At 43.0% G+C, this 144,179-nt stretch overlaps 1 protein-coding gene and 1 long non-coding RNA gene across 6 annotated transcripts; one reads left to right on the top strand and one right to left on the bottom strand.

The window, feature by feature from the left end:
- Nucleotides 1-38,422: 38,422 nt before the first annotated feature.
- Nucleotides 38,423-141,883, bottom strand: smad2 (SMAD family member 2). Of its 5 annotated transcripts, XM_033033876.1 has the most exons (12): nucleotides 141,623-141,880; nucleotides 141,115-141,429; nucleotides 103,207-103,296; nucleotides 95,191-95,220; nucleotides 72,204-72,397; nucleotides 70,734-70,868; nucleotides 68,566-68,640; nucleotides 68,172-68,225; nucleotides 59,639-59,851; nucleotides 55,282-55,419; nucleotides 44,925-45,069; nucleotides 38,423-41,434 (listed from the first exon to the last, which is right to left on the bottom strand). In XM_033033876.1, the coding sequence occupies exons 2-12, from the start codon at nucleotides 141,375-141,377 to the stop codon at nucleotides 41,311-41,313; spliced, it is 1,461 nt and encodes a 486-aa protein (XP_032889767.1). In that variant the 5' UTR covers nucleotides 141,378-141,429; nucleotides 141,623-141,880; the 3' UTR covers nucleotides 38,423-41,310. The 5 variants fall into 5 exon arrangements, with proteins under 5 accessions (XP_032889767.1, XP_032889756.1, XP_032889786.1 ...); XM_033033865.1 differs by having other exon boundaries at nucleotides 141,115-141,882; XM_033033895.1 differs by lacking the exon at nucleotides 68,172-68,225 and having other exon boundaries at nucleotides 141,115-141,883.
- Nucleotides 106,887-117,466, top strand: LOC116981131. The gene is made up of 3 exons (XR_004414174.1): nucleotides 106,887-106,923; nucleotides 109,886-109,887; nucleotides 117,455-117,466. It is a non-coding gene; the product is annotated as an uncharacterized LOC116981131 (long non-coding RNA).
- Nucleotides 141,884-144,179: the final 2,296 nt, after the last annotated feature.

Raw genomic sequence — 144,179 nt, 5'->3', positions numbered from 1 at the left:
TTTCATCTAGTAGTTAATGCCCACATTGATGGCATGGCTGCTGAACTGAACCTCTGACGAAGTGCTGGGGGAACTCAATGGGTCATGCAGCACCTCTGGAAGGAATGGATAGACAATGTTTTGGGTCGGGGCACTTCTTCAGAAAGATCCGACCCAAAACAGCATCCATCCATTCCCTTCACAAATGCTGCCTGACCCACTGAGTTCCTTTGTGTTTTGCTTAAGATTCTAACATCTGCAGTTACAATGTGTTATGGATCATGCTAAATGTTTAAGAAACATTTAGACAAGTATATGGATAGGGTAGGTTTAGAGTGATTTGGGCCAATATCAGGCAGGTGGGAGTAGTGTAGATGAGGCATGTTGGTTGGCGTGGGCAAGTTCATATGTTCTGGGAGCTGAAATTAAGCCATTTGGCCCATCAAGTCGACTCCGCCATTCAATCATGGCTGATCTATCTTTACCTCTCAAGCTCATCCTCAGGCCTTCTCCCCATAACCCATGACATCCTTACTATGAATTCAACAGAATCGTCACCCTCTGACTAAAGATATTCCTCCTCATCTCCTTTCTAAAGATACGTCCTTTTATTCTGAGGCTGGGCCCTCTTGTGCAAGACTCTCCCACTAGTGGACACATCCTCTCTAAATTCGCTCTATCCAGGCCTTTCACTATTCGGTAAGTTTCAATGAGGTCCCCCCACATCTGTCTACAGTTGGGCTGAAGTGCCTGTTTTCATGCTGTATGACCCCATGGTTCTATGCATTGAAATTGTGGAGTGAGGCTCAAATCCACAAATTCTCCACTCCCATCATGTGACGGTGCACCAGCTGAAGCAAGGAACATCTAATGGGAATCTGAAATATTGATGCCATATATAAGTGAACACTGCAATAACAGATATCAAGTTTATTTCCAACTATTTTGTTACGGAGCTGCGTCTTTTCATTTAGACCTTGTGATATCAATATCCTCTTGGTAACAGAGGAAGACCAAGAGTGATTCTGAAAAAATTTCCATGATGACCATACACTAATTCCGCCGATATTTTATGATAGACAGTCAAACAAAACACGGGATAAAATAGCAGCACAACCTGCTCACTGCTGTGCTCCGTGAAGAAGCACATCAATAATGTGGAGCTGAATATTCGCCTGTGACGGCCACCTCTATTGTTGCCGATCGTGTCAGCCAGAACATCGTCTCTATACTAATTAATCTCAGGGGCAGTCACATCATCAGGTTACAGGGCTTTACCTTTTCCAAAGTCTATTGTAACCCAACTGTGTCCAAAACTGCACAAAGCCAGGGAAACGGACCATAGAATTCACAACAGCTCATTGTGTGCGAGTCTACGGCTAGCAGCAACTGGAGACATCTTATATACACAAACACACAAGTAATAAGCTGAAACCAAATTACTTGCAGATATTATTTTGGGTGATTTAAATCTCTTCCTGTATTCTTTCCAACTCGCTATTATGTCCTTGCCCTTTCCTTAAAAACAATGCCTTTCTTCCACCAGAGCTCACCTTTCCCAGCGGGTTGTCCGTTAGCCAAGAACAGTGTGGAAATTACCAGTTGAAGGTGCTTAAGTCAATGCTCCCTCTGATTCTCTCAACTTATCAATGTGGACACAAGAAACTGCAGATGCTGGTTTATAAATTTTTTTAAAGGCATGAAGTGCTGGAGTAACTCAACAGGTCAGGCAGCATCTCTGGAGAATATGGACAGGTGATGTTTTGGATTGTGACCCTTCTTCTTCTGAAGGGTCCAAACTCGAAATGTCTGGTATCCATGTTCTCCACTGGTATTGCCTGACTCGCTGGGTTACTCCAGCACTGTGTCTTTGACTGTCAGTGGATTGGATTGAACAGGCCAGAGGGCATAAGGCAGAGGTGTCAAGAAATGCTTTACCTGGGCCCGGATGTGTACAGCACCACCAACACTCAGAAACTCAATCTCCTCAGCTCCGTGAATGAGCACCACACCCATAACCTTCAGCATTAAGGTCATAAGTCATGTGATAGGAGCAGAAATAGGCCATTCGGCCCATCAAGTCTACTCTGCCATCTCTCCCGCCTAACCCCATTCTCCTGCCTTCTCCCTGACACCCATACTAGTCAAGCACCATCAATTCACTGCACTTGTAGTGCATGCCACCTCTGAAATGCCCGATAGCAACTTGCTGAAGTTTCCCTGAAAATGAGCGCATTCACAAACCCACATCCTTGACTACCAAGACGGAAATAGGCAGTAGGAGCCGCTTCAATGTTATCCCCAACCTATATACTTTCCCATCGTGGATATATATATTGCAACCCTTCATCATCCAGTTAATATCCTTGAACTGCAAGTGAAGCGGTAGAGAGAGACTACTTCCGTGGTCCAAAGAAGTAAGAGTCAATAAATAAGAAATTCCCTTGCTGTGCCCACTCCAGCTCACCCCTCCCCACCACCCCAACCCTTCAAGTCTTCATTGCAATCGCTTCTCTGTCGACTAGACAAACCTAGTCTTGCCACTACTATAGAAACATAGAAAATAGGTGCAGGAGTAGGCCATTCGGCCCTTCGAGCCTGCACCGCCATTCAATATGATCATGGCTGATCATCCAACTCAGTATCCTGTACCTGCCTTCTCTCCATACCCCCTGATCCCTTTAGCCACAAGGGCCACATCTAACTCCATCTTAAATATAGCCAATGAACTGGCCTCAACTACCTTCTGTGGCAGAGAATTCCACAGATTCACCACTATCTGTGTGAAAAAAAAATTCTCATCTCGGTCCTAAAGGATTTCCCCCTTATCCTTAAACTGTGACCCCTTGTCCTGGACTTCCCCAACATCGGGAATAATCTATCACCCGATATTAGTGCTCACTTACAGCAGGATTATCCCTGGCACCTCCTTGACTCTCCATTTTACCTCAGGACCCTGAATCTACTAAATAATCTCTACTAATATTTGTGGCTTTGGAAATGAAACAGACAGTATGCAGGGAGAATGTTTCCCGAGGATGTTTCTACAGAACTCATTTCAAAAGAGCATCCACCCCAGAACTGTTAATTCAGCTATTATTTGCACAGATGAATCTTCACAGTGGGCTTCAGAACGTTGCCAGTAGTTTAACGTGTTAGCCCCAGGAACGAACAGAATACTGTGTCAAAAAGAGGCCGAGGCCTGGAATGGAACCCGTGGCAAGAAAGCAAAGCTTGTATTTTAGTTTTTAGTTTTAGGGTACAGCACGGAAACAGACCATTCAACCCACTGAGTCTGCACTGGCCAGCGATCCCCGCACAGTAACACAATCCTACACCAGAGGGAATTTTTACCCTTATACCAAGCCAATTAACATACAAACCTGTACGTCTTTGGAGTGTGGGAGGAAATCAAAGTTCTCGGAGAAAACCCACGCAAGTCACGGGGAGGACTTACAAACTCCGTACAGGCAAGCACCCGTAGCCAGGATCGAACCCGGGTCTCTGGCACTGCAAGTGCTGTAACTCGACTATTGAGCCACCGTGGCTGAAGTAGTGTGGGAAGTCGCAGCTAATCAAAGACTGAAACCTGGCCAGCGGACTCGTGGCAGAGAGGCCAAAGAGGTAATTTTAGTTTAATTTAGTATAGTTTGGAGGTACAGCATGGAAACAGCCAACCGGGTCCACACCAACCATCCATCATACGTTCACACTAGTTCTATGTTATCCCATTTTCCCCATCCTCGACCTACACATTAGGCAATCTTTGAGATGTGGGAGGAAACTCTGGCACCCAGAGTAAACTCAAGCAGACACAGGGAAACTCCACACAGACCCAAGACACAGACCCAAGCTGAGGATCAAACCCGTGTCTCTACCAGCTGTGCCACAGTTCCACTCTAAATACTCCTCCTGCACCTATTTTTATAATAGAGCTTTTGTTTTTTTTCCTTTTTTTTCCTTTTTCCTTCTTTCTTTTCTAGGGTCTATTTCTTAATTCTTTTCTCTAACTAATGGGTCTTTTTTTTCCTTCATTGATCACTCTTTTACACGAACACAACTTTCTTTCTCTCACTTTCTCTACTTTCTTTATCTATATCTTTCCTTAAAGCTCAAAAAAGGAAGGGGTACAATAAATGTAATAAGATATATCTGGCTTGTACTGTTGTAATTTACTGTACTAATAAATAAAAATATTTTTAAAATAAAAATAAATATTTAATATGTGTTTGGGCCATTATATTTAGTAATAAAGTGAGCAAAAGCAGCGCTGGAAAGTGAAACCTTGACATCAGCCCAAATGCCCAAACCGAGTGATCGAATTGCATTTCAATTCAATGCATATCTTACTGAACTGGTGGTGTTCAGTGCCCTCTATGGGTCATTATTCTGCAACTGCACCTTGAAGGAACAGGACATTCAAACAATTACTATCTCAGGGCAGAGGCCCTTCCTCCGAACCCTTTACAATATGAAACTTTAATGCTATTTCTCTCCCCATAGGTCCTGCCTGACCAATTTCCAACAGTTTCTGTATTTAGTTTCCGATTTCCAGCATCCATTTCCACGGGACCTCTGCCTATCAAGTCTACTCATGGCTGATCTATCTTTCCCTCTCACCCCCATTCTCCTGCTTTCAACCCATAACTGTGGACGGTATTTACGGAGAGATTACAGAATTGTCCTCACAAGTCAGCGATCTTTCAGCAAGAGCATTGCCTTAATTCGATAACGGTTAAATAAAATGTGAAAGGAATTGCTGTTTCCTGCTGAAGGGTCGAGATGGCCTGTTTCCGTGCTGTAATTGTTATATGGTTCTCCTCTTTTTATTGCCAGCTATCCAAAGTGTAATGCTGTCTTAAATATTAGAGAAGTGCAGTGTCTTTGCAGTGTTATGCAAAACTTTTGAAGTCTTTCACAGCTGAAACTCTACTTGATAAAGTGCAAACTTATTGTTTTACTGCCACTTTGTGGCACAGCCAGTATACTGTCTGTAAATTGAATATCACCAACAAGGCAACAATAATGACATTAGGAAGTATGCAGTATTCAAGGATTCAATTCTGAACTCTGGGGAATTCTGTCCCTTTTAACTCCAAGTCGCAAGTAAATAATAATCAAAAACTGCAGGTGATGGAAATCCAAATTAACAACAAAATCAAGTCAGGTAGCATCCATGACATTATTTCAGATCAAAGACTCTTGGTCAGAAGTGGGAGAGTGAGATAATAAGTTAATGCCGTAATTTGTAGAGATCATAAAATTGGTATGGATAGAACAGGTTTAGTTTAGTTTAGAGATACAGCGCGGAAACAGGCCCTTTCGGCCCACCGATTCCGCGCCAACCAGCGATCCCCGCACATTAACACTATCCTACACCCACTAGGGACAATTTATACATTTACCAAGCCAATTAACCTACAAACCTGTACCTCTTTGGAGTGTGGGAGGAAACCAAAGATCTCGGAGAAAATCCACGCAGGTCACGGGGAGAACGTACAAACTCCGTACAGACAGCACCCGTAGTCAGGTTCTAACCCAGGTCTCCTGCACTGCATTTGCTGTAAGGCAGCAACTCTACCGCTGCGCCACCTTGCAGTTTATTATTGTCACGTGCACCGAGGCACAGTGAAAAGGTTTTGTCTGCGCGCTATCCAGTCAAAGAAAACATAGAAACACAGAAAATAGGTGCAGGAGCCCCTTATAGCCAGCTGATCATGATTATGGCTGATCATCCAAAATCAGTACCTCGTTCTGGGTTTCTCCCCATATCCCGTGATTCTGTTAGACCTAAGAGCTAAATCTAACGCTCTCTTGAAAACATCCAATGAGTTGGCCTCCACTGCCTTCTGTGGCAGAGAATTCCACAGATTCACAACTCTCTGGGTGAAAAGGTTTTTCCTCATCTCAGTCCTAAATGGCCTACCCCTTATTCTTAAACTGTGACCCGATTCTGGACTCCCCCAACATCGGGTGGGCGGCGCGACTCACGTCGTAACGGCCTCTGCAGTCCGTCTGTCTTTTATTATTTTTTGTCTCGTTTGAATGTAGTTATAGTGTTTTTTTAAACTGAGTATGTGTGCGGGAGGCGGGGGGTGGGGGGTGGGGGGGAAACTTTTAAATCTTTCCCCTGCACGGAGAACCCAACCTTTTCTCCGTCGGGTCTCCGTTGTCGTTGGGGCCTAGCACCGTGGAGCGGCCTCCAACCGGAACGACCTGGGGCTCCAGTCGCGGAGCCTGCGGACTTACCCACCATCGCGGAGCTGGCCGAGACCGGAGCGGGAGGAGCTGTGGTGGCGCGCTGCTGCGACCCGACCCCGGGGATTCGGAGGCTCCATCCGCAGGTCTGGTGGACGGTAACATCTCTGCTGGGAGACCACTTTTCGGGGCTTACGCAACGGCGACTTCTCCCGCCCGAGTTGCGGGGTTGAAAATTACCTGGAGCGGGGCCTTACATCGCCCGGCGCGGCTTTAAATGGCCGCGGGACGTGCTGGCGCCTGCCGGGGGCTCCAACGCCAAGACCCGGAGCGTGGCCTTGCATCGCCCGGCGCGGCTTTAATGGCTGCGGGACACTTACCATCGCCCGCCGGGGGCTTTGACTCTGATATCGGGAGGAGAATGAGGAGTGCAGGGGAGAGATAAGACTTTGCCTTCCATCACAGTGAGGAGGAGATTCACTGTGATGGATGTTTGTGTAAATTGTGTTGTGTCTTGGTTCTTCCACTTGTGTGTATGACTGCAGAAACCAAATTTCGTTTGAACCTCAATGAATAACAATAACAAATAAATTGTATCATTGTATCATTAGGAACATTTATCCTGCATCTAGCCTGTCCAATCCTCTAAGAATCGTCTGTCTGTCTGTCCATAATTAAAACTCTGATCTTGTGCTCTTCCGATTTGTGCGGTTCTATTTGCGCAAAAACAGTAAGCGATAGCGCTACGATTTTCCGTCAGCTCACTCACCATTCTCCTATGCTGCGAGTGTAACAAGTTTTGTTCCGATCTTGCAAAAGTTAGCGAGGTATAAAAATTGTAAAAACCGCGCTTGCGTAGATCGATCTCTCCTGCCAGTGAGCGCCGCGCAGATTTGTCTCTGCTCCCGCCACTTCCCGGGATGATCCGCCTCTTCCTGCACCGTCGTGTCTTTACTGGTGCCCGGCCCGGCGTGGAGTCGGAGATGTCGCCAAACAGAAAGCGGAGAGTCTGATCCTGGCGGAGGAGAGCGTCCAGCGCCCGCTGTGAGTCCCAAACGCACCGCCATCACAATGCCCCGCAGCTCCAACCCCTTCCCCTCTGGTCCCCCTCGCTGGCTGCTGCCCCCCTCCCCCGTCTTTTCTCCGAGCTCTCCGAGAGATTCCCGTCTGAGCCGAGGATCCGCGCCGACGGCTGATGCTCCTCTGGGACACGCAAGAAGGGGGAGGAGTAGCAACCTCCAGATCTTGGGGATGGAGAGTAGTGGAGGAGAGGGATAGAGGGAGAGGAGGGGAGTAGGGAAGGGAGAGGAATTATGGAGGGAGGGAATGACTGAAGGTAGGGAAAGGGGAGGTGAGGGAGGTATTGCGGGAGGGTAGGCGGAGAGGGAGAAGATGAGGAGGGAGAATGGAGTAGGTGGGGGAATAGCGGGAGAGGAGAGGGGAGGAGGGGGGAGTGGGGGAGGTAGGGAGTGGGGAATAGAGGGAGAGGAGGGCAGTGGGGGGGTGAGGAGGGATAGTGGCGGGGATAGGGGAGGTGAGTAATGGGGGATGTGGGGGATAGGGGGGGGTAGGGAGGGGAGAGGAGTTATGGAGGGAGGGACTGAGGGGAGGGGAAAGGAGAGGGAGAGAGAGGTGAGGAAGGGATTGGGGATGGGAGGAGAGAGGAAAGAAGAGGGAGGGTGAAGAGGGGGGGGGGGGGAGATAGTGCTAGGGATGAGGGGAAATGAGCTGTGCCTGTGCAGTTGGGGGCTATGGGTGAGTGGTGTAATATTGTGCTGGGGGACCAAGCCTCCTGTGTGACAGGGATCCAACAGGTCCCACAGTCTAGCGTTTCTATAAGATGCCCTCTCATCCTTCTAAATTCCAGCGAATACAAGCCCAGTCGACCCATTCTTTCGTCATATGTTAGTCCCGCCATCCCGGGAATTAACCTGATGAACCTACGCTGCACAGCCAGGTTCAATACAATACGAATGCAATCAAGCCATCCACAGATAAAGGATAAAGGGTACAACATTTAGTGTAAAGATACAGCATTGAAGTCATCTAAAGTTCGATTAAAAATAACTTAAAAGTCTCTCATGAGGTAGATGAGAGGTCGGGACTGCACCCTAGCTGAGGAGAGGACCGTTCAGTTGCTTGATAAAGTTGATTTGATGGATGGTAAGAAACTGTTCCCTGTAACAGAGGTGACTAAGATCAGAGGGTGTAAGTTTAAGGTGAAGAGTAAAAGGTAAAGATGTGATCTGAGGAAGACTTTTTTCACCCAGAGGTACAATGGCACACAATGGCAGATGGAAGTAATCCTGAAAAACCATGAGGCGAGCCATTTTGGAAGGACTAAGACACGTCCGCCCACAATGAGTGGCAAGAGCCTATGAAGTACTGAGAATGGGGGGGACCTTTGTGTACATGCCCAAGGAGACCTGAAGGCAGCAACACAGGGAGATAAGATGGTTAAGAAAGCACACAGATCTTGTCTTTATTCACTTAGCTATAGCACATAGGATCTGGGACATTATTATGCAACAATGTAAAATAGCTGGAGTATTGTGTGCCATTCTGATCGCCACACCGCACGCAGGATGTGGTTGCACGGGGGAAAGTGCAGAGGAAATACACCACGATATTGAAAAAGACACAAACCTGCTGGAGTAACTCAACAGGTTAGGCAGCATCTCTCAAGAACATGGAAAGGTGACGTTTCGGATCGGGACCCTTCTTCCAATACACCACACGTTCGAAAAGCAGGAATTTGAGGTGGAGCAGTGAGAGAAAGTCACACAGAACTCCTCTAGGAGAGAGGAGAACTTCTTCAAAGATATTGAGAGATCACCTTGGATAAAGTGTTTTGGCTTTGATTTGAAGAGAAACTGGGTCAGTTTTTCTTGGAATGGAGAAGATGGAGGTATAGAAAATGATGGAGGGCATTGATAGAGTGGACAATGAGAAGTAGTTCCCCTGTGTAGGAGTAGAAGATTTAGAGGAGATTTGAAGAAGAATCTTTCGTTTAGTTTAGTGATCTCTGGAGTATACAGTGGAGAGGCTGCTGGCAGCAGGTGCTCACAACATTTAGGGTTAGGATTAGGTTTATTATTCAGGTGTACCGAGGTTCAGAGAAAATTTTGCATGCTATCCGATCAGATATATCATACATAAATACAATCAACTCAAACACAATAGACAGAGCAAAGATGAAGATACAAAGTGTGCGGATAAAAGTTCTCAGCTATGTAGCACAATAGAGTGCAACAATTTCTCAGACAATGTCTTCATAGAAACATAGAAACATAGAAATTAGGTGCAGGAGTAGGCCATTCGGCCCTTCGAGCCTGCAGCGCCATTCAATATGATCATGGCTGATCATCCAACTCAGTATCCCGTACCTGCCTTCTCTCCATACCCTCTGATCCCCTTAGCCACAAGGGCCACATCTAACTCCCTCTTAAATATAGCCAATGAACTGGCCTCGACTACCCTCTGTGGCAGGGAGTTCCAGAGATTCACCACTCTCTGTGTGAAAAAAGTTCTTCTCATCTCGGTTTTAAATGGGATAGAAGTAAATCAATGGGATAGAAGTAAATTAAACAATACCGTAGCTTAAGAAAGGACCATTCAGATACCTGATAATGGAGGGGGAGAAACTGTTTCCAAGCCTGGAGGAAGGGGCGGGGGTTGTTGGAGTCAGTGAGCTGAATTGGTGTGGGCTGAATCACTTGCAGCTCAACGCTGACAAGCCAAAGGAGTTAGTGGTGGACTTTAGGGGAAAAGGAACACCCCTGTCACCTGTCTCCATCAATGTTGTGGATGTGCAGTTTATCAAGGAGTACAAGTACCTTGGAGTTTACCTGGACTGTAAACTGGACTGGTCCAGGAATGCTGAGGCACTGTATAAGAAGGGGCCAAATCGCCTGTACTTCCTGAAGAGGTTCCGCTCTTTCAACGTCTGCAGTAAGATGCTGCAGATGTTCTACCAATCGGTGGTGGCCAGTGCCAGATGGTGTTAAAAGCACTGGAGAAGTAAATAAAACATGACTCTCAGTCCTTCCCGGCTTATCCAGGTGAGCAGAGGAACGATGGAGCAAGTGGATGATGGCGTCCTCAACCCCCTAACTTTGTTTGGTAAGCGAACTACAGGGGGACCAGGGAGGGTTTGACCAGGGATTGCTGGTGAGTGAGCACCAGCCTCTCCAGGGAATACATACAGAATCTTGAGCGATTCTTCTTTGCCGCATCTTGCAGGGATAACATTTTGCCCTCTTAATTTCTTCCAGAAATGTACTCCTACATCCGAAATAGTCCCTGAAGGACTTGCTTGATCCCAATGGAGAGTGGGAATTTCCTCAGTTGCAATAATCTCTGCAACAAGACTCTGTTGCAATAAGCAAAGCGGAGGTGACAAATGGCTAGTGTGAGGGCTTCAGTAGAAAGGGAAAGGACAATTTGGCATTATCACTATGACAAAATAGGAAGTCATAATTGATGCCACAATGTTCATAAGTTTAATCAGAATTAGGCCAATCAACCCATCAAGTCTACTCTGCCATCCAATCATGACTGGTCTATCTTTCCTTCATAATCCCATTCTCCTGCCTTCTCCCGCCTTCTCCCTATAAACACTGACACTCATACTAATCAAGAATCTGTCAAACTTCACCTTAAAAAATACCATTGACAGCCTCCACAGCCTTCTGTGGCAATGAATTCCACAGATTCACCACTCCCTGACTAAAGAAATTCCTCCTCGTTTTCCTTTCTAAAGGTATATCCTTTTATTCCTTTTATTTAAATCTATTACTTGTCCTACACTCTCCCACTAGTGGAAACACATCTCCACATCCACTATATCCAGGCGTTTCACTATTCGGTAAGTTTCAATGAGTTCCCCCCTTATCCTTGTAAACATCAGTGAGTACAGGCCCAGTGCCGTCAAATGCAGATATGTTAACCCAGTCATTCCTAGTAAATCTCCTCTAAACTTCCACTAATGCCAGCACATCACTTCTCAGACATGGGGACCAACAATGTATAATTGGGCAATTATAAAATTCTTTGCTCCAGGCCATGAGCTAGTTAAGTACTTGTTAAATTTACCATATCTGTTATACCTCCTATTAACCCATTTCTGCAAACAATCACAGCCTTCCGATAAACAACAGTGACTGGAAAGACGCCACAGAACAAGGAAGAGAAACAGAGTTGATGTTTCAGATTGAAGGTCCTTCATCAGAAATGGGAAAAAGAGAACATGGACACACGAGACTGCGGATACAAGAATCTGGAGCAACAAACAATCTGCTGGAGGAACTCAGCGGGTCGAGCAGCATCTGTGGGTGGAAAGGAATGGTCGATGTTTCATGTCAAAACCCTTCATCAGGATTGTCCTGTAGAGGGCAGTGGTCAACCGGTTTATAGGCGTAGCTGGAGGGAGTAAACAGTGGAACAATAGTCATGAGTGAAGTCAAGTCAAGTTTATTTGTCACATACACATACAAGATGTGCAGTGAAATGAAAGTGGCAATGCCTGCGGATTGTGCAAAAACAACAGAACAGAACAGAACCAGTATTTACATTTAAAAAAAAGACACAACAGTAATTATGCACCGGTGAGATCAGAGTTTACAGTCCTGATGGCCTGTGGGAAGAAACTCCGTCTCACCCCCTCTGTTTTTGCAGTGTGACAGCGGAGGCATTTGCCTGACCGTAGCAGCTGGAACAGTCGGTTACTGGGGTGGTAGGGGTCTCCCATAATGTTGGTGGCTCTGGATCTGCACCTCCTGGTGTATAGGTCCTGCAGAGAGGTGAGCGTAGTTCCCATAGTGCGTACGGCCGAACGCACTACCCTCTGCAGAGCCTTCCTGTCCTGGGCAGAGCAGTTCCCAAACCAGATTGTGATATTACCAGACAGGTTGCTTTCTACAGCCTGAGAGTAGTGGTCGGAGGGGCCGTAGGCGCAGATTGGCAGCCACGCTTCCGTCAGTCTGCCCCAGGGCAGCTGTGGCTACAGAAGTAGCTTACCACCACCGAGTGTGACTGAGGAGTGAATGAATAATGCGATGTAAAGCGCCTTGAGTATTAGAAAGGCGCTATATAAATCCCATCCATTATTAGAAGCACTGAATGATCCTCAGAGAGACTCTGAATTTCCTCAGCTGCCTGAGGTGGTAAAGGCGCTGCCTTGCCTTTCTCACCAGTGCGGCAGCGTGTGTTGTCCATATCAGATCCTCTGTGATGTGGACTCCCAGGTATTTAAAGACGAGAGCAGTTAGAGAGTGAGCCTGCAGAAAAAGAAACATGTAAAAATGCAAAATACAGGGTTGTGGCAGCAGGTCAGGCTGTGATAATGAAGAGAGACAATTAAACCAGCGCAGGTAGCCTGGCCAGTCGTGATAAACAGAGAAAGGGAGTAACCTAAAATTGATTCATTCAAAATGTAGTTCTGAGGCCTGCAATATGTCCTGAAAGAAGGCGAGGTGCTGTTCAGCAAGGAGGCATAATGCTGGAATCTTAAACAAAATACAAAGTGCGGGAGAAACTCAGCAGGTCAGGCAGCATCCCTGGAGAAATATTGGGTGACCACATTTGGCCGATCATATTTTTCTCCAGAGATGCTGCCTGAGCTGCTGAGTTACTCCTGTATTTTGTGTCTGTTATAGGACATTTCGGGTCAGGACCATTCTTCAGACCCGACCAAACACAAAACATCGCCTGCCCATTTCCCTCCACAGATACTACCTGCATGTCATCAGTATCTTTCCATTCTCTGCATATCCATGTGTCTATTCAATAGCCTCTTAAATGGTACAATCCAATCTGCCTCCACCACCACCCTGTCGGCACATTCCATCTTTGTCAAAAACGTGCCCCGCACATCTCCTTCAAACTTCACCCCCAAGAATAAGTGGTAGGCCATTTTGGACCGAGATGTGGAAAAACATCTTCACCCAGAGAGTTGCAAATCTGTGGAATTCTCTGCCACAGAAGGCAGTGGAGGGCAATTTACTGGATTTTTTCAAGAGAGAGTTAGATTTAGCTCTTAGGGCTAAAAGAATCAAGGGATATGGGGAAAAAGCAGGAACGGGGTACTGATTTTAGATGATCAGCCATGGTCATATTGAATGGCGGTGCTGGCTCGAAGGGCCGAATGGCCTACTCCTATTTTTCAATGTTTCTATCTCTGATATTTCCACCCTGGGAGAAAGGTTCTGACTGCCTACCCTTTCCATGTCTCTTACAATTTTATGTATTTTTTATCAGGTCTCCCCTCTATCTCCAATCCAAGTCTGTCCAGCTTCTCCTTACAGATAATATCTTCTAATCCAGGCAGCATAAGGTTCAATTACAATTTATTGATAGCATGTAGCAAAACAATGAGAATGAAAAATATTGATGGATCTTGGTGGTTGACGGCATGGTCCTTACTCCTGGAATTAACCCTAATCTGGATGTTAATAGGATTAAGAATCAGAGGGAGTTAATCTTTGCATCTTTGAAATGCTGAGCTAATATATATTATTTAATTTGGAATTACAGATGCGAGTACAAAATTAATCTTTGCAGATTAACAAACAAAAAATAATTAATCGTCTTAATTCCTTTAATTAAGAGATAGATTAATTAAGGGATAGATTAATACTATTTAGGGTGCATAACGCTCCAATCTAGTGTGCCTGAAACATGATCAACCTACATCCCCCCCCCCCCCCCTCAATGACATTAAATCTGGAATATGTATAAGAACAAAACTGGAGAAATGCATGGATCACTGAGGCTTGCAAAATTCAGGGGATTACAGAGGCAGGAAGGAGAAAAGCATCTAAGGAGCGAAGGAAATAGGCAACGTTTCGGGCCGAAACATTGCCTATTTCCTTCGCTCCATAGATGCTGCTGCACCCGCTGAGTTTATCCAGCATTTTTGTGTACCTTCGATTTTCCAGCATCTGCAGTTCCTTCTTAAACAGGAAGGAGAGAAGTTGCGAATGGACTTGAAAACCATGATGAGAATTTTAAAACCAAAGTGCTGCCAGACCAAAGGCATTTCAAGTCAGCAAGTCAACACTGAAATACAAACAGTATGGCTCATCCGAATAAAATGTATCAGCAATGTTTCTCTCAATTGAGTATATTTTAAAACATTGCTTGGAGAGGTATGATGTCACTCAGCCTTCTAGTTGAGAATTATGTCAGGACTCTCGGAACCATTCTGTGCAGAAAATTCACCTGCTGCAGGGTGAATGAGGAAGGAAAACGGAACAGTTTCTGCCGAATGAACAGCAGGGCAATATAATTCTTAGCTAATCGTTGTAAATTTGCCACACATAATTATAACAATTGATTATCTTATCTATATTACTAAAAGTCTGTTCTTGACCGGTTTTGGCCATCTGTGCTGCGATTTCCGAGAGAACGCCGCCACCTACGGCCGTCATTTTTGGCCACCTTGCTCAGAGCCCCCCTCCGCCACGTGTGTGCCGAGGATTTTTCCCGTCGATTAAAAATGACAGACATATTAATGTTTTTACAAAATTCCCCATTCTCTCTGCTGCCCCCGCTGGCGGCAGGGGGGAGGGACTATAAAAGCAGGAAGTGGTGTGCCACACAGTCTCTTCAAGATGGAGGAAGGCAGAGGGTCACGTTTCTCTGAGCTGTGAAGAACACTGAACACATGTCTACTCAAATGTAAGTGTCCTTAGTGGTTCTAAAATTCTTGCAGAATGTGTCTATTGGTTCTAAAATGTTTGCAAAAAGTGTCTATTGGTTCTAAAATGTTTGCAAAAAGTGTCTCTTTTGGTTCTACAATGCTTGCAGAATGTGTCTATTGGTTCTAAAGCTTGCAAAAAAAGTGTCTATTGGTTCTAAAGCTTGCAAATAAATGTCTATTGGTTCTAAAGCTTGCAAAAGGTGTCTATTGATTCTAAAGCTTGCAAAAAGTGTCTATTGGTTCTAAAGCTTGCAAAAAAATGTCTCTATTGGTTCTAAGCTTGCAAAAAAATGTCTCTATTGGTTCTAAGCTTGCAAAAATATGTCTATTGGTTCTAAAGCTTGCAAAAATATGTCTATTGGTTCTAAAGCTGGCAAAAATATGTCTCTATTGGTTCTAAAGCTGGCAAAAATATGTCTCTATTGGTTCGAAGCTCGCAAAAATATGTCTATTGGTTCTAAAGCTGGCAAAAATATGTCTATAGGTTCTAAAGCTGGCAAAAATATGTCTATTGATTCTAAAGCTGGCAAAAATATGTCTATTGGTTCTAAAGCTGGCAAAAATATGTCTATTGGTTCTAAATCTGGCAAAAAAATGCCTATTGGTTCTAAAGCTTGCAAAAAAAGTCTATTGGTTCTAAACCTTGCAAAAAAATGCCTATTGGTTCTAAAGCTTGCAAAAAAAATGTCTATTGGTTCTAAAGATCGCAGAAAATGTCTATTAGAAACATAGAAACATAGAAATTAGGTGCAGGAGTAGGCCATTCGGCCCTTCGAGCCTGCACCGCCATTCAATATGATCATGGCTGATCATCCAACTCAGTATCCCGTACCTGCCTTCTCTCCATACCCTCTGATCCCCCTAGCCACAAGGGCCACATCTAACTCCCTCTTAAATATAGCCAATGAACTGGCCTCGACTACCCTCTGTGGCAGGGAGTTCCAGAGATTCACCACTCTCTGTGTGAAAAAAGTTCTTCTCATCTCGGTTTTAAAGGATTTCCCCCTTATCCTTAAGCTGTGACCCCTTGTCCTGGACTTCCCCAACATCGGGAGCAATCTTCCTGCATCTAGCCTGTCCAACCCCTTAAGAATTTTGTAAGTTTCTATAAGAACCCCTCTATTGGTTCTAAAGCTTGCAAAAAGTGTCTCTATTGGTTCTAAAGCTTGCAAAAAAATGACTATTGGTTCTAAAGCTTGGGTGTGGCTTGAAGTTGAAAGGCACTACTTACTGCAGATGGTGGCTTGGGTGCAATGGCTTGAAGTTAAAATGCATTACTTACTGCAAATGGGGGCGTGGGTGCATTGGCTTGAAGTTGAAAGGCACTACTTATTGCAAATTGTGGCTTGAAGTTGAAAGGCACTGTTACTGCAAATGGTGGCATGAAGTTGAAAGGCACTGTTACTGCAAATGGTGGCTTGGTTGCTTTGGCTTGAAGTTGAAAGGCACTACTTACTGCAAATGGTGGCTTGGTTGCTTTGGCTTGAAGTTGAAAGGCACTACTTACTGCAAATGGTGGCTTGGGTGTGGCTTGAAGTTAAAATGCATTACTTACTGCAAATGGGGGCGTGGGTGCATTGGCTTGAAGTTGAAAGGCACTACTTATTGCAAATTGTGGCTTGAAGTTGAAAGGCACTACTTACTGCAAATGGTGGCTTGGGTGTGGCTTGAAGTTGAAAGACACCACTTACTGCAAATGGTGGCATGAAGTTGAAGGGCACTACTTACTGCAAATGGTGGATTGGTTGCTTTGGCTTGAAGTTGAAAGGCATTACTTACTGCAAATGGTGGCATGAAGTTGAAGGGCACTACTTACTGCAAATGGTGGCTTGGTTGCTTTGGCTTGAAGTTGAAAGGCACTACTTACTGCAAATGGTGGCTTGGTTGCTTTGGCTTGAAGTTGAAAGGCACTACTTACTGCAAATGGTGGCTTGGGTGTGGCTTGAAGTTGAAAGACACCACTTACTGCAAATGGTGGCATGAAGTTGAAGGGCACTACTTACTGCAAATGGTGGATTGGTTGCTTTGGCTTGAAGTTGAAAGGCACTACTTACTGCAAATGGTGGCTTGGGTGTGGCTTGGGTGTGGCTTGAAGTTGAAAGACACCACTTACTGCAAATTATGGCTTGGGTGTGACTTGGGTGTGGCTTGAAGTTGAAAGACACCACTTACTGCAAATGGTGGCTTGGGAGCTTTGAAGTTGAAAGGCACTACTTACTGCAAATTATGGCTTGGTTGCTTTGGCTTGAAGTTGAAAGACACTACTTACTGCAAATGGTGGCTTGGTTGCTTTGGCTTGAAGTTGAAAGGCACTACTTACTGCAAATGGTGGCTTGGGTGTGGCTTGAAGTTGAAAGGCACTACTTCCTGCAGATGGTGGCTTGGGTGCTTTGGCTTGAAGTTGAAAGGCACTACTTACTGCAGATGGTGGCTTGGGTGCAATGGCTTGAAGTTAAAATGCATTACTTACTGCAAATGGGGACGTGGGTGCATTGGCTTGAAGTTGAAAGGCACTACTTGCTGCAAATGGTGGCTTGGTTGCTTTGGCTTGAAGTTGAAAGGCACCTCTTACTGCTAATGGTGGCTTGGGTGTGGCTTGGGTGTGGTTTGAATTTGAAGGCCACTACTTACTGCAAATGGTGGCTTGGGTGCTTTGGCTTGAAGTTAAAAGGCACTACTGTAAATGCACTTACTTCCTGTTTGCACTGTATATTGATTTTAGATAAAATGCTACCACATACGGCTGTGATTTTTGGCCATCTTACTCAGTCCCCCTCCGCTGAGCAGGTGCAGTGAATTCTTCCCATCAATGAAAAATAAAAGTGTTATTAGTTTTTTAAATAATGTTGAGAATCTCTCTCCTGTCAATCACTCCATGAAAGCCACACCTTTTCCGGTGGGGGGAGGGGGTGTGAGGTTATAAAACCCGGAAATGTGGGTGTGGCTCAGTCTCTGCTAGATGGAGGAGGGAGAGGTCACGACTCGCTGTCTTTAGTGGCTTTGCACCCTACTTCAAATGGTATGAAACTGCACTTGAATTTGGTGGCCTTGCACCCTGCTAGAAGTGGTAAGAAACTGTACTTGAATTTGGTGGCCTTATACCCTGCTTGAAATAGAATTTCAAGGATTAGCCGTGAGTCAACTACCAGCCCACCAGCCGTGAGTGAGTGAGTTGCCAGCACAACAGGCTTGATTGACTGAGACGCCAGCCCAAGAATCCATTTGGCGCACAATTTGCATACTAGCCCTCTGGAAACCAGTCCCTTCAGCCCACAACACCCATACTAGCGCTCCAGAAAGCCGCCCCCCCCCCTAACTGGCCACCAATATTAGAATTGGTGGAGAGGTGGAATATTGCGTTGGATGACCAGCCCTCCTGTGTGATGCTGGGACCCAACGGGTCCCACTTAGTCTAGTACGTATTATAATTCACTTCTAATCATTGCGTACATCTCTAACTTGAATGATGGCACAGAGCAAAAGTTTGAACTTCACTTATGACACTAATATATCAGGGTGTGCTTCAGTGTATTGGAAAACCAAAGGAAGTTGACAAAGGACATGCCAGGTATGCTAGGATATAGATGGATTCAGTGTTAGGTTTTGCCTTTTGCTTAAAAATGTCCAACAACTATTTGAAGGGGGTAGGCTCAATTCCCGTGCAGGAGCAGATGGATTTGGTAATGTAGGTTTTCAAGCCAATAAAAGTATTACCACAATTAAAAAGGTGCAAAAAAATGTAAATTCTGAATCAGCATAGAATACAGAACATATGTCGTAGTGAAAAGACTATTAAGACTCTTCCTCAACTTTCCATAATTAACTATAATGTAAAAATAGTACATCTTATTTTATTTGAAAATAAATCTACTACCCACAAACGCTGCCTGACCTGTCGAGTTACTCCAGGACTTACCTGCATAGAGTGGATGTGGAGAGGATGTTTCCACTAGTGGGAGAATCTAGGACTAGAGGTCATAGGCTGGATAGACTCGGCTTGTACTCGCTAGAATTTAGAAGATTGAGGGGGGATCTTATAGAAACTTACAAAATTCTTAAGGGGTTGGACAGGCTAGATGCAGGAAGATTGTTCCCGATGTTGGGGAAGTCCAGAACAAGGGGTCACAGTTTAAGGATAAGGGGGAAATCGTTTAGGACCGAGATGAGGAAAACTTTTTTCACACAGAGAGTGGTGAATCTCTGGAATTCTCTGCCGCAGAAGGTAGTTGAGGCCAGATGTGGCCCGTGTGGCTAAAGTGATCAGGGGGTATGGAGAGAAGGCAGGTACAGGATGCCGTGTTGGATGATCAGCCATGATCATATTGAATGGCGGTGCAGGCTCGAAGGGCCGAATGGCCTACTCCTGCACCTATTTTCTATGTTTCTATGGCCTCAGAATTAAAGGACGTTCCTTTAGGAAGGAGATGGAGGAATTTCTTTAGTCAGAGGGTGGCGAATTTGTGGAATATTTTGCCACAGAGGCTATGGAGGCCGAGTCGAGGGATATTTTTAAGGCAGAGATAGATAGATTCTTGATTAGTACAGGTGTCACAGGGTTTGGGAAGAAGGCAGGAGAATAGGGTTAGTAGGGAGAGATAGATCGATCATGATTGAATGACGGAGTAGACTTGATGGGCCAAATGGTCTAATTCTGCTCCTATCATGACAATATGGTATGAGTAACAATCTTTTAGATACAGTTGAGAATTATATTATCCTGATATTCTGTAATGGTCTCCTCCATGTGTAAGAAAGAACTGCAGATGCTCGTTTAAACCGAAGATAGACAAAAAGCTGGAGTAGCTCAGCGGGACAGGCAGCATCTCTGGAGAGAAGGAATGGGTGATGTTTTGGGTTGAGAACCTTCTTCAGACTGGTTAGGGAAAAGGGAAATGAGAGATATACACGGTGATGTGGAGAGATAAAGAACAATGAATGAAAGATATGCAAAAAAGTAACGATAATAAAGGAATCAGGCCATTGTAACTGTTTGTGGGTGAAAACAAGAAGCTAGTGCGACTTGGGTGGGGGAGGGATAGAGAGAGAGGGAATGCTGGGGCTACCTGAAGTGAGAGAAATCAATATTCATACCACTGTGCTGTAAACTGCCCAATCGAAATATGAGATGCTGCTCCTCCAATTTGCATTTGGCCTCACTCTGACAATGGAGGAGACCGAGGACAGAAAGGTCTGTGTAGAATTGGGAGGGAGAATTAAAGTGTTCAGCAACCGGGAGATCAGGTAGGTTCATGCGGACTGAGCGAGTGTGTTCCGTGTAACCATCGCCCAGCCTGTGTTTGGTCTCGCCAATGTATAAAAGTCCACATCTTGAACAATGGATACAGTAGATGAGGTTGGAGGAGGTGCAAGTGAACCTCTGCCTAACCTGAAAGGACTGTCGGGGTCTCTGGACAGAGTTGAGGGAGGAGGTATAGGGACAGGGGTTGCATCTTCTGCGGTTGCAGGGGAAGGTACCTGGGGAGGGGGTGGTTTGGGAGAGAAAGGATGAGTTAACCATGGAGTTGCTGAGGGAACGGTCTCTGTGGAAGGCGGAAAGGGGTGGAGATGGGAAAATGTGGCCAGTGGTGGGAGGTGGCGGAACAGGTGGCGCCTGTTGGAGGTGGCGGAAATTTCGGAGCATTATGTGTTGTATGCGACGGCTGATGGGGTGGAAGGTAAGGACTGGGGACTAGATCTCTTCCATGTTCCTTTTCCGTTCACCTCATTCATGTAGAACTCGTCAAGGCCCCCGAGATACAACCCATAACTCAAGATGTAGAGCAGAATTTGTCCAATTAAATGTTCTTCCATGTACTCTCCATTCTACATAATGTATCAATCTGCAGAGGCAGACAGTATTGGATCGCGACAATCTCCATCTCCAATGTATTGACAGATTTCTATTGCCTCCAAGTTAACAACCCATACATTAGTTCTGGAAATTAACAAGCTTACTGCCGGCTAAAGTCTGAAATTGTTATCTTCTTTACTAATTAAAATAAATTATTGTGCCATGGCCTGACAAAGCAGTGAGCTTAAATGTGATCTATCGAGACACAGTATGACCACCTAATCAAAATGGTTGCAGAGTGGACGAGGAAGAAAATAGCATACTTGTTAGACTAGAAAAACCCATCAATAGCACCAGTTTATTGATGTTAGGTTAACATATGATGTGCATTTGACGCAGGCACGTGCCATCAGGGTAGGCAAGGTAGGCACTGCCTACCAAGACTAATATTATAAAATGCTAATTATTAAGGCACGGGAGAATTATGCCTACCTAAGAGATTGATCTGTTGTGTAGGCATAATTCCTGTGCCTTTCATCCGCAGTACATGTAACACGGGAAAGTATGTGCAACTCGCGTGCCATAGACGCTGCTTCAAGCCTTCAATGACAACAGTCTATAAAGGCAGCTGAACTTCTGCCTTTGCACCGTGGACTGCGTGTATGTGTTGCGCAGCGCAAGTTTCTTGGCGGGTTTTTCAAACATGGATTGTCATTATCTTAAGAGTATCTTAAGAAACAAAGAGAGAAGAATGGAGTTCATGTACAAATAATGTGGTAAGCAAATTTATTTGAGCTACCGTATTTCCCGGCAATGAAGACGTTATTTTTTACCCTAAAATAAGGCCCGAAAATGTACCTGCGTCTTGGAGGCCGAAGGCTACATTGTTAGGCAAGAAAGATAGTCTTGGGCCAAATCACTTTTAAAACATGGGGGGGAGAGACACAATGAGGCCTAACACAGGGGTCAGCAACCTACGGCCCGGATCCGGTCAGTAACCCGAACTCAAGCGAACCCAAGCGAGCCGACCTGGGAACTGCAGCCATTCATGGGGCACGCAGCCGACCTGGGTGTCACAGCCAGACCTGGAGCAAGCGAGCCGACCTGGGCGCTACAGCCAGACCTGGGGCAAGCAAGCCGACCTGGGCGCTACAGCCAGTCACGGGGCAAGCAAGCCGACCTGGGCACTACAGCCAGACCTGGGGCAAGCAGCCGACCTGGGCGCTACAGCCAGTCACGGGGCAAGCAAGCCGACCTGGGCGCTACAGCCAGACCTGGGGCAAGCAAGCCGACCTGGGCGCTACAGCCAGTCACGGGGCAAGCAGCCGACCTGGCAATGTAAATATGCTCCTAAAAATATGCTCCTGTTTAGACTAGTTCAGTAAAAACACAGAGTCAAGCAATGGACCAACTAAACTTTATTTTTGAACAAACAAAAAATCCCCCTATACCTAAACCACCGCGGATTTGATCCTTATCTCTGCCTGGCCAAGCCCTTCAGCTTCGTGCAAGCAGACACTACCAAAAGGTCACGCAGTCCCACGTGCCCTTCCAGACACCGATCCAAATGGGGGCTACCTTTTATCGGTCAACGAACCATGAGGGGCTGAACTACATAGGGGTGGTTCCCCTTACAAACCAATTACACATATCGATTACATTAAAGTATTATTGACAGTCTGTCTTCAGTAAGGTGGACACAAATATTCTTCCTGATATAGTAGTGGCCAGAGGATCTGGGGTGACGGAGGAACTGAAGGAAATCCACATTAGGCAGGAAATGGTGTTGGATAGACTGATGGGACTGAAGGCTGATAAATCCCCAGGGCCTGATGGTCTGCATCCCAGGGTACTTAAGGAAGTGGCTCTAGAAATCGTGGATGCATTGGTGATAATTTTCCAATGTTCTATATTCTCAGGATCAGTTCCTGTGGATTGGAGGGTAGCTAATGTTATCCCACTTTTTAAGAAAGGCAGGAGAGAGAAAACAGGGAATTATAGACCAGTTAGCCTGACATCGGTGGTGGGGAAGTTGCTGGAGTCAATTATAAAAGATGAGATAGCCGAACATTTGGATAGCAGTAACAGGATCGGTCCGAGTCAGCATGGATTTACGAAGGGGAAATCAGCCTTGACTAATATTCTGGAATTTTTTGAAGACGTAACTAGGAAAATGGACAAGGGAGAGCCAGTGGATGTAGTGTACCTGAACTTTCAGAAAGCATTTGAGAAGGTCCCACATAGGAGATTAGTGGGCAAAATTAGGGCACATGATATTGGGGGTAGAGTGCTGACATGGTTAGAGAAGTGGTTGGCAGACAGGAAACAAAGAGTAGGGATTAATGGGTCCCTTTCAGAAAGGCAGGCAGTGGGGTACTGCAAGGCTCGGTGCTGGGACCGCAGCTATTTACAATATACATCAATGATTTGGATGAAGGGATTCAAAGTAACATTAGCAAATTTGCAGATGACACAAAGCTGGGTAGCAGTGTGAACTGTGAGGAGGATGCTATGAGAATGCAGGGTGACTTGGACAGGTTGGGGGAGTGGGCAGAAGCATGGCAGATGAAGTTTAATGCAGATAAATGTGAGGTTATCCACCTTGGTAGCAAAAACAGGAAGGCAGATTACTATCTAAATGGCGTCAAGTTGGGAAAAAGGGAAGTACAACAGGATCTGGGGGTCCTTGTACATCGGTCTATGAAAGTAAGCATGCAGGTACAGCAGGCAGTGAAGAAAGCGAATGGCATGTTGGCCTTTATAACAAGAGGAATCGAATATAGGAGCAAAAGGGTCCTTCTGCAGTTGTACAGAGCCCTAGTGAGACCACACCTGGAGTATTGTGTGCAGTTTTGGTCCCCTAATTTGTGGAAGGACATTCTTGTTATTGAGGGAGTGCAGCGTAGGTTTACAAGGTTAATTCCCGGGATGGCGGGACTGTCATATGCTGAGAGAATGGAGCAGCTGGGCTTGTACACTCTGGAGTTTAGAAGGATGAGAGGATATCTCATTGAAACATATAAGATTGTTAAGGGTTTGGACACGCTTGAGGCAGGAAACATGTTCCCGATGTTGGGGGAGTCCAGAACCAGGGGCCACAGTTCAAGAATAAGGAGTGAGTCATTTAGAACGGAGACGAGAAAACACTTTTTCTCACAAAGAGTGGTGAGTCTGTGGAATTCTCTGCCTCAGAGGGTGGTGGAGGCAGGTTCTCTGGATGCTTTCATGAGAGAGCTAGATAGGGTTCTTAAAAATATCGGAGTCAGGGGTTATGGGGAGAAGGCAGGAACGGGTACTGATTAGGGATGATCAGCCATGATCACATTGAATGGCGGTGCTGGCTCGATGGGCCGAATGGCCTACTCCTGCACATATTGTCTATTGCCCCAACCCAATTACAAACAATGTTTCTCCAGAAGCTTCTGGAAGGAACTGAATAATGCAACATTTACCCTGGCAGTACAAACAATTCAACCAGGCCTTTACACTTCGGCCAATCACCAAACAGCAGGGCAACTGTCTTGCAACATTATTTACAATCCCTTTGCGGTAATCCAATCAAACCCATGCATCGACAACACCTTAGAGTTTCTCTGCAAAGTCCTCGTACATATTATCAATTGTGAGGACAGCTGGACCTTCCTTATCTGATGTATTGATCTGGGACCTAGACTTCCTGGCACCAGCTTGCAGCTTGAGGCTTCTCACAGAAAAAGGCTAACAGGCCCTGTAGATGCATAAATCCTTTGCTATATTTTAGCTCTGTTTTGGCCAGGATTTACAGGAACTGCAGCCATTCCCAGGGCACGCAGCCGACCTGTAAACTGCAGCCAGACCTGGGGCAAGCGAGCCGACCTGGGTGCTACAGCCAGTCCCGTGGCACGCAGGCTTTGGAGGTGTGTGATGGTCAAGTGAGAATAACAGAGAGAACTACTGCCTTGTCAACAGACGCGCACAAAAGCAGTTGGTATTGGTTTTGAAATTCTCGTTATCCCTATTTTTGACCTGGCTCGGAGACCGGACAGTGAGGGGACCAGCTCAAGAGCAAAGGTCATAGAGCGGAGCGGGTCAGCGGGCGATGGATAACAGGACAGCGGGCGGTGGAGCTTACTCCTGTGTCAGCGTGAGTAACCTCAATTGGCCCCTTGAACTATTATTGTCATTCAATAAGATCATAACTGATTCAACTTGTCCCTGTGTGCTCCTGTTTTATCACCATCTCTCCACCTGCCGTCACCCATTCAGTCATTCAGAATGGAGGAGATCTGGAAGCCTTGGGCAAATTGAATTGCTACTTTCTTTCTTTATTTTTATTTATTTATTTATTCTTTTGAGCGTGAGAAATTCTATGTCCTGCCAGCCTTTTTCCAAAGTATAGCAACTCAAAATGAAGGTGCGCCTTCATTGCTGGGAAATATGGTATATGTTTTTAAATACTTTATTAAGAGATAAGGCTTTTGAAGACAAATTACTTTATAAAGGTCAACTGACTGCCTAACGAAGAGAACAATCTGCGCATGCGAGGTTTTTAAAATATTTTTTAAAAGCCAACTGACTGCCTACCCTGACTAATTACTCACGGCCCGTGCCTGGTTTGATGGTACTGGGCCTGTACTCACAAAAGTTTTGAAAGATGAGGGGGACCTCATTGAAATTTACCGAATAGTGAAAGGCCTGGATAGAGTGGATGTGGATAAGATGTTTCCACTAGTGAGAGAGTCTTGGACCAAAGTCCATAGCCTCAGAATAAAAGGATGTACTTTAGAAAGGAGATGAGGAGGAATTTATTTAGTCATAGGGTGGCAAATCTGTGGAATTCATTGCCACAGAAGGCAATAGATGCCAAGTCAATGGATATTTTTAAAGTGGAGATTGATTGCTTCTTGATTAGTAAGTGTGTCGAGGGTTATAAGGAGAGGCAGGAGAAGGTTTTGAGAGGGAAAGATAGCTTTGCCATGATTGAATGGCGGAGTAGATTTGATGGGCCGAATGGCCTGATACTGCCCCTACGACTTATGAACAATGATAAATCTACTGTTCTGGTCAAGTTTTTATTTTCCCAAAGTTATTATTTCAAACACTTTCTGTTCAACTATTTCCTTGTGCAATTTGAAATCTTAAAACATAGGTCTCAATATGTACATAATACGTCAGAAATACTGTCAGCATACTGTTTGGTGTGTAAAACTATGACAGGAAGGTGAGACAACGTAGACAACAGCTGACTGGAAACATTGGTGAGTCACAAATATATAATTACATGTAGTAACTGATTTAGAAAGAAACATTAAGACATGAAACACCTATTGTTCATGATGAGGACAAAATAAATCTGTCACATTAAATTGAACATGAGGGCAGGAGTAGGGAAAACAATTCAAGTAGAGAAGATCAAATATTTTGCCTGGATGGAGAACAAATGGGATTGAATGGACTGATGTAACTCACATATATATATCCTTAATACATGGAGCAGTACAGCACAAAAACAGGCCCTTCGGCCCACAATGTCTTTGCTGAACGCGATATCAAGACAATCTCTTAACCATGCCGAAATGACTACCGTCCAGTGGCCTTGACATCCACCATCATCAAATGTTTTGAGAGACTAGATATGGAACGCATTAAATCCAGTCCACCCAGCGGCCTTGACCCACTACAGTTCGCCTACCGCCACAACAGGTCCACGGACAATACCATCGCCTAGCCCTGCACTCATTGCTACAACACCTGGAGAAGTGAGACACCTACGCCAGACTTCTATTCACAGACTACAACTCTGCCTTTAATACCATTATACCATCCAAGCTTATCACTCACCAAACTCACGGGTTTTGGGGTCAGCACTCATCTCTGCAAACTGGATCCTCGGCTTCCTGACCAACAGACCCCAATCAGTGAGGGAAGGGGACAAATCATCCTCCATGACAATCCTCAACAGGGGGGCTCCGCCAGGATGTGTTCTCAGCCCCCCTCTTTACTCCTTGTCCACCTACGACTGCGCAGCCATGTACAAAGCTAATTGAAGACGACACCACCATTGTGGGCCAGATATCAAATAATGATGAGACGGAGTACAGGAAGGAGATTGAGAACCTCATATCCTGGTGTCAAGACAACAACCTTTTTCTTAAGACAAAGGAGATAGTGATCGACTTCAGGAAACATACCCCAGTTTATATTGACTGTGCCAAAGTAGAGAAGATTGAAAACTTCAAATTGCTAGGAGTCAATATCATGAACAACTTCTCCTGGACCCCCCCATATTGAAGCAACAACCAAGAAGGCACACCGACGTCTCTACTTCCTTAGAAGTTTGGCATATCCCCTACAACTTTCATCAAGAGTCAAGGGTGGTTTATTGTCATGTGTCCTAGATAGGACAATGAAAATCTTACTTGCTGCAGCACAACAGAATATGTAAACATAGTACATAACGGGAGAAGAAAAAAAGTTCAGTGTGTTTATACACATGCACACATACTCAATAAATAAAAATATAGTGCAATAATAATAATAATAAGTCTGTTGCAGTTCAGAGCTTATTTGTTTATTGTCGTGTTTAATAGCCAGATGGCTGTAGGGAACTTCTACAGATGCACCAGAGAAAGCATGCTATCAGGATGCATCACAGCTTTCTTTGGGAACAGCTCCATCCAGGACTGCAAGAAATTGCAGCAAATTGTGGATCCAGCCCAGGCCATCACTCAAACCAACCTCGCTTCTATTGACTCCATTTATACCTCGCGTTGCTTCGGCAAGGCCAGCAGCATAATCAAGGACGAGTCGCACCCTGGCCACTCCCTCTTCTCCCCTCTCCCATCAAAATATAGTCTAGAAGTGTGAAAACACACACCTCCAGATTCAGGGACAGTTTCTTCCCAGCTGTTATCAGGCAACAGAATCATCCTACCACAACCAGAGAGCAGTGCTGAACTACTGTCTACCTCTTTGATAACCCTTGGGCTATCCTTGATCGGACTTTGCTGGCTTCAACTTGTACTAAACGTTATTCCCTTGTCATGTACCTATTCACTGCAAATGGATCGATTGTAATCATGTATTGTCTTTCTGCTGACTGGTTAGCACGCAACTAAAGCTTTTCACTGTACCTTGGAACATATGGCAATAAACTCAACTACAACTACCTATATCCATCTCCCTCCATTCCCTACATATGACTATCCAAAAGTCTCCTAAATGCCAGTATTGTATGTGCCTCAACCACCAATCCCCATAGCACATTCTAGGCACTCACCACCCTCTGTGTTAAAAATTGTTTTGCCCCAGATGACTCCTTTAAACTTTGCCCCTCTCACGTTAAATATCCATCTTCAGTTTCAGTCAAAACATATTCATAACTAAAGCACTTTTACAAGGAGGTCTTTATTTTCTAAAGCATAAATTTAAACTTATTTCAGCAATTTATTTTAGCACCAGGTGGCGCAGCAGTAGAGTTGCTGCCTTACAGCACCGGCGACCCGGGTTCCATCCGACTACGGGTGCTGTCTGTACGGAGTTTGTACGTTCTCTCCGTGACGGACGTGGGTTTTCTCCGAGATCTTCGGTTTCCTCTCACACTCCAAAGACGTACAGGTTTGTAGGTTAGTTGGTTTGTTATAAATGTAAATTATCCCTTTTGTGTGTAAGATGGTGTTAATGTGCGGTGATCGCTGGTCAGTGCAGACTCGGTGGGCCGAAGGGCCTGTTTCTGCACTGTATCTTTGAACTAAACTAAACTGGATTACAGGTCCTCTTCCTCTGAAGATTTACTTTATGATTTATGGGCCATTTGATGAATTCATCCAAAGCTACAGTTTGGGTTTTGCATCAACACAGCATTTACATTGCGACATCAGGCAGATCACAATCACAGCATGATCTACCACCAGTAATAAGGCACACTTCACTTCTGCATCCCACGTGCCACACAAATTTAACATTGCTTCACTCCGACACCAAATTGGCTGTGCAAGTATACTCTAAATCATCTACTTAAACTACCACCTGGTACAGTTTAGTATAAATTGCTCCACGTTACAGTGTTGCTATCGACTGATGATTTAGCAGTTTGTTGGCAATTCAGATTTTGCATGAAAACTGCAAGGCTAGTTTGAAGAAATTAATAGTCAACTTATCAATTTAAACTCTGCTTAGGAGATAAATGCTGTAGAATGTCGAGGCAATGACATGGAACACACGTAGATTGTGACGAGGCTTGCGCGCTGAAACGGGCTACAAAGCAAAGCCAGGCAGTATCGCTGGCGAAATGGGCCCCTCCATGATGAGCTCAATGCATTATGCGCCCGTTTTGCACCACATGCCCCACCAGTCTCGAGTGCACGTACTCGTGGCTACTGTGGCAGATGCAAGGTCACCCTTTCTGAAAGTGAATCCACGGAAAACAAGTGGATTTGTTCTGGTCTGGTCTGGCTGCGTCTGCAGATGTTTTCATGGACATCTTTAACCATTCAGTACTATTCTGCTTCAAGACCACTATCATCGCATTACCAAAGAAAGGTAAGATGGCGTGCCGTAATGTGTGCCATCCAGTGGCTCTGACATCAACCATCATGAGGTGCTTTGAGAGACTGGCGAAGGCGCACATTGACTCCAGCCTCCCAGCCAGTTTTGATGTACTGCAGTTTGCTTGGTGTCACAACAGGTCGACAGCAGATGCCATCTCCCTGACCCTAAACTAGTCTCTGCAGTACCTGGACAACAAGGACTTGTATGTTATTAACTATTTGCCAACGAGAGCTCAGCCTTCAACACCATAATCTCATCCAAAAACTCATCACCAAATTCATGGACCCTCTGCCAATGGATCATACAGACCATAAGGTGACAACACCTCCTCCTCCACAATAATTCTCACCATCGGCACCCTGCAAGGGTGTGTTCTCAGTCCCCTACTATACTCCTTGTAAAACTCATGACCTTGCGGCCAACCTTGGCTCTTACTCCATCAACGACGAGACAGAGTATAGGAAGGAGATAAGAGAACTTAGTTACATGGTGCCTGGACAACAACCTCTTCCACAATGTCAGCAAGATGAATGAGCTAGTTATTGATTTCAGGAGGTGTGGTGGAGTGCAGGCGCCAATCTGCACCATGGTTGAGAGATCCTTAGCATTACAATAGCCGACAAACGATGGTGGACCAAGCATATGGGAGTGGCAACCAAGAACGCACACCTACTTCCTTAAGAGACTGTGGATGGATTAATTATAATCATGTATAGTGATAGCATGCAACAAAAATGTTTCACTGTACCTTGGTGTACACGTGACAATATTAAACTTAATTAGACTGATGAAATTCAGCATGCCTCTAATGACTCATACACACTTCTACAGGTGCACAGTTAAAAGCTTACTGCAGGGTTACATCACAGCTGGGTTTGGGAACATCTCAACCTTAGACCACAAGAAACTTCCGAAAGTTGTACCTATAGTCCAGTCCAAAACACAGACCCTCTCTTTGAGGAGACAGATTAAGCAAATAGTTACGGTAGCAGATGGTGTTTAATGTGAGAAAATGTGCAGAAGAAAAACAGAATATGAAAAAAATACAAATAATTAATAGACAGTAAACAATAGGTGCAGGAACAGGCCATTCGAGCCAGCACCGCCATTCAAAGTCAAAGTCAAAGTCAAAGTAGCCTTTATTGTCATTCATCCTTTCGGTCTGAATGAAATTTCGTTGCCGTGCAGTCATACATATAATAAAAATGACAAAAACACACAATAAACACAAATTTAACATCCACCACAGTGAGTTCACCAGGCCCCTCCTCACTGTGATGGAAGGCAAAAATCTTAAAGTCCTTGTCTCTTCCCTCCTTGTTCTCCCTCTGCTCCGAGGCGACCTGTGAGCTCCCGACGTTGTCGCCCGTGGCCGATCCTCCGAGGTCAGGTCGCCGCTGCCGCTGGAACGCCACAGCTCCGATGTCGGGTCACCGCTGCCGCTGCCGCCGGAACGCCACAGCTCCGATGTCGGGTCAGGTCGCCGCTGCCGCTGCCGCCGGAACGCCACAGCTCCGATGTCGGGTCAGGTCGCCGCTGCCAACGGAACGCCACAGCTCCGATGTCGGGTCAGGTCGCCGCTGCTGCCGGAACGCCACAGCTCCGATGTCGGGTCAGGTCGCCGCTGCCAACGGAACGCCACAGCTCCGATGTCGGGTCGGGTCACCGCTACCGCCGGAACGCCACAGCTCCAATGTCGGGTCAGGTCGCCGTTGCCGCTGCCGCCGGAACGCCACAGCTCCGATGTTGGGTCGGGTCACCGCTGCCGCTGCCACCGGAACGCCACAGCTCCGATGTCGGGTCACCGCTGCCGCTGCCGCCGGAACGCCACAGCGCCGATGTCGGGTCGCCGCTGCAGCCGAAACGCCACAGCTCCGATGTCGGGTCGGGTCGCCACTGTCGCTGGAACGCCACAGCTCCAATGTCGGGTCGCCACTGTCGCCGGAACGCCACAGCTCCGATGTCGGGTCACCGCTGCCGCTGCCGCCGGAACGCCACAGCTCCGATGTCGGGTCGTCGCTGCCGCCGGAACGCCACAGCTCCGATGTTGCCGCTGGAACGCCACAGCTCCGATGTTGCCGCTGGAACGCTGCCCCAGCTCCGAGGCCGCCAGCTCCGCTATTAGGCTTCAGCGCAGACGGAGACGGACACGGGGGATACAAGAGAAGTCGCATCCCCCGAAGGAAGAGACCAAAAACACGTTTCTCCTCCCCCCCCCCCCACATACACAACATAATAAAACAAAAACGAAAATTAACTAAAACAGGACAAAAGAACAAACAAAAAAAGAAAAAACAAACGGACTGCAGGCGAGCCGCAGCTGCTAAGGCAGCGCCGCCATCTTCCAATGTGATCATGGCTGATCATCCCCAATCAGTACCCCGTTCCTGCCTTCTCCCCATATCCCCTGACTCTGCTATTTTTAAGAGCCCTATCTAGCTCTCTCTTGAAAGTATCCAGAGAACCGGCCTCCACCGCCCTCAGAGGCAGAGAATTCCAGACTCACAACTTTCTGTGAGAAAAAGTGTTTCCTCGTCTCCGTTCTAAATGGCTTACCCCTTATTCTTAAACTGTGGCCCCTGGTTCTGGACTCACCCAACATCGGGAACGTTTCCTGCCTTTAGCATGTCCAATCCCTTAAAAATCTTATGTTTCAATAAGATACCCTCTCATCCTTCTAAATTCCAGAGTATACAAGCCCAGCCGCTCCATTCTATCAACATTTGACAGTCCCGCCATCCCGGGAATTAACCTCGTGAACCTACGCTGCACTCCCTCAATAGCAAGAATGTCCTTCCTCAAATTTGGAGACCAAAACTGCACACACTACTACAGGTGTGGTATCATTAGGGCCCTGTACAACTGCAGAAGGACCTCTTTGCTCTTATACTCAACTCCTCTTGTTATGAAGGCCAACATACCATTAGCTTTCTTCACTGCCTGCTGCACCTGCATGCTTATTTTCAGGGACTGATGAACAAGGACTCCCAGATCTTTTTGTACTTCCCCTTTTCCCAACTTGACACCATTCGGATGATAATCGTCTTTCCTGTTTTTGCTACCAAAGTGAATAACCTCACATTTATCCACATTAAACTGCATCTGCCCATTCACCCAACCTGTCCAAGCCACCCTGCATCCTCATAGCATCCTCCTCACATTGCCACCCAGCTTTGTGTCATCTGCAAATTTGCTAATGTTACTTTGAATCCTTTCATCTAAATCATTGATGTATATTGTAAATAGCTGCGGTCCCAGCACCGAGCCTTGTGGTACCCCACTAGTCACTGCCTGCCATTCTGAAAGGGACCCGTTAATACCTACTCTTTGTTTCCTGTCTGCCAATCAATTTTCTCTCCATGTCAGCACTCTACCCCCAATACCATGTGCCCTAATTTTGCCCACTAATCTCCTATGTGGGACCTTATCAAATGCTTTCTGGAAGTTCAGGTACACTAGCTCTCCCATGTCCATTTTCCTAGTTACATCCTCAAAAAATTCCAGAAGATTAGTCGAGCATGATTTCCCCTTCGTAAATCCATGCTGACTCGGACCGATCCCGTTACTGCTATCCAAATGTGTGGCTATTTCATCTTTTATAATTGACTCCAGCATCATCCCCACCACCGATGGCCTGACTGGTCTATAATTCCGTTTTCTCTCTCCCGCCTTTCTTAAAAAGTGGGATAACATTAGCTACCCTCCAATCCACAGGAACTGATCCTGAGTCTATAGAACATTGGAAAATTAACACCAATGCATCCACAATTTCTAGAGCCATTTCCTTAAGTACCCTGGGATGCAGACCATCAGGCCCTGGGGATTTATCAGCCTTCAGTCCCATCAGTCTACCCAATACCATTTCCTGCCTAATGTGGATTTCCTTCAGTTCCTCCGTCACCCCAGAGCCTCTGGCCACTACTATATCAGGAAGATTGTTTGTGTCCTCCTTAGTGAAGACGGATCCAAAGTACCTGCTCAACTCATTTGCCATTTCCTTGTACCCCATAATAAATTCACCTTTTTCAGTCTTCAAGGGTCCATCTTTGGGACGACAGATGGCACAATGGGCTAATTGTTCGGCTGGCAACCGGAAGGTAGCCGGTTCGAATCCCGCTTGGAGTGCATACTGTCGTTGTGTCCTTGGGCAAGACACTTCACCCACTTTTGCCTGTGTGTGAATGTGTGTGTGACTGGTGGTGGTCGGAGGGGCCGTAGGCGCAGATTGGCAGCCACGCTTCCGTCAGTCTGCCCCAGGGCAGCTGTGGCTACAGAAGTAGCTTACCACCACTGAGTGTGACTGAGGAGTGAATGAATAATGCGATGTAAAGCGCCTTGAGTATTAGAAAGGCGCTATATAAATCCCATCCATTATTATTATTATTATCTTTGATCTTAACTAATTTTTTCCTCTTCACATACCTAAATAAGCTTTTACCATCCACCTTTATGTTCTTGGCTAGCTTACCTTCGTACCTCATATTTTCTCCCTTTATTGTCTTTTTAGTTATCTTCTGTTGCTCTTTAAACATTACCCAATCCACTTGCTTCCCGCTTATCTTCGCTACGTTGTACTACTTCTCTTTTATTTTTATACTGTCCCTGACGTCCCTTGTCAGCCACGGTCTCCCCTTACTCCCCTTGGAATCTTTCTTCCTCCTAGGAATGAACTGACCCTGCACCTTCTGTATTATTCCTAGAAATACCTGCCATTGTTGTTCCACTGTCATCCCTGCTAGTGTATCTTTCCAGTCAACTTTGGTCAGCTCCTCCCTCATAGTCCCCTTTATTCAACTGTAACGCTGACACCTCCGATCTACTCTTCTCCCTCTCCAATTGTAGATTAAACCTGACCATATTATGGTCACTACCTCCTAATGGCTCATTAAACTCAAGTTCCTTTATCAGATCCAGTTCATTACATAACACTAAATCCAGAATTGCCTTCTCCCTGGTAGGCTCCAGAGTTTGCGACATTGCACTGTTAATCAAGGAATGCATTATCTCTGTGATGAGAGGGAATATCTTAGAATGTTGCTCAAACAAGGTCATGTGAATACAGATTGGTAACAAAAAGCGTGTCCTCACTTTGCTGGGGGTCTATTACAGACATCTTAACAGACAACCAATAGTCTCAAGTCTATTATTATAATATTGTTAGGTGTGGAGGGAGAGATGGTGAAAATATAGGTATTAAATACTAAAAAATTGTTATCTAGAGGAAGAAAATGATACATAAAAGGCCATATTGCAAACTCAATAAAATTAACACATTGCAATAGACACATTCTATTACAACATAAAAACAGAAAATACTGGAAATTCTCAGCAGGTCAGGCCCAGAATTAATATTTTAGCTTGAAGACCCTTCGACAGGACTGGGGAGAAAAAAGAAGCTTGTTACATTGCAGTAGGATGTAACAAGGGTGGGAGAGGGGGACATGTCGAAAAGGGTAAAAGTGGACCGCTGATGCTCAGAATTGGTGTAAAGACAGGTTACTGCTGAACCTAGTTGTATCACACAATACAATCTACATTTATTTCTGTTTAATGTGACACGGTGCTATGCTTCATGAAAAAGTGTATGAATCAATAATCAGAATTGCTCAGAGAAAAGGATGGAAAGAAAACTAAATCTTCCGTAAGTTGGAGATAATTTATCTTCATATTCCCTGTCTAGGCATCAAGAATGTCTCAAGATTACTTCCTGGAATAGACTAAACCAAACAACTTTTTCCAGCTCATGGTCTTTAAGTAGGGTTCCATTGTTCCGCACAGGCCAGTATCTGGAGTTTGTCATCCACTCTTCCTGGAAAGAAAGCCAGCTGATGCAACAGGCCAAGAAGCCAGGGGCATCAACGTCACATCTTGAGTGAGTTTGGCCTGCGGTCAAAAATAAAACAACCAATTTTTGTTTTCCAATGCAGACAATGCAAGGATGGCATCATTACCAACTTTCAACCCTCTTTTCTGTGCTTTGAGAAATGTCTTGGATTAAGAAATGGTGAAGAGCACGAGGGGAGAAGAGAAACTGAGAGCCAATGTCAGCTCTAGTTTCTTGATGAAGTTTCACTTTTGCTTGACCAAAAAATCTACTTTTCTCCTCTTAATCTATCCCAGGCAAATGTTTTCACATTTCTAAAGCCAGCTGTGAGGGAATGTATTTTTAACAAAGTTTCATATTAATAAGCGTGGGTGGTTAGATCCACTTTGGAAGCAGTTAATTTATAATACAATCTTCCAATAGGTTTTCATAATTGCATAAGCTCATGACTCATGTTGATTTCATGTTGTTTTATGACTGAAATGCATCCTGTAGATGAAGACTCCAAATTACTTTAATTTGAATGTAATTTACCTCATTGAACACCAATTAGCTTTAAATAAGTGCAACATAATGTGTTTAATCATTAATAACTCTTTTGCATCATCTCTTTTAGCTTGGATAATACAGAGCCAATGTTTTGCTGATACACTTGTTTATCCAGTTTATATAGCATAACGACCTTACAGAGAATATGTTATGTGGGAATTTAGTCCAGGGTTTGCTCTTGAGATCCAAATTATTTTACTAATCACACATCTGCTTGATTGATCACTATCATAACTTGAATTGTTCGTAGTTGAAATAACTGTGGGATTTAAACCCCAAACTATGGTTTGCAAAAAAAAAAAATTACTGGACATTGTACATTTTCAGTGGAAAATATGGTACCCCTTTCCGAGAGTGAACTTCAGAGGACAGCAGCCACAATGCCAATCGGATCTGATTTGTGGCCACAAAGGAGGCTAGAGCTCAGCATTTGGTGAAAACTTAGTGATAAGTTCATAAGTTCTTAGAGCAGAATTAGGCCATTCTGCCAATCATGTCTACGCCATTCAATCATGGCTGATCTATCTTTCCCCCTCAACCCCATTCTCCTGCCTTTGCCCCATAACCCCCAACACCTTTACTAATAATATATTGGGTTGTATTGTATTGTATTGAATTGTATTGTATTCAAATTTATTGTCATTGTCTCAGTTAGAGACAACGAAATGAATTTCCCTTACAGGCAGTATCATAAAAATAAAAATAAATAAATAATAATAAATAATAAAACATATTAAAAATAAAATAGAATTTAAAAAAAAAGCACAAACACTGAAAGTCCACGACACAACATAACACAGTGCCATTGTGTTGTGGTTGGTGGTACAGGTTAAACACCAACATCCCAGCAATACATGGTCCGCCACACCCCCCCCCCCCCACCCCATATAACCCCGACAACATTACGAGAGCTCAGTTGAAATTTCCAGAATGGCCACAGATGGCATTGTAAACTGAATGTGAATGGAATGACCTGCCGACCCATCTCCGGCTCCTAGGCCGTTTAGAGCTCCAGCTTTCGACCCCACTCCCAACTAGCAAGGTGCAGAGCGAGCCCCTCACCTGCCGCTGTTTCTTGCTGTCGGCAGTGGCTTTATCCGCTCCCTGTTGGACCACCGCCACCTGCTTCTCCAGTAGATCTGTAGGCCTCTAAAATTCCCCCACCTCGCCTCCTTCTCCCCCATAGTTGCCGACATACTCCACCTTGGAAGCAACAGCAGGTGAGGGGACCCCCATGGCAACCGCGCCTAGTTTTAAAGTGAAACGTCACCAAAGTGCTGGGGCAATTCAGCTGAATTTATGGAATTCCCTGCCACAGAGGGCAGTGGAGGCCAAATCACTGGATGGATTTAAGAGAGTTAGATAGAGCTCTATGGGCTAGTGGAGTCAAGGGATATGGGGAGAAGGCAGGCACGGGTTATTGATAGAGGACGATCAGCCATGATCACAATGAATGGCGGTGCTGGCTCGAAGGGCCGAATGGCCTCCTCCTGCACCTATTTTCTATGTTTCTATGATTTAATCAATCTGAGGAAGGGTCCCGATATCATCTATCTGTGTTCGCCATAGATCCTGACCCGCTGAATTAATCCAGCACTGTGTCCTTTTTGTCTATTAATCATCTTCTGCGGTCATCGGCAATAACGGACACCACTCCCTCCGCACGATTCGTTTACAGTAAACCCTCGTTATAACAAACCATAGCGAAGGGAAGGGTAGTGCCCAGGGTTTCGGCCCGAAACGTTGCCTATTTCCTTCGCTCCATAGATGCTGCTGCACCCGCTGAGTTTCTCCAGCATTTTTGTGAACCTTATTGCCGATGACTGGCGTTGATGGTTAATAGACAAAAGGACACAATGTGCTGGAGTAATAATTCAGCTTGTCAGGATAATATGGATAGGTGACATCGGGACCCTTCCTCGGACTGATTCAGTCAACTCAGTCACTCCAGTACTTTGTGTCGTTTCGCATTAAAACTAGGCATTGTTACCGTGGGCACTGGCTCTACAGTTCACTTTCCTTCTGTCCTCATCTCACTAGCATTTGTCCTTTCATCTCTAACCTTTGTCCAACCAACTGAAAATCAAAACTACCCTCACCTGTATCCATTTATCACTTGCCAGGCTTAGTCACGCCCTCCCAGTTTTCCAACTTTCTCCCCCTACTACAGTTTGAAGAAAAGTCCAGACCTAAATCGTTGCCCATCCATGTTCTCCAGAAATGCTGCCTGACCCATTGAGCTATTCCAGCACTGTCTTTTTTGCAAACCAATATATGTAGTTCCTTGTATTTACATTTGGAAAGGTATATGGATAGGAAACGTTTAAATATAGGCCAAGCACGGGCAAATGGGACTAGTTTGGATGGGGCATCGTGGTCATCCTGGAGAACCTGTGCTATAACGCTCATTTCCCTACTGTATGACTATGTTAACGAGCATACAAATGTTCTTAATCTGAACAAAATCATTTTTAGCACAAGGGCCGTGTCACACAATACAAGGGTTCCTTTATGCAAATACAGGATGTTGAAACTACAAAAATTGTATAGTGGTCTCTCCATCAGGGGACCATGATGGACTGGTGTGTCTAGAAATGCTAGCCTGGTGAAGTCAACACCTAGTACATTTACTTACCACTTGCCATCAACAATGTGGAAACTGTGTCCTTCAGGTCTCAACCAGCAAGTTAGTGGACATATTATCAAGCCACTCCTGGTAAAAGACATTGGGTTCATCACTCAGAGTACATTTTGTATCTCTGCAACTCTTGAGTTGTGCTCCAACAAGGAGATGGCATGGGGCTGAACACCCTCTTCAGTTATCATTGAAATGAATACAAGAAAAAACATATTAAGAGCATCAGAATTAAATGTTTATTAGTGTACTCACTTAATCCGCACATGTAACAAGCCAGAAGCTCCTGTTCTTCCCAAATTCCTGGGTTCTACCAATACAGAATTCTACAGGTAAAACCAGCTCGCAAATAGAATGCTCTATTTTTTTTCTTTAAAAAGTTGGCCCATTTTCTATTTGGTGCTACTTTCTTCCATTTCCAATTCTCTATGGCAAAATTAACCTTCAACCTCCACCAATTTGAAGCATTAACATTGGCCATCTTTGTTCTCAAAAAAGCTACCACTGGCTGCACTTACAAAGTACAGCACTAGTGTAATATAGAGAAATAAAAATGTAAAATAAATTTTAAATCCTGCTACTGCCACAGAAAAAGGGAAATTATGACAGAGTTAGGTCACAGAATCATTAGTAAGTTGTACATTTGGTGTCTATATTACAAGTTACATAGCCCCTCAAAAAAAAATCCTCCAATTAGAACACATTAAAATGTGTATTCTCTAACCAGTTTGGGTGCACAAGTTTGTAGTGTTGAGGAATATGAACAACATGTACAGTAATTATCCTGAAATTGTTCTGAAACTGCAAGCCAGATTTTCAAACAGCAAATGCAAGTTGTGTACTTTTGTGGCTCAATCTCAAATGCAAATCAAAATTTGAACCTGAAGCACTGCTTCAAAGTCATCTTTACATGCGGAGCCTTTTTTTAATTTATGAATGACGTTTGATTCATATGTAAAATTATACCACATTCAGAATATCTAACTGTGGAGAAGGAAAGGAAACTCAATGTTTCATTTTTCAGGTCTCAATTTGTTTCATTTTCATTAGATTAAATAAAAAGTGTAATATTTTACCTAATCCAATGTTCTGAAAGTTCGAAAAATCCAACATAATATCTGGAGTAATGAAGGGCATTTTGCACTTCACAGCCAACATTCATTACATTTAATATGATACACCAATGGCAAAAGATAATTTTACTCTTGCAGTTTAATATTGAACTAAAATGGATTGATAGCCTTGTCCTCCCTAACTGTTATGTCACTGTTAAATCAACAAATGGCACAGCCTCCGTGTATGCACTGATTAGTCTGAACAAGAGGTAACATTGAAAATTAAAGAGCAGTGATTGGCATTATCTATGAATAAGAAAAGACTCCAGATCACCAAAATAGTAACATAACATTTTCTAAATGTTTCAGAACACCAGGGACACTGCTCCTTTCAGTTATAATTATATTTAGATATAATGCTATTTCCTGAAACATCAAACCTGGCAATTCAAGAAACAAACCATTCAGTTGAAATTCTGTTGCTGGATCAGTAACTATCCAATTTCAAACACTTTCAATGCTGGGCAAAGAAATTAACTGCAGGGCAACATCAAAATTCATAATTGGTAACCACAGGCAACACTGATGCAAAGGATCTCAGCTGCATACAAACAGTTCACCAATTAAATCATTACAACAACTGTCTATTTAAACATTCTTGTAAACCTTACAAATTCTCCCTTTGTTCTAATTACAATTTGGCCAAAGTGACAGCCACAAATGAAAAAAAAAGAATCTGACTGATTCAGTGAGTTTCTCAATTACAGTAAGTGCTAAAATACTGCAACAGACAACATGCGCAAGAACAGCTAAACCTTTGTTCAGTAATGGACATATCAATACTGCAACAGTTCTACATGTATTCTCAGATAAATTAAAAGGCAACAATAAGCAGCTGAAATAGCCCAACCAGAAGAAGGGTCTCGACCCGAAATGTCCCCTATTCCTTCTCTCCGGAGATGCTGCCTCACCCGCTGAGTTTCTCCAGCATTTTTTGTCTACCTTCGATTTTTCCAGCATCTGCAGTTCTTTCTTAAACAGCTGAAATAACCTGATTTATGTGTATACATAATTTTTTGAAGAAACATGTCACTGCATATTAAATTTAACCAGCAAGTTAAATATAAATGCACCAATTTGTTCAACCTAAAATATAATTATCCCACTATTTGATAATGTACTAAAAGATATTCATATTTTCAATCCACCACAGTTCAGTTTGAGTAGATTAACATTAAAGGGCAACCTGTGCTACTTCTGTACCACCAGTTGCAAAATAAACACCATGCCATTTCTGATTACATCCCTACTCATTTCTCATTGCAATTCCATCCCTAAAAATGCCCGTTTACTCACAACACATTTTTAGGTCAGCACAGCCATTCGTAGATTTTTGCAGAAGCAAAAAAAAAAAATCAAATTGTCTTAATAATTCTCCCAAAATTAAATATGATTCAATATAATGAAGAAAATTAAATTCATGCTTCCTATTTGCAGCTAAATGTCCAGCTGCTCTTTTTTTAATTTATCATTATCCAGAAGATTATTCTGGCTTATTATCTGCAATTTGTGCTAATTAAATTCTCTGATATATTTTAATCCTTCACATAAGTGTAAGAGGAGGCAAGGATAAATTAATTTGACAATGATTATGTTATTCTAAAATATACTGTGAGTGGATGTGGATCAATGCAGCTGAACAACTGTACATGTTATTGATGAACCTCAGGCACTATTGATACATGATGTGCTTTCGATATAATACAATTGTCTTTATACACAACATTTCCTTCAACCCTCAGTCATAGGCTATATTCATGTGTTTAATACACTAATACTAATACATTTATATCATAATCTGGGTGAGGGATAATAAAACTCAACAAGGTGCTTTAGTTGATGAGATCAAGTGCCATTCTTTTTGATTTTGTTTTATGTTCATGAACAGTCTCTGGGATAACACACAAGTACGGCAACAGAAAAGCTGTTCAGGTCTGTTGACTGGACATATTTAGTCCAGTTTTGATACTGAGATAGGTGTGTGGATATTTAGGACATGCTTGAGCAACGGACAGATGGAGATCCCATCTGGGTTAAAACTTTGTCAAGCCACTGCAAGGGACCATTCAGATGGAGTTCAATCCAACAAGGAGTGCTCGTCACAGTCTGCCGCCTAGAACAACAAAATCAATTAACATTATTGACTAATTTCAGTTTTGAGCGAAACACAATTATATAAATACAGTGGCCAATATTCTTGTTAACCAAAAGCAGTATTTTCATTTTCTTGATACATTAGTTCTAAAATTGTTGATTTAATAATCACACCTAGATGCCTATATATCAAAAGAAATCCATTGATTGTAAAATCTTCTGTCAGTATAGTTTAATGTAAATAGAAACAAGTGACTGTAGATGTCAGACTGCAAGAGACATCCTTCCAGAAGTTTGCTTTTTCATTATTATACACAAATGTTTTTCCTTGTTTGAAAACTGCACTTTTGAATGTTCATATGTATAACACTCATAGCAAATATGGCCTAAAAGGTCAAAAACCAGAGTTTAGCTCATTAAAGGCACTCAAATATTTAAGTCAGTTTATTTGTATGACAAGTCATGGAAAGAAAATAGATCAAGGAAGCCAAAATTAATATATCAACAATGAGACATGTCCCCTCTGTGACAAAATAAATTTGAAATCTTGAATCTTGAAATCTTGAAATCTTGAAAGAGGAAAATTGTGGTTAAGTAAGCCTTGTGGGTCTTTGAGGAATATGAAGCAAGGGGGAAACGATCGATTAGAAGGACTGAAAGAGACCATGAAGTAACTTTGATGGTAGACAAAAATGCTGGAGAAACTCAGCGGGTGAGGCAGCATCTATGGAGAGAACGAACAGGCGACTTTTCAGGGTCGAGACCCTTCTTCAGACTGATGTGGGGGCGGGGGGGCGGGATAAAGAAAGGAAGAGGTGGAGACAGTAGGCTGTGGGAGAGCTGGGTAGGGGAGGTTATTGCGAACTAAGCGGAGGTGCTGGGCGGAGCAATCGCCAAGCCTGCGCTTGGTCTCACCGATGTAGAGAAGTTGACACCTGGAACAGATGCAGTAGATGAGGTTGGAAGAGGTGCAGGTGAACCTCTGCCTCACCTGGAAAGACTGCTTGGGTCTTTGGATGGAGTCGTCGGGGAAGGTAAAGCGACAAGTATAGCATTTCCTGCGGTTGCAAGTGAAAGTACCAGGGGAGGGGGTGGTTTGGGTGGGAAGGGATGAATTGACCAGGGAGTTACGGAAGGAACGGTCTCTGCAGAAAGCGGAGGAGATGGGAAGATGTGGCCAGTAGTGAGATCCCGTTGGAGGTGGTGAAAATGTCGGAGGATTATATCTTGTAGGCGACGGCTGGTAGGGTGGAAGGTGAGGACAAGGGTGACTCTGTCCTTGTTACGTGTAGGGGGATGGGGAGTGAGAGCGGAGCAGCAGGATATAGAGGAGACCCTGGTGAGAGCCTCATCTATAATACAAGAGGGGAACCCTCGTTCCTTAAAGAATTAGGACATCTACGATGCCCTAGTCTGGAACACCTCATTCTGGGTGCAGATGCGGCGTAGACGGAGGAATTGGGAGTAGTGGATAGTCCCCTAACTTTGATAAAGAAAACCAAGGATTTTTTTACAAGGATTTTGTTTTAATGTGGGTAACCAGGGAGATAGTAGGACCGCTCCTTCTTATTAGGCATGCAGATGACCTGAATAATTAAGTAAACGTATCTGTGACTATTAAAATAACAAGGAGGGCATGCGTGTTTGGAGTCAGGGGATGTAGGAAAGGTATTAAACGAGTACTTTGTATTCACCAAGGTAAAGGACAGAGGACAGTGGGATAAGTATGGAGAATATTAATACACAAAGGCAGTTTGAGATTAAGGAGATAGCATTGAGGCTCTTGAAGAGCATGAAGATAGATAAGTCCCCAGGGCCTGACAAGACCTATTCCACATTATTGAGAGAGGCAAGAGAGGAGATTGCAGGAGTATTGACGAGGATCTATCCATCTTCTCTAGCTAGAGGTGAGGTCCCGGACGTCTTGTAGACCAAATGTAGATAGGTTGATTACTATGTTTGCAAATGACACCGAGATTGCTGGAATCAGGGTATGCAAGGAAGGCTGTCCAAGGAGACAGTGAGATACAGATCAGAAAATATACAATTAATGGCATACCCTTAACAGCACTGATGTACAGAGAGATCTTGAGATCCAAGTCCATAACTTGCTGAAAGTGGAAACATAAGTAGATAGAGTGCTAAAGAAGGCAAATAATGGCTTCATTGGTCAGGGCACTGAGAACAAGAGTCAGGAAGTCATGATACAGCTTTATAGGACTTTGGTTACACTGCATATGGAGTAAGTAAGTTTATTGGCCAAGTATTCACCAATTTGCCTTGGTGCTTCGCCCACAAGTAACAACATGACATACGGTGACAGTTACGAATGACTCAGTAAACACTAAACATTAATAATAATAAAATACTTAATAATGATAAAACACCATTGATCAAGCATGTGAACCAACAAAATACCACATCAAAGGGAGGCTATAGATTTTTGGCTGTTGAGTAGAGCAACTACTCGTGGATAAACTCGTGGTACAAGGATAGATAGGACAGAATTGAATTATTTTCTCTGGAACACCAGAGGTTGAGGGAGACGTGATAAACTAAATAAAATTAAAAGAGCTATAGACAGACAGTCAGAACCTTAACATTATTCCCCCCATTATGGAAATATCAAAGATTAGAAGGTGTAGCTTTAAGGTGAGAGGTGGAATTTTTATTTTATTTTTTTGGTTATACAGAGTGGAACATGCTGCCAGAGGCAGATTTGATTGTGCTGTATGAGATGCTTTTGGATAAGCACATGGATATGCAGGGAATGAAGGAACATGGATTATGTGCAGGCACATGAGAATTTGTTTGTGTCATCATGCTCGGCACAGAGCTTGTGGGCCGAAGGGCCTGTGCTATGTTCTATGTATATGAATTGTAAGCAGATTGGGTAACTTTTACGAGGAAGTGTCAGAATAGATCAATGACAGTAAGATGAGCAGGGAGGCAAGACTTACGAAAGTTTAGGAAAACATCAGAAGCACCCCAGTCCTTATCAATGTTTAAATAAGAGGAAACCGTGGAATGAGGACAAGGAAGATAGGGAAACGTTAAAATCACATCAGTCTTTCCAAATTTAAGTGAAATTTCTAGTGCACGTTAATACAGGATCAACAGGTCAAAATTTGCCTTCTCTTTAAAAATAAGCCAATTAAAGATGCATGGGTAAAATGATTCAAAGAATATGCAATTAGGGTTGATCAAAGTATGGTATGGAGGAAGTGCATTAACAATGATAGTCATCATTTCTAGAGTTAAGTGTGTGTCATATGCACCAGGACCAGAACAATTAAATTCTTACTTGCTGCACCTTAAGAATTTTACAATTAAACACTCAAACTTGAAATTGAGAGTTATATTTGTTAATGCTTCATATGAACCTCCTCCCAATCTTACTTTGTCCAACCCTATAACATATACTTTTAATCCTTTGCCGCTTGCATTCTTCACTAGTTTTCTTTGAAGGGATGACAGAATAATTAAAACGTTACTGTTGCGTTTCTTACCTATATTCAGCACCCCAGCCTTTCACAAAACTCATCCTAATTGTGCACATTCTGGTTAACTGGTAAACAGCTTCAAAGCCTTGGTTTACAGACTGAGCCAGAAGCGCTGCAAACTCTTGGTTATTAAATATTTTCAGATTACAACCTATAAAAGAGAATTAGAAAACAGCAAATTAGATATTTAACATTCATAGACTCTTAGTGACCTCTTTCAAAACAAACTCAGGTTTGCAAGAGATGATTTTCCATGCAGAAAGGTATACTGACTATCCCTAATCACTCTGTGCCTATCAAATGCTGGCAGCGCCTGTTCCTGAGAATCCCCACCATCAACTTACCCATCTCTGTAAGACAATGGTTAGGCTGCATTTAGTATTGCATGCAGTTCCGGTTTCCCCAGGGCAGATATCAGAACATTTACCCCCAGTGTAGAAATGCCAAAGACAAGAGAGCAAAGCTTTAAAGTGAGAGAGGGAAGGTTTTTAAAAAAAAAAACAGAGGGTAGTGGAGGCAGATATGAAAGTGGCATTTAAGAGGCTTTTAGATAGGCATGTGGATATGTAAAGAATGGAGATAGGTATGTTACAAAACTTACCTTCAGCGGCGCTGCAGTTCTGCCGCTGCCCGTGTGCGCGACTTTGGCACCTTTGAGACGGGGGCGGGTTTAAAATGCAATTTTTCTGCACCTATTCAAATCGATCTCGGTTAGGCTGTTTAGTTGCTAAAGAAAAATCGCTTCGACTGCCGTTTTATAAAGTTTATTAAAATTAGCACTGGATAATTTAATTGTTATTTAATTGTTAAGAGTAAATTAAAAATCATCTTCTAAAGCCGTGAATGCCGACAACGGGACGGATCTCACGTAGGGGACAAGGCAAGGTAGGCTGGTTATTTTTACATTAAAAAGTACTTCTTAAGATGCCTTTAATCAAAATTTTAAGTTGCGAGAAGGTGACTTGGAGCCCATCCGAACCGGCAGTATTTTTCATGCCGACATGGAGTTCAAATTCACTGCAACCGCAACGTTCCAAACCAGCGCATTCCACAAAATCCCACTCACAAGATGATTTAAATGGCCATTAATATACAGCAATTAAACACTAAATTCCTTCCATTTGGCCTATAAATTTATGACAATGAGATTTTAAAATCATGTTATATTGTGAATTATTGTGTGAATGTTATTTGGACATTTAAGCTATTTAAAAATGTAAATCTTTTCTTAAAAAATGGATAGATGTTTAGATCTAGTAATTGAATTTTGGAATTAGCTACAATTGGGTAACTAACTAATTATATGCTTTAATTTCAGGTCATCTAAGTAAGATTGTTTAATATTTGTTTCAGAATGCTTCAATCTATAATAACTGAAAATTTCTTTCAGTTCTCTTAATTTTTTAATAAAGTTATGCCCATTTGACTGTCCTTGTTCACAGCTTTTGTGTTAAGTCAATGGAAAAGCAATAGGGAACAAGATGCTAATTTCCGAGTATGAAAATGGCCATGACTTTTTTAATACTGAAGATATGAAAGTGAATTAGGTGTCAAATTAAACTTCTTTTTATGCTTTATCTGATGGGATAAATTGCAGACTTGATTTTTAAAATCTCAAAATTTTGAAACATTGCTAATGGAGGAGGGATTTCATTATATGCAGGCAGATGAGATTAGTTTATATTGGTGTTATATTCAGCACAGAATTTGAGGAGTGTTTCCACTTTGAAGGAAATTACCCAAAATTCGGGAAATTCTGGTTGCCTTCGGATAATTTTATGGAAATGATATAATTTCGGGAAATTTTCCGGCCCGGTAAGCATTTCCCAACTGCGCATATGCGGATACCGGGCCCACTGTGCACGCGCGGGGATACGCAAAGGGGTCCAATCAGGCCCGCGGGATGATTTGCGGGAAAAAAAGTATGTACCCGTATGTTGCGCCTGTGCAGATGGGGGAGGCCCTTCTGCCGCGTCACAATTGAAAATGGTGCCGGTGATGCGATAGGGACGCCGATTCCCTGTGCATGCGCAGTAGGCCCGGTATCCGCGCGTGCACAGTTGGGGAAGGCTTACAGGGCCGGGAAATACCATCAAATTCCAGGTAATTTGGAATTCTATTTCAGGAAAAAAACAATTGAAGGTGTGGAAGCACTGACTGAGGACCAAACGGTCTGTTTTTTTGACTGATGGCTGATCATCCAAAATCAATACCCCGTTCTTGCTTTCTCCCCATATCCCTCGATTCTGTTAGCCCCAAGAGCTAAATCTATCTCTCTCTTGAAAACATCCAGTGAACTGGCCTTCTGTGGCAGAGAATTCCACAGATTCACAACTCTCTGGGTTAAAAAGCTTTTTCTCATCTAAATGGCCTATCCCTTATTCTTAAATGTACTATTGGCGTCATGGTTATCATGCTCTATTTCCCTGGTTTGTCGTTTCCGCCTTCCCTAATAACGGTGCAACATTAGCCACCCTCCAGTCTTCTGGAACTTCACTTGTGGCCAAAGATGGTGCAAATATCAGTTTCCCCACAATGTCTGAGGATGTACTTGGTTAGGCCCTGGATTTATGCATCTTAATGCACTTTAAAAGCACCAACATATGTGATTCAAGACATCACAAGTCCTATGCTTCAATTCCTGAGCTTCCATGTTCTTCTCGGGATGAGGATAGCCATGTTGATATTTAAGGGGACCTATACTTCCTGGCATACGCAACCGCAATGCTAGCATTTATTTTAAGAGGGCTAGAATAATATGGATGTAATGCTGAGGCTTTATAAGGTGCTGATCAGCTTGCATTTGGAGTATTGTGTGCAATTGTGGGCACTATATCTGAGGAAGGATGTGCTGGCTCTAGAGAGGGTCCAGAGGAGGTTTACAGGAATGATCCCAGGAATGAGTGGGTTAACATATGATGAGCATTTGATGGCACTGGGCCTGTACTCGCTGGAGTTTAAAGGATTGAAGCTCATTGAAACTTATCGAATAGTGAAAAGCTTGGATAGAGTGGGTGTGGAGAGGATGTTTCCACTAGTGGGAGATATCTGGGACTAGAGGTCATAACCTCAGAATTAAAGGACATTCCTTTAAAAAGGAGATGAGGAGGAATTTCCTTGGTGGTGAATCCGTGGAATTCTTTGCCACAGAAGGCCAAGTCAATAAATATATTTAGGGCAGAGATAGATAGTACAGGTGTCAGCGGTTATGGGGAGAAGGCAGGAGAATGTGGTTGGGAGGGAGAGATAGATCAGCCTTGATTGAATGGCGTAGAGTTGATGGGCCGAATGGCCTAATTCTGCTCCCATCACTTATGACCTTCCCCAAGCCACCCTTTTACTCTTAATATACCGGTAGAATCACTTGGGGCTTTTTTTTTTTAACCTTGCCTTGCCTTGCCTGACAACTTCATTAAATGTCCTCTTCTTTACCCTTCCAATTGTTTTCATAATACTCTTATGCTTACTCTTCTCTTATACTCAGTGGGATTTACTTGATCCAAACATCCTGTATCTGACGTGGGCCTCATTTTTCACGAACAGAGCCTCAAAATTTCTTGTCAACTTTTTCTCTACACTTGCCAGCTTTGCCCTTCAGCGTAACAGGACTGCCACTTTACTCTTGCCATCTCACTTTGAAAGTCACCCACTTACCAGCTGTTCCATTATCTGCACACAGACTCTCTCAAACAACCTCAGCAAGTTCCCACCTAATGCCTCCAAAATTGGCTTTGCCCCAATCTAAACTTTAATCATAACTATGTTGGACACATTTAACTAATTACAACCTTTCAAAGTCTTTTATACTATGGGTCAGCCAGCCAGTACAAGGGAAGTTGAAATCTCCCACTAATACCACTCCATTGTTTTTATAGCAGTCTGCAATCTCCTGCATAATCCCCTCATTCATCCTGCTATTGGGATGCCTATAATACAGTCCTTTCAAAGTACACACTCCCTTCCAATTATTTATTCCATTCCTAAATTCTACCGATGTAGCCTCACTTGACAATTCATCAAGAATGTCCTCTGAGCATTGTAATTATGTCCTCCCTGATCAAAAAGACAACCCCCTCCACTCTTACCTGCATCGATATCATGCCTGCGGCATCTATTCCTTTCAATATTGAGATGCCAGTCCTGCCCTTCTATCAGCCATGTTTCTGTAATGGCTATAATATCCCAGCCCCCAAGCCCCCCGCATTAAAATAAACACCATTTAATGTCTCCCCTCTTTACTGTGCACCTGCCCATCCTTTCTGTTAATTTTGCTCCGACTACAGTATTTGCCTCCTTCCTCCCAACTGACTCCTCTCTGCTCTGGGATCCGCACCCCTGCCTGTCAAGTTTAAACTCTCCCAGGGGTTTTCTTCTGGAAGGAAAAAAAATGCTGCATTATAACACGTTTAAGATTGTTAAATCTTTCATGCAAATCAAGTCACTTCACTTTTCATCCTTGTATGCAGACAAACATGCTGGCCAGTCATCTCACCCCGACAATTGCAAATTACATGCATTAGTGCATTCAGAAAGTATTCAGACATCTTCACCTTTTCCACATTTTGTTATGTTACAGCCTTATTCTAAAATGGATTAAATTCAATTTTTTTAATCATCAATCTACACACAAATCCCTGTGGTGGAGGCCGGTTCTCTGGATACTTTCAAGAAAGAGCTAGATAGGGCTCTTAAAGATAGCGGAGTCAGGGGATACGAGGAGAAGGCAGGAACGGGGTACTGATTGGGGATGATCAGCCATGATCACATTGAATGGCGGTGCTGGCTCGAAGGGCCGAATGGCCTACTCCTGCACCTATTATCTATAATACCCCATAATGCAAAGGTGAAAACAGGTGTTTAGAAATTTTTGCAAAGTAATTAAAAAGAAATAACTGAAATATCACATTTACATAAGTATTCAGATCCTTTGCTATGACTGAGCTTAGGTGCATCCTGTTTCCATTGATTATCCTTGAGATGTTTCTACTTCTTGATTGGAGCCCACTGGTAATTTAAATTGATAGAACATGATTTGGAAAGGTACACACCTGTCTATACAAGGTCCCACAGTTGACAGTGCATGTCAGAGCAAAAACCAAGCCAGGAAGACAAAGGAATTATCCATAGACCTCCGAGACAGGATTGCGTCGAGACACAGATCCGGGGAAGGGTATAAAACAATTTCTGCAGCATTGCAGGTCCCGAAGAGCACAGTGGCCTCCATCATTCTTAAATGGAAGAACTTTGGAACCACCAGGACTCTTCATAGAGTTGGCCGGCCAGCGAAACTGAGCAATCGGGGGAGAAGGGCCTTGGTCAGGGAGGTGATCAAGAACCCAATGGTCACTCTGACAGAGCTCCAGAGTTCTGTGGAGATGGCAGAACCTTCCAGAAGGACAACTATATCTGCAGCACTCCACCAATCAGGCCTTTATGGTAGAGTGGCCAGACAGAAGCCACTCCTCAGTAAAAGGCACATGGCAGCCTGCTTGGAGTTTGCCAAAGGACCTAAACAAGATTCTCTGGTCTGATGAAACCAAGATTGAACTCTTTGGCCTGAATGCCAAGCGTCACGTCTGGTGGAAACCTGATATGATGAGCCAATACCATACCTACGGTGAAGCATGTTGGTGGCAGCATCATGCTGTGGGGATGTTTTTCAGCGGCAGGAACTGGGAGACTAGTCAGGATCGAGGGAAAGATGTACGGAGCAAAGTACAGAGAGATCCTTGATGAAAACCTGCTCGAGAGCGTTCAGGACCTCAGACTAGGGCGGAGGTTCACCTTCTCACAGGATAACGACCCTAAGCACACAGCCAAGACAAGCAGCAGTGGCTGTGTGACAAGTCTGTGAATCTCGAGTGGCCCAGTCAGAGCCCGGACTTGAACCCGATCGAACATCCCTGGAGGGACCTGAAAATAGCTGTGCATCGACGCTCCCCATCCAACCTGACAGAGCTTGAGAGGATCTGCAGAGAAGACTGGGAGAAATTACCCAAATACAGGTGTGCCAAGCTTGTAACGTCATGGTGTCATGGTACACCAGTCATTGAAAGTAGGCATGCAGGTGCAGCAGGCAGTGAAGAAAGCGAATGGTATGTTAGCATTCATAGCAAAAGGATTTGAGTATAGGAGCAGGGAGGTTCTACTGCAGTTGTACAGGGTCTTGGTGAGACCACACCTGGAGTATTGCGTACAGTTTTGGTCTCCTAATCTGAGAAAATACATTCTTGCCATAGAGGGAGTACAGAGAAGGTTCACCAGACTGATTCCTAGCATGTCAGGACTTTCATATGAAGAAAGACTGGATAGACTCGGCTTGTACTCGCTAGAATTTAGAAGATTGAGGGGGGATCTTGTAGAAACGTACAAAATTCTTACGGGGTTGGACAGGCTAGATGCAGGAAGATTGTTCCCGATGTTGGGGAAGTCCAGAACAAGGGGTCACAGTTTAAGGATAAGGGGGAAATCTTTTAGGACCGAGATGAGAAAAACATTTTTCACACAGAGAGTGGTGAATCTCTGGAATTCTCTGCCACAGAAGGTAGTTGAGGCCAGTTAATTGGCTATATTTAAGAGGGAATTAGATGTGGCCCTTGTGGCTAAAGGGATCAGGGGGTATGGAGAAAAGGCAGGTACAGGATACTGAGTTGGATGATCAGCCAATAAACAGTTTATTGACTGTACAACTAGAGGTGATAAAACGCTGGATCTCTTGTATGCAAATGTGAAAAATGCATACAAATGCATACACTGCCCCCTCTTGGTCGATCAGACCACGACATGCTACATCTCTCTCCCTCCTACACCCCAGCTGCCAAGAGGCTGCCTGTCACCACCAGAACATCAAGAGGCTGGTATCCTGAGGCTGATGAAGCCCTGAGGTGCTGTTTTGAGACAACAGATTGGGATGTGTTCTGTGAGGAGTATGGGGAAGACATTGACGGCCTAACAGAATGCATTACCCATTACATCAATTTCTGTTATGATGACATCATGCCATCCAGGGTAATTCGTTGCTACCCTAATAACAAACCATGGATTACCAGCAGCCTGAAGGCCTTACTAAATGAGAAGAAAAAGGCTTTCAGGAAGGGCGACAGAAATAAAATCAAAGAACTTCAAAAGGAACTGAAGGTGAGGATTAAGGAGTGAAAGAAGCATATAGGCTCAAACTAGAACGACAGCTGCAGCAAGATGGAGTGAAGCAGGTATGGGCTGGAATGCGAAAGATCACGGGCATGAAGCAGAAGGGTGGTACACTGCCTGATGGCGAACAGAGTCTGGCTGATGATCTGAACAGATTTTTCAACAGATTTGACTGTCCCACACCACCCCAGCCTCCCCCACCTGGTCTGCTGACCATTGCTGCTTCCTCTCCACCTCCCCTCCCTCTCTCCAACACTCCTGAGATGTCACCTGCACGGAGTCCCCTCTTCCCACCTCCTACTCCACCAGCAGCCCCACCTATGACTCTTCATACTGCTCAGGTCAAGATGATGCTGGACAGACTGAAGCCAGGGAAAGCAGTGGGGCCCGATGACACCAGCCCAAGGCTACTGAAGACTTGCTCTTCAGAGCTGTGTGGTATTCTAACACACCTGTTCAACCTGAGCTTGCGTCTACAGAAGGTCCCAAGGCTGTGGAAAACATCTTGCCTGGTACCTGTCCCAAAGAAGACCCATCCCACTCTCCACAATGACTACAGACCAGTAGCGCTCACCTCACATATTATGAAGACATTTGAGAGACTTGTCCTCTTCTACATCAGGACTAGTGTGTCAACTCAAATGGATCCTTTACAGTTTGCATATCAGCCCAACATCAGTGTCGATGATGCCCTCATTTACATGCTGCAGAGGGCGTACACACATCTGGACATCCCTGATGCATCTGTAAGGATTACATTATTTGACTTCTCAAGCGCCTTTAACACAATTCAGCCCCGACTGCTAGGGGAGAAGTTGGAGAAGATGAAGGTGGATCCATTACTGGTACTGTGGTGTTTGGATTACCTTTTCCTCAGACCACAGTACATGCGCCTACAGAACAATGTCTCAAGCACCATCCTGAGCAGCACAGGGGCTCCACAAGGAACTGTGCTGGCTCCATTCCTGTTCACCATCTACACAGCGGATTTCCAATACAACACCAACAGCTGCTTTTTGCAGATATTTTCAGATGACACAGCTGTTGTCGGCCTCATCAAAGGGGGCAATGAGGAGGAGTATAGAGATACAATAAACAACTTTGTGGAGTGGAGTGCACACAATAACCTCCATCTCAACACCACAAAAACGAAGGAGATAGTTGTGGATTTCAGGAGGGGGAGGAGGAGGACTCAACCAACACCAATCACCATCAGGGGCACTGAGGTGGAGGTGGTCGCCAACCACAGGTACCTTGGTGTGCAGCTTGACAGTGAGCTGGACTGGAAGAGTCATATGGAGGCGGTGTACAGGAAGGGACAAAGTCGACTGTATTTCTTAAGGAGGCTAAGGTCATTCAACATCTGCCAACCCCTGCTGTGCAGTGTCTACCATTCAGTGGTGGCCTGTTGGGGAGAAGGCGCCCGCATAGCGGACAAAAACAGACTGGACAAGCTGATCAGGAAGGCCGGCTCAGTGGTCGGGGCTGAGCAACTAACGGTCCAGCAGGTGGCAGAGGCCAGAACTCTGAACAAACTGGGTTCAATAATGACCAACCCCACTCACCCACTCCACGCCCTGAAGGTGATCAAGAGCAGCACCTTCAGTCAGAGACTGATTGCACCAATGTGCAAAACTGAGAGATATAGGAAGTCTTGTATACCAGCTGCTATAAGGTTTTACAATGCACAAAAATAACTTTGCACTTTTTTAGTATTCATTCATTGTATTTTAACTTATTAAGTATGGAAGTTATTTGAGGAAATGTGTGGTGTTATGTCTGTCTTGAAGCTGTTGTGGCACTGTAATTTCCTGTAAAGGATTATTAAAGGATCTATCTATCTATCTAGCCATGATCAAATTGAATGGCGGTGCAGGCTCGAAGGGCCGAATGGCCTACTCCTGCACCTAATTTCTATGTTTCCATACCCAAGAAGACTTGAGGCTGTAATCGCTGCCAAAGGTGCCTCAACAAAGTACTGAGTAAAGGGGCTGAATACTTATGTAAATAAGATATTTCAGTTATTTCTTTTCAATTATTGCAAAAATTTCTAAACACCTGTTTTCGCCTCTTTATTATGGGACATTGGGTGTAGATTGATGATAAAAAATGAATTTAATCTATTTTAGAATAAGGCTGTAACGTTTATTTAATACTTAATATTTTCAATCTATGTTACAATTTAGAATATGGTTCTTGACAAAATGGAATTCTACAATCTGGAATTGTTATAATATCTCACTCATCATCATTTATCAACAGCAACTTTGTTTAAATATTTTGCGTTCAATTATCATACACGACAACCAGAGAACTGTGCTAAATTACTATCTACCTCATTGATGACACCTCGGACTATCTTTGATCAGACTTTGCTGGCTTTACCTTGCACTAAACATTATTCCCTTATCATGTATCTATACACTATGAATGGCTCGATTGTAATCATGTTTTGTCTTTCTGCTGACTGGCGAGCATGCAACAAAACCTTTCACGTGACAAACTAAACTGAGCAGAACTTTCTTTTAGGATTCTAAAGTCGCTAAAAATCATTTGAATTCTTGCAAATCTCAGTTCTTTTCAGTACAAACAGCAGACACACAAATTAGAGCCCCTGGATGCAATGTTTCTACATATTCTCTCACCTATCTTTCATTGGGGTCAATTAGCTTCTAATCAAATGCACTGCAACTCCCTTGCTCAAAATGCCCACCTTAACATCTATCTAGAATCACTCGATTCTGGTCTGTCAGTGTATTACTGCTATGCACTTGTACAGTATCTGAAATCTGAAATGCTTATCTAATATGCATCAAAGTGCTTATTATAGTGATACTTGTACTAAATTGTATTCATAAATGACTCACTGTACCTCGGTACACATGGCAAATAAAGTAAATAGGAACCCAGGGGCAATTTTTTCCACACGAGGGACGTTGGGTATTTGGAACAAGCTGCCAGAGGAGGTAGTTGAAGCAGGTACCATCACAACATTTAAGAATACATTTGGACAGGTACATGTATAGGAAAGGTTTAGAAGGGTGTGGGTCAAACGCAGGTAGGCAAGGCTATTGGAGGCAGAGCATCCTGGGCCGAAGGGTCAGTTTCCATGCTGTATGACCATGACTCTATAAACTAAAATTCAAGATTAGTACAACAATTTGCTTCCTTCAACTGGAACGAAAAAGGTTTTACATCGAAACACCTTTCTTACCTGGTGGAATTTTGCACACTGTTGCAGGGTGCCAGCCGTATCTCTGATTACAATTAGGACTTTGAACAAAGATGGCACTATCACTCAGGCACTCAGCAAAAACCTCCCCACCGATGTAATATAATCTCACTCCTCTGCCTAAAATTAAAAAAGTTATATTATGAATACATATGCATCACCAAATTCCATTAGGAATGCCTTGTCACTACCAAATGAGTAGGTTAAAAGAATAAACACGAACGGCTGTTTTTATTAAGAAAAGTGCAAAGTACAGAATACTTGGAAATATTATGGGCCTATCACAATTAGGCGATTTTTAAGGAGACTGCCTACGACTGTCCAGTTGCCGGCAGTCGCTTGAAAAACCGGCAACTCAAACACACACACACACGAACACACACACACACATAGACCGCTTCCTTCACCAGCCCGTTATGCAGGCAAGGGACAGGGCAAGCGGGGGGAGCGCTGTCTGAGTAAAACTCACACGGTGCAAAGCCAAGGTGACACAGACACACACCGCGATGAACAGGAAGGTGGCGCTGTAATTAAGATGGCTAAAGCCAGTCTCCTTCCATAATTGTATTGGAAATTTTTAAATGATGGGTCTAATTATCTCTGCAGCCATTTCCCTTAAAATTCATGGTTACAGGCCATCAGGTCCTGGTGAATTGTCTGCCTTTAGTTCAGATAATGCTCCCTAAAATTAATCCCACGTCATAGACATTGTCAATCCACTAATTGTGTGTAATTTCCTTGTTCCTTTTTATTAATTTCATTCTCAGTCACAAGAGGTAAGTTGCCCTTTCCTTTTATATGTCCATGGAAGTTTTTGCTGCACAATTTAATATTTAATTCTCAATTCAATTTCAATGTTTTGCACACAACCTAGGCAGTGCATAAGTGTCGGCGTATGTTGGCACCGCCAAAGTTACAAAAGAACCCACAAAAGAACCGAAAAGTCCTATCTACAGCCTGCCGCCGCACGTGGCAGCTGTACCCCCCCCCCCCCCCCCCCGTATTCTAAATGGAAGGTTTTACGACAGTGGAGATTTTTTAAAGATTTGTGGAAATTGCCCAATGTTGTCAATGGATTAACAGCATCAGCTTTTCTGTTTTCTCTTATACCTAGGTTATGCTCCAGTTAACCATATAACAATTACAGCTCGGAAACAGGCCATCTCGGCCCTTCTAGTCCGTGCCGAACACGTATTCTCCCCTAGTCCCATCTACCTGCACTCAGACCATAACCCTCCATTCCTTTCCCGTCCATATAACTATCTAATTTATTTTTAAATGATAAAATCGAACCTGCCTCCACCACCTTCACTGGAAGCTCATTCCACACAGCTACCACTCTCTGAGTAAAGAAGTTCCCCCTCATGTTACCCCTAAACTTCTGTCCCTTAATTCTCAAGTCATGTCCTCTTGTTTGAATCTTCCCTACTCTCAGTGGGAAAAGCTTATCCACGTCAACTCTGTCTATCCCCACCAAGCTCACCACCAAACTCCACCAGCTAGGCCTCAGCTCACCGATATGCGCTTGGATCCTGAACTTTCTCACGGAGCGACCGCAGGCAGTGAGACTGGGCCCGCACCTGTCCTCCACCATCACCCTGAGCACCGACACACCACAGGGTTGTGTACTAAGCCCCATGCTCTACTCCCTCTTCACTCACGACTGTGTCCCTGCATTCGACACCAACACCATCGTGAAGTTTGCAGACGACACAACAGTGATTGGGCTGATCACCAACGGTGATGAAACAAACTACAGAGCGGAGGTGCAGAACCTGGCGGACTGGTGCGCCAATAACAACTTGGCACTAAACACCTCCAAGACCAAGGAGCTGATTATTGACTTCAGGAGGTCCCATTCTGGAGAATACGCCCCAATCTCCATTTACGGGGAAAGTGTGGAGAGAGTGTCCAGCTTTAAGTTTCTGGGCACTCACTTTTCAGAAGACCTCACATGGTCCACGAACACCGCCGCGCTGGTCAAGAAGGCACAGCAACGACTGTTCTTCCTGAGGACATTAAAAAAGACTGGTCTGCCCCAACAGCTGCTGACAACGTTCTACCGCTGCACCACAGAGAGCATACTAACGTATGGCATCTCTGTGTGGTATCTCAGCTGCACGGAGGCTGAGAGGAGAGCTCTTCAGCGCGTTGTCAACAGAGCGCAGCGGATCATCGGGACAGAGCTACCAGCCTTGGAGGGCATCTACCACACGCGGTGCCTCAGGAAGGCCCTCAGCATCCATAAGGACTCATCACACCCCTGCCACGGTCTGTTTCAACTACTTCCCTCCGGCAGACGTTACAAGGCCTTCTACGCCCGAACCTCCAGACTCAGGAACAGTTTTATCCCAAGAGCTATAGCGGCTCTGAACCGGCCCTAATGAGTGCCCCCCCACCCACCCCCTTAGGACAGTCTCCCTCAGATGGTCACGTCAATCAATTCAGCTTGCTTATTTATGTATTGTATTTATTTACCTTTCTTGTACATCAGTGGAGCTGCACACTAAATCTTGTTGCACTGACGTGCAATGACAATAAAAGATATTATTATTATTATCATTTTAAAGACCTCTATCAAGTCCCCTCTTAACCTTCTGCGCTCCAAAGAATAAAGACCTAACTTGTTCAACCTTTCTCTGTAACTTAGTTGCTGAAACCCAGGCAACATTCTAGTAAATCTCCTCTGTACTCCCTCTATTTTGTTGACATCCTTCCTATAATTAGGCGACCAAAATTGTACACCATACGCCAGAATTGGCCTCACCAATGCCTTGTACAATTTTAACATTACATCCCAACTTCTATACTCAATGCTCTGGTTTATAAAGGCCAGCACACCAAAAGCTTTCTTTACCACCCTATCTACATGAGATTCCACCTTCAGGGAACTGTGCACAGTTATTCCCAGATCCCTCTGTTCAACTGCATTCTTCAATTCCCTACCATTTACCATGTACATCCTATTTTGATTTGTCCTGCCAAGATGTAGCACCTCACACTTATCAGCATTAAACTCCATCTGCCATCTTTCAGCCCACTCTTCCAACTGGCATAAATGACTCTGTAGACTTTGAAAATCTACTTCATTATCCACAACACCACCTATCTTAGTATCATCTGCATACTTACTAATCCAATTTACCACACCATCATCCAGATCATTGATATACATGACAAACAACAGTGGACCCAACACAGATCCCTGTGGCACCCCACTAGTCACTGGCCTCCAACCTGACAACAGCCATCCACCATTACTCTCTGGCATCTCCCATTCAGCCACTGTTGAATCCATCTTGCTACTCCACCATTAATACCCAACAATTGAACCTTCTTAACCAACCTTCCATGAGGAACCTTGTCAAAGGCCTTACTGAAGTCCATATATACAACATCCACTGCTTTACCTTCATCAATTTCCCGAGTAACCTCTTCAAATAATTCAAGAAGATTAGTCAAACATGACCTTCCAGGCACAAATCCATGTTGACTTTTCCTAATCAGACCCTGTTTATCCAGGTGCTTATATATATTATCTCTAAGTATCCTTTCCATTAATTTGCCCACCACTGACGTCAAACTAACAGGTCTATAATTGCTAGGTTTACTCTTAGACCCCTTTTTAAACAATGGAACAACATGCGCAGTACGCCAATCCTCCGGCACTATTCCCGTTTCTAATGACATTTGAAATATTTCTGTCATAGCCCCTGCTATTTCTACACTAACTTCCCTCAATGTCCTAGGGAATATCCTGTCCGGACCTGGAGACCTATCCACTTTTATATTTCTCAAAAGTGTCAGTACTTCCTCTTCTTTGAATCTCATAGTTTCCATAGCTACTCTACTTGTTTCCCTTACCTCACATAATTCAATATCCTTCTCCTTGGTGAATACCGAAGAAAATAAATTGTTCAATATCTTCCCCATCTCTTTTGGCTCTGCAGATAGCTGTCCACTCTGACTCTCTAATGGACCCTCGTTATCCTTTTGCTATTAATATAGCTGTAGAAACCCTTTGGATTTACTTTCACTTTACTTGTCAAAGCAACCTCATATCTTCTTTTAGCTTTTCTAATTTATTTCTTAAGATTCTTTTTACATTCATTATACTCCTCAAGCATCTCATTTACTCCATGCTGCCTATAATTATTGTAGATCTCTCTCTTTTTCCGAAAGAGAGAGATCTACTGGACTTCTTGTTAGCAAGTTGCTATTGGTCATCTGTACCTTACAAATTAGTTCATCTTTCATTCGGTAACGGTGTTTATGATCTTAATTTTCTTGGACACAGCATTCTCATCCCATAAAATTTTATGTTTACAGACTCACTTACCAATATGTCGCCGTGTCATTTCAACTGTTGCATTTCTGTTGACATTGGATAGCAAACCCAGACAAAATCTTTCCGAGTTTGATGGGTCTGTAAATCCATCCACGGTTAGTGAAGGCTGAGATGCATGAAAGGTTTCACCAACTCTCTGGTTTAACTCATAGTATGCTATTGAACACCAAAATGCTGGCTCTGAATAGGTTACAGGTTGTAGATCTGCAATGGCAAAAGAGTATGATATTGTTACATTAAGTAATATGACATTTTCAGGAATATTAATGATACCTGGACTTTTTAATGTTTGTGAAAATGTTTTGAATTATTTCCTTGCCAAAACAGAAGTCACAACTCGAACAGCCATTGACCAGATACAAATTAAACAAACATGATTAGAGATTCAATTACAGCAAGCAAACACTGACAAATACCTTTTAATAGTGAACTTTGTCTCTCAAGAACTAAAGCACTTGCTGTAAAAAACTCAAAAAGGGCAACTTTTACTTAAAGTGTATAGATATACAGTTATGTCTTACAAACAGCAATGAGTTGAATACCAATTATTGGTGGCTGCATTGGCCCAAGTTATAGCTTTGCCCAGACCACCACATAAACAATTCAGCTCTTTAAATCCTACCCTGAAATTTTAATGCCCTTTCGAACCATATGGTATAGTGAGATGTCAGCTATGCCGAATGACTTATCCCTCGAAAACAAATAAATAGACCAAATGTGACACTAACCAATTTTTTGTAAATGCAATCCAGATTTCTTGGTTGACAGGAGATTATATAATTAAATTATAGCAAATGTATGCAGAGCAATAGGATATGCGTTACAACAGAAAACGGATGTCTCTGACTTAGAGAAGTTGGCTTACAGACAGTTCATAGGAACGAAACCCTTATGTCACCCTGGGACTGCCTGTAATTTGTTTTTTTCATGCTTCCTTCCAAAGAATAAAACCTCACATTTCCCCACATTATATTCCATCTGCTAACTTCATGTCCAGAAAGGGTTTTGGGGAAGAAAGAGCTACCTTGAATTTAGTTGCATCTGGTTAGGTAACTATGGTAGGGTGAAGATTATTCCATGCTTTAATTGTGCGGGGGAAGAACGAATTACTGTACACATCTGTCTTAGTAGCTGGAATCTCAAATTGGATCGAATGCCCTCGTCTGCATAATTTGCACCTACTTCTAAAATGTCCTCGTAAAGTTTGTGGAATTTACCTACCATGCTTGTGTGGAAAAACAGCCCCTCGGATCTGTTGGTAAAACGATTGACGATCCACCCTGTTGATGTACCACAATTTAAAAAGCTCTAGGATTACCTCTCAGCCTCATTCGCTCCATAATAGTCTCAGCCTTGCCAATTTCACCTTAAAATTCAAGCCCTCCAGTCTAGGCAACATACAGGTAAATATCTCCTGCACCTGCTATGGGTTAATCGCATATCTCTCATAGCACGGCAACCAGAATTGCACGCAACACCTCCAAAAAAGTGTGACCTAACCAACAATTTGTACAACTGACATATCAACTTTCGCATTCAAAGTTTGGTCGATGAAGGCAACCATTCCATATGCCTTCTTCACCACTTTTTATATCTGTGTCGTCACTTTCAGGCAACTCTGTACTTGTAGTCCAAGGTCTTACTGTTCAGTGACAGTTCCCAGAGCCTTGCCATGTATGTCCTTCCCTGCTGTAACTGTAGACACCTTCTTCAGCGTCCAGTAAACCATGGCTTTTGATGTAATCCGCAAACCTGCTGATCATGCCACCTACATTCATTTCCAAATCTTTCATGCATGATCAACAGTAATGGACCTAGCACTGAACCCTGCAGCACACCTCTGGTCACAGGCCTGCAAACAGAAAAGCAACCCTCCACGACCATACTCTCTCTCCTACCACCGAGCCAACTTTATATTAAACTTTCCTCGTCACCCCAGTTCCCATATACACTAACCTGGACCAGCCTAGCATCCAGGACAATGTCCAACTGGTTATTTTCCTGCTTACTCCATCAGTCTTATCTTAGGCAATGTTACATTTGTAGTTTTCCAATCCTCCAGGACATTGTAAAAACCCATTGAATTCTGGTAGATTACATTATCATATCTACCATCTCAGTTATGCATAGCATAAAATCAGCAATTTGGGTAATGTATGTGCAAGGCATGATGATTACGTTTGGAGATGACACAAAAGTGTTGTTGATAGCGAAGATGGTTATCAAAAATTACAGCTGGATCTTGATCAGTTGGACGTGGGCAGAGGGATGGTTACTGGCGGTTAATGCAGATAAGTGCAAGGTGTTGCATTTGGGAAGTCAAACCAGGGTAGGACCTTCACAGTGAATGGCAGGCCTCTGGGGACTGTTGTAAAACAAAGGAATCTAAGAGTGCAGGTAAATAGTTCCTTGAAAGTGGCATCACGGGTAGATAGGGTGGTCAAGAAGGCTTTCGGCACATTGACCTTCAGTCAGGATATTGTATAGAAGTTAGGATGTTATGTTGCAGTTGTACATTGGTGAGAGACAAGAAGGGCAGAAGGCACACGGGATCATCTACAGATTTCCCAGCGAGTTAGACCATCGTGGCTTGAAAGAAAAATTTATTCCTGATCCCTGAAATTTGCCAAGTAGAAAATAGTGGTTTTCAATTGATTTATGAACATGTCTGAAAGTCCTTGCCAGTACATGTAACTGGAAGATACTGGAAGGGCTGGCTTTTACAGATATCTGTTCTTTCAAACTGCTTTAAGAGCAGGGCCTTTGCAATTCTACTCTATTCCTACACAATAGCATTTCATTGTGCAAGGCCCTATCACCTTGCAAGGCCTTTTCAATTTGGAATGTGCAAGGTTTCTTCAATTTGTAATGGACCACTGAGTTGTCCTTAAATACAGGAGAGGTGTCGGATGACTGGAGGGTGGCAAATGTTGTACCACTTTTCAAGAAGGGCTGCAGGGAAAATGCTGGGAACTAGAGGCCGGTGAGCTTAACATCTGTAGTTGGTAAGTTACTGGAGAGTATTCTGAAGGGTTTGGATATACAGGCATTTGGATGGGCAAGGGCTGATTAGGAATAGTCAAAGTCTGAAGTCTGAAGAAGAGTCTGAAGAAGGGTTTCGGCCCGAAACGTCGCCTATTTCCTTCGCTCCATAGATGCTGCTGCACCCGCTGAGTTTCCCCAGCAATTTTGTGTACCTAGGAATAGTCAACATGGTTTTGTACGTGGGAAGTCGTGTCTCACAAATCAGATTGATTTTTTTGAAGACGTGACCAAATAGGTTGATGGGGCAGAGCTGAAGGTGTTGTGTGCATGGATTTCAGTAAGGCGTTCGACAAGGTTCCGCATGGTAAGCTGCTCTGGAAGGTTAGATCACATGGGATCCAAGGAGAGATAGCTGAATGGATAGCAAATTGGTTCCATGGAAGGAAGCAGAGGGTAATGGTGCAAGGTTGCTTCTCAGACTGGATGCCTGCGACTAGTGGTGTGCCTCAGGGTTCGGTGCTGGACCCCGTTACTGTTTGTCATCTACAAGATTTGGATGAGAACATATAGTTTGCTGATGATACAAAAGTTAGTGGTTTTGCAGATAGTGAAAATGGTTTTGAACGATTGCAGCAGGATCGGGACAGGTGGGCAGAGGAATGGCTGATAGAATGTGATACAGAGAAGTGCGAGGTGTTGCATTTTGGGACATCGAACAAGAGCAGGACCTACAGTAAATGGTAGGCCTCTGGGTAGTGTTGTGGAGCAGAGGGATCTAGGAGTACAGGTGCATGGTTCCTTGAAGGTCGAGTCGCAGGTGGAAAAAAAAGGTGTTCAAAAAGGCTTTTGGCACTGGCCTTCATCAGTCAGAGTATTGAGTATAGAAGATGGGAGGTCATGTTAGAAAATTGTGTTCAGTTCTGGGCACCATGTTATAGAAAAGATATTGTCAAGCTTGAAAGGGTTCAGAAAAGATTTATGAGGACGTTGCCAGGACTAGAGGGTGTGAGCTATAGGGAGAGGTTGAGTAGGCTGGGTCTCTATTCCATGGAGCGCAGGAGGATGAGGGGGTATCTTATATAAGATCATGAGAGGAATAGATCGGGTTGATGCACAGTCTTTTCCCCAGATGCACAGAGACTTTTGCCCTTTTGTGGCAGCACGGTTGCACAGCAGTAGAGTTGCTGCCTTACAGCGAATGCAGAGCTGGAGACCCGGGTTCGATCCTGACTACGGGTGCTGTCTGTACGGAGTTTGTACGTTCTTCCCGTGATCTGCGTGGGTTTTCTCCGATATCTTCGGTTTCCTCCCACACTCCAAAGAGGTACAGGTATATAGATTAATTGGCTTGGTAAATGTAAAAATTGTCCCTAGTGGGTATAGGATAGTGTTAATGTGCGGGGATCACTGGTCGGCGTGGATCCAGTGGGCCGAAAGGACCTGTTTCCGCGCTGTATCTCTAAAACTAAAAAAAACTAATAACTAGAGATGGGGAATCGAGGAGCAGATGACATAGGTTCAAGGTGAAGGGGAAAAGATTTAATAGGAATCCAAGGAATCCAATGGTGGAAAGGTTCAAGAACTTCAAATTCCTGGGCGTGCACATTTCCGAAGATCTTTCCTGGTCCCGGCACACTGATGCAATTATAAAGAAGTATAATATAAAAATTATACATCAGCGCCTCTACTTCCTGAGAAGATTACGAAGAGTCGGTGTGTCAAAGAGGACTCTCTTGAACTTCTACAGGTGCACAGTAGAGAACATGCTGACTGGTTGCATCGTGGCTTGGTTCGGCAACTTGAGCGTCCAGGAGCGGAAAAGAATGTAGAACGTTGTGACCACTGCCCAGTCCATCATCGGCTCTGACCTCCCCACCATCGAAGGGATCTATCGCGGTCGCTGCCTTAAAAAGGCTGCCAACATCATCAAGGACCCACACCATCCTGGCCACACACTCAAGTCTCCGCTACCATCGGGAAGAAGGTACAAGAGCCTGAAATCTGTTACATCCCCATCTACTTCCCCACAGCCATCAGGCTATTAAACTCGCCAACAAACAGACTCTGAACTGTAACAGCCTATTGTACTTTTATCAGTTTATTTATGTGTATATTGGACTGAACTGTTCTGTATTTATGCTTACAATATTCTGTTGTGCTGCAGCAAGCAAGAATTTCATTGTCCTATCTGGGACACATGACAATAAACTCTTGACCTGACTTCTTGACTTGATATGAAACTTCTAGAAGCTGAAGACAGCTTGCTTTCAAAAGTATGAAGTAAAATTACTCTCAGCACTAATCACCTTATACCTGCTCATCATAGGATTCTTAAGTAATGCTATGTCTGCTCACTTATTCAAAAGGGTGTTAGCAATTCTATGGAAAAAATAATTTTCAAAAGATCACCTCTCTGATCACAGGAGGAGGAACATTATGTTGGACACACTGCCAATACAATAAGATCATGCATTAATCTTGAGGAATATAACCCTAACCCTGAAGTAGTCGTATGCAATTTGGTGCATGTTACACTACTTTTTTAATAAAGGGTCAGAAAAACTGATTGCTTGGATAAGTGTAGATTGCTTAGAGAAAGCCAGCATGGATTTGTTAAGGACAATTATGTCTAACTTGATAGTTTTTATATTAAGTAACAGAAAACTACTGAGGGAAATGTAATGCATTTGGTGACTTTCAATGATGTTTGAGCAGCTGTAACTATTTAAGAGGCACAAGAGAAAGGAAAACAGGAAACCACAGCCTGACATCTGTAATAAAGAAAATACTGGATTCAATTATTAAAGTAGCAATAATAGGGTTACTTGTAAAATAATAACAGGATAGAATAGATTCAACATAGATTTATGAATTAGCAACCAAGCCTGACTAGCTTTAGGTTTCTTTGAGATTATAACTAGCAGAATAAACAAAGAGAAACCAGATACATGGTGCGCCACTAAGATTATTAAGCAAAATTAGAGCTGATGGTATTGAAATGATACACAGAGGATTGGTTAATGAACATAAAAGTGTAGGAATATGTGGGCCATTTTAGGGTTGGGACTCCCAGACCCTAAAATGGCCCACATATTTCTACACTTTTTTGTTCATTAACCAATCCTTTGTGTATCATTGGGAGGCTGACATTAGTAGGGTGCAGAAGGAATAGTTGCTGTTTACAATCTACATCACTGGGGAAATCAAATGGAATATACCCAAGATTGCTGAGTATACAAGATCAGGTATGGGCTATGAGGAGAATGCAGAAGTATTTCAGGATATACAGATAGATTAACTGAATAGGCAGGAACATATTTTTAAATGTCATGTACCAGGGAAATGAGTAGGAAATGAGTAGGAAGCCATTTAGCTTTTCAAACTTGATCTGCCATTCATCAAGATCATAACTGAGCTTCCACCTCAATGCCTTTTGCTGTGCTACGTCTATAATAGCTTAATTCCCTTAATATACAGAAATCAATCTATTTCTGTTTTGAATAAACTCTAATGACTGATCTCTAAGGCCTTATAGGACAGCTAGTTCCAAAGATTCACCACCCTCCGAATAGAGACAGTTCTCGTCATTTTAGCCCTTAATCTGAGACTGTAACACCTGGCTCAGCCAGGGAAAACATGTTCACTTTGTTAAGCAATGTCAGAGTTTTGCAAATGTCAATGAAGTCTCCTCATTCTTCTAAACTCAGTAATGCAGTAGCCTATTGAGGTTTTCCTTTTCATGGTCTTATTTAATTGCAGCAAGACATTTTTACTCCTCACTCAAATATTCCTGTAACAAAGTACAATGTGTCACTTCCCACTTAATTGCTTCCTGCACATTCAGGTTTAGTAACTTGTTTAGAGGACATCTTGGTGATTTTGAACAACTCTCACCATTAAAAAAAACTTTTCTTTGCATTATGGCATGAAATTGCATTTGCCCTGTTCTTACCCACTCACTTAAGCAATCTACTTTGGTAGAATAGAAAGGTGAAGTAACTTTCAAATGTTGCAATTTTAATAGTGTTGATATCTAAAGGACACGGTAATTCCTAAAACCTTCACAGAATGCCAAACAAGGCAAACATGGGAAAACAAATGGACGGGGAATTAGAGGTAGAATAAAAAACTACTTCCTTATCCCAACAACTTTTATAATCCAGAAACAGCAGCTGTTGGCAATCTCCGAATTTGGCATAAATGAACGGAAACATCCATGGTGTCAAATCATGTACAATTTTAACAGAGTTAAAAAATTAACCATTTCAAAACTTGTTCTTGAAGCCTTGTCTTATTTCCTAGATCATCTCACTAAAACAATACTGTGGAAGTGCTGATATCCAAAATATTTCTTTTCAGTTTAAAATCTAACTTTTAAATCCATCTGTAATCTCAGACATCAAAAAAGATTATGGGAATATTTGAAAAACAACTGGGCAATTCTCAGTGGGAATCAGCAAAAGTGTTCAATTCCCCAAAGATTAATGGGTCAAAATGCAACCAGCAAAGAACAAGTGACATACGTTAATTCTAGGAGCAGAATTAGGCAATTCGGCACATCAGGTCTACGCTACCCTTCAATCATGGCTGATCTATCTTTCCCTTTCAACCTCATTCTCCTCCCTTCACCCCATAACCCATGACACCTTACTAATCAAGAATCTATCAATCTCTGCCGTGAAAATATCCGTTGGCTTGGCCTCCACAGCCATCTGAGACAATGAATTCCACAGATTCACCTCCCTGACTAAAGAAATTCTCATATCTTTTCTAAAGATACGTCCTTTTATACTGAGGCTTTGAGCTTTAGTCCTAGGCTCTCCCACTGGTGGAAACATACTCTCCACATTCACTCTATCCAGGTCTTTCACAATTTGATAAGTTTCAATGAGGTTTCCGCTCATCCTTCCAAACTCCAGCGAGTACAGACCCAATGCCTTCAAACGCCACAAGGCCTTGGGCTCTTTACTGGCCTTCCTTGTTTAAATTAACATGATGACTGGCACAACCATTGTGGGCTGAAATACCTGTTCTATACTGTTTAATGTTCCTCCAAAGTCTCTTTACTGAACCTTTTTGAACAAACTGCAAAGACTCCAAAGGAAGGTTTTCACCGTTATTAAATTTATTGAACATGGTTTTAATTATTTAATTCACGTGACTTTTATATATAAAAAATTCTTGATACTCAGGATTGAATAAACGACATCATCTCTCCTTTTTATCAATTGCTGAACATGATGTAGAGATTGAGTGCTACCTCACAGCTCCTGAAACCTACTGGAGTTTGCATATTCTTCCTGTAATCACATGGGTTTCTTCCATGTGTTCTAATTTCCAAATTTCCACTGCAATTTGCCTCCAATATAAATGGCTCGTGGAATTAATGGGAACGTGGAGATGATAGGTCAAAAGTTACCTGGGATTGAGATTATCCTGTGAGGCAGCATAAACTCAACATCCAATATGGCCACCTTCTATATCACAACCAAATGTTTATTACTAGGACATTTCAAATAAATGGTGCAATTGGTCTTACCCAAGCTGTGGTTAACTGGTGATAAGGTACTTGGTGACATTTCTGCAGGAGACCCTAAATGTGAAAACATTGACACTTTTCGTGAATTGTAAACACAACTGCGCTGATTTTAATTTTATATAATCCAGTTCCTTCACTATACATTAGATTAAATTCACATATTTTAATCTAAATTATTGTCACATTGTCTAGTCTCTAGATAGCTAATAACAAATTAAATTACTCTTAAGTGAATTAGAAGAAAAGCACCATAATCTATAGTTTACATTTAAATGCAAAACCAAGTTTAAGAGTTTCTATACATTAGTTTAACTTTAGCTAAAATAAAGTGGTCGAAAGCTACACAATGTATTGTAGGGTTACCAATACACCCTCGAAGAAAATAGATACTCGCCTGTATCCATACTTTGGTTCATTTGTTGATCACTGGTTTCCCCATCTTCACTAATATAGCCAGGGGGTGGTGTTTCTATTACAGTGAAAGAGAAATCATCTTATTAATGATGAAGTGAACAGGTGCCACTTTAAATTGCACCCAGTAAGAGAACATTTTATTACAACATTAACAGCTGTAAAGTCCACATATGGGTCAACAGTGTTAAATATCTAACCAAATTAAATATCCCAGAGTTTTGAAAGAGAATGTAATGGACCTAATGAATGATCTAGTCATCATCTTCCACAATTCTACAGACCCTGAAATTGTCATTGAAGGGCAACACACATGAATCCATGAGAAAATCATAGGGAACAAAAATCCTGATAACCTAATGTTATTGTTCAGCAAAACATTTAGTGGAAGATGCAATAAGGTAACACAGAAAAGAGTAAGAGAATTGATCGGTCAGTATAGTGGGGCGACGGTGGCGCAGCGGTAGAGTTGCCGCTTCACAGTGCTTGCAGCGCTGGTGACCCGGGTTCGATCCTGACTACGGGTGCTTGTCTGTACGGAGTTTGTACGTTCTCCCCGTGGGTTTTCTCCGAGATCTTCGGTTTCCTCCCACACTCCAAAGGCGTGCAGGTATATGTAGGTCAATTGGCTTGGTGTATGTGTAAATTGTCCCTAATGTGTGTAGGATGTTGTTAATGTGCGGGGATAGCTGGTCGGTGCAGACTCGGTGGGCCAAAGGGCCTGTTTCCATGCTGTAGGTTTAAACTAAAAAGTATGGATTTATGACTACTTTAATGGAGTATATTGACAGGGTGTTATCAAGAGAACACAAAGAACCACCAGTGGATGTGGAGTATTTGAATTTACAAAAGGCATTTGATAAGGTGGAACTATATACTTGTCAACAAAAAGCACAAATAATTGTAGGTAATGTACCTGGACTGAGAAATGGTTATTAGACAAAGCAAATAGATGGAATAAATAGACAGATAAACAGATAGACACAAAATGCTGGAGTAACTCAGTGGGACAGGTTGCATCTCTGGAGAGAAGGAATTGGTGATGTTTCGGGTTGAGACCCTTCTTCAGACATTTCGGTTCGAGACCTTCTTCAGACTCTTTGATCTTTAATGTCCATAAAATATTACAGGAATACTTTGGCTCCAGTTATTCAATTTACAATCAACAATTTAGCTGAGGGAATCAACTGTCATATGTTCAAGTTTGATGATGATGCTAAACCAAGTGGTTGAGTATAGGAATGAGATAAGGAAACATTTATTTAAGCAAAGGATGGTGAATCTTTGGAATTCTCAATCATGGAGTGCTTTTAATTTTCATTAAGGCAGGACGTCAGTCTTGACCTTAATAAATCGCAGAGTTGAATCAAAAAGCAAAGTGGTCGACGATAGTCATAACACGGAGAAAGGCCCTTTTGCCCAACCTGTCCAAAATGCCCCATGCAAGCTAGCCATTTTTGCCCATGCCTGGCCCAAATATCCCTCTAAAACTTGGAGGCACTCAGCTAGCAGCATCTGTGGAAGGAATACACAGACAACATTTCAGCTGGTGACCCTTCCTCGCAGATTCAGCTTGTTTTGCTCAAGATTCCAGAATCTGCAATTTCTTGAGTCTCTCTCTAAACCTTCCTTTATCCATGCACCTGTCCAAATGGCTTCTAAATGTTTTTGTTGTACTGCCTGAACTACTTCACCTTGCAATTTCCTCCTGATACTTCAATATGCAAAATGAATTATATTCTAAACTGATCAACTTTACCTACATTTTAGTAACTTTTAATGAAATGCAGCCTTTCTTAAAAAACTGGTCGCATCCCTGGATTAAACATTCAGGAAAAAATGTTCGCATGCATCTCTATCTTTTCACTGGCAATTTAATTAACTTTAAGAGCTAACCTTATGTGTTTTGAAAATCAGGAACATTATCATCTGCCAATTTTTTAATCTCTTCAGAGTTGGCCCCTTTTATCAAAAATAAAAAAAACATACATTCCCCTCTAATTTAAAGAAGCCATAGATAATACTTAAAATAAAACTGAATTTAAGATTTAAGTCATCAATAACTTTATTGTGTGCTAATTCCCACTGAAACAAGATTGGTAAGAGCATTGACCAGTTCATTATATGGCAGTTGGTCAAAAACTGTTATACCTGGGATATAGTTGCTCTGTGGTTCTATTCCAGATGGAAAATTAGTGTTTTCAGGGATGGAATGAGTGTAGTCATCAAGTGGGGGCAATTCTGCTGGAATTTCAGTGTGTCGTGGCACCAGTACTGGAGGTAAAACTGAAACCAATAATACAAATAATTAATAAAGATGAAACTTTAGCTTAAATTTTATTTGCAATAGTAACAAATCAGCTGCAATATAATATTGTTAAGCATTTATCCATCCTTTAGAACAATCTAGTCATTCCAAATATTCAAATGTATCCAAGGAAGGCTCCTATAATCTAGAGAGAGACAGAGAGACAGAGAGAGAGAGAGAGACAGAGACAGAGACAGAGACAGAGAGAGACAGAGAGAGAGAGAGAGAGAGAGAGAGAGAGAGAGAGAGAGAGAGAGAGAGAGAGAGAGAGAGAGAGAGAGAGAGAGAGAGAGAGAGAGAGAGAGAGAGAGAGAGAGAGAGAGAGAGAGAGAGAGAGAGAGAGAGAGGCAGAGAGAGGCAGAGAGAGAGGCAGAGAGTGAGAGAAAACTTTCAACAAGTCTTGTCTAAGAGGTTATCTCACTATCCCTTTCCTGGTTTTTATCAACACACTTTCATTCCAGTTGCAAGACTTTAAAAATTGAATCAGTACAAGTCCCTACAGATACTAATCTAATCTGCAGGGGTCCAACTCAATAGGTGGTATTAATTTGACAATGACTTTTGGGTATTATTGACACCAACATTTTTCGGCTTTTTAAGATTTACAGATCATCTGACAATTAATTCAAGCACATTTTTCATTTACAGAGTTAATACAGGAAGTAATTAACATAAATGCTTGCCAAAGTGAACTTTGCGCAATCGATGCAATGTGTACTTAGGACCTGCATTTTCTATGGGTTCTACGGGTGTCGGAGGTTATGGGGAGAAGGCAGGAAAATGGGGTTGGGGGGAGGGAAAGAGATAGATCAGCCATGATTGAATGGCTTGATGGGCCGAATGGCCTAATTGAATACTGATGGGCTGAATGGCCTAATTCTGCTCCTATTACTTATGACCTTATTTTACTGGGAAATGTAGGGAAATATGTTATTCAAAAACAATTATTGTACAAAGATTGGGCAAGTCTGCTGATCTTTCGTGAGTCTCCTGGGACAAAATGTAAAAACACTTTTAGCAATAATGTGAATTACTTTGTCAATGCAAAGTTCATTCAATATTGGTCACATTTTCAGTTTTACATTGTCATATGCAATTTTTCAACTATGAAAACAAAGGAGATTTTCTATTTAAGTATTATCCTGGTTGTTCATATTATAACAATTTTAAAAGTCACTTTTGCTTCAGGCAAAATTGATCACGTAGAACCTAATTATCAGTATTTCTTACGTTGCTGCCATTACATGAACAAAAGGAAATTAAGTTTATTTTTAATATTCTTTTGTTGCAGGCAAACATTAGGTTTCACTAACCTGGCGTTTCCACCCTTTGATAGTGGTATGGGTTAACACACACTTCATCCTTCTTGAGATTGAAAGCATATTCACAAGTTTCAATTGCTCGTAGCTCATGGTGACTATGAAGATCAGGCCAGCGCCACAAGCGACAGTAAATGACATGAGGCAATCCTTTACGATGAGAAACCTGCAGCCGGCCATCAAGTGATCTGCATATTTAAAAAAAAAGATATGATCTGGATTGCTTAGGATATCATTAACAGGATTTATCATTACACATTTTATTACTAAATTAAATCAGATAATATTTTAATGAAGAAAATCATATAATGTCAAAATTAACTAATCATTTTCCAGCATCTGGAGGGTGGGGGCAGGGGTAAGGTAATGAGTAAATAAGGTATGTGTAGGAAGGAACTGAGTAAATAAGGTAATTAAGCATCTCGCGATTTGCATTAGGATAATCAGTCTATTCCCTGAACAGCATGTTCTGAAGGACCACCAAAATATGCCATTGCTCTCATCTCAAAGTTCAAAAGATGATAAAAAAGAGTCTTCACAAAAGTACAAATTAGGCTTTTTAAAAAATGAAAACCTTGGTTAAATTCAAGACATATCTTTGACCAGTAATAAACAGAAAATGTTGCAAATATTCAGGAAGACATGTTGCATTCATGACAAGACCTTAATTAATTATGATGTAGCGCATTTAACTAGAAACATCAATCCCATTTCTCTTTCCACAGATGCTGTTTAACTTGCCCAGTGTTTACCGCATTTCCTGTTTATGGTTCAGATTTGAGATTACTGGAGGTATTTCAAGAGGAAGCTGATTAATGTTTGAAGGATTGTTCACTGTTATTCATCATCTCTATTATCGGTTTGAACGAAAATGTAATTGGCATAGTTAGCAAGTTTAAAGATGCTGCCAAAATTGGTGATATTATGGGCAGTGAAGGTTATCTACATTTACAACAGTATTGAGATCTTGGAAAATGGGCCAGGGAACGGCAGATAGCATTTAACTGACAAGTGTGAAGTGATGATTTTGAAAAGTTAAAGCAAGCCAGGACTTGCACAGTAAATAGGCCCCTGGAAGGTATGGTAGAACAGATAGACTTTTGTGTACATATACTTCGCTCCCTGAAAGCAGCTACACAGGGTTGGGGAGTCTAAAACTAGAGGGTATAAATTTAGGTGCGAGGTGAAAGATTTAAAAGGAATCGAGATGTACGAGGATGTTGCCAGGACGCAAGGGACTGAGTTCCAAAGAGTAATGGGGCAGGGTGGGACTTTATTCTTTGGACTGCAGGAGACAGGGGTGATCTTATAGAGGTGTATAAGATCAGGTGGGTGTATAGACAGGGTAAATCCATGGAGCATTTTTCCAGGGTACGGGAATCAAAAATGAACAAATCATTTCCCAGCATCTAGAGGGTGGGGACAGGGGCAAGGTAGTGAGTAAATAAGGTATGTGTAGGAAGGAACAGCAAATAAAGTAATTAAGCATCTCACGATTTGCATTAGGATAATTACAGTCTATTCCCTGTACAGCATGTTCTGAAGAGCAGAGGGGAAGAGGGTAAAAGTTCAATAGGTATCAGAGGTGCAATTTGTTTCCCCACAGAAGGTGGTACATATAATGGAACAAGCTGCCAGAGTAACACATTCAAAGACATTTGGACAGGTACATGGTTAGGAAAGGTTTAGAGGGATATGGGTTAGATACAGGTAAATAGGAATAGCTCATTGGCAACTTGGTCTTCATGAATAGGTTGGGCTGAAGGGCCAACTCCATATCAGCGAGCTGACAGGTGCAGAGAAACGGGCATGGAAGAGAAAGGTAGCAGCCTGGAACAGATAAGTCATGATCATACTGAATGGTAGGGTGTGCTTAACAGACTAGGTGGACTACTTCTGTTCCTATTTTTGTAGGTGTTTATCTCCAATAGTTGCAATATTTTTAGTTGCCTTCCTTCTATTGTATTCCTTGTATTCTAAAAGCAAACTCACTCCATCAGTAATTTGCTACTGGGCTAACTGTAAAAATGATAAGCGTTCTTATCACACAGCTCTCCCCAAGACTGATGATAAATCAGTTATTTTTGAATTCTGTGATGAGTGTTTGCCCAGTTTCCTCACAATTATGGACTGTAAAATGTCCTCCTTCATATTAAAAGACATTTCAAGTCAGAAGGTCATAAGTAATACGAGAGGAATTAGGCCATTCGACCCATCAAGTCTACTCTGCCATTCAATCATGGCTGATCTATCTCTCCCTCCGAACCCCATTCTCCTGCCGTCTCCCCAAAGCCTCCAACACCTGTTCTAATCAAGAATCTTAGTGATAGTGCTCAAATTATAATCTAAGCCAATCACTTTGATATCTCAGTACTCAGAAACATGTTGACAGCATAGAATCTTTACCGAATCAAGATCAATAGAATGAATACATTTCTAACTTTGAGGTATCACTTTGGTCAACTCTGATACCGACTCCGTCAACAGGAAATCTTGAATTGAGTCAGACAGCGTGGAAACAGGCCCTTTGGCCCAACTTGCCCACCCCGGCCAACATGTACCCTTTACAACTTGACATCTTTCCAATAAGATGGTGTCCAGAACTGAATACAATACTTTAAATGCGGTCTCATCATCTTATATAACTGCAACATGACCTCCCAACTACCCAGTTGAGTTCAGTTTAGTTTATTGTCACGTGTACCAATGTACAGTGAGAAGCTTTTGCTGCGTGCTAACCAGTAGGCAGAAAGACAAAACATTATTATAATCGAGCCATTTACAGTGAATAGACACATGATAAGGGAATAACGTTTAGTGCAAGGTAAAGTCAGCAAAGTCCGTTCAAGGATAGTCTGAGGGTCACCAATGAGGTAGATAATAGTTCAGCACTGCTCTCTGATTATGGCATGATAATAACAGCTTGGAAGAAACTGCCGCTGAGTCTGTAGGTGTACGTTTTCATACTTCTATACCGTTTGTCTGATGGGAGAGGGGAGAAGATGAGGCAATAAAGGAGGCTTTTTCGGGTTGGCTGCCAGTGACTAGCGGAGTTCTGCAGGACTTGGTGCTGGGTCAACTGCTCTTCAGGCTGTATATTAATGATTTGGATGAGGGGATGGGTGGCTTTGTGGTCAAGATTGTGTATGATACGAAAATAGGTGGAGAGGCAGGTAGTGTAGAGAAAACAGGGACTCTTGCAGAAGGATAGGTTGGGAGATTGGGCAGAGAAGTGGCAGATGGAATAGTGTGGCAAAGTGTGGAGCCATGCTTTATGATAGTAGGAATAAAGGTGTAGATTATTTTCTAAATGAGGAGAGAATCCAGAAATTGGAGGTGCAATGGGACTTGGGAGTGCTGGTGCAGGATTCCCAAAAGGTTAATTTGCACGTTGAATCGGTAGGAAAGAAAGCAAACGAGAAGGTTATATACAAAAACAGGGATGTAAAGCTGAGGCTTTATAAGGCGCTGGTCAGGCAGCATTTGGAGTATTGAGAGCAATTTTGGGCACCATATCTGAGGAAGGATGTGCTGGCTCTGGACAGCGTCCAGAGGAAGTTTACAAGAATGATCCCAGGAATGAGGTTAACATATGATGACCGTTTGACAGCACTGGGCCTGTACTCGCTGGGGTTTAGAATGATGAGGGTGGACCTCAATGAAATGTACAGAATAATGAAAGGCTTGGATAGAGTGGATGTGGAGAGGATGATTCCACAAGTGGGAGAGTCTAGGACTAGAGGTCATAGCCTCAAAATTAAAGAACGTTCTTTTATGAAGGAGATGAGGTGGAATTTCTTTAGTCAGAGGGTGGCAAGTCTGTGGAATTATTTGCCACAGAAGTCCATGGAGGCCTAGTCAGTGAATATATTTAAGGCAGATAGATGGATTCTTGATTGGTACAGGTGTCAGGGGTTATGGGGAGAAGGCTGGGGAATATGGTCAGGAAGGAGAGATAGATCAGCCATGACTGAATGGCAGAGTAGACTTGATGGACAATAGGTGCAGGAGTAGGCCCATTCGGCCCTTCAAGCAAGCAGCGCCATTCAATGTAATCATGGCTGATCATCCACTATCAGTACTCCGTTCCTGCCTTCTCCCCATATGCCCCAACTCCACTATCTTCAAGAGCCCTATCTAGCTCTCTCTTGAAAGTATCCAGAGAACCAGCTCCACCGCCCTCTGAAGCAGAGAATTCCACTCACAACTCTGTGTGAAAAAGTGTTTCCTCATTTCCGTGGTTCTGGACTCACCCAAAATGGCCTCATTCTGCTCCTATAATTTATGATCTGATGAAGAGGGAGCGGCCAGAATGCAACTCATCTTTGATTATGCTGCAGGCCTTGCTTCGGCAACGTCAAGAGACAAGAGGGTTTTATTGTCATATGTCCCAGATAGGACAATGATAGGACAATGAAATATAAATGAAGTCAATAGAAGGGATGTTGGTGTGTGTCATGGTCTGGGCTGCGTCCACAATTCGCTGCAATTTCTTGTCGTCTTGGGTGGAGCTATTCCCACTCTGGCTGTGATGCATACTGATAAAATGCTTAATATGGTGCATCTGTAGAAGTTAGTGTGAGTTATATGGGATATGCCAAACTTCCTAAGCCTTCTAAAGAAGTAGAGGCGTTGGTGTGGTTTCAATAGACAATAGGTGCAGGAGTAGGCCATTCGGCCCTTCGAGCCAACACCGCCATTCAATGTGATCATGGCTGATCATCCCCAATCAGTACCCCGTTCCTGCCTTCTCTCCATATCCCCTGACTCCGCTATCTTTAAGAGCCCTATCTAGCTCTCTCTTGAAAGTATCCAGAGAACTGGCCTCCACTGCCCTCTGAGGCAGAGAATTCCTCAGAGAATTTCTTGGTCGTTGCTTCAATATGGGTGGTCCAGGAGAAGTTGTTGGTGATATTGACCCCTAGGAATTTGAAATTTTCAACCATTTCTACTTCGGCACCATCAATGCAAACCGGGGTATGTGTACTGAAGTCGATCACTATCTTCTTTATCTTGCTGACATTTAGAGAGACATTTATCTTGCTGACACCAGTACTCCTTCCTGTACTCAGTCTCATCATTATTTGATATCCAGCCCACAATGTTGATGTGGTTAGCGAATTTGAAAAGTGAGTTAGATTTGTATATGGCTGCAATCGTAGTCATAGAATGATACAGTGTGGAAACAGGCCCTTCGGTCCAATTTGCCTACACCGGCCAACATGTCCCAGCCACCTACCTGCATTTGGTTCATATCCCTCCAAGCCTGGCCAATCTATGTACCTGTCTAACTGTTTCTTAAATGTTGGGATAGTCCCTGCCTCAACTACCTCATCTGGCAGCTTGTTCCATACTCCCACCATCATTTGTGTGAGTTACCCCTCAGATTCCTATTAAATCTTTTCACCTTAAACCTATGTCCTCTGGTCCTCGATTCACCTACTCTAGGCAGGAGACTCTGTGCATCTACCCGATCTGTTCCTCTCAGTTTTATATACCTCAATAAGATCACCCCTCATCCTCCTGCACTCCAAGGAAAAGAGTCCCAGCCTACTGAACTTCTCCCTATAGCTTAGACCCTATAGCCCTGGCAACATCCTAGTAAATCTTCTCTGTACTCTTTCTAGCTTGACATCTTTCCTAGGTATTCAAGGAGTAAAGAAAGGGGCTGAGAACACATCCTTGCGGAGCATCAGTGTTGAGGTTTATCGTAGAGGATGATTCGTCCCCTATCTTTAATGATTGGGGTCTGTTGGTCAGAAGTCAAGGATCCAGTTGCAGAGATGAGTGCTGACGCCAAGTCCCGTGAGTTTAGAGATAAGCTTAGATGGTATAATGGTATTAAAGGCAGCTGTAGTCTATGAATATTTCTATGAAATTTCTGATCGGGAAAAAATGGCGGGGACGGGAAATTCAAATTAACAACGGTCCCTTACCGCGAATCGGCTTCATCTGCTTCAATTGCCGACTGCGGTTTATTTCCATCCTGGACGAGGTCTTGACCTACCACCTGACGTGGGACCACTGGAGGGTCGCTCCGGTTGCGGTGGTCTGTGGTGTTTTTTGGCCGTTGAACGACCGTCCCCCTGCGGCCTATACTGCTAGCTTCTAGCTGCTAGCCGCCAGAACCGCTAGAATCCCTGCACGCTGCCCGGAGAGGACGCTGGATTTGACTGTTCGCCGCTTCTCCGCCCGCTGTTCCCCCCCCCCCCCTGTCTGTTACCTACCTGCCTGTCTGTTCCCTGCCTGTACCTGTGCCTGTGCCTGTGCACCATCGACGCTGGACACCTCCTGTGCCTGTGCACCATCGATGCTGGACACCTCCTGTGCCTGTGCACCATCGATGCTGGATGCTGGACACCTCCTGTGCCTGTGCACCATCGATGCTGGACACCTCCTGTGCCTGTGCACCATCGATGCTGGATGCTGGACACCTCCTGTGCCTGTGCATCATTGACGCTGGACACCTCCCTGCACCAGTGAGGGAGCTGGATCCTCTCTGCACCCGCACCGCTGGACAACCTCTCTACACCTGCACTGCTGGACAACCTCTCTGCACCGGCATTGCTGGATACTCTCTGCACCCTCATCACTGGACTACCTCTACACCTGCTCTGCTGGACAACCTATCTGCTCCCTCAATGCTGGACACCTCGCTGCATCTGCACTGCTGGTCAACCTCTTTGCTCCCTCACTGCTCGACACCTCGCTGCATCCGCTCTGCTGGACAACCTCTCTACTCCCTCACCGCTGGATACTCTCTCCACCTGCACCTGCACCGCTGGACACCTCTCTGCACCCTCACCATCATGCTCAAATACTCAACTCTGCAGATGACTGGTTTCTTCAACAACCACATCCCATCCTGCATCCAGGTCGTTAAACAGCTTGGACTTCTGCGTCGACCCCGTTTCATCCACAGAGGCTCTCGGCGCAGGCTTGTTTGCTTCAACCACGGACATTCCATTCCATCCATCTGCTCACTACCACGCTCTGCACCCCCTCACCCGCGTCACCCCCCATCCCAGCTGACCGCACGCACTGTCAACCGGGACAACCTAAGATCTCTCCAGCCTGCCCCCATCCCTCCACCCTCTCATAATGCCAACTTTGCCCTCCTCAACACCAGGTCGCTCAACAACAAAGCCCTTGCCCTCCATGAACTAATCCTTGACAACACTCTGGACTTCCTTCTGCTCACTGAGACCTGGCAACAACCCAATGTCTTCTTCTCCCTCAATCAAACATCCCCACATGGATTTAATTACATTTCCAAGCCCCGCCCCTCCTGCCATGGAGGTGGCCTCGCTGTTATTTTCAACCAGAATTTTCATATCACTGAACTCGCCTTCCCCCCAGTAGCATCATTTGAATTCCTCGCCTTCAAAGCCCTTTCCTCCATGACAGTCATCCTCATTTACCGGCCGCCTAAACCAAACCCCTCCTTCCTATCCGACTTCACTGAACTCCTCACACTTGCCTCATCCCTCTCTGCTGCTACATGGTGACTTAAATATTCACATGGACTCCCCCACCTGCAAGCTCACATCTGAATTCGCCTTTTTACTTGACAACTTCTCTCTCACTCAGCACGTCACCTTTCCCACCCATGACAAAGGTCACATCCTTGACCTGGTCTGCTCCACAAATCAACCGGTACTCGACCTCCATCCTTGCCTCTTCCCCCTCTCTGATCATAAGCTTATACGGTTCACCATCCCTTCTCCGACACCTCGCCCCCGCTTCCTCCGAGAAATCACCTTCCGTAATCTAAAATCCATTGATCCCCAACCATCTCTCTGACCTGCTCTCCACCACTCTCCCCCTGGACTCAACCCCCATCTCACCTGATGATCTCACAAACCATCTCAACTCCACCTTGTCTACCTCCCTTAACACTATGGCCCCCCTCAAAACAAGAACCGTAACTTTCAACACATCTTCACCCTGGTACACACCTGCACTTCGTAAACTGAAACAGACTGGTCGCCGACTTGAACGACTCACAAAGAAATCATCTCTCACAGTCCACCTTGAAGCTTACAAACTCCACCTCACTGACTGCAAAGATGCCCTCATTGCTGCAAAATCTGCCTACCTCTCCTCCATATTCACCGATCCCTGCCTAAACCACAGAACCCTCTTCTCCACAGTGGGCAACCTCCACAAGCCTCGAGCCAACACTCTCCCTACCTCTACTCCGTATCTCTGCAACTCATTCCTCCACTTTTTCGCTGATAAAATCAGCACCATCTATCAATCTTTATCCCCTGTACCCGACTGCCCAGCATCTACTCCACCACCTACCAAGGCCCCTCCTTTCAACATCTCCACTGACCTCCTTACCCCTCCTCCATACTGTTTCCTCTCCAAGTTTGACCTGGTCACCCCTATTGAAATCTCCAAACTCATCAGCTCTTCCAAACCCACTAGCTGCTCCCTCGACCCTCTCCCCACTCCCCTGCTGAAGTCCTGCCTCCCCGTTCTCTGCCCCTACCTCACTAATCTCTTCAACTCCTCATTGTCCCAAGGAATTGTCCCCTCCGCTTTCAAAACTGCTGCTGTTACACCAATCTTAAAGAAACCTGGTCTTGATCCCTCCTCTCTCATTAACTACCGCCCAATCTCAGACCTCCCCTTTCTTTCAAAAACCCTGGAGCGTATCGTTGCGTCGCAACTTCATTCCCACCTCCTTGCGTATAACCTACTTGAACCCCTCCAATCTGGCTTTCCCCCCTCCATAGCACAGAAACTGCTTTCCTCAGTCCTCAACGACCTCCTCACCTCTGCTGACACTGGTTCCCTCAACATCCTCATCCACCTCAACCTGAGCGCAGCCTTCGATACAGTGAACCATAACATCCTGCTCACCAGACTCAAAGACCTCGGCATTGAAGGCTCTGCACTCAGCTGGCTCCGTTCCTACCTTTCCAACAGATCCCACTTCATCTCTCTCCACAACCACACATCTGCTACAGCCACAGTCACTCAAGGCGTTCCCCAAGGCTTCGTACTCAGCCCCCTCCTCTTCATCATCTATATCCTCCCTCTTGGTCAGATACTCCGCCACTTCAACCTGGACTTCCACTGTTACGCTGATGACACCAAGATCTACCTCGGCACCAAATCCCCCCACAACCCCCCCTCTCCCATATCAACTCCTGTTTGTCAGCTATAAAAACCTGGATGCAACATAATTTCCTCAAACTCAACAGCGATAAGACAGAATTCCTCCTCATAGGCTCCAAAGCCACACTCAGCAAAATCAATAACCCCACTCTCACCATCGACGGCACCACTGTCTCCCCATCTCCCCAGGCCCGCAACCTTGGCGTGATCTTTGATTCCACCCTCTCCCTTGAGCCTCACATCCGCCATGTCATTAAAACCTCCTTCTTTCATCTCCGCAACATCGCCAAACTCAGACCCTCTCTCACACCTCCCGCTGCTGAAAGACTCATCCATGCCTTCATCTCCTCCCGACTGGACTACTGCAACTCACTTCTCCTTGGCATCAGCTCCACCTACATCAACCGACTCCAACTGGTCCAGAACGCAGCCGCCCGACTCATCACCCACACCAAATCCTGGCATCACATCACTCCAGTCCTCAAACAACTTCACTGGCTTCCCATCTCCCACCGGATCAACTACAAAATCCTGATCCTCACCTACAAAGCTCTCCACCATCTGACCCCCCCCCCCCCCATATCTCACTGACCTCCTCTCCCCCTACCAACCCTCACGGTCCCTCAGATCCACATCAGCCGGTCTCCTCTCCACCCACAAGTCCAATCTCCGCAGTTTTGGGGACAGAGCCTTCTCCAGGGCAGCGCTCAGGCTCTGGAACTCCCTCCCCCAACCGATCCGCAATTCCGTGTCCCTCACCATCATCCAGTCCCGCCTCAAGACCCATCTCTTCACCTCTGCCTATCCTTAGCCCCACGTCCCCCTCCCTTTTCATCTGTGCATTAATTGCCTCATATTGTGTTTTGTATTGAATTCTGTCTTTACTTTGTGTACTAGTCATGTCTCTACTATTTATTTCATTCCCCTTACATGTTTTTCCTCTTCCTGCTAAATTTTTGTAAGGTGTCCTTGAGACTTTTGAAAGGCGCCCATAAATAAAATTTATTATTATTATTATTATGAATAAGAGTCTGAGGTAAGTGTCTCTCTTATCCAGGTATTCCAGGGATGAATGCAGGGCTAGGACGATGGCACAGTTCATGAACCTGTTGTGCCGGTAGGCGAACTGCAGTGGATCAAGGCCGCTGGATAGACTGGATTTAATGCGTTCCATAACGTAGAAGGGAGATTAAAGATGTCCGCAAATACTCCCGCTAGCTGGTCTGCACAACTAATAAGGACACGGCCAGAAACTCAGTCTGGGCCAATTGCTTTTTGTGAGTTTACCCTCAGGAAAGCTGCTAACCTCTGCAACACTCAATACTCTGAGTGATGAGGGCCAATATGCCAAAATCCTTTTTGACCACCTTATCTACCTGACTCCACCTTCAAAATACCATGCACCTGCACTCCTAGATCCCTCTGCTCTACAACACTCCCCAGAGCCCTACCATTCACTGTGTAGGCCCTGCCCATGTTAGACTTCCCAAAATTCAACACCTCACATTTCTCTGTACTAAATTGCATCAACCATTGCTCAGCCCACCTCTCCAACAATCAAGATCCTGCTGCAATTGGTCACAACAATCTTCACTATCTGCAACACCATCCATTTTTGTATCATCTGCAAACTTGCTAATCTTACTATGTATGTTCTCATCCAAATCATTGACAAATAGAACGGGCCCAGCACCTGAGGCACCGGCCTCCAATCTGAGAAGCAACCTTCCACCATCACCCTCTGCTTCCATCCATTAAGCCAATTTTCTATCCATTCAGCTACGTCTCCTTGAATCCCACACAATCTAACCTTCCAGAGCAGCCTACCTTGCGGAACTTTGTCGAATGGCTTTGCTGGAGTCCATATTTACATTATCAGCTCTGCCCTCAACCTTTCTGGTCACATCCTCAAAAATCTCAGATTGGTGAGACCCGACTACCCACGTACAAAACCATGCTGATTATCCCGAATCAGCCCTTGTCCATCTAAATGGATGTATAGATGTGTATACATCTGAATGGATGTATACGCTCTAGTAGCTTTCCAACTACAGATGTTAAGTCCATGTTAAAGCCAGAAAGCAGACTCTTTTAGCACACACACTTGATTTGTTCCCATGTTCAAATTAGGATATGTAGCTTTGCTGGAGTAACAATGAGGAACTCCAATTGGAGTGTTCTGGAACATGGAACCATTTTTCTCTCAAAGAAAACTAAATAAAATTGTCACTCATTTCTCTGCATTTATAGTTTCCCCACACATAGCCATCTGAAATGTTGATTATTTCTGCCATTGTGATGATCATTTCTCTAATGATATAAATAGACAGACTAGAAATTCCAAGGTCCAAGGATTACTTTTTGGCTCTACAACCAGCAGGCTATTAATCACCACAACCTCCAATAAGCTCTGAGCTACATAGACTTGGGGGCATTGTTTTTGATATGTATGCATGTATGTACACTGAACTTATTTTTGCTGTTTATTAGTGTTTACAGAATACTATGTTTACGTACCTGTATTTCTATTTTTTTCAGTTCATGCAACAGTTATTGAACCAAAAAAATGTCTTCCCCTTCCACTAAGACATGGAGTATTAACATTTTTTAATATTATTTCAGATATCATAAAGCTTGGGATGGAAAAATGAAAATGAATTAGAGTTGTGGCTCTCGATTAGTGCCATGTAGTCATAAATGGTTATTATTAAGAGTGACTTGCATGATGGCTATTTAGTCATTTAACAGTGAACTGATGTTGATGGTGAAAAAATTTAGGATGAGATGACTCGTTGAAAAATTGGGAGAGGGAATCAGTACAGGAAAGCAAACGCTTCAATTCCCATGCATTTTCAGTCCGAAGCAAACTCAAATTCAAGAAGCACATATAGTTAAAGAATGTGGGCTTGGATTCTGACGTCAACATGAAAGTAACCCAACAATGCTGAGGAATCTGTTTTTAGCCCATCAGTAGACAAAACACCCAACTTCACAAGCCTAAAATTATTTTTCTTTATATTTTTTCTTTATTTCTGATTAAAACAAATGATTCGAATAGGAGAGTGAAGGCTAAAGATAGCAAATTTCCTTGCCATGGTTAAATGTAGAATCATTGGAAAGATGACAGGTACAAGGTGCTGGTGAGGCTACACTCGGGTGTTTTGTGTTCAGCTTCGGACATCCTGCTGTAGGAAGGATGTAATTAAGCTGAAAAGAGTGCTCATTGAAAATGGCTACATAGGGTTGGAGGGTCTAAAACGAGAGGGCGTAAATTTAGGTGTGATTAAGGTTTAAAAGGAGTCGAGAGGTATAAAGATGTTACGGGGACACGGAATTTGGCTCTAGGGAGAGGTTGGGCAGGTTAAAACGTTGTTCCTTTGAAGTGTGATCTAATAGAGGTGTATAAAATCATGATGGGAATAGGGTGCATGCACAATCTTTTTCCAAGGGAAGTGGAATCAAGAACTAGAAGGATAGGTTTAAGGTGAGAAGGGAAAGATGTAATAAGAACCTGAGGGGCAATTTCTTCACACAGAGTGATGGGTATATGCAATGGATATAGTTGAGGCAGGTACAAAAATAACACGAGAGATTTGGAGAAGTATACAAATAGGAGAGGTTTAGAACATGACAAATGAGGGTAGGTGAGACTAGCTAAGATGGGCACCTTGGTCATCATGGACAACTTCGGCCGAAGGATCCATTTCCGTGTTGTAGGAATAGGACCATCACCTGTTTTGCCTAGTTAGACACAAAATGCTGGAGTAACTCAGTTTGGAGGGGTAAAGATACAGCGGCTTTACCATTCAAATGTGAAGGCAAAATAAAGCATATTCTAAAAATCTGAAACATTAAAGAAATATTCATGAAGCACTCAACAGCATTGACATTTCAGAAATATGCTTTTAGTCAAAATTGTTAAATGTTAAAGATGACGAATATTTGAAAGTGTTGAGCCATGGAAAATTAGGTGAAAAAACAAAAAGAGGAAGAAACTGGGTAGAAGGCAGCAATAATTAATTGATTAGAAAAAGCAGTTGGTAGAGCTGCTGCCTAGAAACCTGGGATCGATACCGATCTCAGCTGCTGCCTGTGTGGAATTTGCACGTTTTCCTTGTGACCGTGTGGGTTTCCTTTGGGTGCTCCGGTTTCTTCCCACATCCCAAAGGGGTGCGGATTTGTAAATTATTTGGCTTCTAAATAGTCCCAAAGTGTGTAGGGAGTGGGTGAAAAGGTGGAACAACAGAACTCATGTGAACTGGTGATCAACGGTCTGTCAGTTTAATTCTACATTCTACTTCATAGCCTATCTTTAGTTTTTTGCTTTGTTTCAGCGTAGTCCAGAGGTTCCTGAGATCAGCAGCTTATTTTCTCACTAGGCTCTATACAGCCCTCAGAACTTAATGAATTCAGCAATCTCTGATAATCAGCCTCTCCTCTTTAGCCTTCAAGTTGACCCTTGTTAATATAATCATCATCTCATATGCTCCCTCCCTCTCAAAACTCCCAAATTGCATTTCTATCACCTGCAGCATTGTACCTTGGTTCCAGCACTTTTTGGTATTCTCATTTGCCTTTTCTCCATTTTTAGATCTTTTCAACAAATCAAATGTGATGAACAAGCTTAAATATCTTCACCTGAAAACAGTGGTATTTTTAAAATATCAGATGGCACCCAAACTTCATTAAAACAGTTGGTGTCCAACAAGAATTTTTTTTAAAGCTCATCTTCCATCACACCCTGTGCTTGTTGACAAAGCTAACAATTTCAACCAATCATTTAAAATTGCCAAAAGAACTGTTCATTATAATAACAGATCTCTCTTCCAAAGAAGTTGTGCTATACAATTATATCCTCAGACAGCTAACTGTTATACCTTTGCCAGCTCCCTGAGAAGTTGAGTTCTATGCTTAGCCTTATAATTTAATGATTAATGATTTTTTTAAACAAATCTGAAACCAGTTATCATTAACAGATCAGAGTCAAAGTATATTGGTTATTAGTTCTGGTGAATGGCCATGAACATGAAATAAATTATGATTAGAATAGATACAAATCTATTCTCCTTCAACTCAGCCCTAAAATGGCAAACTTCTAAAACTGAGAATATGCTGACTATTTCAGAGTTTTGAATCAGAGGAAATAGCCTTTCAACATTTCTGTAATGTTTTCTGACAATGAGATAAGAGATTTCTTCATCCAGAGTGATGAGAATCTTTGGAATTTTCAGCCAAGTGGAAGTGAAGTGGAGGCTCGGTCATTGAATATATTCAAATAGAAAGCAATAGACTTTTTACAATAAAAATCCATAAAAGGACCTGAATTTGGAGCAAACAAAAGGCTACAAATAATCACCTACACAAATAATAATATCAGATATGTGTCTTTTTACAATACTGCACACAAAAATGTGACAAAGGGGGTCAAAATTTCAAATTCCTTCGAAAAAAGTTGACAAGTACTTTATTGGGTTCACGACTAACATAGTATCAACAAAAAAAAAGATAGCATATTGATGGCAAGTTTCCGAAAATGGCATCAGAATACACAAATACATTTTGTGCAACGGTTGTCGCGTGGTGTCCACCAGTGACCTGGTTGGCACAGTAAGTGCACGTAATTCTCATCCCTTTCTATGTTTATGAATACCACATGGAACAATAAAATTGCAAACACCGTTCCCAGTTCATTCACCTGATCATGTAGTAGAATACTGCATCCATCTGAGTGGACATTGCAACGCACGTTACACGATCAAACACACATACGTTGCGGTGGTTTAGTGTCCCAGAAAACGAACGTTACATTATTAGTGAGAACCAAGCATTTTCACCAATGTGATCTAAACTGTACATTACCTAATGGATTTGAGCTATCGATGGCCGATGATTCGTCAGATTGTTTGATTTGGGCTGATTATTTTGCAAGTAAAATGTCTCCGTAACGGTCGTTGCGGAGCTTCCCGAAGTTGACACGAAGGAATGAAGTTAGCGACTTGGTCCGTACGAAAGGTAAACAAGAGACAGTGGGTTGCCAAATTAAAGATTGGCTCAGTTTCTTAGTTTTGATGACTAATTTATGTCCAAATATTTTTTTTAATTGATTTTAAAAAGTCAGAAAATATATTGTAAACGGTCGTTGTGTTTTTGACACCACAAAGTTTTTGATATATTAAATTGGAAAATAAGAAAAAACAATTAACTCGCCCAAAAATCACTACTACCATAGGAAACCTCGTTGGGTTTTTGAAAAGCATTAGAGGTTTGGAGCCTCTGTGGTTTTAGCTTACCCCGACAATGGTTGTTTTGACAATGGACACCAAGCACAACGACCGTTACAGGATCTTTACTGTACTGTATTATCTTTATGTTACTGTATTTTTCTCCTGGTATTGATGAAGATATTTCCCTAGATCATTATCAAAACGTATATGTATGAGGGACCATATGAAGTTTATTTATGAATTAAATATACATGACTAAATGTGGCAGCCTTTTTAATGTCACATTTATTGGTTCCAAATTGGTGGTAAAACGATGAAGCTTTGTCTGTCGTGAAAAAAGTTTTTGACTTTCGGCCTTGAAGTTATCTAACTTATATCTGTTATTTATAAGGTTTCACATGATGAGTAGATTTTTGTTAAGAACAGTGTATTGGTGTAAAAAACTGAATAATAATCTTGTTCCTCAAAATCTCTCCAGTATTGTAAAAAGACACAAATGGAATGCAGAAAGAACATGCAACAATCTGATTAATCCACTCGTCTTTCACCAGCATCTCCTGCGCCAGTACCTGTGGATCACCACAAAAGCACAAAGAACTGTAGAAGCTAACCATTCTCAACCCAAAACATTTCTCATATGCCTTTCTTCAGCTTCAATTTTTTTACTTTTCCCATCAAATAAAATCACGTTAGTTTGTTTTTGCAACAAATATTTTGCAATTTTTTAACGATACTGGATTTCTCAAATCCGATTAATTATAGTACAGTTGCTTTCGCTGGTTCAAGATTTCCTCAGCTGACCTCCTCTCATTTCATCAATTTAATTCTAATATCTTAGTAATTGTTCTACTTAAGCCATAATTAATCCTCTTCTTGAATATCATTACTTTTACTTTAGACTTGAGATAAAGTGTGGAAACATGCCTTTCGGTCCACCGAATTTGCGCGACAACCTATTACCCCCCTATACTAGCACTATCCTAGGGGACGACAGATGGCACAATGGGCTAAGTGTTCGGCTGGCAACCGGAAGGTAGCCGGTTCGAATCCCGCTTGGAGTGCAGACTGTCGTTGTGTCCTTGGGCAAGACACTTCACCCACCTTTGCCTGTGTGTGAATGTGTGTGAGTGATTGGTGGTGGTCGGAGGGGCCGTAGGCGCAGATTGGCAGCCACGCTTCCGTCAGTCTGCCCCAGGGCAGCTGTGGCTACAGAAGTAGCTTACCACCACCGAGTGTGGCTGAGGAGTGAATGAATAATGCGATGTAAAGCGCCTTGAGTATTAGAAAGGCGCTATATAAATCCCATCCATTATTATTATTATTATCCTACACACTAGGGACAACTTAAGAGAAGCCAATTAACCTACAAATCTGAACGTCTTCGGATTGTGGGAGGAATCCGGAGCCCGGAAAAAACCCACACTGTCATAGGGAGAACGTACAAACTCCATACAGACAGTACCCGTGGTCAGGATTGAACCCGGGTCTCCAGGGCTGTAAGGCAGCAACTCTACTGCTGTGCCACTGTGCTGCCCCTTTTTAAAATTAAATTTTATTTCCTTGTTTTTAAATGTTGCAGTAAAAAAGCACTCAATCTTCAATGATCCAACTCAAACAATAGTTTGATTAATTAAATTTTCTGTCCACAAACATAATGCAAAAGATGTCTTTGCTTGATATGAGGCTACCTTGAGATCTTGCACAAGAACATGGTCACTAATCCAAACTTGCCTCCGAGTGAAAACAAGGAAATGTCCAGCTATGTGCCTGAAAGCATCCTTCTTCATTGTCTTCAGCCCCCATTACATGTTTTTCTCAGTTATTTTTCAGAGACATACACCAACATTGCTCGAGATTCACCGGTCATTTCTTGAACATTTTCAAGTAAAATCATGGTATGGTCTTTAAACCTTAATCTGATTTGATTGCCAATTTTCCAGCTGGTGTTAAACTGCCTGACATGCTGCTTGCACATGGAGGTAACCTGTTTAAAATAAAATATTTTCTCAATTCCGATGATCTGATTTCTTTTCTATTCTCGATTTGATCTAGCAGCCCTCGTGAAATCCATCCAGTTTCTTTACTGGATCAGCTGATGAATACAAATGCAGCAGATATTGTTTGGCAGGCCTCTAGACCGTTCAAATTCTTCTTTCATCGAATCATATAACCACCAAGGAATCACAGCTAGTAAATATTCTCCCCAGGTATTGTTCTGGTAGGCATTTATAGTAATGTGGGTAGAATATGAGCCTCCAGGTGGGGTATAGCCATTTGGTGGACCATTCCTTTGGGGGTTTGTAAAGCCGACAGCGTTTCTCTCGTTCCTGCTGCAGAATAAAGACGTCAACATCATCATAATGAAGTGGGAGACCCTGAGAATCTGGAGGCGTGACATAAACATTAATCCGAACTAATGAGCCAAAGAAACATTCCAATATTTCCTGGATCCTCCACAATTCATCCTGAAATCTCTGTGGTTGGTGAAGTTGTATTGTGGTTTTCTTCTGTTCAAAGTATTTCTTTAACTGAGTACAACCTTTCCATCGTTATTCAAAAGCTTTTTTTTTTTAATTTAAACAGCGACAGAAATTAATTTCTTGACTGTAGAACAGAGCTGCGGGTTTTCCTTTAACCAAACTTAAATAATAATTAGTTACTGATCATTGTGATCACCACTGAGATGCTGTTCACATCTTGCTTTTACTATCAATTTAGATTCATTATTTTTATTTGAAATGCATACTTTGTGAAAGCAAAATCCAGGATGTGGCAAATCAAAAAAAAAAAATGCTAAAAGTACTCGCTCATCAATCTCTGAAGAGATTCTGTCAGTTCTGATCGTTAAGTCTGATTCTCTTTCCGTTTTATCTGCTTTAAAACATTTCTCGGGAGATCTCACATTTTGAGCAAATTGTCCCATATACTTAAATATGATTCCCTTTCATCGTTTTACAATTTAATCTACCAGTTTACAATGCCCTCCATAATGTTTGGGACAATAACCCATCATTTATTTATTTGCCTCTGTACTCCACATTTTGAGATTTGTGATAGAAAAAAAATCACATGTGGTTAAAGTGCACATTGTCAGATTTTAATAAAGGTCATTTTTATACATTTTGGTTTCACCATGTAGAAATTACAGCAGTGTTTATACATACTCCCCCCATTTCAGGGCACCATAATGTTTGGGACACAGCAATGTCGTGTAAATGAAAGCAGTCATGTTTAGTATTTTGTTGCATATCCTTTGCATGCAAATGACTGCTTGAAGTCTTGCAATTCATGGACATCACCAGTTGCTGGGGTCCTTCTTTGGTGATGCTCTGCCAGGCCTATATTGCAGCCATCTTTAGCTTATGCTTGTTTTGGGGGCTAATCCCCTTCAGTTTTCTCTTCAGCAAATAAAAGGCATGCTCAATTGGGTTCAGATCGGGTGATTGACTTAGCCAATCAAGAATTGATAATTTTTTAGCTTTAAAAAACTCCTTTGCTGCTTTAGCAGTATGTTTGCGATCATTGTCTTGCTGTAGAATGAACCGCCAGCCAATGAGTTTTGAGGCATTTGTTTGAACTTGAGCAGATAGGATGTGTCTATACACTTCAGAATTCATTGTGCTACTACCATCAGCAGTTGTATCATAAATAAAGATAAGTGAGCCAGTACCTTCAGTAGCCATACATGCCCAGGCCATAACACCCCCACCACCGTGTTTCACAGATGAGGTGGTATGCTTTGGATTTTGGGCAGTTCCTTCTTTCCTCCATACTTTGCTCTTGCCATCACTCTGATATAAGTTAGGGGCCTGTCCTACTGCGGGGACCAAATTTGCGAGTTTAGAAGAGTTTGCGCTCGACTCAAACTCGCAGCATGGTCGACACGTGGCCCCAAGAGGTCTATGTAACTCTCCTTCATGCTCGAGAGGTTCCCGCATACTCGAGGCCTCAGTTTGGTCGAGGAGTTTTTTTTTGCATGCTGAAAATTGGTCGGCATGGAAAAAAAGTAGATATTTTTTTTACTCGTAGGTTTAGTCGAAGTAGGTCGGCATGTTATTCGTAGGTAATCGAAGGCAGTCAAAGGTAATCGTAGATAGCGTTAGTATAGTCGAAGGTGGTCGTCTTCACTCTCCACTATTTGGTGTCCAATTTTCCCGAAGCTAGTCTTCAACATAGTCGAAGGAGGTCGAAGGAGATCTTCTACATAGTCGAAGGAGGTCTTCTACATATTCGTAGGAGGTTCTCTACATAGTCAAAGGAGGTCATAGGAGGTGTTCTACTTCAGATATACACCAAGACCATGACACTTTTTAAAAACTTTCCTAAACTCTTCTAAACTCGCAAATTAGGTCCCAGCAGTGGGACAGGCCCTTTAACCTTCGTCTCATTTGGCCACAAGACCTTTTTTCCAGAACTGTGGTTGCTCTTTTAAGTACTTCTTGGCAAACTGTAACCCGGCCATTCTATTTTTACAGCTAACCAGTGGTTTGCATCTTGCAAGTGTAGCCTCTGTATTTCTGTTCATGAAGTTTTCTGCAGACAGTGATCATTGACAAATCTACACCTGATTCCTGAAGAATGTTTCTGATCTGTCGGATAGGTGTTTGGGGATTTTTCTTTATTATAGAGAGAATTCTTGTCATCAGAAGTGTCTTCCTTGGCCTGCCAGTCCCTTTGCGATTAGTAAGCTCACCAGTGCTATTTCTTCTTAATGATGTCCCAAGCAGTTGATTTTGGTAAGCCTAAGGTTTGGCTGATGTATCTAACAGTTTTATTCTTGTTTCTCAGTCTCATAATGGCTTCTTTGACTTTCAATGGCACAACTTTGGTCCCCATGTTGATAAACAGCAATAAAAGTTTCCAAAGGTGATGGAAATACTGGAGGAAAGATTAGGTGCTGAGAGCTCTTCTACGTGCATTAAGGAGACATTTAAACACACCTGAGCAATTACAAACGCCTGTGAAGTCATGTGTCCCAAACATTATGGTACCCTGAAATGAGAGGACTATGTATAAACACAGCTGTAATTCCTACATGGTGAAACCAAAATTTAATAAAATACCCTTTAATAAAATCTGACAACATGCACTTTAACCACCTGTGATTTTATTTCTATTACAAATCTCAAATTGTGGAGTAGAGAGGCAAATAAATAAATGATGGATCTTTGTCCCAAACATTATGGAGGGCAATGCATCTTGGAACACAAGAAATCTCTGATGATTATTCCACACCAGGCAGACAAAATACTAAATGCATCTATACCTTTTTTCAAATTTCCCATGTGCTCTACTATGATTCTTCTTGCGAATTATGTTTTTGATCCCCATCTCATTATTATATGTATTGTTACAATTTTCCTTCCTTCCCGCTTCCTCTGAAATACTTCACATAGGACTTCAACTTTTAGTCCTTAAAAAGAGGCAAAAAATATGAGTACAAGTCAGGGAGTCATTATGCAGCTTTATTGGAGATAGATGGAGTAACTCCGCAGGTCAGGCAGCATCTCTGGAGAAAAATAGGTGACTTAAGGTCTGAACCCAAAATGTCACCAATTCTTGTTTCCAGAACAGACCTGCTGAGTTACTCCAGCATTTTGCGTCTATCTTCGGTATAAACCAGCATCTGCAGTTCCACCCTACAGAGTTTTATAGGACTTTGATTAGGCTGCATTTGGAGTATTGCGTGCAGTTCTGGTGGCCACATTATGAAAAGGATGAAGCTTTGGAAAGGGTGCAGAGGAGATTTACCACAATTATATACAAGGAACTGCAAATATTGGTTTATGACAAAGACACAAAGTGCTGGGGTAACTCAGCGAGCCAGGCAGCATATCTGGAAAACATGGACATGGAGAATAATCTGAAGAAGGATTTCAACTCGAAGCATCACCAATCCATGTTCTCCAGAGACGCTGCCTGACCTGCTAAATCATTGCAGCACTTTGTGCCCTTTTTATTTTACAAGACAGATTTAGTCTAGATAAGGGGTTTTTAAGGTGCAGGGAGAGATTAGACAGATTTGGATTATTTTCGCTGGAATGGAACATGTTGAGAGAAGAGCTGAGAGAAGTATGTAGAAGTATATGAGAGGCATAGATAGCGCTGACAATCGGAAGCCCTCCCTCCCTCTCCCCCCCCCCCCCAACACACACAATGGTGGAAATGTAAAAGATTAGAGAGAGAGCGAGCACAGACGCTCGCACATACACGGTGGCGAGTGCCTGGAATGCAATGCCAGGAGTGGTAGTGGCATTTTAGGAGGCGTTTGAATAGGCCCATGGACAATAGAGGGTTATGGATTATGTGCAGACAGATAAGAGTCGGTCTTAACATCATGTTTGGCACAGGCATTGTGGGTCAAAGGACCTGTTCATGGGCAGTTTTATGTCGAGAGTCAAATTAAAAATTACTGTTTGGCAAAATTGGTTATTAACCTTATTAAGACATGCATCAACATTCAGTCATTTTATTTTGACAAGAGCAATATACATCGAGAACTTTTTCAAGCAACGTTGCTGGAGTGAGGGAATCACACACTTAAGGGCCTGTCCCACTTAGGCGATTTTTTAGGCGACTACAGGCGACTAGGCTGTCGCCACATGTTTGCCGGGGTGTCACATGTATGGTCGTGAGTAGTCTCCTCAGTCGCCCAAAGAATCGTAGCGTTTTTCTGGTCGCCGCTAGATTTTGAAATGTTCAAAGCTTTTCGGCGACGGTTGGCTTGAAGCCAATGAGTGTAGCTTGACTTCTCCTGACGTAGGTGCTATCGTAGGTTGTCGCCAGGATGGCGTAGGTTGCCGCCGGTGCCGGGTACCGGCGACTGAATTGTCTTAAGTTGTCATCGACAGGGTCATACCTTGTCGAGGGTGTACGTAGCTTGTCGTAGGTGGACGTCCTAATAGGTCGCTGGTTGTCGGTAGCTTGCAGTAGCTTGACGTCGACTAGGTGGTACGCTGTTGTTAACATTGCCATAGACATTGTCGTGGGGGGGGGGGATCCAATTGCTGGTTTTCCGGCGACCTGCAACGACGATGACAGTCTCTGGCAGTCGCCGGAAAAAAATCGCCTAAGTGGGACATGCTCATTACACATTTGCATTTCAGCCATTACACTGATTTATCAAATTTTCTTCTTTGTAGAATAATAAAACACTCATAACTGGTTTCCCATCTACCTAACTGCTTTCATGAGGAGATTAATAAAACATTACTCCAATCCTGAAATCCATTTGGTGATTTTGTTGATAATGACAATAAATTTAACAATGCAGTACTTTGGGATATTGTTTAATTATTTCTTCATCAAATCTTCATTCCTTAATGTAATTACATGCATGCTTAGATCATTCCCTTCGATCACACCGCATGCCACCCCGCTCCCTCCATTTCTTCTGGCCATTTCATAATTCCCAAGGATGTTTGGCACTGAGAAATAAAGGCATGACAAGGAAGGACAGGGAAAAGTTTATTCTCAGAGTTATGAATTTATGGAATTCTCTACTGAGTAGTAGAGGCTGAATCATTGAATATACTCAAGGCTGAGACAGACAGAGAAATGTATAGGAATCCAGGCAGGAAAGTGGAGATGGGGCCAAGAATTTACCAAATGGTGGGTCTGAGGCCTACCTGTTCTTTTGTCTTAAGATTTGTGTAGGTCTGAAAAAAAAGGACAATGTACAATTAGGTACTAAAAGGGCAACTATGTACAAAAGGATTTGAGCAAAAAAGAGTCAATGGTAAGCAAAACAGCATGAACAATCGAAGGCCTCTGAGAACTGATTTATGTGGAGTGAATATCTGTCCATGAAAGGAAAGTAGCAATTAATTTTCCTTGGATAAATGAAGATAGAGCGGTTAATACAAGTCAGATAAAAAGGAGGCCCATGACAATTGCAAGAATCACGAGAACACAGATAAATTTTGGACATTTTTCATTTTCTGGTCCTCCCAATTATTTCTCTTTTTCACTACAATTAATGAGGAAAATAATTGTGAGGATTAGAGAACTGTAAATACTTGACTAAGAAAATAGAGTAGAGTATAACTGGCAAGGATAAATTAAACTGCCGTCGAGCAAAGAAACCAAAAGAACGTGATCAATGGTCACAGACAATATGTGTACAAGGGTTGATTGATGAGACTGACATTTGCCCCCAAAATATCAAATGTTTGCAATTCCATACGCGTTTATTTCTGCCAACTAAATGCCACCCAACCACTTTTTCTCATTTTAAATCATCTCAAACTTTCCTGTCTCAGCTTCTTGAACACACCAAAACTCTAACAAGTCCACCCAGACTATTCAAATGTATGCAACTATATGTTTGAATTTGGCAAAGAGCATTCCAGTCCCTGCCTTAGCAATTACATTACTGAGGACATCTATTTTTGACATTACATTTGGAGGCCCTTGTTCAAAAAAGGTCCTTGGGGATTCAGCTAGACCCCTTCCTCATGAAGAATATTTTCCGATATCGCCAAGTAGGATGTTTTCCAAGATGTAGCTATGAATGCCAAGACTGTATAATAGTTAAGTGGAAAAAAATGGTAATAGACTCATTCCACTATCAGCTGAACACCAAGTACATTATTAGTAATTTGCTTTGCAACAAAGTGATTAAAAGTTAGTTGGCAAGCATACGAATGTAATCAATCTACCTGATAGATACTAAAGTGCCAGAAGAAATGTACAACTCATCATTCAATCATTCCACACAAATAACACAATATGACAAAATAACAAATCCAACTAAGTATCACTTACGCAATTAACATTTTTGAAAATTGTAAGAATGCAAATGTATTGATTTAGCTAAACTGCATCTGTCATTTCACATGGGTGCGCCTGAGCTTCTGGGAGCTTTGGACTTTAGCTTGGCCTTTCATTCTAAACTACGCCGTTCTTGACCCTTTACATTATCCCATGCTCCAGGAATAGCATCTCATATCTCAGTTAGATATGTTAAAGTTTAGAATCACAACTGCATAGCACTAACAGGGTCCTTCAGCACAACTCATCCAGTCAATTGTGATGCTTATCATTTGCCTGCATTAGGCACGCATGCCTCCAATTTTAGGCTCCTTAACCTGCGAAGACTCCTCTAACTATCTACCTTATCTATGCATTTTATAATCTTCTAGTTCTCTAATGGGCTATCCAACAGCGTCCTGACCTTTGTTCCAGATGCAACAAACTCGGCCTTTTCAATCTTTCTTTATCACTACAGCCCTCCATTCTAGGCAGCATCCTGGAAAATCTTTTCAACACTCTCTATCGCTACCATATCGTATCTTTAGTGTGGCAACCAGAAATGTACTCAATGTTCCAAGTGCAGCCTAATAAATGGCTCAGACAGCTGCAACGTGATATCTCAACTCTTCTACTCAACAACCTGACCTATGTAGATAAATATGCCAAATATATTCCTCACTACCCTATCCATTGTTACCTGGATTTGTTCCAGGTAACAATGAACTTATACCCTAAGGTTTCTCTGAACAGTAACACTCCTAAAGATCCCTGTACATTAATGAAAACATACACCACAACTAGAAGTCCCAAATGATGCAACTTTACACTTGTCTGTGTTAAATTCCATCTGCTCCCGCTCGACCCAACTTTTAGTTGATCTATAACCTTATGCGACCTTAACCTTCTTCGCCATCCATGATTCCACCAATATTTATATTGTTAACAAACTTACTAATCAGACTACCTACATTCTCATCAGTCATTTATATACTTCACAAAAGTCCCAATGCGGATCTCTGCAATACTCCACTGGTTAGATTTCCAGTCAGGAAAAACAGCTCTCCATCACCATCCGTGTCTTCTATCATCAAGCCAAATTTGGATCAAGGTTGCCAACCCACCTCAGATCCCATGTGCTTTAGATAGACACACAATGCTGGAGTGACAATAAGTGCAGGAGTAGGCCACTCGAGTCAGCACCGCAATCAGTACACAGTTCCTGCCTTCTCCCCAAGTCCCTTGACTCCGCTATCGTTAAGAGCTCTATCTAACTCTCTCTTGAATGCCTCCAGAGAATTGGCCTCCACTGCCTTCTGAGGCAGAGAATTCCAGATTCACAACTGTGTGTGAAAAAGTTTTTCCTCATCTCCGTGCTAAATGGCTTACCCCTTATTCTTAAACTGTGGCTGCTGGTTCTGGACTCTCCCAACATCGGGAACATGTTTCCTGCCTCTAGTGTGTCCAAACTATGTTTCAATAAGATCCCTTCTCATCCTTCTAAATTCCAGAGTATACAAGTCCAGCCGCTCCATTCTATCAACATACGAGTCCCGCCATCGCGGGAATTAACCTCGTGAACCTACGTTGCACTCCCTCAATAGCAAGAATGTCCTTCCTCAAATTTGGAGACCAAAACTGCACACAATACTCCAGGTGTAGTCTCACTAGAGCCCTGTACAAATGCAGAAGGACCCCTTTGCTCCTATACTCAACTGCTCTTGTTATGAAGTCCAACTCAGCGGGTCAGGCAGCATCTCTGGAGAAACGGTATAGGTAACGTTTTGGGTTGAGACCCTTCTTCAGACTGCTAGTGAGCAGTCCTTCAGACATTGCACAGGGCCTTATCAAACATTTAGCCAAGTCCATGCATACCACATCTAACACCCTGCGTTTTAACAATTTTCTTTGTTATCTCCTCAAAAATATTCTCCTGCACAAAACCATTCTCCCTACTCGGTTGCTGCCTACTGGAGATGCAAATATTTCAGTCAGTTGCAGCAATGCCCTCACTTTCTCCCCCCATAATATCCCGGAATAGATCCCGACATGCCCAAGGGATTTGTCCACCCAAAGTTTGGCCAATATCTTCTGCACTTTCACCTTCCTGATACAAACTTATTTGAGAACCCCCCCCTCCAGTCTCCACATCCTTCTCCCTGGTCAATTTCACTGTGAAAAATTCATTTAGGATCGCACTACCATCCACCAGCTCCACAGATAGATGTACTTGTTGGCCACCTCTCTCCCCTGAGGAGACCCACTCTTTCCTTAGCGGCAACTGCGGACGGCTCGGGAGGCCCTGACCACGGGTGGACATCAAGAACATTAGAGGAAGAGGACTGACTTTGGTGCCTTCCCTCAGTGGGAAACGTTGATTCTGCTGTATGGGGATGTTTTATGTTGGAGTCTATCGTGTGTTATGTTTTTCTTTTAATTTGTATGGCTGTATGGTGACCACACATTTCACTGTATCAACTGGTACATGTGACAAATAAATGTATCTTGTATCTTTCTCTAGCCATGCTTTTACTTCGATATACTCTAAGCTTTTGGGATTCTCCTTAAATTTGCTCCCCAAGATCTAGGTATGTTGCAAAGCCTACCTGAAGCGTCGCTGAAAATCTGCCGCTGCGGTGTGTGCGATTTTGGCGCCGTTTAGAGGGGGCGGGTTTAAAACGCGATTTTCTCTAGGCTGTTCAAATCGAAGATGTTCAGCCTAGTTAATTATTAACGGAAAATCGCTGAAAGACCTCGTCGCAAAAGCTATTATTAGTTTTAAAGGCCTCGTAAAATAGTTATAGTAGTTTAAAAATCAATCTCTAAACCCGCGAACACCAGCAACCGCAGGGTCTCATAAAGCAAATATCTGAAGGTATGCTGTATATTTTTACATTAAAAAGGGCTTCTAAAGATCCCTTTATACAAAGTTTAATATTGCGAGTAGCTCATTTTGGGCCCATTATATCCCGCAGTATTTTTCTGGGCATTTGGGGCACAAATCTACCGCAATGTGAACGTTCTAAACCAGCGCGTTCCACAGGGACCCACTGGAAAGCTGATTTAAAATGGACTTTAATTTACAGCAATTGAACACTAAATTCCTTCCATTTGGTCTATAAATTAATGTAAATGAGATTTTAAAATCATGTTTTATTGTGAATTATTTGTGAATATTATTTGGACATTTAGGCTATTTAAAAATGTTAATCATTTATTAAGAAATGGATAGATGTTTAGATCTAGTAATTGAAGTCTGAAATTAGCTACAATTAGGTAACTAACTAATTATATGCTTTAATTTCAGGTCATCCAAGTAAGAATATTTTATATTTGTTTCAGAATGCTTCAATCTATGATAACTGAAAATTTCATTCAGTTCTCTTAATTTTTAAGAAAGCTATGGGCTTTTGACTGTTCACGATCACAGCTTTTTTGTTATGTCCATAGAAAATCAATAGGGAACAAGATGCTCATTTCCCAGTATGAAAATGGCCATAACTTTTTAAATACTTGAGATATGAAAGTGAATTAGGTGTCAAATTAAACTTATTTTTATGCTTTATCTGATGGGATAAATTGCAGACTTGATTTTTTTAATCTCAAAATTTTGTAACATTGCTACAAGATCATCTTATTTTTGCCCTTCAAACTTTTTTCAAGAGTCAGCTTTTAACTCAATCATTTTTAATAGCATTTCTTTTATACTCATTTATACATCTTCTGGGCACCTCTTGTTGCTTTATCCCTTTACACGTTCTACTCCCATTACTTCCTTCATGTTACTCCTTTCAACCCTACAAGAAACATTGCATTTTGCTCTTTCGTCTTCTCCACATCTTTTGATTTGTTAAATATTTACAGTTCTAATCGTGATCAGTCTAAAATAAACTGGTTTCCTTTTCACAGACATACAGACCTGATGAATATTTCTAGCAATTTTAACCTGTAAATAAGTACTAGTGGCAAAATTCGATTAGATATTGGACAAACAAGAGACAGTCCAAGTGCATTTGAGGGTAGAGTGGAAGTTGTTTGTGGTAGATGTCATTGGACAATTTTTACCACCTCTCTCCTGTTTCTCGATCTCACTGTCTCCATCAAAGGGGACAGACTATGTACCAACGTTATTACAAACCCAGCAACACCCAGTTACCTTGACTACATTTCCTCTAACCCTGCTTCATGAAAGGAGGCCATCCCCGACTCAATTTCTCAGTCTCCACAGCATCAGCTCCCAAAATGAGGCTTTCCACTCTTGGACATCTGAGATTCCTCTTACTATGTGTTTTAAACATCATTCCCAAACATTTCCACAACGTTCAAGGTGATTCCGCCACTAGTCACTTCTTCACGTCCCCATCCATTTCCAGAGCACTCCCTCCTCAACTCAATGGTTTACTCATTCTTACCCAACCATTCCGCACCCTCTCCGGGTACTTTCCCATGCAAACACAGGAGATACAACACCTGTTCCTACATCTCCTCTCTCCCTTCCATTGAGGGCCCCAGCAGCCCTTCCAGGTGAGACAGAGGTTCACTCTAAAAGTCGCTATAGTACCTGCCTCAACGACGTCTTCTGTTCCATATACCAGAGTGCATTTTTTCCCACCTTCAAACTCTTCTCCCTCCCAAGTCACCCTGCAACTTTCTCATCTTACTCATTTCCCATCTCCAAATCTCCCGTTTCCTTTTTATCATCCCTCTTTTCCGTCCACCCACACCTCTCCCTTCATTTCATTCCTTCTCTCCTTATCTAACAACCTCATCCTTTTTACCTCTAGCCTTTGTCGCTTACTCCACCCACCAGGCAATCCAACCACACCCCACTTACCTTTGGCACTTATCACTTGCCAGGCCTAGTCTCATCTCACCACTTCTCCAACTTTCACCCCCCCCCCCCCCTTCTCCACCCCAACTTCAATCAGACTGAAGAAGGGACCCAATGTTGACTGTTCATTCCCTCCCCAGATGCTGTCTGAGCTGCCGAGTGACTCCAGCACTTTGCGTTTTGCTCAATTAGATATTGTACATCATAGAGTCATATACAGCAACAGTCTAATCATTGGCCTTTGCAATTCAAGACTTGTCCAGATGTTTCCATAAATGTGGACAGAGTGCCTGCCTCCACCACTTTCTCCGGCAGTGTGATCCAGATTGCAACCATCCTCTGGGTGACAACAATTCTCTCAGACCTCTCTCAGCCACTTACTCATCACCTTAAACTTACGGCTTCTGATCTTAAAACACCTCTGCCATAGGAAAGGTTTCTTAGCATCTATCCTATGCCTCTTAAGTTTGCATACCTCTATCTGTTCTTCCTCAGCCTCCACTACTCCAAGGAAAACAAACCCAGCCTTTCTAAAATCTACTCATAACCAAAACATTCCATCTCATTCCAACATCCTGGTGATTTTCTCTGCAAATCCCTTTAAAAACTGCCACCATCTGGAAACAATTGGTCACAGATGTCGATTAATAAATATGGATGTTCACTAGGCTTACAAAACAAAAGTCAATTGAAAACTGATGTAGAGGGAGTAGGGTTAAAAGAAACAAAGTGCAAGTAATATCAATGTGTTACTCAAAATTCAATCTGAGCTACAAACCAAAGTGTTCAAAGTCAATCAGTGCAGATGATAATAAATTATAGTAATTAAAATAAGTAATTAGATGCCAATCCAAAAAATAGTTCTTTAATATCCCTCCTGCAAATTAAGGGCAGAATTGACGTTGAGCATGGACAACGCAAGAACATTTTCTTGCTTCTTTATACGAGCTAGATAAGTTTAAAGGCATGAGTTTTACTTTGCAACTATGGACATATATTTTTGGAAAAGAAGAAAATCAATTAAACTAGTTTGATCAATGATAATTCAAGAATGGCTGATCAGCATATCAACAACGGACATAAGATTTACATCCTCAAATGTCCAAACATTCCAGGTCCTTCAATAAAATGAGCTATAGAGGATGTTTCTCCACAAAGACACGTTTTCCTTCCTTGCATTTAAGGAACTTATTTGTAGATAATTATAATTTCAGATCAATTAGCAATCATACACTTATGCAGGTACACTACGCACAGCGAGTTCCTTATTTTCTCAAAAGCTTTTCACTGTACCATGGTACACGTGACAATAAACTAAACGTCCACTCATAAGCAGATGCATCAAATGGGCCAACTAAATAGAGGTTCATGTTTAGAAATTTATCAAGGAATAATTTTGAACCCATGCCAAAATTTATCAAATTGCACCATGAGCATAAAGAACCAAATGTTAAATTCAGAAGCCAAAAAAGGAACACTGTTAAAACTTGCAGCTTGGATTACAATTAACTATCAAAATCTTAAGCACTCAAGCAAAATTTAAAATCTCAATTACACAGAATTCCCCAACAACTGGCAAATTTACCCATAACTCACAACATATCCAATAGTATGTAAAAACTGAGTTTGTCCATTGTTATACCTATACATTCCCGTTAATCAAAATAAAAGAATGTTCAGCAAACATTGTTTGAAAGTTAATCTGAAGTTAACAGAAAGTCATGCAGAACTTGCCAATAAATTTAGCCCATTATGAAAAACAGTTACACTTAATATTGGCATATAAACTAAAAGATTTTCATACAGAGTTAAAAAATAAAAATCCTACATACAGGCATATCTGCATCTGGAAAGAAAATCAACAGGTTTACTACCCACTTTTCAGCTGTTGATGGACCTCCATATTTCAACCACCACTTTTCTGCATTTTTTTTTTTTTTAATCCACCAAAAGACACCAAGAGTGAATGTAAACATTGACAATTCTTAAATGACCAACACCAATCAGTTAATCCCAACATCCCACTTTGTGGAAGAAGAGCTTGTAGTGACTGTATATTCACCTGGTTTGCTCAGGAAAGCTGTAAAGGCCTGTTGTATCCCACTGATCTACTGTACCAGGTGTACTCAGTCCCCAAATTTCAGAGCATGTGCTGTGCATAAAATTAGAAAAAAAAAAGGGTAAACATGGGGTATGGTGTAGTGAAAAGCTGATGGAGGATAATACATGTAGACAAACATAAAAATAAATCTCTTTAAATTAAGAAATGTTAAGGCTCCACTCAACAACAATATTCAAAAGAAAATTGATATTTATTCAACTTACCAGGAAACGTTATTGCACAGTGGCTGTTTTACCATAATGCATAACAGGAACAAGATATTTTCCACCATATCTATTTCAAAATAACATTCTTTATGTAAACAAGTTGACACTTCATAAAATCCCTTATTCCATGGAATATTGAGCAAAGTATCGACTAAAAACAAGCATTAAATTTTGCTATTTGAAAATATCTTTTGAAATAATGTACAAAAGTAGTTATGATTTCTACTGTAATTAAGTGTCACAGAATTAAGATTTCTACTGTAATTAAGTGTCATAAGTAACATTAAGTATCTGCAGAAGTATCACATTTTTACCATTTGAAGCAGGTACTGTAACAGCATTTAAATACACGTGGACGGATACATGAATTGGAAAGGTTTAGAGGGATGTAAGCCAACCAAGGGCAAATGAGACCAAGGCATCTTGGGTGGCATGGACGAGTTGGGCTGATGGTGTAGTTGGAATAAATTCTTCTACAAATGCAAGTTAATGCTTGATCATTTGATAATTTTAATTGTGAGATTAAGATTTTTGATAAAAAACATTGGGAAAACAAAATGCAAGCATATAATGTAATATCTGATGAGCACTTGAAATATATCTTCAGAAGTGACGAAGATGTTCCATTGAACCTATTGCTCCAATATACGAATCTCCAAAATAAGATTTGGACCCATTCCCCAGGTCCCAATGAGATTGCATTGAATCGTAAAAGCCTCTCCCATTTGCCAACCTTAAATTATTAAACTTTCCAGATTAAGCTGGAACCAGTGCAGAGAAGGTTTACAAGGATGTTGCCAGGAGTCAAGGCGAAAGAAAAGGTTTAGGGCGATAGAAAATGTTTTGGGTGATACGGGCCCCATTCCCACTATGTCTGACCAAGTTGACTTGTGCAATAGTTACATCCTCTGCCTCCATCACCAGATTGAGGCCACACACAGACAGGAAAAACAGCATCTCATAGTCCGCCTGGGTAGCTAACAAACCAATGGCACAACTCTGTCTTCTCCAATATCAGGTAAAACCACCCAGCTCCACATCTCATCTACCCATATATCTTTCTTTCCACTCCCCCGACCCCAGTTCATTTCTCCTCCATCGACCCATCATTTCTCCACTTTCCAACTTTCTTTCTTATCAAATTCAATTTACATCCTCCCTCCCCACCCACTTGACCGTCCGTCAATCAACCTGTGCACTTGGATCCACCCATGATGTCAGCTTTTACCCCACCTTTTCAAATCCCCCCAACCTCTACCCCTACAGTTCATTGGTTTGAAGAAGGGTTCTGGCATGAAGCCGTCCATCCATTTTCCTCCACAGATGTTGCTTTACCCATTGAATTTCTCCAGCAGTGTGTTTGTTCAAGATTCTATTATCTGCAATCTCTTGTGTCTTCCTAATTGCAATAGTAATGATATGGATAAAGTAGATTAGGAGTGCCAGTTGATAGAAGTTCTGGACGCATTTTCTAGTGACAATCGGAGGCAATGTTTGAGAACCTTGCATGTCAAGATATTGCAACTTTAGTTAAAAGAAAATGGAAGCAAATGGAAGTCAAAATCAGCCCTTAAAGAATATAAAAGCAGGGAAGAACTGAATAATTGAAGATTGAATAATATGGAATTCATGGAAAGTTGGTAAATTGGATACAAAAACAGCATGATGAGAGAAGTGGTGGAGCAGATTTATTTGGACTGAATGAATGCAACCAATGGTGTTCTCCAAGGAGCAGAACTGGTACCTCTTGTTTGTAATTTATAAATATTAATGATTTGGATGAAAGCATAGGCTGTCTGATTAATTACCTTTCAGATAACAAAAACTGGTGGAGTGAGGAATGTTGTCAAAGCAGGATATAAAGTGAGAAATTGGGCAGAGAAATAGCATTTAATACGAACAAGTGTTAGGTGCTGCATTTTAGGTGATCAATTGCAAGAGGAAAGCATACAGCGAATGGTGGGACACTTGGGAACGCTGATGTACACGAGGGATCTTGAGCAAATCCATAGCTCCGTAAAAATGGCAAAGCAAGTGGATACGATACCAAAATTATGCTGCATTTATCGATCAGGGAATCCAATTAGACACGTTTGAAGTATTGCATACAATTTGGTCTTGGTCTTCACACTATAGGAAGAAAGGAAGAAATGTGGAGGCTTTGGAATGAGTGCAGAAGAGGTGCACCACTGTGTTACCTGGATTAGAGAGCATTAGCTTATAAGAGGTTGGACAAACTTAGTTTTCTTTGGAGCATTGGAAGTTATAGGGTGACGATATAAAATCATGAGGTCCACATTGGCTAAATGGTCTTTGTCTCAGGGTGGAAACATCATATCAAAGCATTAATGTTTAATGTTGACTTGTGCATCAGTTACATCCTCTGCCTCCTCCATTGTAATTGTAATGTCATGTTGTCACTTGCAGGCGGAGCACCAAGGCAAATTCCTTGTATGTGAATACATGGCCAATAAACTTATTCATTCATTCATACTTGAGGCCATATATTTTAGCTGAGAGGGGGAAAGGTTAACAGAAGATTTGCAAGACTATTTGTTTTAAATATATACAGACTGGAAGCCATCTCAATCATGGCACGAGAGGAGGTAAAAAGTAGATAAATTAATAACATTTAAGACACAGACACATGATTAAAGGACAAAGGACATTTATTTGTCACGTACACCAATTGGAGTAGTGAAATTTGTCTTGCCATGCAGCACACAGATAAAGATAAGACAAGCAAGGACTAAAGGTATTTGGCCCTTGTGAAGGTCAATGGCATTTGTTTAATTTTGTATTGTGGTTAGTGTAGACATGGTGGATCAAAGGGCCAGTTCTTATGCTGTACGGTTATGTATTCCATGATATACATTATACAGATTGCTCATGCCCACATTCTCCTAAATTTTTCTCCATATCTCACTACACTTGGGTTTTTGCTGGAGACAAGAGTCTGTAGATGTTAGAATTTGCATCAACCCATCTTTTGGAGGAATTCAGCAGGTCAAGCAGCATTTGTGGAAGGAAATCGACAGTCGACCTTTTGGATCAGGACCAACCACAGACGATGCACAACTTGCTTTTCCTCCTCTTGGGACCACCAACAAATCTTGGCTGCCTTCATGCACTTTGTGACATGCAAGGAATCAAAATACTCAGTAGGTTTCACAGTTATCATGGAGGGAGACCTAGCGTCAATGTACAGTCTACCCTCATTATTACGGACTCCTTTATGACGGAGTTATGTTATAGCGGACAGAGCATCAATGCTGTAATCAGACACCATTGTGTCTTTAAGAACACAGGCTGCTAGTTACTGTGGAGGTCACTGAAATTGACAAGCATTTGCTTCGAATTACACTCATCTTTATTAAACAATGTAACAAAGTCTTTAATATTTTTAGCTTTCAGTAATAAACATACATTCTTAGCTGTTAAAAAGAACTTTGTACATTCAGCAGGATAGGCAGCGTGTTTGAAAGGAGAAACTGAGTTAACGTTTAAGATCAATGTTCTTTCACCCTGAACTTCAGGCAAGCAGTTGGTCATGGGAGTCTCACTTAGATTAGGGCAGGGTTTCCTCACACCTTCCCAACGACCCAGACCCCCCATTTTGCTCTCAATCTCCGAATGTGGGAATCAGCAACAGGGGCAGCAGTTATTGCCATTCCCCAGCAGTGCTAGACAGGGTGGTGGCGGGTGGCCTTCTTGGGCCGCTGTGGTTCGTGTGACAAGAGAGGTCCCACTGGGCTCAAGGATTCTGACCCAGTGCTCAGGCAGTGATGTAAATGGGGGAATAAACCCTTACACTGTCATAGTGGACAATAATGGACACCATCTTATCACCAACTAGAAAACGGTCCCAAGTTATCATCTACCTCAATGGAGATCCTCAGACTATCTTTAAATCTGACTTTAGCTTGCACTACACGTTATTTCCTTTATCCTGTAACTGGGCACTATGGATAGCTTGATTGCAATCTTGTATAGTCTTTGCACTGACTGGACAGCACACAACAAAAACGTTTCACTGTACCTCAGTAAACTAAATTATTAAACTAAATCATGGTCTGTTATAACTGTTTTTGGGCCAAGGACCAATAACCAGAAGTAGAAAAGCAGATTGTGATAAAAGAATGCACAATCTATACCCATATTTAGTTTAGTTTTTGTTACATGTACCGAAGTAGTCAAAAGCTTTTGTTGCATGCTAACCCAAGTGGAAAGACAATACATGATTACAATTGAGCCATTTATAGTGTCTAGATACATAAGGGGCTGGGCCACTCCGACGTGAGTGCCGTTCTCCCTCGGGCTGGGCCACTCCGACGTGAGTGCCGTTCCACCCTCGGGCTGGGCCACTCCGCCGGCGACAGCCCCTCACGGGAAAGTCTCTCAGCCCCTCGCCTGGCCGCTCTCACAAGAGCGCAGTTCCAGCCCCGGGCTGGGCCACCCTCACGGGAGCTCAGGGCGAGTCCTGTCAGCTGCCTCCAGAGTCCCGAGGTCGCCAGCTCCGCCATTAGGCCTCAGTGTAGACGGAGGCAGAGAAGGGGGATACGACAAAAAGGTCGTATTCCCCCGAAGGGAGAGACAGCAAGCCCCGTTTCCCCCCCCCCCCCCCCCCCCCATAAACACGGCCTAAAAACCAAAAACGTAACGAGACAAAACGAAAAAAATACAACACAAAAAAGTAAAAGACAAACGGACTGCAGGCGAGCCGCAGCCGTTCCCGGCGCCACCACTTCCGGCAAGAGGAGGGAAGAGACAGTAACCCTAAGATTTTTGCCTCCACCACAGTGAGGAGGTGCTTGGAGGATACACTGTGGTGGTGTTAATTTGTGTTTATTGTTGTTTATTATTGTATGATTGTATGTATGACTGCAGGCACGAAATTTCGTTCAGACCGTAAGGTCTGAATGACAATAAAGGTATTTAATTCAATTCAATTCAATAACGTTTAGTGCAAGATAAAGTCCGATCAAAGATAGCCTGAGTGTCACCAATGAGGTTGATAGTAGTTCATGATTGTTCCCCAGTTGTGGTAGGATGATTCAGTTGCCTGATAACAGCTGGGAAGAAACTGTCCTCTAATATGGTGGTGAGAGTTTTCACACTTCTATACCTTTTGCCCGATGGGAGAGGGGAGAAGAGGGAGCGGCAGGGTGCAACTTGTCCTTCATTACGCTGCTAGCCTTGCTGAGGCAGCATGATGTATAAATGGAGTCAACAGAAGGGAGGTTCGTTTGTGTGATGGTCTGGGCTGCGTCAATTTCTTGTGGTCTTCGAGGATGGAGCTGCTCCCCAACCAAGCCGTGATGCATCCTGATGAAATGCGTTCTATGGTGCATCTGTAAAAGTTGGTGTTATTATTGAGTACTGTGTTTACAAACCCGTTGTGCTGCTGCTGCTGCATGTAAGAATTTCACTGTTCCATTTTCGGACATATGACAATAAAACACTCTTGACTCTTTAAAAAAAAAAAAAAACCCTTGACTCTTAAAAAAATTTGACCTAAACAACTGAGTTATTTGTAGAGAGGGAGAAATGTCTGTGATACGATGCATCAAGGCAACAATTACTTTAAAAAAATGGTGGTATCGCCACCTCTGTAGAGAGAAAGCCAGAACTTTATTTGGTGATGGAGGTCATAGGTTATGGGTATGCTGTCAATGCAGAATCAGTTGGTAATTTTTTTACAGGTGGCAAATTGTATAATGTTATTGGTTACTGATCTTCAAAATCTTTGTTGCAATAAGTTGCAGAGAGGGAGTGTGGTGAAAATTGGAGAATTCAATGTTCATATCGTTGGGTTGTAAGCTACCCAAGTGGAATGAGATGCTGTTCTTCTATCTATGGGTCACAGGAAGCACTATTACACTGGATCAAACGTGCACATTCAAATCACACTTCAATTTATCCAGACAGCCAATTATTGAGAGCTCTAGCAACGTATGTAACAAACCACAAAGGATTATAAAGCAAAAAGTAAACTCCAAAGCCACAAGGAGATAAATATAAGAGGCCAAATTAGCAGCAAAAGAGAGAACAAGAGAAACAAGGAGATTAAGGGAACTCCAGACGCAAAGCGGGAAGACAGAAGAAAACATGGTCATCGACCATAAAACAATGACAAAAAGAATTGATGTAATGCTGAGGCTTTATAAGGCACTGGTCAGACCGTATTTGTAGTATTGTGAGCAATTTTTTTGGCTGCAAATCTGCAGAAGGATGTGTTGGCGCTGGAGAGGGTCCAGAGGAGCTTTACAAGAATAATCCCAGGTATGAGTGGGTTAGCAGTTGATGAGCATTTGGCGGCACTGGGGCTCTACTCACTGGAGTTTAGAAGGACGAGGGGACACCTTATTGAAACTTACCAAATAGTAAAAGGCCTGGATAGAGTGGATGTGGAGATGTTCCCAATAACGGGAGTGTCTAGGACATGGCCTCAGAATAAAAGGACATTCCTGTTGGAAGATGGAGGAATTTATTTGGCCAGAAGGTGGTGAATCTGTGGAATTCTGTGCCACAGAAGGCTGTGGAGGCCAAGTCGATTGATATTATTAAGCCAGATAGATGGATTCTTGATGAGTACGGATGTCAGGAGTTATGGGGAGAAGGCAGAAGAATGGGATTGAGAGGGGAAGATAGATCAGTCATGATTGAAAGGTGGAGTAAACATGATGTGCCAAATGGCCTGACTCTGCTCCTATTACTTCTGAACGTATGTGGAAGGGCTGCAGAGCTTGGGTCTGATCTATTGATCGAGATCGTTTAGCTGTCCATTATTGGAAGAGAGCAGTGTCTTGCAGGCTTGTATAGTTAACAGTGAGATTCACCAATAGTCTTGAAAATAATTAAAAACATACAGATGAAACATGTGTCAGCAATTACAAATGTATTGGATGAACAAGTTTCTAGGACTCTGAGCTGCCAATCATACAGTATTATCTATTAAAATTAAATGCAAATGCTGTAAAATTTGAAATATTTAAAGAAAGTGGATGCCTTGGATGGTACATTGAGGATACCTTATGGATAGCATTTCAGAATAAATAAAAGGTGATCTTTTAACTGGGATATTATTCACTCTAAACAGGCAGAGAGAAAGAGGAACTATATGTAAGCAAATTACAGGTGTAAAACAAAGAACGATTCCACATAGGATTAAGTCCCTTGGTCCACCGTGTCTGCAACCAGTCCCATCTCCCTGCACATGGTCTGTGTAAGTTTCCTCCATGCCTGTTCATGTTTTTCTATTTATTCAAGAGATGTGACTTTACATGCTGAGCAAGCATTTAATTACTCATTACACGCAAAAGTGGTGATGTTCATATGTTACAGGAGCAGAATTGGGCTATTTGGCCCATCAAGTCAACTCTGCTATTCAATCATGGCTGATCTAGCTTTCCCTCTCAACTCCATTCTCCTTCCTTTACCCGTACACCTGTATTAATCAAGAATCTATTAATCTTCACCTTAAAACCACCTCCTTGAACTGGTGCCGTCCTTATGAGGAGGACTTTAGCAGTTCAAGAGTTGAGAGGGGGCGATATTTGTGGAGACGACTCCTCCAGCGAATTGCTTAATTGTCCATGGCCATTTACAGCTGATGTGTCGAGTTTGAGTCTTATGTGTTATTATGGGATTGCATAGCTGTCTATAACATGCCGTTTATGTTGTTTGGCATGCAAGGAGCAAGTCTTGTGGCTTCACCAGGTTGATCCCCTGTGTTGAGGCATGTCTGGTGCTGCTCCTGGCATGTCCTCTTGTGCTCTTCATTGAACCAGAGTTGATCTTCTAGTTTGACAGCAATGGTAGAGAAGGGGATATGGCAGGTTATGTAGTTGTAGATTGTGTTGAGTGCAATTCTGCTGCTCCAGATAAATCCACAGAACCTCATGGATGTATAGGAAAGAACTGCAGGTGCTGGTTGGAATCGAAAATACACACAAAATGCTGGAGTAACTCAGCGGGACAGGCAGCATACCTAGAGAAGGAGTGGGTGACGTTTCGGGTCGAGACCCTTCTTCAGACTGATGTCAGGGGAGTGGGTGGTACAGAGATAAAATATAGTCGGAGACAGTACGACTGGTAGGAGAACTGGGAAGGGAGAGGGGATGGAGAGAGAGGGAAAGGAAGGTCTACTTGAAGTTTGAGAAGTCAGTGTTCATACAGCTGGGGTCTGAGCTGCCCAAGCAAAATACAAGGTGCTGTTCCTCCAATTTGCACTGGGCCTCACTCTGACAATGGAGGAGGCCAAGGTCAGAAAGGTCAGTGTGGGAATGTGAGGTCGATGAAATTAGAGAAGTCAATGCTCAGTCCCAAGTTGCAAGATCTGTTCGCATTCTGCCCCATTTAGCCTGTCTATCTAAATTCATTTAAAAACATTATCATGTCTGCGTCTGCCACTTCCACTGGCATCTACCAGTGTAAAAAAACTTGCTGCCTCACAAACCACCTTTAATTTTTCCACTGGATACACCCTGAGAAAAGGTCTTTAACTATTTACCCTATCTGTACCTGTCAGAGCTGCCGCATTTTGTCAGAGCATTTCAGTATTCTAGTACCTGAAAATCAGTATTTTGATGAGATGTTTTTACGCGCCATTTTGCTGAATTTTATTATGTGCAGTCATACCCAAGTAAGAGTACAAGAATACATAACTTTGCTACCCATTGACATGTCTTCTACGCGCCTTACTTGACAGTGCGTTAATTGCCATCTCTTTGCAAACTGCTGTTTGAATGGCTGCTTCCTGCTTTTAGTACCAGATGATGATGTAGAAGCCATTTTGGAAGCCTCTCACGCTCCCTCCTTCCTCTCCCCCCTTAATCTCTGTCTCCCTCCCTCCCTCCATCTCTCTCACCCTCCCTCCCTCCCCCTTTCCTCTCCCTCCTTCTTAATTCCTATCTCCCTCGCCACTTCCTTCTCCCCTCTCCATCCTCTCCCCCCCTTGAGCCCACCCATCATTCTGTAAAATCAAGGCCAATTCCAATGCAACTGCAATCCCACTGGTAACGTTTCAGTACTAGGCTTATCCAGAAATCTACCACTGCTTGAAAAATAATCAAAGACTCAACTTCCACTGAGAAAGAGAATTCCAAAGACTCATTGTCCTACGAGAATTTTCCTGAGCTGTCTGTGACCCATAGCGCTATGTTTAAAGCCCATAGCGCTCCAGCTGGTAGTGCTATATTTAGAACCTACAGCGCTTCGTTTAAATTCAAGTTCAAGTTCAAGTTCAAGTTAGTTTATTGTCATGTGTCCCTGTATAGGACAATGAAATTCTTGCTTTGCTTAAGCACACAGAAAATAGTAGGCATTTACTACAAAACAGATAAATGTGTCCATATACCATGATATAAATATATACACACATGAATAAATAAACTGATAGTGCAAATAACAGAAAGTGGTTGGTAATAATCAGAGTTTTGTCCGAGCCAGGTTTAATAGCCTGATGGCTGAGGGGAAGTAACTATTCCTGAACCTGGTTGTTGCAGTCTTCAGGCTCCTGTACCTTCTACCTGAAGGTAGCAGGGAGATGAGTGTGTGGCCAGGATGGTGTGGGTCTTTCATGATACTGCCAGCCTTTTTGAGGCAGCGACTGCGATAGATCCCCTCGATGGAAGGAAGGTCAGAGCCGATGATGGACTGGGCAGTGTTTACTACTTTTTGTAGTCTTTTCCTTTCCAGGGCGCTCAAATTGCCGAACCAAGCCACGATGCAACCGGTCAGCATGCTCTCGACTGTGCACCTGTAGAAGTTAGAGAGAGTCTTCCTTGACAATCCGACTCTCCGTAATCTTCTCAGGAAGTAGAGGCGCTGATGTGCTTTTTTGATGATTGCATTAGTGTTCTCGGACCAGGAAAGATCTTCAGAGATGTGCACGCCCAGGAATTTGAAGCTCTTGACCCTTTCAACCATCGACCCGTTGATATAAATGGGGCTGTGGGTCCCCCTCCTACTCCTTCCAAAGTCCACAATCAGTTCCTTGGTTTTGCTGGTGTTGAGGGCCAGGTTATTGCGCTGGCACCATATGGACAGTTGCTCGATCTCTCTTCTGTACTCTGACTCATCCCCATCAGTGATACGCCCCACAATAGTGGTGTCGTCAGCGAACTTGATGATGGAGTTCGCACTGTGGTTCGCTACGCAGTCATGGGTATAGAGTGAGTACAGCAGGGGGCTGAGCACGCAGCCTTGAGGTGCTCCCGTGCTGATTGTTATTGAGGCTGACACATTTCCACCAATACGAACAGACTGTGGTCTGTGGACGAGGAAGTCGAGGATCCAGTTGCAGAGGGATGCGCAGAGACCCAGTTCTGCGAGTTTGGTAACCAGTTTGGAGGGGATGATTGTGTTAAATGCCGAGCTGTAATCAATGAATAACAGCCTGACATATGAGTTTTTGTTGTCCAAGTGGTCCAGTGCGGAGTGGAGGGCCAGCGAGATCGCATCCACCGTTGATCTGTTGTGGCGGTACGCGGAATACGGAAAATTCCCACGCCTTAAACTGACAGTGCTGTTTAAACCTGGAGTTGGACAGGCAGCGACTCTGGAGATAAGGAATGGGTGATGTTTCTGGTCATGACCCCCCTTTAGACTGAATTGAACTCCGTATTTAAAATCCGTATTTAACACAAAATCGTACAAAATACGGAAAATCCGTACTACCTCTGACCTGTAAAAGGAATGATTTATTCAAAATTTCAACCTCCCAATTTTAACTGGGTTTGTTTTATCTGACAATAGGTGTGGGGGTAGGCCATTCGGCCCTTCAAGCCAGCACCGCCATTCAATGAGGTCATGGCTGATCATCCACAATCAGTACCCCGTTCCTGCCTTCTCCCCATATCCCAACTCAGTTATCTTTAACAGCCCATCAAGTTCTCTTGACAGTATCCAGCAAACCGGCCACCATCGCCCTCTGAGGCAGAGAATTCCACACTCAACTCTGTGTGAAAAAGTGTTTCCTCATCTACGTTCTCAATGGCTTACCCATTATTCTTAAACTGTGGCCCCTCATTCTGGCTTCCCCCAACATCGGGAACATGTTTTCTGCCTTTAGAGTGTCCAAACCTTTAATAATCTTATGTTTCAATAAGATCCCCTCTCATGACAATAGACAATAGGTGCAGGAGTAGGCCCCTCTCAGAGTGTACAAGCCCAGCTGCTCCGTTCTCTCAGCATATGACAGTCCCGCCATCCCGGGAATTAACCTTGTAAACCTGCGCTGCACTCCCTCAATAGCAAGAAAGTCCTTCGTCAAATTAGGGGACCAGAACTGCACACAATACTCCAGGTGTGGTCTCACTAGGGCTCTGTACAACTGCAGAAGGACTTTTCCCCCAACTTGGCGCCATTTAGATAGTAATCTGCATTCCTGTTTTTGCCACCAAAGTGGATAACCTATCATTTATCCGCATTAAACTTAATCTGCCCACTCACCCAGCCTGTCCAAGTCACCCTGCATCCTCATCACAGTTCACACTGCCAGCCAGCTTTGTGTCATCTGCAAATTTGCTAAAGTTACTCTGAATCCCTCCATCTAAATCATTGATGTATATTGTAAATAGCTGCGGTCTCAGCACCGAGCCTTGCAGTACCCTGCCTGCCATTCTAAAAAGGACCCGTTAATCCCAACTCTGTTTCCTGTTTGTCAACCAATTTTCTAACCATGTCAGCACTCTACCCCCAATACCATGCGCCCTAATTTTGCCCAGTAATCTCCCATGAGGGACCTTATCAAATGCTTTCTGAAAGTCCAGGTACCCTACATCCACTGGCTCTCACTTGTCCATTTTCCTAGTTACATCCTCAAAAAAATTCAGAAGATTAGTCAAGCATGATTTCCTCTTCATAAATGCATGCTGACTCGGACTGATCCTGTTACTGCTATCCAAATGTGCCGCTATTTAATCTTTTATGATTGTCTCCAGCATCTTCCTCACCACCAGTCAGGCTAACTTGTCTATAATTCCGTTGTCTCTCTCCCGCCTTTCTTAAAAAGTGGGTTAACATTAGCTACCCTACAATCCACAGGAACTGATCCTGAATCTATAGAACATTGGAAAATGATCTGAAAGGATTAGAATGGATGGAGCTGTTAATTGATGCGCAGTTAACACTTTGGGGATAGTAATAATAACTCAGTATATTTCAATTTAATTACTGAAAGGGTATTTGAATAGTTCGAAAACTAACTGTCCCAATTGGGGGAAAGCCACTTTTGATATCATTAGACAGGACCTGTCATATGATATCTTCCAGTCAGGGTGAAGGGTTAAAATGGCATGTCCAGGGAACCCTGTATGTCAAGAATAGATGTCTGTAGTATACATAGAGCACTAAAATATTGAGTATGTAATGCTTAAGAAAATAAGGAGAGAAAAGATGCACCATGAAGTACCACAGATAAGATTAAGTATATTAAGAACAAGAAGGTAACCAGGCAAATAGTATGGCCCATTGAAAAACTGATTGTGGAGCCAGAGGACATGGGCAAGATCTTACATGAATATTGTTAATTCATATTCACCAAGAAGCAGTTGGAGTTGGAGATTTCATTTGAGATGGTGAAATTCATGTAGGTTAAGATTTTAAAAAGGAGGCATTAGATGTTTGCAGGCCGTATGAGAAGAGATTTGCTGGAACTTCGGAGGTAATTAAACATTCACTTGCCACATGCAAAGCACTGGATAACTGGAAGATGGCAAATGTGTTTTTTTTTTAAAAACAAGATGGACAGCAGGGTTAAGCGAGGTAATTAAAGGCAGGTCTGCAGATGCTGGTTATAGCTCCCCCTTCATTTCAGAATCCCAACCAAACACCTGAACCTAGGAGGAACCAAAATGCTGGATAAACTCAGCAGGACAGACAGCATCTCTGGATAGAAGGAATCGGTGCAGTTTCGGGTCGAGACCCTTCTTCAGACCGAAGTCAAAGTTAAAGTCAAAGTATCCTTTATTGTCATTCAGACTTTTCGGTCTGAACAAAATTTCATTGCCTTGCAGTCATACATATAATAAAAATAACAGAAACACACAATAAACACAAATTTAACATCCACCACAGTGAGTTCACCAGGTACCTCCTCACTGTGATGGAAGGCAAAAGTCTTAAAGTCTTAGGTACACAAAAAAGCTGGAGAAACTCAGCGGTTGCAGCAGCATCTATGGAGCGAAGGAAATAGGCAACGTTTCGGGCCAAAACCCTTCTTCAGACTGATCGGGGGTGGGGGGGGGGGGGGCGGGGACAAGAAAGGAAAAAAAGTCTTAAAAGACTTAAAAATAGTCTTAAAGTCTTTGTCTCTTCCCTCCTTGTTCTCACTCTGTGCTGAGGCGATCCAGACCTCCGATGCTGTGACCTCACCGGGTGATGGCAAGTCAGTCACGCGGCTCAACCGTGCTCTGCGAACGGACCGGTTCAAACTCCGCGGCCCGGGGTGATCGAAGCTGCCGTCCTCCAGTCCAGCGGACGAAGCTATTGTTGCAGGAGCTCCGGAAAAACAGGTAACCAACCTGTGACCTGCGAGCTCCCGACGATGTCATCCACTGGGCCCGCGGCCTAGCCTCCGAAATCGGGTCTGCCGCCGGAACTCCAGAACGCCGCCACAGCTCCAAAGTCGGGTCCGCCGCTGCTGGAACGCCGCAACAGCTCCAAGTCGGGTCCGCCGCCGGAACGCCACCACAGCTCCAAGTCGGGTCCGCCACCACAGCCCCGAGGCCGCCAGCTCCGCCATTAGGTCTCAGCACAGACGGAGACGGGAGACACAACAAGAAAAAGTCGCATCCCCCCGAAGGAAGGGACTAAAAAAAATGTTTCTCCCCCCCCCCAACACATACACAGCCTAATAAACTAAATTTAACTAACTTTAACTAAAACAGACAAAAGAAAACAAAAACAAAAAAAAGAAAAAAATTCTCCGCAACTTCCGGATGTATCCGAGAGGGAGATACAGAATAAGGAAATATAAGATGTGAAAACAAGACATAGGAGATAGAGACCAATGAAAATGTAGAATAGATCATTGTTAGCTAGAAGGTAACAACAAGCAAACCGATAAAATGTAAACGAGGACCATCAGACTAGTCAGAGAACTGGGAAGGGAGGAGGGATGGAGAGAGGGGGGAAGGCAAAGTTTACTTCAAGTTGGAGGTCAATATTCATACCACTGGGGTGTAAGCTGCCCAAACAAAATATGAGGTGTTGTTCCTCCAATTTGCACTGAGCCTCTCCCCGACAATGGAGGCGGCCCAGGGCAGAAAGGTCAGTGTAGGAATGGGAGGGAGAGTTAATGTGTTGAGGAACCGGGAGATCAAGTAGGTTTAGTCAAGGAGGTGTTCAGCAAAACGATTGGTAAGTCTGCGCTTGGTCTCGCCGATATTATAGGAGTTCCCAGTTCTCCGACTAGTCTGATGCTGCCTGTCAGCATGCTGAGTTACTCCAGCACTAAATGCTGAGTTACTCCAGCATTTAGTGTCTATCTGTCTATATTAGCAAGATACTGGGACCTATAATCAATTAAGATAAATAGTTTATCATTTAGATAAATTTAATCTAAAAATCATATTGAACTGGTTTGATAAACATAATGTTTTATAAATATGCTATAGGATATAATAAGCATAGTTGATAGACGGGAATTTGAGGTGGGACCCGAAGGAGTTAGCATCAGATAAAACCAGATTGTTAGATTTTACATAGCTGATTTACAGCTCCAATGGCCAAGATTAGATTCTTAGATTGGGTGCTGGCTGTGAGGGTGAAATGTCTCCCACAAGATAATGTGGTTTTGACAAGCAGCTCCAATTTCCCCCCACATCCCCAAAACATGCTGGTAGATTAATTAGCTCCTGTAAATAAATCTTAATTGTAGATAATGGGAGGTCGATAGGCATGCATGACAGAACATTTGCAGGTTAACATGGAAATGAGGGGGATTGGTTTGATGATATTGCTCTGAAGGGAACTGGATAAAACCGATGGCCTAAAAGGCCTTCTGTGTTTTTGTAAGTGTACGGCAATATTAAACTCCCCCCCTTCCCAGTTCTCCGACTAGTCTGATGGTCCTTGTTTACATTTTATCTGTTTGCTTGTTGTTACCTTCTCCTAGCTGACAATGATCTATTCTAGCACTCTCACCACAATCTGTAAACCAAGATACTCACTGCATTTTACCTTATGTCCAAAAGAGCAATTCACTATTAGAATCTCTGCCTTTGGCTTCAAAGTCACACACATTTATGTATGCAAAAATCAATAGAAGACACTTAAGTGTGATTGTTTGAGAGACATTCAGCACTGGATGACTGGAGCAGGCCACCAGGCCCTCAACCCTGTTGCATCATCCAATGTACTCATGACTGATCTATGCTGGTCTCCACTAATACCATAACCCTCAATTCTTTGATGTTTCAAATGATTATTTATCTTCACCTGAAGTATATCTAATGAACTTACCATCACCTCAGTCAAGGGCAGAGAATTCCAGGGATTCACCTATTCTCTGAAGAAATGTTGTACACAATCCAGTTTTACATGACTGGCAACTATTTTGCAGCTACATCAATCCTTCTGCCCGCCAAATCGCCTCCAATCGTCAAGCATAATAATTTACACTAATCCCATTTTTATACTCCCCGCATTCCCATCAACCCCACTTGGATTATATCGCACAGCCAAATGCAAGGGACAATTAACCATATCCAATTAACCTACTAACTTGCAATTACATCTTTGAGATTGATGGGGGGGGGGGGGGGGGGGGGGGAGGACAGCAGAGGTGGATAACCCCCATGCAGGAATAACAGACAAGCTACATACAAAGAGGGCAGATGTCTCAGATTAATGCAAAACAAAGTATTGGAGGAACTCAGCGGGTCAGGCAGGTCTGTGGAAGGAATGAACAATGTTTTGAGTCTGGACCCTACTTCAGACAGGGGGGCGGTGGGGGGGGGGGGGAGAAGGGAGGAGAAAGCTGGAGAAGAGGTGGCGGCAATACAAAACGTAGCCTTGGGCACAGGTGAAAGGAAGCTTGATTGGCAGATAGGTGGTGAAAGTAATGTAAAAATGAAAAAAGGTATCAGATGAGGAGAGGAATGAAATGTAAGGCCGGTAGGGAGATATATGGGTGGATGGAAACCGGGGAGGGGGGGGGGGGGAATAGCAGCAGCAGACAGAGAAAAGGAACAGGGTGTGAGGGCTGGGGCCTCACCATCTGCGCCCTCAGAAATGCTCTGGGTGTTCCGAGATTGGCTGCTGGAGCTACCTGTGGCATGGAGGCCGAGCAGTGATCCTGTGAGGAGAGGGGTGGTGCATTCGCTGGTTGACGTAGTCTGATTTGTAGTGGAGTGAGCTGCCTGGAGCTTGATTAGATCAGGCACCACACCATGCCCAAGCACGTGGATCAGACGCGGCCTGAAACAGCAGAGCAGTGAACGGCATTAACAACCGGCCTTTATGGCCAAGTTAAGACTAAGATTTTTTTTAATTTTAATTTTTAATGAGCCATCAAAAAAAGGGTACAGATATGTTGCCATATCCAAGCTCATTTTTCCAAATGCATATATCAAAACAGAACATTTGAATATTAACCAAACAATATGGACGGGCATGTTTATAAAAACAAAATTTAAATAAATAAATGAGGAGAAAGGGTAAATAATAAAATTTAAAAAACATAAGTGCAGAAGGTGACTACAGTACATAGAGAGCAGTTCAGTGCAATAATTCTTTGTGAAGACTCTTGTTTCTAAAGCTTCTAACTCCCTTGTCTTCTATCCCTTACTCATAATTTCATTAAAATGGATGGTTTAGAGTGTAGATTAATTTGTCTTTATATGGTGGTTTTAAGGCAGTCGTCTATTTGAGACTGCTTCTCAACTTCAAATCCCGACAGATGCTTTCGTATATAATCGGTGACCTGGGCATCGACCCCTCCCTTTGCAAATGGATACTGGACTTTCTAACCAACAGACCCCAGTCTGTTAGGTTAGACAAGCACACCTCTTCAACCCTCACCCTGAACACCAGCGTTCCACAGGGCTGTGTGCTGAGCCCCCTCCTCTACTCCCTCTTCACCTACGACTGCACACCTGTACCTGGTACTAACACCATCATCAAGTACGCAGATGATACAACGGTGATTGGCCTCATCAGCAACAACGATGAGTCGGCCAGCTCCTAGCAGCATGGTGCGCTGACAACAACCTGGCCCTTAACTCCAAGACCAAGGAGCTCATTGTAGACTTCAGGAAGTCTAGGGGCGGCACGCACACCCCCATCCACATTAACAGGACGGAGGTGTAACGTGTTTCCAGCTTCAGGTTCCTGGGGGTCAACATCTCCGATGACCTCTCTTGGACCCACAATACCTCAACTCTGGTCAAGAAGGCTCACCAGCGTCTCTTCTTCCTGAGGAGACTAAAGAAGGTCCATCTGTCTCCTCAGATTCTGGTGAACTTCTACCGCTACACCATCGAGAGCATCCTTACCAACTGTATCACAGTATGGTATGGCAACTGCTCTGTCTCCGACCGGAAAGCACTGCAGAGGGTGGTGAAAATTGCCCAACGCATCACCGGTTCCTCACTCCCCTCCATTGAGTCTGTCCAAAGCAAGCGTTGTCTGCAAAGAGCGCTCAGCATTGCCAAGGACTGCTCTCACCCCAACCACAGACTGTTTACCCTCCTACCATCCGGGAGGCGCTACAGGTCTCTCCGTTGCCGGACCAGCAGGTCCAGGAACAGCTTCTTCCCTGCGGCTGTTACACTACTCTACGCTGTACCTCGGTGATTGCCAATCACACCCCCCCCCCCCCCCCGGACACTCCTCCCACCAGGGAAAAACATACTATGATTGTATGCACGTAATTTATTTATTGCTCATAATTATGTCGCTCTTCTAGGGAGATGCTAACTGCATTTCATTGTCTCTGTACTGTACACTGCACAATGACAATAAAGTTGAATCTGAATAATCCCTGATTTGCTAGTATCTGAAGAAGTTCCTATTTGGGAGTTCAAATTTCTTTTGTAGCTGTGTAAGGTGGCAAACGTACCATCAATATATAGGCCTCTGACACTGTGGATTCCTAATTCACTCCATGAAGATTTTTAAAGTTTTGAACATGAAAGGTACAAGATGGCACTAGAAATGTGGCGACTCTTGTCCACTGCCTCAGTGCAATCTACTATTGCTACACTCTTGTATTCAATATGATTGTGCTTAAGTATAGCAAGATTTTTACTCAACTATGTGAAAAAGGAATTTCACTGTACCTAGATAAATGTGACAAAGTACCATTGAGATGCGTGTGCAGAGGGGGAAAGAGCAGGGTGACTGGGGGTTGGGAGACGACGGGAGAACGTGTGTGCATTGGGGGATGGTAGGGCTAATAGAATTAGGGATTTTAATGTACGTACTATTTGGTTCCAAGTACCGAATCCGAATCAAGGTGCTGTTTGCAGCTGTTAAACTGCTTACTTTGACAATGGAAGCAGCCAAGGTATGGGAATAGGAGTTAAAACGATTGTCCCTGTTCCTAACTATCACTTACCAGGCTTTGTCTGGTCCCCACCTCTCTTTTCCAACTTTCCACCTATTCTAGTCAATCTGAAGCGTTCCAACCCAAAATGTTACCCTACCATTCCCTCCATAGATGTTGCCCGATCTGCCAAGTTTCTCCAGTATTGTGTGTGTTTTGGTCTAGATTCCAGCATCTGCAGTTTCTTGTGTCACCTCAGATTTTAATGCCTCATTGAAAACATACCACAACTGATTCAAAATGGTTCCGTCTGAACTTTAGTTCTCAGGTTTAAGGACTTTGATTTAATGGCAGCAGACTATCAATTGTACCATGCATTTCTACAATAAATTTTAAATATAATTTTAATTGTTTTGTAGGAAAAGTTACTTCCAGCTGGGAATTCATTTATTCGCATCTCAGCTCAGTCATGGCGTCTAGAGCCTACTCTTTTTTTATATATATTTTTTAAATGGCGACTAATCTGATCTTTGGCCCCAACTCCATTTTTTTTTAAAAACCAATTCCTTGTGTAAATAAATCCAAAGATTCACAAGTTAGAGGTGAAATGCATCCTCATCTAGTTTTAAACTGCTGAATATGCTGAAATCTTACCAGCCCCTAACACCACACCCCTGCAGTTCTGAACTTCTGAAAAAATATCCATGGAATTTCTCTCTTCTCATATCACCAACAACTTGGATACCTCATTGAGAACATAGTCATTTGATGTGCATTTATAGTTTGTTTGGAACCAAGTAAAAATTGTGCCAAGGTGCTTTACAGAATGGCAAGTCACCAGAATTTCACTGCACCTTAATTTGTACGTGACAATAAACTGACCTTGAAACCTCAATAGAAAACGTAACCATAAATTTGGTCAGTTTGTAAGTAGTTTAAAGATGACATTTAGGCACAGAATTCCCAGGCACAAAGCCTGTGCTGCCAAGGCACATTAAGGATGAGCACTGAAAATTGGGAACATGAATAAGTCCAAGATTGAGGAACTACATGGCAAAGAAAATGTGAAAAAAAGGAATAAATAGTAATGGCAAAATGTATCAAGCAATCAGTAAATTAGCAGTTTACCAATTATTACCTTTGCAACTGACAAAATTGGTGACATAGTGGAGAATGAAAAATGTAGTCTTACATTTACAACAGGATCTAGAAAAACTGGGAAAATGGGCATAAAATGAGCAACATTTTTCATGCAGAGGGTGGTAGGTATGTGGAACAAGCCACAAGAGGAGGCAGTTGAGGCAGGTACTATAACAACATTTTAAAATACATTTTGACAGGTACATGGATAGGAAGGTTTAGGAAGGATATGTGCCAAACACAGGCAGGTGGGACTAGCGTAGATGGGGCATCTTGGTCTGCATGGACAGGTTGGGGCAAAGGACCTATTCCCCTGCTGGATGGCTATGACAATGACATAGTTCCCTACTGACTGGCAGCATGAACATCCATGGTGATGAACAAGCTTTGAGAGGATGGTTATGACTTATCAATTCCTACCTTAGTAAGGATGGACCTACTAGAATTCACCCACTGCCGCAACAGATCAACAGAGGATGCAATCTCCCTAGCTCTCCAGTCTATACTGGAGCACTTAGACAATAAGAACACTTGCATCAATTACAGCTCAGCTTTCAACACCATTATCCTCTCCAAGCCTATCAAACTTGTGAACTTGGGTCTCTGCTCAACCGTGCAACTGAATCCGCAACTTCCTCATCAGCAGATCAATAAATACGATTAGCAATAACATTTCTCCTCATCAACCATCAACACAGGAGCACCTCAAGGCTGTATGCTTAGTCCCCTGCTCTACTCTTTCTACATTCATGACTGTATCCATATATAGCTTCACCACCATCTTTAAATTTGCTAACGATACCACTATTATTGGACAAATAGCAGGTAATATGTCAAAATACAGAAAGGAAACTGATAATCAGATCGAGATGTGCCAGAACAACAATGGTGCTCTCAACATCAGCAAGACCAAGGAACAGATTGGTCCTTGATCTTGCTCAGGTAGGAGATTTTCCCCAGGCCCCTTCCACCTACAGGGCTCTCGCTTAACTTTTTTTCCCTGTTGCCAGCCGGGCAACCTTGGCAGCTTTTTAGGTTGCCAAATGACAGTTTAGGTGGTCATTTAAGATGGCTTGCATGACGCGTGCGATAATGTGTTCGGACGAAGTGCGTAGTTACCATTCGGAATTATACTCAAAGCATTCACATATTATTTCTGCTTCAAATAAAGTCACAAACTAAACATTCACCAATCAAGACATGATACATCCCACAATGACATGCAGCAAAATGATAAGACAGTATCTCAACTCTTTCTACACATTGCAATTAATGCAATTTCTATTAGTTCTTTCCACTCCAAACAAAAATGTCGTTGGATTATTCAGCGTATGATCAACCTGTGTCAATAAATCCTGGACCATGGTAACATATATGCGTACGTATAGTTGTGAATGTTGCTCATTAAATAACTACAGTACTGAAACTCCATATTAAGAGCATTGATTTGCCGTTAAAATAAATTCTGTAATAACGTGTCAACGGTAGCAGTGACAATCGAACACTGCGGTTTTAATGTTTCACGTGTTCACAATATAATTAATCCATCTTTATAGATTAAAACTATTAACATTGGGAATTAAAACACATTTGATTGCATTCCGTTATCAAACATAGTCAATGTTCGCTCTGAAGACATTTCCAGGACAATAGGGTCAGGTGTGTGTGAATCAGTGCGGGGTGAATAGATGGCGGGGGGGGGGGGGGGGGTGAAGCAGTCGGTGCAGAATGGATGGATTGAGGCAGGTGAATTAGTACGTGTTGGTTGGAGTAATTAAAATTGTGAGGTGAGAGCACGGGGGATGTCAGTGGTGTTGAATGAGGGGGTTCAGTACGGGATGGATGGGGGGTAGACAAAAGTGCTGGAGAAACTCAGCGGGTGAGGCAGCATCTATGGAGTGAAGGAAATGGGCAACGTTTCGGGTCGAGACCCTTCTTCAGACTGTTCCCCCCATTCTTCTTGAATGGGAGGATCAGTGCAGGATGGATGGGAGGGAAGATCAGCGCAGGACGAATGGGGGGGGAGATCAGTGCAGGATGGATGGGAGGGAAGATCAGCGCAGGACGAATGGGGGGAGGGGAGGATGGGGAGGATCAGTACAGTGTGGTTCGGAGGGTCTGTGCAGGATGAATGGAGGATCACTACAGGATGAATGAGGGGAAGGTGCAGGGTAAATGGAGGGTAGGTATGTACGGGATGAATGCGGGGATTAGTACAGGATGGATGGGGATCAGTACAGGATGGATGGAGAATTGCAGGATGGATGGGAAAGGGGTAAGTACAGGGTGAATTGGGGAACCAGTGTAGGATGGATGGGGGGGGGGGGGGGGGAAAAGAGATGGGGAGGGGAGCACAAGGGATGTCAGTGAGGACTGAATAGAGGCGGAAATGGGGATCAGTGCGGGATGGAGAGGGGTCCCAGGATAAGGAGGGGGGGGGGATGGAGGGGGCGTACGAGAGAGAGAGAGAGAGAGAGAGAGAGAGAGAAGGGGGGGCGAGGTGGGGAGGAAGGAGGGTCAGCGCTCCTCGGACAATATCGCTTAGCTGCCTTGGCCGTTGGGAACTCATCGACACCACCTCCCTCCTCCGCCAGCCAACAGCAAGGTGCGGGTCCGAGCGGTGCAGCTCAAAGATCCCATAGCTAAAGGATCTATGGTGCAGCTGCTTCAGAAGTGTCGGAGCGAATGACGGGTCCCGCACAGCAGCAGCCACGACAGCGGCTCCATCTCCTCCTCCTCCCTGATAGTGGCCGCTGCTTGCAAACCCGCTAACGGCGATAACCGGTTTTTAAAAAAACCCTCCCGCACACCGAGGCCCCTATCTCCCTCCCTCCTCCCGGTCTCGGCGTGCGGGAGGGTTTGTTTTGAAAGTGCGCCGTTAGCGGGTTTGCAAGCAGCAGCTGCTATCAGGGCGGGCGGGGTGCGGGAGGAGATGGAACCGCTGTGCTGGGCCCGTCATTCGCTGCGACCCTTCGTCAACCCGCACCTAGTATCTTTCCCACGCAATACAGCCGTCACCGCCGACACAAAACATCGCGTTCCTTTTCTCCAGAGATGCTGCATGACCCGCGGAGTTACTCCAGTTTTTTGTGTCTATCTTCGGTACAAACCATATCTGGTTGCCAAGCCGGGCAAAATGACTCGGTGCTTAGGTTGCCCGGCGGCGCTTTGAGTGGTCAATGGTACCCGGGCAACCGTTAATTTCGAGCCCTGTATCCCCATCTCTGGAATTTCACTCCACTTCTCTCATCAACTAATTTTTGTCTCCTTGTCCCCTTTTTTTTATCTCTAGCCTTTGTCCATCGATCTGCCAATCAAAAACACCCCCACCACCTCCCCTGTATCCACTTATCACTTGCTAGGTTTTGTCACACCCTCACCTCTTTTCCAGTTTTTTCTCCAATAGTCAATCTGACAACTGGTCCCAATCCGATGTGTCACCCATCAATATCTTCCAGAAATGTTGCCTGACCTGCTCAGACCTAAACTTTGTGTTCTACGCAGGATTCTAGCATCTGCTGTTCCTTGTCTGCAAGGACCCGATTGTTGAACTCAGAAAGAGAAAGTCAGGGATCCATGAACCAGTCTTCATTGACGGGACAGCAGCGGAGAGAGTCAACAGCTTGGATGCCATATTAAAGCTGTACAAGACGTTGGTGAGACCACACTTGTAATATTGTGTACAGTTGTTCTCACTTTACTATGGAAAGGATTTTGTTAAGCAAAGAAGTCTGTATAAAATCATGAGAAGAATGCCCAGAGTAGGTGAATCGAGGACCAGAGGACATAGGTTTAAGGTGACGAGAAAAGATTTAATAGGAATCTGAGATGTACCTTTTCACACAAAGGATGGTGTGTGAATGGAACAAGCTGCCAGAGGAGGTCGTTAAGGCAGGGATTGTCCCAACATTTAAGAAACAGTTACACAGGTACATGGATAGAACAGATTTGGAGGGATATGGACCAAACGTGGGTAGGTGGGACTAATGTAGCTGGGACATGTTGGGACGAAGGGCCTGTTTCACTCTTTGACTATGACTCTAAAAGATTCACAATGATATTACCAGGATTGGAGGATTTGAATTGTAAGGAGAAAAAAAGTAAACAAGAGACTGCAGGTACTGGAATCTTGAGCAAAAAAAGTGCTGGAAGAACTATGAGTCCAAATGAGTGTGAAGGGCCTCAACCCAAAACATTACCTTTTCCTTTTGGCAAGAGATGCCGCCTGACCAACTAAGTTACTCTAGCATTGTGTGTCTATCTTTGCTGGAAGAACTCAGTGGGTCAGGCAGCATCTACAGAGAAAAGGACAGACCATGTTTCAGGTCAGGATACTTCTTCAAACTGATGGAATTGGTGATAGAAATATTCTGTTTGGATATTAACATTGAATTCTCTTATTCAAGGCAAATTCCCCCCACACCTCCTTTCTCTTTTTTTAAATCCCCACCCCACGAGCACTCATATTTCCCCACCAGTTGTCACCCTGTTCCTTTCCCTTCCTTCTGCTGATCTCTCTCCCTTCAGAATTCCCAATTTCCTTTTATCCCACCTTTCCCCTTCCACGTCCACTTTCACCCACCTCCCTGCAGCTTTACATTTCATTTATTTCCTTATCTGACATCCTTTTGTTACCTTTCCGCCTCTTGCCTTTGTCACCATCTCCACCAGGCACGTGCCGTGAGTAATTACTCAAGGTAGGCAGGCGGCTTTTAAAAAAAAATCTTAAACCGCGCATATGCAGATTGTTCTCTCCTTAAAAATAAAATAAGTAACAATTCAATTTGCCCAAGGCTTCTAAATCTCCTTCATTTTTAAATTACTGAATAGGTGGGGGACGGAGGATGAAGGCAGGTGGAGAGATGGTGGGAAAAACGGGAGCACACTGGGATGTTGAATCAGTTGTCATCTTATTGAATGACAATACTAATTCAAGGATCCAATTGGAGGGAGAGTTCCTTTCACAGCATGTGGAGAGTCTGTGCCAGGGGTTAAAGATGCGGGGAGGGCAGGATGTTGAGAAGGAGGGGGTCGGAGATCATATCAGACAGCAGAACTGGCCACCGCTTCCGGGGAGGGAAGCAGCTCGGGTGACTGCGAGCAGCCGCCGGGACCCAACAGCAGAATTGGCTGCCACTTCAGCGCCTTCTGCCGCCCGCTCACCTCTAGCAGTGCTCTCCGTCTGAACACCTCTCACCTGCCGCTCACCGGCTTCACTCGTGTCAGTTGCTTCCCGCAAATCCTTAAATTCCCACAGCCGAGCAACCTCAATTGGTCCCTTGAACGCGCTGTCGGAATTTAAGGATTTGCGGGAAGCCAGCCGGCGAGCGGCAAGAGAGGGGTGTTCAGACGGAGAACACTGCCAGAGGTGAGCGGAGACCAGCAGAAGGGGCTGACATGGCAGCCGGTTCTGGTGTCTGGTCCCGGCGGCCGCTCGCAGTCACCCGAGCTGCTTCCTTCCTCAGAAGTGGCGGCCAGTGCCTGGAGCATTGCGGCAGCCACCCGAACTAATTCACTCCCCGGCCACAATTCGGTGGCTCCGTGCCTGAGCATCGCAAGTGGGTTACTGGCACCGATCCCCTCCTTCACAACGCTCCTGCCCTCCCCGCAACTTTACCCCGGGCCACACTCCTCAAACACTGTGAAAGGAGTTCTTCCCCCCACCCACCCTGGGAAATACAGTATTTAAAAACATAAAGTACCAAGAGATGTACTTACCACGGTATAGGTGCACAAACTCCATTCTTCTCTCTTTGCTTCCTAACATACCCTTCAGATAATGACAATCCATATTTGAAAAACCCACCAAGAAACTTGCGCTGCACATGCACAGTACAGCAAAGGCAGAATTTCAGCTGCCTTCAGCTCCGCTTGAAATTGACGGATTCAGGCAATGCTGACGGCACGTGGGCTGCACAGACCGTCCCGTGTTACAAGTGCTGTGGTTGAAAGGCACGGAGAATTATGCCTACCTAAGAGATCGATCTCTTAGATAGGCATAATTCTCCCATGCCTTTACTATTTATATTTAATGATTACCATGTCATAATTTTAGTCAGGGTAGGCAGTGCCTACCTTGCCTACCCTGATGGCACGTGCCTGATCTCCACCCACCTGATAGTTTAAGGCGAGAGGGGAAAAATGCAAAAAGGGCACGATGAGCATGAAAGTGGTCTCCAGGATAAAAGGCCACTCTGACCACATTCCGATCTCATGGCTATCATCAAGCAGGTGGTGCATAAGCCTGAAGTCCCACACTAGGCAGGTTGAGGAACAGTTACTTTCCTTCAACCATCAGGTTCTTGAACCAACCTTTCCAACTCTAATTCTACCTTGGCAACGCAACACTATTAGAGTTTCATTTTTTGCAGTCTTTTTTCTTTCACTGCTTTGTAGCATTTATATGCATTTACTTCAGCAGGGACAAGATGGGCCGATGGGCCCGTTTCCATGATGTGCATCTCTAATAGGAAAACTGGTGCCTGGATCAAGGGTATCATCACGTTACTAAATAATGAAATATACTCTAACATATAATCTCTAATGAAAGAGGATGGTGATTATTATGAGGTTATTTTACAAACATTTGATTACATAATTCCTGAAGGTCAGAGTCCTCCACCGTGAATGTCTAGAGATCAATAGTGACCAGATTCTCAATTGGACCAGCCACAATGCTATCACCACTAGATCAAATATTACGTTTCAGCAACTCTCCAAAGACTTCCCACTACTATGAAATCATATGCAAAGTATATGAAAGATCATTCTCTACCCAGCAGACACTAAAGGAGTTAAGCATCATCCAGGGCATCCTCATTTGAGTGACATCTCATCAACCACCATAAACATACTCAGCCCACCCCATTTGAAAAGCAGATACCAACTAAAAAATTACATTTGTTACTCACCAAGATTATGCCAACAGACCTGCAACTACTTTAAGGCAACAGGATCAAGGGAATACATGGTTTCTTGAAACATGTGCCAATTTCAAGATTGTGTCACTTCCAATTTAGCATTAGCACATTTTCTCCACCAAAGATGTGATATGTTCGATTTCTATGACAGTTAATGTAACAAACAGCAGCTCCAATGGCAATACTGAAGTAATGAAATTTGCCTTGAGGCACCAAAAATTTGCAGAAAACAGTATTGTCACAAGACCGATTAACTCAAACACTAGTACAACTTTAGAAACAATGTACCTTCAAATACATAACTTGATCAATTACATAAACATGACCAAACAAGACACAACAGAATAATTGCATTATAACAAATGTATATCCTCAGCCACAATGTTACTACATTGCAAAGAATGGTGGTATAGTGCCCTTCATAATGTTTGGGGCAAAGACACTTCATTCATTTATTTGCCTCTGTACTCCACAATTTGAGATTCGTAATAGAAAAAAAAAAATCACATGTGGTTAAATTGCACATTGTCAGATTTTAATAAAGGCCATGTTTATACAGTTTGGTTTCACCATGTAGAAATTGGAGCAGTGTTTATACATAATCCCCATTTCAGGGCACCATGATGTTTGGGACACAGCCATGTCATGTAAATGAAAGTAGTAATGTTTAGTATTTTGTTGCACATCATTTACATGCAATGACTGTTTGAAGTCTGTGATTTATGGACATCACCAGTTGCTGGGTGGCTTCTCTGGTGATGCTCTGCCAGGCCTGAATTGCAGCCATCTTTAGGTTATGCTTGTTTTGGGGGCTAGTCCCCTTCAGTTTTCACTTCAGCATATAAAATGCATGCTTGATTGGGTTCAGATCGGGTGATTGACTTGACCATTCAAGAATTGATAATTTTTTAGCTTTGAAATACTCCTTTGTTGCTTTAGCATTATGTTTGGGATCATTGTCTTGCTGTAGAATGAACCGCCAGCCAATGAGTTTTGAGGCATTTGTTTGAACTTGAGTAGATTGGATGTGTCTATACACTTCCGAATTCATTGTGCTTCTACCATCAGCAGTTGTATCATCAATGAAGATAAGCGAGCAGGTACCTTCAGCAGCCATACATGCCCAGGCCATAACAACCCCACCAACACGTTTCACAGATGAGGTGGTATGCTTTGAATCTTGGGAAGTTCCTTCTCTCCACCATACTTTGCTCTTGCCATCAATCTGAGAAAAGTTAATCTTCATCTCATCTGTCCACAAGACCTTTTTCCAGAACTGTATTTGCTCATTTAAGTACTTCTTGGCAAAATGTAACCCGGCCATCCTATTTTTGCGGCTAACCAGTGGTTTACATCCTGCAGTGTTGCCTCTGTATTTCTGTTCATGAAGTCATGGTATATGGACACATTTATCTGTTTTGTAGTAAATGCCTACTATTTTCTGTGTGCTTAAGCAAAGCAAGAATTTCATTGTCCTACACAGGGACACATGACAATAAACTAACTTGAACTTGAACTTCTGCGGATAGCGGTCATTGACAAATCCGCTCCTGAAGAGTGTTTCTGATCTGTCGGACAGGTGTTTGAGGGTTTATCTTTATTATAGTGAGAATTCTGCTGTCATCAGCTGTGGAGGTCTTCCTTGGCCTGCCAGCTCATCGGTGCTCTTTCTTCTTAATGATGTTCCAAACAGTTGATTTTGGTAAGCCTAAGGTTTGGCTGATGTATCAAACAGTTTTATTCTTGGTACTCAGTCTCATAATGGCTTCTTTGACTTTCACTGGCACAGCTTTGGTTGATAAACAGCAATAAAAGTTTCCAAAGGTGATGGAAAGACAGGAGGAAAGACTAGGTGCTGAGAGCTCTCTTATACCTGCAGGAAGGAGGCAATTAAACACACCTGAGCAATTACAAACGCCAGTGAAACCATGTGTCCCAAACATTATGGTGCCTGAAATGGGGGGGGGGGGGACTATGTATAAACACAGCTGTAATTTCTACATGGCGAAACCAAAATGTATAAACACACCCTTTAATAAAATCTGACAATGTGCACTTTAACTACATGTGATTTTTTATATTACAAATTTCAAATTGTGGAGTAGAGGCTAATAAATAAATGATGGGTCTTTGTCCCATACATTATGAAGGGCACTGGTGCGACCAAGCGCAGGTTTCGCGATCGCTTCGCCCAGCAATAACCAACCTGATCTCCCGGTGGCTCAGTACTTCAACTCCCCCTCCCATTCCGAATCAGACTCCTCTGTCCTGGGCCTCCTCCATGGCCAGAGTGAGTCCCACCACAAATTAAAACGTTTCATGCAAGCACATGTACAATTAAAATGAACAAAAACAAATTTGCTTGTGCTAGTTATCAAGAATAAGAAACAAAAATCTGAATTAAGAGATAGCACATATTAGAGAAAACAGAAATATGTAGTGCAGTTGAATAAGCTACTGAGAAAATGCTTCTGCTGATGCTTTAGATTATTGGGATTTTTTACCTATACAAGCATGATAGTGTGCACTTTCACTTGGCTGAGAGCAATATGTACATTTCTACTGGTAGGACCGACATAGGCCTTAACATGTAAATTTGGTAGGCAAAACAGGTCATAAAAAATGGCATGTGTTTGGGCATAAACTTATAGAAAGGAATATATTTTTAAGTGAAGATAGATACAAAAAGCTGGAGTAACACCAATGAGGTGGCATCTATCATCAAGGATCCTCACCATTTAGGCCATGCCCTCTTCTCATTGCTAACGCCAGGCAGGAGTTAAAGAAGCCCGAAGTTGCACAGCACCAAGTTCATGAACAGCTACTAAACTATAACTATCAGGTATTAGAACCAACCAGAACGACCCTTGTCTTGCCTTTGCAACAGAACTCTATGAACTTTGCAAGAAACCAGTCTTAAGAAGGGTCTCAACTCAAAACGTCACCCATTCCTCCTCTCCAGAGATGCTGCCTGTCCTACTGAGTTACTCCAGTGTTTTGTGTCTATCTTCAGTTTATACCAGCATCTGCAGTTCCTTCCTTCACATATGTCTAAGTGCAGCAGATGAACTGAAAGTATATCCAAGCACAAGAGTCTGTAAATAAATAGATGCCACAGATCTATGCTCAGCCTCCAGCTGTTCATAATCTATAATCAAACATTTAAAAAATATCCAAGTTTGCTGATAATAAAAAGGAGAACATCAGCAAAGACTGCAACAAGGATAAAGAATGGTACAGCACAGCAACAGGTCCTTTAGCCCACAATATCTATGCTGAAAATGCCAAGAAAAACCTTATCTGTCTGCACATAATCCACGTACCTGCATATTCGTGGGCCTATCTGAAAGGCTCTTTAACGCCACCATCATATCTGCCTATACTATCATCCCTGGCAGCTCATTTCAGGCACCCTATGTGTAAATAAAATTGCCTTGTACATCTCCTTTAAACTTTGCCAATCTCACCTTAAAGCTATGCTGTTTAGTATTTTTCCATCCTGGGAAAAGGTTCCAACTGCCACAGATGGATTGTCGATGACCCTCATGATTTACATATCAGGTCGCCCCTCAGCCCGACAATCCAGAGAAAACAATCCATGTCTGTCCAACCTCTCCCTGCAGCTAATACTCACTAATCCAGCCTCATTCTAGTAAACCTGCTCTGCATCCTTTCCAAAGCCTCCACATACTTCCTGTAATGGGATGTCCAGAACTGCACGCGATACTCCAAATATGGCCTAACCAAAGTCCTATAAACATACATCGTAACTTGCATCAATTAAGAAAAGCATACCATATGCCTTATTTACCACTCCATCTACTGGTGTTGCACTTTCAGGGAGTTATGAAAGTGGGACTCAAAGAGATCCTTATATACATCAATGGTATTAAGGGACTTGCCAATAATTGTATATTTCCTCCTTACTTTCGACCTTCCAAAGTGCAATACCTAATACTTGCTCAGATCAAACTTTAGGAGGATAAAGATAGGTGAAGTGAATGGGCAAGGATATGGCAGATGGAATCTAATATGGAAAAATGAGGTCATCCAATGTGGAAGAAAAAAAAACTGGAGTACTTTTTTTGAAATGATGAGAGATTAAAAGTAGACACAAGGAATCAAGGTGATGGAATCTTGGGCAAAGAAAAGTGCTGGAGGAATTCTGCAGGTCAGGCAGCCTCTCTGAAGACATGGGTAGCCTAGTTTTCAGGTTGGAACCATTCTTCAGAAGCTGCTGATATTGGTTCACTTATCTTGTCAACAAATTTGGAAAAGGAAAAGAAACAAAAGCATCTGTGAGTTAGAATCAGTTGCCAGGGGCTTCAAGTTATAAAAAGGTTAGTTTGGTCTTTATGCAAATCTAAACCCACAACAAAGTGGTTGAATCTTAAATGTTGTTTGAAATATCTAGCAAGTCATTGCCCAGGGTAATTATTAATGAGCAAGTAACTCTGTCCCTGCAATATCTCTTGAAAACAGGTGGATTGATGAGGTTTCCCAGCTGCTGCTCCAAAGATGTGAATGTCTGTAGGTTAATTAGCTTCTGTAAATTGCCTCTAGTGTGTAGGATAGTGCTAATATAAGGGTTGATCGCTGGTTAACAGACTCGGTAAACCGTGGGGCCGTTTTTCTAAAGTCTAAAATGCTGACATTGCAACTGCAGAGGTCACATTCTCAAAATGGCAGATGTTCTTCCCCCACTCAGCTGATAGGTAGTTAATGATTGGAATTTGCTACCAAGGAAAGCTGAGAAAGCTCTATTGATGAATATATTTAAGCCAGAGACTAATCTATTTTTGGATATCAGAAACATCAAAAGGAAAGGATTGCAGGAAAGTGTCACTGGAGGCAAATGACCAGTCCTGACTTTATCAAACGTTGACAGGGTCAAAAAAGTCCGCTCTATATATTTCTTATTTTATGGTGGACACAAAATGCTGGAGTAACTCAGCAGCACAGGCAGCATCTCTGGAGAGAAGGAATGGGCGACGTTTCAGATCGAGACCCTTCTTCAGACTAAAGTTTTTTCCTACACATTTCTTATTTTATGTTCTCTTTTCTGGCAGGTATGGATAGAATGGGACAATGGCATTAGTCTGTACTCTAAATTTCAAAAGGCACTTCTCAGAATCTAATACCAGCTTTAGCAGCACATAAACCTAAGGATGAGGTTAAAAAAAAGTCTAAAATTTCAATTCAGCTTGTGGCATATGGAAGCAATGGTTATGAATTGGTTATGAAGATAGATTAAACGGTGTCCTTGCTTAATTAGTGAACCATATAATTTGCAGCCAAATAAATCCAAAGAAATAGTTGTCTTGTTGCATAATTTCATGTACAGACTATACATTTATAAACATATAACGCAGGAGAACATTTTGTTTTTCCAGTTGAATTTCTGGTTGCTTGATAACGACACACATCAACATGATATTTTATTGTTAAAAGTTATTGATATTTTATGGATAAAAATCATCTGCTGGTCAGCGTAGTAGTATAATGATATATACAAGAGCAGTCAAAATTTTTGTGATGCTGTTATAAAATATTCTATCAAATTGAGGATGGTGCTGGACAAAATTGTTAAAATAGTAAATTTAAAGTCTGAGTCACAAGAAATCGCAGATGCTGAAATCTGGAGCAAAAAAAAAAGAGCTTCAGGAGGAAAATCAGCAGGCCAGCCTTCATCCTGGTGATGAAGCCAAATGCAAACTATAGGAACAGCACCACATATTCTACCCCACTCCTCTCACACACACACATTTCTGTTCACATCCCTCCCCACCTCCTGTTGTTCCCACCTGCCACCATCCCTTATTTAGTTCCACTCTTCATCTTCCTTTCCTATCAGATGGCCTAATTTGAAGGTAATACCTCCAAACCTCTGTCGTTAACTCCACATTTCCCTCCCTCACTTTTCTTTCCATGCCAATCAACATCTCCGCACCTGTATCCACCCATCACTTGTGTACTCTTGCCCCAACCCTCTCTCCAATATCTTTATATTGGCCATTTCCAATCTACCTTTTCAATCCAAATGACAACTTTCAAACCAAAATATTAACCGTCCATTTCCCTCCACATGTACTGCCTGGCCCACTGTGTTCCTCATTTTATTCATGAAATTTGACTCTTAATTTCAGAATACACTCTGCTTTATATATTAATGTGGAATGCACATTGATTGTTCCATTAGCTAGTTGTAACATGACAAGATCATATTTCTTTCAATCTCATTCCAAGGCCACATTACTCCACATTGGTCATTTATTTTCATTTTCCCCACTACCTTCATGGTACAACCTAGTTATCACAGGGTGAATACTTGTATTTATTCAGGAATCAAGACCCATTTTGTTATAGAGGCAAACAATAAAATCATTCAAAAGTACAAATTACCGTAAATGAATGAACCAAAGCTGCAGAGCCGTTTAGAAGGTGATATCAAATGGCTGGGCAATTATACAATCTTATTCCTTCGGTTATAATACAAGTTTGAATCTGCTCGCATTTTACAAAATTTGTGTACTATCCACATTTCAAGGCAAGAACTGACCTCAAATATCAGTGGGCTTCATCATTGTAAACTATTGTAGAACAAATCATTGTAGAACAAATTCAGCTCTTTCCCCAGGAGCACAAAATGCTTCAGCATCTACAAATAATTTAATTAACACTTCCCACTCATCTTTTGTTTTAATTGTTAACATGTTTGCCTAGTTCACTGTAGCAGGTATATCCTACTTTGGGTGGAGACTAAAATCAGACACCACTATATACCAGGAATGATCTCACCTATGCCACTTTAACTGGGTGCTCAAATCTTGTTGCAATCAGTGTTAATACACTTCCAAATGCCTACAGAATCTGCATATTTGCTATCAGTGACTTATGTACAAGGACACCCAGATCCCATTGAACATCAAGTTCCTAAACTGCATAGTCATGCTTGCAAAGATGAGGCTCATGTACCTCAAGATCTTTATCTGGATATATCAATCCTATTCTGCACTGCACGCTGCCTACCATTTCTATGCACCTGTCCCTCCGAACCACGTCACCGCCCGGAACAACCACCGTTGACCGGAACGTGCCCCGGTAGGCCCAACTCGCCCCACAGGCCTCCCAGGACACTGCGGTGAAGCCGGGCAGCGAGGGTTGCCTGGGTTGAAGGATTAGTGGCGGCGATGAGAGCCTCGGCAACAGAGTGAGCCTCGATGCAGTGGGGCCTCGGTGGCAGCGGGGCCTCGCGATCGACCTGCGATCAGTGGTCGATGAGCGCAAGAGGGGAGGGGGAGACAATGTGGGGGATGGTGGGAGAACAAAGGGAAACCTGGTGTGGGGGGGGATACATTCTAGTCTTAGAATCCTCTGCCCAGGGTCTGTGTTCGTTTGTTTGGTTATTTATTCTGGTGAAATCGCTTGGCTTTTTCTTTTTGTTTTCATTTTTAATTTCAGGTTTTCGTGTACATTGTTATGTGTTGTGACTGTTGGCAGACCAATTTCCCTCCGGGGATGAATAAAGTTTTATCGTATCGTAACTATTCCAGTACATCAAAGAAAGCTCATTATACCTCTTCTTTCTCAGAAGACTGAGGAGATTTTGGCATATAGACAAATACTCGTGTACTCCTACAACTGTACGGTGGAGAGAATATTGACTGGTTGCATTACAGCCTGGTTCGGCAATTCGTAAGCCCAACCAGGGAGACTTCAGAGTGGTAAACATTGCCCAGTACATCACTGACCTCACCACAACCTAAAGGATCTACAAGGCGCTGACTCAAAAAGACAGCCAATATCCAAGGCCCATATCACCTTGTCATGCTCTCATCTCACTACTACTACCACCAGGGAGGTGCAGGAGCCCGAAAACAGCGACCATCAGGTTCAAGAACAACTTCTTTCCAGCAACCATAAAGCTCTTGAACACTAACTTTAGCAACTATAAACTTCCATGGACTGTCTCTGGTTGCATTCAGAATTTGGTTTAGCACTATTATGGTTACCTAGTATTACAGTTATTAATTTATTGTACAATTGATTATTACATACTTATCTGTGTATATTGCATTAAGGGGCCTGTTAAGCTACAGCTAGTAAGAATTTAATTGTTATGTTGCCAGTACACATGACAATTAAACAGCCTTGACTCCTGATTCTTAACAATGCATATATTAAGCAGTCCCACATTACTTTACATTAGAAAAGGTTTGTGCCCACAAACGCAGTAATTGACCAAAACCATAAAAATTCCAACGTGAGAACACCATGGAATGTGAAGATAAAAGACGCAAGAACAGTGAGAGAGGAGAGAGATGTGCATTCGACCAATTGTAGATTTTGTTCATCCAACATGTCAGATACTTTTGAGTGGTAAATTAGAAAAGCTGTGTATTTGAAAGATTCTTTGTTGCTTGCATATGACATTTCATACAATTATATAGTTTCAAACATTAGAGACACAGGGAAATATTAAAGTTTGTATTTTCCTCCCCGAAATGAAACCCCATAGTGATTCTGTAATTTCATCAAAAACACTTTTGAATGGAAACTTTTATATTAGTGACCCACCAAATGCCTTTGTAGCATTATTGTTTAATCAAACAAGTGACAAGAGATACCACACCAGGGTTGAGCCACATATCCTCATGCTGAGGATAGAACTGAAGAGAGCATTACATCAAATTTTCAATTACATTTTTTTTTGGCTAGTGGCATTTTATCTTAAATACAAAGCCTTTCCATCATAAAGATAACAGTGGGAAAGGGCAATGTGGTCAGTCACAATGAATTGTCTCATGGGATCGCCAGCAGATCGACCCCTGTATATTTATGGCTCAGATGCAAGATGGCATCTGCAAGATGGTGCCAGAGCATGCCAACTCATTGCATGCTCTTCCCAGAGAAGGATCTACCATCATCCAATACAATCACTCTACTCTTTTAAATCTCCTTTCTACCCATAAATATATCCCCATTTCTAAATGTTCTAATATTTTACCTTTTACTCTACCTATTGTACTCGAGTTTGAATCATTTGGATTTATGTAAAGATTAATCTTAGTTTTGTACTTTCCTTTTAAACGTTACATTCATTCGACATTATGACAATTCTCAGATAAATAATCATGTATTGCGTTATTCAATGATAGCCTATTGATTAAATGTAGCTTATTACTGAAACTAATATATTTTGCTACCCTGACTGGAGGATATTTGTTGCAGATTCAGTTTCAGTTATATTCTCAAATTAAAACCACTGGCCTTTTAATCATGCTCACCAAATCCCACATTTTTCCATTTCAACACTTGAAGTCAGAACACAAGCCCCATTTAATGTTAAATCCTTCTGTACTTTGTAATTTTGCCCATAAAGTCTCCATTGCCTACTGCTCCCCTCACCATACATCAGTGAAATCATGGATAATCACTATTCAATTCCACTACCTTACCAAAATCTTTTGTTTTAGACAATAGGTGCAAGAGTAGGCCATTCGGCCTTTCGAGCCAGTGTGATCATGGCTGATCATCCACAATCAGTTTTTATGATGTTTCAGATTTTTCAAAGGATTGGAAGCCAAACCAACCTAGCTATAAATTTAACCTGCAGCCAAATTCAATTCATCTTTATGTCTAATGCATTTGCATCGACATTATTTACTTGGACCACTGAACCTTAGCTGTTTTTCCTCTCTAAAAATATTACTTTCTATGAAATGTAATTACTTTTATCCTAGTTTTATTTCTTTATCTGCAGTGTCTTAACATGTTCTAGTTTGCTGCACCAGAAGCTTCCCAACAATGGTAACCAAGACATCATAGAACAGGAGGCTATAGAAAGTGTGCATTGGCAGAAATTTGAAAAACAGTGTGATTTTACTATGCTCTGGGAACAGTGGTCAGAGAGAGAATCTTGGGAGACAGCCAGGCAGATGAACCATCACTTTGACAGTAAGCAACACTATTGAAAAGATGAAGCGCATGGTACACAGTTGTTAAACAGAAAAAAGACTGGACAGTGTTAAAGATTTAGTAATTAAAAAACAAAATGGCTTTCTAGGGATTAAAATTCTCATAAGCATATGGGACTGCTGGCAAATCAGGAGAGGATATACAACAAAGCATTGGAACCACTATTCTGAGCCCTTTTCTACTGAAGCTCATATCTCCATATATTTTAATCCCCATGATAGTTCTACTTATCCTTTCCTCCAACACAGGTAAGCTTCGATAGAACCTGTCAAATCATATAGTAAATATTAGTAATCTATGAAATTGACCCCCCCCCCCACCACCCTTCCAATTCCACTACTATAACACATGTTCAGAGCACTAATCTTATTTGACATTAATTTGCACATGACTCGTAAACACTCATTCACTGCTCTATTGCAAGTGCACAGTCCCTTAAATATGGAGATCAAACCTGTAAGCACTACTCCAGGTGAAGTCTCCCAGCACCCTGTAAGTTTGCAACAAATCACCACATAAACTCTACTATTCCCTTTGAAATAATACCTAACATTTAACTATTTGCTACAACTACATGCTGACAAGTTGTGTTTCATGCACTGAGACTTTACGATACCTTTCTACCATAGGATTTTTGTCTCACTTTATCTAAATGTGAATTTGCTCTCCCAATATCCAAGTTGGAAGAAACATCTCACAAACTGGTTCCATTATGAACAACAAAGTGGTTTACCCCAATTCTACCAAGTTTACCCGATTAAAAAAAAATAATAACCTGGCCTTAGGGCAACAATATGCCTTCGGACAGTTTTAATTACTGAATACCCTGTAGTTACATTGGGTCCTCTCCCCTGCTGGCCATCTTTCGGTCCCAATGTCCAGCCCTCTCTAAATTTGCAACAAAATGCCAGCGGTGCAGTGAAAATAAATGAATGGGCCTGGGTTAGCCCAGTCAGATGATTGAAGTTAAAGGTTTAACTACAAACAGGAATAATATTCGGTGTGCAGAGGGCTGGCGATGGATGGATGGATGGGTGGCCCGGCCGTGCGAGTGAGTGAGTAAGTGAGTGAGGAGAGGAGAGGGCCTGGAGCCGGCCCGCCGGCCGCTTACCTGGGGATGGTGATACACTTGGTGTTGCAGCTTTGGGTGGTGATGGCCTTCTCCAGCTCGTCCAGTTGACCGGTTTTCTTGAGTTTCTTCACCAGGCTCTTGACTGCTTTCTCGCACCACTTATCATCCTGCCCGCTGTTCTGCTGCTGTTGGCTCGGCGACTGAGAAGAGGAGGAGGAGGAGGAGGGCGACGGCGACTCGCCTCCTTTCTTCCAGCCCAGCAAACGCTTGACGATGGGCGGCGTGAACGGCAAGATGGACATGGTGGAGCCGGGGAAGGGAAGGAAGGAAGGAAGGGGGGGGGAGAAAGGTGGACTGGAGGGGAGGATGGGGAAAGGAGGAGGAGGGAGAAGGGGGTGAAGAAAAAGGAGCAGAGGGAAATAATTGAAAAATAAAAAGGAAGGGAGCTGAATGCGAAGGGGAGGGGAGGAGGGGAGAGGGGCAACGGCAACCACGATTCAAAAATTCAAACAATTGTGCCTCGCGCTGCTCGCTAACCGCCGCTTACATCAATCAAAACGGTTGGAATCGCGAAAGATAAGCCAGGGCTCCCCTTCAAATATGTCGCTGTTGCTCTCTGGTAATTTATTTAATAATTATCACATCCTCCCATCGGGAGATTTGATTTTTTTTTAATTTTTCCTCTCCTCGCGTCGCTGGCTGGCTGGCTGGCTCCCCTATTTTTCGCTTGGCGGCCAGGGACGAGCATCAACCGCGCCGCGACCTCTCAACCCAACGTTTAGGGGATTTTTTTTTTTCTCTCTCTCGCTCGCATTTTTTTTTTTTTTTTTTAAACGATCCTCCTGGAAATTCCGCCCTCAGTTGGTTTCTCCAGCTCTGATTGGAGCAGCTGTTGCGAGCGCCTTTCCGGTTGGGTAATGTGTGAGCTGCGGTTGGACGGTATGGATGTCAATCATGTGGGCTTCCTTGGGAACGTCCGGCCAGCAGGTTTGGTTGCGGCCGCTGTAAAAGTTTTTTTTCCTCCCTCCCCCCATCACTGTGTGTGTGTGTGTGTTGTGGGGGGAGGGGAGGAAGAGGGAAGGGCAAACCAGGACGCGTGTTCCTCCACTTGGCTTCAAAATAGTGCGAGTGATCCGGGAGGCTTATCAATGGGAAAGCGCAGCACATTGGAGTACAACCAAGTCTTTCTGTTCGGAGAAGAATATCGTTGCAAATATGAGTCGTCGCTCAAGGTTCACAGTTGCACACTCGCTGTTCAGTTGGCATTCGAGGTATTCTTCCGCCAGCCTATCTTAAATGCAAACAGGCTCCACAACTCAATTGTCAACTGAGGTGTAATTGTTTGGATTTTATTGCCATTGTTTTTAATTTTTGTTTCAGAGTTTTGTTCACGGAGACGTGCTTAATAATAAACCCAAACAATAATTCGTGCTGCTTCCATCTAGAGAGGGGGGGGGGGGGAATCGCGGCTAACCAAAGTTCACTCAAGAGAAATGTGGTTTTGAAAACTTTGTTGTAAAACTAAAACAGACCTGCTTCCAGATTTCTGTGAAGTGAATTCCTAACACCGATTATGGTGGAAAATCAAATGATATTTTTTCATTTAGAGTCACATTCATGGATTCAATCTAATTTTTTTTCAAATTTGTACCAATGAGCTTCCAAAACCTTCCTTTATCTGATAATTCTCCAAGATGCTGCCTGCATAAGAGGGTATTAGCTACAAGATTTTCTCTGGCGAGTTGGAGGTTGAGAGGAGACTTGATAGAAGTTATAAAGGTATGAGAGGCAGGGTAGACAGTCAGCATCTTTCTCCCAAAATGGAAATGTAACCAGTCAGCATGTAATACCACTGTAATAGGAAAATAGGTGCTGAAGTAGGCCATTCGGCCCTTTGGGCCAGCCCCACCATTCAATATGACCATGGCTGATCATCTAAAATCAGTAACCGGTTCCTGCTTTTTCCACAAATCCCTTGATTCCTTTAGCCTTAAGAACTAAATCTAACTCCCTCTTGAAAACATCCAGTGAATTGGCCTCCACTGCCTTCTGTGGCAGAGAATTCTGCAGATTCACAAACTCTCTGGGTGAAAAGGTTTTTCCTCATCTCAGTCCTAAATGGCCTACCCTTAAACTGTGACCCCTGATTTTGGACTCCCCCAACATCAGGAACATTTTTTCCCGCTTTCTTCACTGCTTGCTGTACCTGCAAGCTTATTTCAGTTCGGAGCGGGAGGAGCTGTGGTGGCCCGCGGCTGCGACCCGACCCTGGGGATTCGGAGGCTCCAACCGCAGGTCTGGTGGAAGGTGACACCGGGAGCCTGCGCGGTTGAAAATTACCTGGAGCGGGGCCTTACATCATCCGGCGTGGCTTTAATGGCTGCGGGACACTTACCATCGCCCGCCGGGGGCTTTGACTCTGACATCGGGAGGAGAATGAGGAGTGCAGGGGAGAGATAAGACTTTGCCTTCCATCACAGTGAGGAGGAGATTCACTGTGACGGATGTTTGTGTAAATTGTGTTGTGTCTTGGTTCTTTTTCTTGTGTGTATGACTGCAGAAACCAAATTTCGTTTGAACCTCAATGAGGTTCAAATGACACAAATAAATTGTATTGCATTGTATTGTATTGATGTACAAGACCACCCAGGTCTCGTTGCACCTCCCCTTTTCCTAATCTGACACCATTCAGGTAATAATCTGCCCTCCTGTTCTTGCCCCAAAGTGGATAACCTCACATTTATCCACATTATACTGCATCTGCCCACTCACTCAACCTAGCCAAGTCACACTGCAGCCTCATAGCATCCTCCTCGCAGCTCACACTGCCACCCAGCTTTGTGTCATCCGCAAACCTGGAGATTTCACATTTAAGTCCCTCGTCTAAATCAATAACATATTGTAAATAACCGAGCCTTGCTGCACCCCACTAGCCACTGCCTGCCATTCTGAAAAGGGCCCGTTAATTCCTACTCTTTGCTTCTTATCTGCCAACCAGTTCTCTATCCATGTCAATACCTTACCCCCCAATACCATGTGTTCTAATTTTGCACACTAATCTCTTGTGTGGGACCTTGTCAAAGGCTTTTTGAAAGTCCAGATAC

This window comes from Amblyraja radiata, chromosome 1 (assembly GCF_010909765.2).
Source record: "Amblyraja radiata isolate CabotCenter1 chromosome 1, sAmbRad1.1.pri, whole genome shotgun sequence".
Lineage (NCBI taxonomy): Eukaryota > Metazoa > Chordata > Chondrichthyes > Rajiformes > Rajidae > Amblyraja > Amblyraja radiata.
This window is presented reverse-complemented; position numbering and strand designations above follow the sequence as displayed.

Bases quoted from the DNA above. Each gene is read 5' to 3' on its own strand.
- smad2 (XM_033033865.1), bottom strand. From the start codon at position 141,377: ATGTCCATCTTGCCGTTCACGCCGCCCATCGTCAAGCGTTTGCTGGGC. The intron at 70,869-72,203 runs GTTAGTGAAACC...TATTGGTTTCAG, and splicing joins TCAAAGGGTGGAAACGCCAG to TTTTACCTCCAGTACTGGTG. The intron at 55,420-59,638 runs GTAAGTGAGTCT...TTTTAATTTTAG, and splicing joins AATGACACGGCGACATATTG to GCAGAGGAGTGAGATTATAT.